Raw genomic sequence first — 121,896 nt, forward strand, 5'->3', positions numbered from 1 at the left:
CTCTGCTGAACTCAGCCATTGGAAAGGGGAATCCCAAAGAAAGAATTCCCTGCCTTTCACAGAGAATCACAATGGGGAAGCTCAAGCTGTATTATCAACAAATATCAGCTTACTCTCTAAGGTGGTCCTGGAGTTCAGTTTATTATTACAGAGTAACAGTTAGCCAGCTTTGTTTAAGGTGGGGTTTTAGTTCTCCTTTTAATCATAATTGAAATTTTTAAGTGCATCTTAGTTCAACTGTGGGAGGATTTTCAAAGAAAACTAATCTGTAAAGCACAGAACAGAAATGCCTTGTAAAAAAGAACAAGTGGAAGATTTCGCTATATCTGTACATGCTGCACACACAGCCAAGTAGTCAGTGATGAATAACAAAGATGAATCATTACTTCTGATTATTGAATACCCTGATCATATAGTTGTTATGTCACCCTTTTGTATGAGCACAGAATTCCTGCTGAAGACATTTTACAAAGGAATTTTAAAAGAAATATTTGTCAAATAGGTTAATTAGTAAGTGTACCTAATGTTCCATCCTTTTAAAACCAGTGTTTTGGGGCTTTTTCTTACGCTTAAGTGTCAAATGGGCGGGGGCACCTTATTGTCTACATCTGTACTCTCAATATGCTGCTTCCTAAAGGTAAACTACATTTTCTTCTACTACCTACTCATCAGCAGCATATAACAGCTCCTCCACATTCCCTCCCTTCAAAAGCTGCTTTGGGAAACAGTCTGATGAATTAGGTATAAATAACTAATAAGGCTTAAAATATTACTTTTCCCAGGATTATGGCTTTGTGCTAGAGAAATATACTGAAAGGGATTAAACTCTAGTGGCAAAATATCTGGTGAATTGGAGGAAGGGCTTTTGGTCATAGGGCTTTTCTAACCCAAGTGATAATCAGCAGGATTGGTCCTTGATACGAGTTTAACTTTAAAAACCGACTAGGACCAGGACGGGTCGTAGGCACAGGGATTGTTCTACTCCTATTTATTTAGGTTTGGGTTGGGGAGGCGGGAGTGACGTTTACTTGAGTCTGTGATGCCACATTTAAAGGGATCTTGAATCAACCTGAGGCTAAATACAAAACCTAAATTCCAGGACCCAGCGGGAGCTGGGATGCGATTCTTTAGTGCAGTGACTTTTCAGTTCTGAGCTCTATCACTGAGTCTGGTCAGACTCAAGTCAGTTATTGAAAGTGGAGTAGGAAATCTTTCTTGTGCTGAATAAAGATACAATATGCTATCTTTAGAATTTATGCAATGCCTAAGATTCACATTCACATAGATAACTAGCCTGGTATGACTAGCATACCTGGCTGTTTCATTTCCCAGCTTCTAGATTAATGCTCTTTCAGTTCGGCACTAACTGTAAACCTTCAACCTCTGCTCTGTGAGAAGGAACTACCTGTGTTAGTTCCAGCAGTTCTGGAGGTAGTTAAAATGCTCCCACCCCTAACAATGTCTCCCATATCTTTGGAGTTGTTTCAGGTATTTGTCAGTAGCCTACAACTCACTTTGGCAAATAATTCTGATGGACTTTAATTCCTTCCTTTGGAAGTCTTGGTAATAATAATTATTATCTCTGAAACACAGACGGAAGAACTGAAACAGTGACTTCAGGGACTCAGAGAGTAATTACCATCACTGTACACGGTTAAGTACAGCAGGGACTGGGGGCGGGGAATGGTTTGTTCCGTATCTAGTACGTTCCTCCTCCGGGTAAAACAAGGCCGTCTTGTCTGTTAACATATTTAAAGCAGTCACTGCAAAAACTGTGCAATGTTATGGTTGAGGCATTTTCTGCCATATGTGTTGACAGAAAGCTTAAGAGTTTTTCTCTGCAATAAACGCAAACCTTGCCAGAGTGAATTATTAAGGCCAGCGCAATTCAACGACTGCACCACCAAAACCGCTGGTGGTGGAAGCCTGCGACGCTTCGAAGCGTATTCAACGTTTCCTCTAACAAAGGCACTATCTCGAGACAATTTCGCGGGCCGTTTTCTCCCTTCTATCGACAGCTTTGTCTTCCCGCTGGGGTGAGGTTGAGACTTGGAGGACCCCAGCGGCGTTGCTGGGGGAGCAAGCTAAGGGCAAGGGCCGGCGTGGGAAGCAACTCGGAGCTGCCGCTGTGGTTTCCTGCATACTGAGCGTGCCATTAGAGGAAGTTGGAGTGCTGCAGCTGAGATACCTGCAGCCTAAAAATCGGGGCGACACTTGAACCCTGAGCACCGATTATAGTCGTAGAAAGAAACTGAGGTGGCCGGGCTAGCGGGGGCCTGCGGGTTTCCCGTTCCCCGGGCTGGGCACGGGGCAGCCGGGATCCTTCGAGTCCCCCACCTCGGACGGCTAGAGAGCCGCAGAGAGGCCCCCCCCCGCCCGGCCCGAGTAAGAGGGGACCTCACATGCCACGCCTCTCAGGCGAAGCCCCGACCACCGCCTGCCCCTCCCCCTGCGGTACCCCGCTCCAGACCCCCGGCCCCCAGCCCCCTGCCGCCGACGTCGACCCGCACCGCCTCCGCGCGCGGCGACTGGCTCGCGCCGGCCTCCAGCCCGGCTGTGGGCGGTTGGGGCGAAGCCAGCGGGAGGCCGCCCCGCCCCCGTCGCGGAGCCGCCGCGCGCAGCCTCTTCCCCCCGCCCCCAGGCCGCCGAGGCTGTGGCGTTGTCGCCGCGGCGGCCTCAGAGGCAGTAACTCCCCTCCACCTCAGCCCCCCTCCTCCTCCTTTCTCTCTCTCCCTCCCTCCCCACCCCTCCCGTCCCCTCGCAGTCTCTCGCTCGAGTGAATGTGCCGCGGCAGCGCGGGACGCAGCCTCGGCCCCCGTCGCGGCCCCGCGAGCTCGTGAGGAGACGCAGCCGCTGCCCGCCCCCACCCCTTGCACTTCCCGGGGGAGCCTCCGCAGCCGGGGAAGGAGGAGGAGGAGGGACGGCGGCGGGAAACCGGGAGAGGGAGGAGAAGAGGGTTCGAGGGCAAGTAGGGAAAGCGGGGAGGGACGGACCGAAGGACGGACGGCCGGGGGAGGGGGCCGTCCTCGGCCTGCTCTGCACCTCGGCTCCAGCCCCGGCCCGCGGCGCGGGTGAAGGGCGCGGCAGGCACTGTAGAGACAATAACCCCGCCGCCTGGCTCTGGGGACGGCGTGGAGGAAGAGGTGGCGGCCTAGCGCGGCCGAGGTGCGCCCAGCACCCCGGCGGTGTCCGAGCCTGTGCCCTCGCCGGCTGAGTGCGCCGCCGTCCAGAGTGCGGGGCGCGCTGGTCACCCGGGGCCCGAGGCTCGCGCCGACGCCCCCTCCCCGCCCCCTCCGCGGCGCGCGGAGCTGGTTTTCCGGGTTCCCCTGGACGGAGCTGGATCCTGCTGCTCGCCAAGGCCGGAAGTGAGTTTCGCACGGTAATTCCGGGCGGTGTCACGAGTGAAAAGTTTTTGTGTTTTTTTTTTTTTTTTTTCCTGCGGAGATCCTAGTTGGGGCTGGGATCTCCTGCAAAACTCGAGACCAGAAAACCGGCCCTCTTCCCTGCCCCCACCAAAGCAGAATACTCTTCCTACCGCGGGAGGCCACTCCACATCCGTTCTCACCGGAGAGAAATTCGGCTGGAGCCCAAGTGACTCATGAAGGGGAGGAAATCATGTCTGGCGAAGCCTTGAAAAAGCTGCCCTGAGACACTGTCCGACCGAAAGGTAATTGTCACGAAAAGTGTCTAGAAGTCAGAAAGATCCTGGGCTAGAAAAGAAAGAATACGTTAATGTTTCTCACTTTTCCCCGAGTTGTCCTAAATTTTCTTTTGGTTATGTCGAACTGGACAGTGTTTCAGGTGCTGAACAGAACTGATTCCCCCCCTCCCCCTACCATCTGGACTCTGGTTATTTTAGAAGAGATCGTAGGAATGCGGTGGGACGAAAACTTTTAAGCAGTACGAAGAAAGAGTGCCTTTGTTCAGCACTAGGTCCAGAAGTTTTAGTTTCCTGGATCATATACAATGTATATATTTTTTATTTATTAAGTTGCCGAACCTGGCAACTTTTGCTTTGGAAGAAAGGTGGCTGCAGTGAGTGATTTACTGTTGAGATGGCTGCCACATTTGTTTATACTGTTAGCGATTGTTTGGCTTTTGCGTTTAATTGTACATAGTGTTTAGTTCAACCCTTATATTTCGTTGGCTTTTACAAACAATAAAAAAGTGGCCATTTTTAATAGTTTTTCTGGGTGGGTAATACATTTCTTCAGTAATTTGTTCCTTTCAGATGTTTTAGAACCTTGTATTTGTTAATTGAAAGCAGTGTCTGCTAGATTTTTCTTGTTAACTGACAGGATGAAAAAGGAAAGAGTAAATGTTATGGATAAGGTGAGTTGTAATGAAAAAACGAACACCTGTGAGTGGTTTGATTTGTTAGGACTTCTCTGCAATTGAGATCAGAACATATAGGAAGGGGAGTAAAACGCTTAAAATGATTTTCTTGGGGATTGCATTGACTGTGATGAACAGCTGTGCTTTTTTAATAGTAGAGTATATACATTTTTGTGTTAGCCCTAATGTGGCCCACTCAACCTGAATAAGTTATAGGTGCCTACTGTGGGGGCAGGAATTAGTTAAGCATGGGAAACATTCCACCAGAGTTACAAACACTTCTGAACCAATCGGCGGTCTTGAAATTTAAAGATCAGACTAGTTTTGTTCGCAGCAAACACACATGTTTCTCCAATGATGTCTTTTAAAGTTTGGTTTTCCCTAGTATTTTGTGGTAAAGGGAAGTGAAGGACAAGACTGCTTTTGAATAATTATTAAATAAATGTGGTATTCTGTTGATAGGTATAGCTTAAATATAAGTTGTTTGGTTTGTCCATGCTACCCCAAGAAAAATTGTTGGCTTAAGGTTTAAAAAAAATGTAGGTTTTAAAGAATATGATCAGATATTTCACAACTTGTTTTTTGTTATTTTATTAAGTACATTTCAAAATGGGGTTCTTTTAACTATTTATTAGTATATATTGTTTTGATTTTTCCCAGAGCTTAGTCTCTGGAGATTTAAAACTTTTAAGCTGCTGGTAAGATTTGTGAACCATCCAGAAATTCCTGTTAAGTCAAGGTACCTTTATCAAGGAATTTAAGTGCATAACTAATTTATTTATGATTTTGGAACGTGTCATTAGGCAGCGAAAGGTTATTCTTGGGCATTTGAAAGAGCAGAACAAAATTAAATGGTAATGAACCTCAGTTTCCTTATATGGCTTATACTTGGCCTTAAAGCAACAAAGCCTTAATAGAGCAAGTCTTTTATAGAGAATTGTCACTTTATGAAGATGTTTCTTTGCATTAGTAAATTTTACATATTAAAAGTAGCACTCAAAAATAATTACTTAAATTCTTGCTTTTTGATCTTGATTTTTCTTCTTGAGGGAGCAGTATGTTTAGAGGCAGAAACACATTTTTTAAAAAATGTATTTTAGTTGATTATGCTATTACAGTTTTCCCATTTTCCCCCCTTTATTCCCCTGTGCCCTGTACCCACCTACCACCAGCATCTCCCATCTTAGTTCATGTCCATGGGTCATACATATAAGTTCTTTGGCTTCTCCATTTCCTATACTATTGTTACCCTTCCCCTGGTCTATTTTGTACCTACCATTTATGCTTCTAATTCCCTGTACCTTTTACCCCTCTCTCCCCTCTCCTCCTCCCCACTGATAACCCTCCATGTGATCTCTATTTCTGTGATTCTGTTCCTGTTCTAGTTGAGAAACACATTTTTAAAAGCCAGTTATTCACCTTTGTAGTTGTCATTAATTCCCCCCTCCCCCATCACAAAATTTACTTTGTGGATTACTTAGACTTTTGTTAGTTTAGCACGGAATTAACTTAATGAATATTAGGCCTTATGATATTGTCACACTGTAAATATTTTCAAAGCCTTGTTTAAACGTGACAATGATTTGAAAAGAGGTTTAAAAAAGGTGATAATCAGTTAAATATTTTTATTGCCTGTTTTCTAACAGTGACACTGCAAATGTTTTACATAATATTCATAAACCTCTCAATTCCAGTAACTTTAGAAATATTGGTACTGAGCTCTTGGTAGAAAACAATACAAAACTTAAATAAACACATTTTAACATTTTAGAAAATTAGGTGCATATTAAGGCATATATTTTAAACAATTGCTTATAGATGACATGATTTAGAGTTTAATCTGTTTTTGGTTTAGGAATAGGTGATGGCAATGTTTACAAAGTATTTGGGATAACTCAGAATTTTAGTGATGTTGGATGGCAAAGTATTTTTTTGGTAATTGCTACTAACCTAGATTTTTAAAATCATGCTTTGTTGTTTATATTTTTATTTTTACTCTTTTCCCATTCATTTCTGTTGCTTGCTTTGTTTTTTTTCTGGGAACACCAGAAAAAATCCTGAAGGTGTCTTTCTCTTTTCCTTTTCTAACAAAACATACTGTACCTGTGTTTAGTTCACAATAGGTTATTCCATTTTTTAATGCATTCTATTTGTTCTTGCATACAAAATATATACATGAATTATGCTCTGTAATATCTACTTTTGAATATTCTAAGGAAATAAGCTCAGCACTTACGCCTTTCACTTATCTTTGATTTACTCAACATTATTTGTTGTTTTTTTCTTGGTGTCTGCCATCACTAACTCTTGAATCATACTACACCATGTTTCAGATTTACCTTTTAGCCTTCTCCTCCATCTTATGTTTCCTAATTGTAAAAAAGAAATCTAGCTATTACACAGCTTTTCTAATTCCTTTAGCTTCCTATTTTTAGTTAGCTTCACTTATTTCCCCTCTTTTCTCTCTGTATTCAGCTGATACTTCTTAATTATATTTTACCCTTCCCCTTTTTTCTAAACTTTAGTAGTCCACGCTTATCATCTAAAAACAAAACAAAAAACCTGTTCCAAACATAAGTAGATACAATTTATTTGATAGCTCCATGTAATACTGAATATCCCTTTTGTATTTCAACTCAGTTTGCATGCCAGTATTTTAATATGATATTTGTTTTGTTTTTATTTGTACTTTGTCTCCTCAATTCTTTTTTTTCTTTAATAACCCCTGAATTACCTTTGTTAAGATCAGGTTGTTACATATTGTATTAAGACTTTCTACAACCCTGTATACCTTCTTGTATTATTATGCTTTTGGCCTTTTAAAATACAAGCTTTTTTCTTTATACCTTCCTTCTCCATTTTCTGCCTTTTCTTTCTGTCCTACCTCTCAAAGATGTCTTCTCTGTCAGTGTTTCTAAAATTTTGAAATTGCCTTTGTCTGTTTTTATGAAATAAGCTCAGTTGAACTCTGTCATTCTATTCTTGTCACTTCAAATTTTGTTCCAGGTACCAATGGATGAAGAAGGCCTTGCCAGGCTTTATAAATGATAGTATGTAAGACAGTAGAAAAGAATATCTAAAAGTTAAATTAATAGAAGAATCTACTTGTGGAGGTTATGACTTCAGGTACATAGAATGTAGTAGAAAAACTAGAAAATAAAAAGACATCTAAGTAATCAACACAGTCATAAAAGTCTGAGAATGTCATTCCTAGGGCCATCCTTATTCAGAGCCCCCATTTAATTTTGTGCACAGTAAGCTGTTTCCTGCCTTTTAACTGTACTAGAAGAGTTGAGGGAATACAAAAAAGGAAAGAAGACTGAAAACTTAGAAAACAGAGTAGTCTTGGACAACTTGCTTTGGTACTGAGTGCCTTATATATTGCCTTTATCCTTGGAAGGAGACACTATTACAGCATAGTATGATTAGAAGTAGATAGTCTGAAGACAGCTATTCTCAAACTTTTTGGTTTTTGGATCTCTTTATACTCTTGCAAATTACTGAGAATCCCAAAGCTTTGGTTTTTGTGGGTTATATTTATTATATTCCCATGTTAGAAATTTTTACAAATTAATTTGAAGATAACAATAAATCATTGATGTTGACATTAATACTGTTTTAATAAAAATTAACTATTTTCAAAAATCTTTAGCAAAAAATGTGGCCTTATATATATTTGGAAGTCCCTTATGTGTGCTTGAACAGAAAAGAGCTCAATTGTCATATCCACTTCTATATTCAATCTCATAGTATGTTGTTTTGGTTGAAATATATGAAGAAAATTTAACATTATACTGGTATTGGTTGGAAAGGGAGTATTTTTATAGCTTTTTAAGGTGGTTGTGGGTATTCTTTGATTCCACACCAGAATTTGACAAGTAGTATTTTAAAGGGTAGCTGCAATGTCAAATCTGAAACCATATCAATGCGTTTTTCATTTCTTGTTACCTGAAAATTAATTCTTTTTCTTGCACTTTGAATCTTGCACCTGTTTATAGTTTTGTAACACCATGTATTGGTTAGTTGAGAAATACTGGCTCATTGAATTACACATTTTTTTCCCCAAATGTTGACACATTTTCATTATGTAGTAGCAAACAAAAACAAAATTGTTAATATCACCACTAATCTCATCAGGAAAGTCTTCAATATTGTTGAAGTTGTCAAGCACAAGTTTTCCACTGTTCTAAATTTTCACTTGGGAGTTGAAATAGTAATCATTGGTAACAAATGTGTTGGTGTCTTTCCCTTGAAGTTACAGGGTAATTTCATGTATTTTTAAGAAAATATCTGCCAAATTCCTAAGTATGTTTAACCATAGTTTTTCATTTGTTTTCTGTGGTCAAAATGGTGTTTTATGGGGAAAAAACACATTAATTTAACTTATAGCTCAAAGTAATTACACAAGAGCTTTTTAACTATAGAAATGATCACTGAAAGTATAGTCTTACAAGAGCTTTTTAAAAAGACATGTATTGAAATGTTGAAATTTAATAAAATTATTTTTCACTGCCTCATTAGAGATATTCTTAAATGAAAGTGGCATTTAAAAAGAAATACATGATTATCTAGTGGTAGTATGGCATGATGCTACAGCTTTTGTATGCACTAAGGTGCTTGCATTTTAACCCACCATTTCTTTTGCACCATTGCTGTCAATACAGTAATGGGAAAGGGCAAAAAATGTTCTAGTATTATCATGAAGGTAGTTTTTACCTTGAAGACTCCTTGAAAGTGGTCTTAGACTTCCAGAGCCCATAGACCACACTTTGAGAAATAGGTGGATGTTGGGGGTTTATAGGGCTTTCATTACTCCTTTTGATTTTTTTGGTATGGGAGGTTTCTGGTGTTACATTCAGGGAAGTCTCAAGGCTTGATCTTTTAGCTCACTAATTTGGTCTTCAGTTCTTTTTTTCCTATCTTGGGGTGGAGCAGGTGGATAGAGTTTCTAAGAACTCTTGCTTTTTCATAGGAGTTGATTTTATTTTTACATTGTTGTTTGTTTCCTCTATTAACAGTATAGGAGATTTGGTCTTATTGTACTTTGTATATCATGGTTTTGGTTTTTCTTCAAATGTTAGATATTTTTTTTGTTGTTAAAGTTTTATGTTATGGTTCACACTATACTGTATTGATCATTTAAGTGTGTTTCCCCAAGGCAAATGAATCCTATTTCTTTTGGCTTTGGCATATTTAGCTAATGGTTTTCTCTTTTAGGGTATGTGGGTTGCTTGTCCTCTTACACATGTTTCCTGTCTCTCAGGACATAGTATTCTCCCCTTTTCTCAGTTATACTGCCCAAGTGTCAGATCTCCTGCAGTACAGAGAGCTGTGCTGGAAGTCTTAACCGTGGCAGCTATTCTGTGGTTTTATTACCTGGCTGACTGCCCAGGACAGACTTCTCCCAATCCTTCTTGTCAAGAAAACTTACCCTTCTTTTGGAGATCCCACTTTATGCTTGTTTTGTGTATCTGGTTCCTCAGATGTGTTGTAATTTATTGTCATTTCCTCCCAATCCACTTTTATTCTCTACAAATTCCTTTCTGTTCTCACCTGTAGATATACCCCTCCTTGGTTTTTAGTATTGTTGTAAATTTTTGTGTGTGATTCTTTTTTCATATTTTAAAGTTTGGAACAATAACAAATATATACAAAAGTTGAAAGCATAATACAAAGAACTTTTTTGTTCCTGAATCATCTAACAGTTGCCCACCCGATGCCCTATTATCCCCTAGTATTTAATGTTTATTTTCTGCAAACAAAAACATTCTCCTACATAGTGACCTCATAACCATCAAAATTAGGACACTAACAAGAATACATTGCTAACATTTAAATTTCACCAGTTGTCCCAGTCTTTTAGAGCAAAAGGATCCCGTTTAGAATCATATATTACGTTTAGTTGTCATGTATTTTTGGTCTTTAAAGTTCTTTAATCTGGAACAATTTCTGTCTTTAGTTTCAGGGTCTTGACACTTTGGAAGATTACAGATAAAGTTGTTTTGTAGACTATCCCTTAATTTGCATTTCTCAGATATTATGTTTAGATCTGTGATTAGATTTTTATAATTAGATTTGTATGATTAGATCTCTGGCAGGGTTGTCATGGAAGTGATACTGCATTCTTCTCTTTGCATCTTATTAGGTTGCAGGTAGTTTCAGTTGTTCCACTGCTGGTAGTCATTGATTATGCGATTAAGGTTTGTAAACTGCTAGATACCTCCTGTGTTAAAGTAATCTTTCCTTATTTGTAATAAAATATTTTTAGTGTAGGTTCTTTGAAACTGCAAATATTTTGTTCCACATCAGACTTTTAATTTATTCATTTATTTACATTTATATACTTAACTCATTATATTCATGGGTTATACTCCATTATCATTTACTTAGATGAAATTTTTTTTTTTTAATCCTCATCTGAGGGCATTTTTCCATTGCTGTTAGAGAGGAAAGTGAAGAGAGAAATATCAGTGCGAGACAGAAGCATTAATTTGTTTCTCCCCATATGTGCCCAGACCAGGGATTGAACCTGCAACCTAGCTATATGCCCTGACCAGGAATGGAACCTGCAGCCCTTTGGTATGGGATCACACTCCAACTGAGTCACACTGGCCAGGGCATGAAGTTGTTCTTGATTTAGCTAGTGGGAACCCCTTCTGGCTGGCTTATTTTCTTTTTGACATGGCTCTTCTATTGCTGAGCACTTCTTACAACTAGCACAAGATAATGGCCCAGACTTGCCTTCAAACTTGTTCCAGTTATTTCTAATGGAAAAGGGTACTTAGGAGCCAAGATCTGGGCACTTCTTGTGTTTATTGCTCTTGGGGTATCACTGTTCCCAGGCCTTCTTAGTGTATCTCTATACACTATGTGCACAGGTGTATGCATTCATATTTACATCTATATTTCTATAAATTCAGAGTGATTTTACAATGTTACCTTCAGTTATAATCCAGTAATGGGGTTTATTAGTAGTGTTTTTCCTTTCCATATTCGTAAGTTATTTCTGATACTGAGAATTAGTTTTGTTTCTGTACTTTTTTTTTGGTGAGGGAGATGAGGTTCAGACAGACATTTCCAGCCAGAAAGCTAGAAGTCCCTCTAGTTAATTTTCAAAGTATTTCTAAAAGGATAAAAGTCTAAAATGTAATATATGGTAAAACACTTTCATTTGTCAATAATCCTAGGTTATTATGTGAAATGTGAGTGGAAAGAAGCAGTACTTTCATTGTCCACATTGTGTAAACTCCCCCCGTGAAGATAATGTCTGAGCTCCATTTTACTATGAGTGCAGTGATTTTGATGCAACTGTTTTTCCATATGGAGGTTGTATTGTTTGCATGATCCCAAAGTTTGGAACATGCGTCTATTTTCTTGATAATGATGTCCTTGGAATTTCAAACCTTAAAGTAATTCTAGAACCTTGGGTGATGATGTGAAGAGGAGATTGTTTTGTCTGTATTAAGAGCCCATGCTAGAAACCTCTAATTGAAAAATGAATCTTTTTGACAAGGCTATCACCCAGCCTAGAAAAAGTTGGTTTGACTTCCCCATCCATGGAGATTTTGGAAGTGATTTAAGAGGCATACCGGGACATCTTTTGTGACTAGAGTAGATTTACTCTTGGTTTTCTAGGAAAAGATAAGGATTCTGGCAGCATCAGATGGATTCTTTCGGTGCCCTGTTAATCTCTGGGGACTTCAAAAGATTTAGTTAATTGTTCTGAGTCTAACTACAGAATAGCAGAGACTCTGTATAGTAGATACAGATTGATTTGTTAGGTACCTGATATCAACATTGCGTCCTGTCTGTCCTTTCTTTTGAAAACGATTCCCAAGCCAGAAACTCTGGGAGTCATCATCTTTTTTTTTTTTTTTTAATATTTTATTTATTTATTTTTATAGAGGGAAGGAAGGGAGAAAGAGAGAGAAACATCAATGTGTGGTTGCTGGGGGTCATGGCCTGCAACCCAGGCATGTGCCCTGACTGGGAATCGAACCTGCGATGCTTTGGTTCACAGCCCACGCTCAATCCACTGAGCTACGCCAGCCAGGGCGGGAGTCATCTTCTTTATCTTACTGACCTTAATTATTGAAATCAATAATATTTCCAGTAAGTTGGTCTTTTAAGTGTCTATAGAGTGAGATACTTTAGGCCAAAAAGGCTAAATTTAGAATATGGTACAATCAGTGAGAGGCTTTTGATAGGGAAAGGGCTAAAAGAGCTACCTTAATTTATTTTTCTGATTATTAATATTTAAATGCAGAAATTTATAATATAGAAGATGAAAAGTGTCCATAATGTCATCTTCTAGAGGTATTCTTTTAGTGCGTTCTGTATTTTTTGAGCTCTTACATGTATTATAACATGTCACTGTCCATGTGTATTCATGTACAAGTATCTTTAAAATGGGGGATATAGTTCATTTATATATAAGGGAATTTAGTAGGTATATGTTAACATTAGGATTGTTTCTAGGTTGTTATACATGACAATACTGTACAAAATATAAGTTGACTCTTGTATTCTTTGCATATACATTTTTTTACTCTGATGTAAATTTTTTCTGGTGGATAAATACCTACAGTTGTGCTTGCTATGTATATAGTTAAAATTGATAGATGGAATCAAATTCCCTCTGAAGAGTTTGTATCAATTTATACTTCTAATAGTATATGAGTTATCCCTTTATATGCATTGTTAGGTTGGGTATTAGCTGTTCTCAGGTACTTCTGTAAATCTCAGGCAATATACAAGGTGGAGCAAAAGTAGGTTTACAGTTATTCATATGGAAAATAATACAGTAATTTTTAAATTAAATTTATTGGGGTGATATTGGTAGTAGGATCATATAATTTTTAAAAATATATATTTTATTACGATATTACAGTTGTCTTAGTTTTTCTCACTTTGCGGCCCTCCACTGAGCAGTCCCCACTCCCTCAGGCAATCCCCCCACCATTTTTCATGTCCATGGGTTATGGTTATGTTCTTCAGCTACTTCATTTCCTATACTGTACTTTACATACCTATAGCTATTCTGTAACTACTTATTTGTACTACTTAATTCCCTCACCTCTTCACCCATTCTCCCTCTCCCCCTTCCCATCTGGCATTCTTCTGGTAACTAATTTCTTTTCTCTTGCTTTTATATGTCTTTTTCTATCTTACCCTTTGGCCTTTTAATAATGATGTGTCTTGGAGTGGGCCTCTTTGCATCTGTCATAATTGGGACTCTCTGTGCTTCCTGGACTTGCATGTCTATTTCCTTCACAAAATTAGGGAAGTTTCCTTTCACTATTTTTTTAGATAGATTTCCAATTTCTTGCTCTGTCTCTTTCTGGTTCCCCTGTCAGGTGAATGTTGGACCTCTGAAAGTTGTCCCAGAAGCTGTTTATACTGTCCTCATTTTTTGGATTCTTTTTTCTTCTTCCTGTTTTCCATGGTGGTTTTCTGGTTCTTTATGTTCCAGATCATTGATTTGATTCTTGGCTTTATTCATTCTACTGTTGTTTCTCTGTAAATTGTTCTTTATTTCATTTAGTGTATCCTTCATTTCTGAGTCTTTTTTACGCTGCTGGTGTCCACACTAAGTTCCTTGAGCATCCCTATAACCAGTGTTTTGAACTCTGCATGTGATAGATTCTTATCTCCATTTCATTTAGCTCTTTTTCTGGAATTGTGATCTGTTCTTTCATTTGGGCCATGTTTCTTTGTCTCCTCACTTTGGCAGCCTCCCTGTGTGTGTTTCTATTTATTAGGTTGAGTTGCTTTGACTCCATGTCTTGGTAGCATGGCCTAATGTAGTAGGTATTCTGTAGGGTCCAGTGGCATAGCCTTTACTAATCACTCAAGCTGGGTACTACTCATGGTGGGCCCTTTGTGTAGGCTAAGTACACCTTCCTCTTGTAGTTGAGCCTTAATTGCTGTTGGCAGGTCAGTGGGAGGGATTTACCCAGGCCAGTCAGCTATAAGGACTGGCTGTGACCACTGACCACCACCCTCACTGAAGCCAACTGTTGCTTGCTTAATAGCATTTAGGAGCCATGCCAAATCATTCTTATGGAAAAGCTGCTTGGGTGGGCCTTTAAGTTGGATGGGGTAGAGCCTCTGTGGATCTCCAAGAAGGGATCAGACAGTGTTAGCCAGGTTGATGGAGTCTTAGATGTGGCACCCACCTATGGGCTTTGTCAGGGGAGGGCTCAGCAAAGGGACAATGGCCTCTGCTCACCCAGATGCCAGACATTTCAGTTTCTCCATGTATACCAGTGTTGCCTTTCAAGCTACTACCTTAGTGTTGGAGCTCAGAGGGAGGGAGTCTCAGGAGGTAAGTCTGTGTGTGGGTTCCTCAAGAGGAACTGCTTAGGGCTACAGCAGCTTCCTCCACCAACTCAATCCCTGCTTATTTTTGCAGCCAGAAGTAGGGTGACTTATCTTCTTGGTACTGGAATCCTGGGCTGGGGGGCCTGGTATGGGTCTGGGACTCCTCGCTCCCAAGGTATCCCTCCTGAATCTTTATTCATGTGGGTGTGGGGCAAGCCCGTTCTGTGTCTGTGCCCCCTACCAGTCTAGATGGATGTGGTTTCTTCACTTCCGTATTTGTCAGACTTCCATTCAACTCGATTTCTGACATTCCTACGTGATGGCTGTTCTATATTTTAGTTGTAATTTTGATGTCTTTGTGCGAAGAGGCGAACCACGTGTGCCTGTATCACCATCTTGATTGGAAGCCTTGGATCATATAGGTGTACATTTCTACAATCTCTGTGTTGCATTGTGTGCCTACCACCCAAAGTTAAATCATCTTCTGTCACCATGTATTTGGCCCCCTTTACTCTTTACTACCCCCCCACTCCCTTTCCTGTGGTAACCACCATACTGTTGTCTGTATCTATGAGTTTCAGTTCTAGATCTCGCATATGAGTGAAATCATATGGTTCTTGGCTTTTTCTGACTGACCTAATTTGCTTGCATAATATTCTCAAGGTCCCTTCATGTTGTCACAAATGACAGTATTTTATCTTTTCTCATGGCTGAGTAGTATTCTCTAGTATATGTGTATCCCATCTTTAAACTTCTGACAAAGGACACTTTGGGTGTCTGCATGTCTTGGCCACTGTGATTAATGCTGCGATGAATATAGGGGTGCATATGTCTTTGTGGATCAATGTTTTTGGGTTTTTTGGGTAGATACACAGAAGAGGGATTGCTGGGTCATATGGTAACTCTATTTTTTGAGGAACCTCCACACTGTTTTACATAATGGCTGCACCAGTTACATTTCCACCAGCAAGTAAATGAGGGTTTCTTTTCCTCCACAATCTCTTCAACACTTTTTATTACCTATCTTGTTGATAATAGCCATTCTCACAGGTGTGAGGTGGTATCTCATTACAGTTTTGATTTGTGTTTCCCTGGTAGCTAGCGAAGTTGAACATATCTTTATATGTATATGTTGGCCATTTGTATGCCTTCTTTGGAAGAGGTGTCTGTTCAGGTCCTCAGCCCATTTCTTAATTTGATTGTTTGTTTAGTGTTGACTTGCATGAGTTCTTTATGTATTTTGGATATTAACCTCTTGTTGCAGCTGTTGTTTGCACTAATTTATAACTAATATTACAAAAATAAATTCTGTTTCACATACTCAGAACTGTAAACCTACTTTTGCATCGCCCAGTAGTAGAGTATGTAAGAACAGAGACTTAGATGCAGATTGCCTGGATTTAAATCTAGTGCTTACTTGTGACTTGGGAAAGTTAAAGGTAAGAATTATTTTAGATATATTACATATTTGAATATCTGTGTTGCAGATGATTTTAATTGGTTTCTTGCTTATACACTTTGGTTGTGTTTTTCCCATATAAAAAGTTAAAATTTTAATGTCAAATTTGTCAGTCTGCATTTTTGGATTTAATAATATTTTTAGAATGAATTTATGCTAACATTATCAAAATAATAACTGAAGTTTTCTTATTTTGGCTTGGGAGTAAAATAATCATCTAGATTAATTCTTCCCAAATTTCTAATGAGTTATACACCATCGGTTGAATAAATCATCTTTTTACCTTTAAAATTCTATCTTTATTAGTAGCAAATTTTTATATGTACTTAATTTATATCAGGGTTTCATTTTTATTTTTTATTTTTTGGTTATACTACACTATCTTCACACCCACCCCTTTAGGTATACTTAATATCTGGAAGTGTCAGTTTATTACTCTACTTCTCAAAGAATTTTCAAGGTGGACTGAATCATTCTTACTAAGTTCTAAAAATAATTCTTGTTGGTTTGTTGATGAGAGTGCTTTGAATTTATAGATTAATTTAGGGGATAATTGATACCATTACAATAGTATAAATAGTGTATCTCTAGTAAGGTAAGTTTTGCATTTATTGAATGCTTATGCCCTTTAGTAGAGTTTATGATTCTCTTCTTGCAATGTCCATGTTTCTTATTAGTATTCTGTTATTGTCGTTATTAAGAAATTAGTATATTATTAAATTTATTTCCAGAAACTTAGTGAAGGGATGTGAGAGCTGCTGCCATTATGAATGGGGCTATTTTGTTACTTGAATTCTTATCTGCATATATAAATGCAGGAGATTGATTTAAAAAAAAAATATTACCTGCTACATTTTACTGCTAATAGAGTTTTAGATGATACACTTGGGTCTTCTAGGTATATAGGTTTAGATGCACTAGTAATGGTACCTTTTGTTTTTTATCGAATCATAAATATATGAATTACATATTTTGATACTTTATATGCATATTAACAAGTACATAATTACACATCCTTTTAGCTATAAATTCTTCCTTCAATATCCTTTCATTGCTCAAGATCATCTTCCAGTATTAGGATAGCGGTCTGATTAATTTAGTCTTTGATAAAGGGATACAGAATTTTTATGGTTACCTGGTGCATCTGTTTAATCATACTACACTTGCCTTCATAGTACTGTCTGGCGTGGGAATGGAAAGGAGAAAATTAAATCTCTGCACTGAGTGTCCTAGAGAAGCAAAAATGCTTGGCTTGATTTAAGTAGAAGTTGTCCCCTTCCACTGCTCTGCGCCTTGAAGGAGGATCGCTTCAGTGATATGAGAATGGCTTCTTGAACCTTCTTCCTTGACTGCTTTTTGGATTAGCTCTGAAAAAGAAAAGTAATTGTACTACATTTTCCTTGAACTGTTTAGTGATTTATGATGCGCAGTAATAATTATGTATCTCATTAGCAGTTATTTTAGTCCTTTATTTGAATAGTAAACTCGCTACTTACATAGTTTATACATCTACTAAATGTTTCCCAAGAGATCTTTGCCATTACTTATTCCCTGGGGTTTATTTTTGTCAATTGGTATGTTTCACTGACCTTGGTATTATCCTTCTTTGTAGTATATTTACTGGATAATGAAAGATATATTCTCCAGAATGCTATTTTCTGCATTTTTGGTGGATTTTATCCCTGAAAGTGACTCAGAAATAGTCTAGTTTATGTAAACCATCCTTTCTTTTCAATTATCAGAAGATAAAACTATTGGCCCAGAGGAGGAAGTGAAATCCTACAGATCTGTTAGTTTGGTAGTGATACGAGTGAGATTAGAAAAATAAATCCACCATGGAGTTTGATAACACCTCCATCATTGTATCATGTCGCATAATTACCTTTTCTTTTTTTGTGGTGAGAAGAATATTTAAGATTTATTAGTCACTGTCAAGTATATAATACAGTATTGTTAACTGTAATCACACTGCTGTGCATTAGATCCCCAGAGCTATTGTTTTTTTCCCTTCACAACTGTACATCTAACAGGAAGCTAGAATAACACTATTTTCCCAATATTTTCTCTTTTTAAAATATTTTAATTATTTATTTTTAGAGAGAGGGGAAGGGAGGGAGAAAGAGAGGGAAAGAAACATCAGTGCATGGTTGTCTCCCATGTGGCCCCCACCTGGGACTTGGCCTGCAACCCTTTGGTTCGTAGCCCGTGCTCAACCCACCGAGCCACACCAGCCAGGGCCCAATATTTTCAATATATGTTACAGAAAAAAGTTTTGGGTTAACATAAATAAGGAAACCTAGGGTTTTCTTCTTTGGCACATGCCATTTTGTCATAGATGATTGTTTTAAATGTTAGAAATAAATGCAATACAACAATACAACTAAAAAAAAAATTACCAAGAAATGAAGCATCAGTATTTGAGCCAAGAGGTTCCATGGTAAGATTTATTCTAATACAGTATGTAATTTTTGATTTCAGATTTAAAAATATACTTTATTTTTTGAGTAGTTTCAGCTTTATAGAAAAATTGAGAAAGTATAGAGTTTCTATATACTTCACTCCTCCTTCCCCCATTTTTCCTACTGGTAACTGGTGTATATTTGTTACAATCAGTGAACCAATATTAATGCATTATTAACTCACATTACATTAACTCACATTATATTACATTTACATTAGGGTTTACTCTTTGTGATGAACATTCTGTGGGTTTTGACAAATGTATAATGACACGTATCCACCATTGTTGCTAGAAATAGCAACAGTGTAATTCAGTGGTGATAGTTTATGGATGAGTGAAATTAATGAAGCCAGTGTTATAAATGATAAAGAGGAGGAATTGGAAGTACTCTGCTATAAGATACTTGTACTATTTGAGAAGATCAGATTGCTTTTTACTGACACATATGCAGGCATAATGTAATATTGGTGTTCAAATTACCTATATTGAATGTTTGGAAACTCATTTTTAAAGAAATGATAAAATTTCAGTACTTTATTTTCATTTTATGGAAAATTAAAATTTAAATGCTGTTCTGTTTCATTTCTTAGAAACAGGCAGATGGTTATAGATCGAGTATAAGCATGCTCATCACTAATTTTTTAGTTCCTGTTCTGCAGTTCTTACTTGGCCTCTTTCCACATATTCTACTCATTCATGAAGCCCAATTCAAGTACAATTGTTTACAATGAAGCTTCCACAAATATTTAAGTTTTCCTTTTTGCGTATTTTTAACTTAAATCTTTTTAATTGTGGTAAAATGTACATAACATTAAATTTACTTTAAGTGTACAGTTCAGTGGTATTAACTATACATTGTTGTGCATCAGTCAGCACCATCCATCTTTAAAGATTTTATGTATGTATATATGTATGTATGTATTTACTTATTTATGTATGTATTTGTTTTCTAGAGAGGGGAGAAGGGAGGGAGACAGAGAGTGAGAGAAACATCAATCAGTTGTCTTTCATATGCGCCCTGACTGGGGACCAAACCCGCAACCCAGGCATTGCCCTGACCAGCAACCATTTGCTTTGCAGGACAATACCCAACCAACAGATCCACGAGTCAGGGCAACACACTCATGTTTAGAAATCTCTTCATCTTGCAAAATTGTAATTTTTCATACATTAAAGATAGCTTCCCATTCCTTTTCTCTTCCTCCCAGCTGCTGGAAACCACTATTCTACTTTTTGTTCTTATGATTTTGAATACTTTAAGTGCCTCATGTACATGGAATCATATAATACTTGTCTTTTTGGGTTTGGCTTATTTCACTTATAGCATAATGTCCTCAGAGTTCATCCATGTTGTAATGTAAACATGTCAGAGTTTCCTTTTTAAGGCTGACTGTTTCACGTGTATGTCATGTTTTGCTTATTCATCTCTTGTGGACAGCTGGGTTGTTTCCATGTAGTAGGTATTGTGAATAAAACTGCCATAAACATAGGTATACAAACATCTCTTTGAGACCCTGCTTTCAATTTTGGGGGTATATGTATTGAGAAATGGAATTGCTGCATCATATAATAATTTAATTTTTAAAAATTCTGAGGTCCATCCATATTGGTTTTCCGCAGTGTCTGTACTATTTTACATTCCCACCAACAGTGCACAGGGGGTCTAATTTCAATATGTCCTTTCTAACACTTCCCTTCTTTTATTTTCTGTTTTGTTTTGTTCTGGATAGTAGCCATCCTAATGGGTGTGAGGTGGTATCTCATAGTTTTGATTTGCATTACCTTAATGATGAGTGATACTCAGTATCCTTTCATATGCTTATTGGCGATAAACACTTTTCTTGTGCTTATTTGCGTATCATCTTTGGAGAAATGTCTATTCACACTGCCCATATTTGAATCAGGTTGCTTTGTTTGTTGTTGTGCTTTAGCAGTCCTTTATATTCTAGATATTTCTCCCTTACCAGATAGTTGATTTGCATATATTTCTCCCATTCTGTTTACTTTTTACTCTGTTGATAGTAACTCGATGCATGAAAATTTAATTTTCCTGAAATCTAGTTTAATTTTTCTTTTGTTGCCTCTGCCTTGGTGTCATAGCCAAAAACTAGTTGCCAGTAACTTTTTGCCCTGTGATTTCTTCTAAGGTTTTAATTTAGATTTATATCTTTTTAAAAGTGCTTAGGTATTTTATTGAAAACTTAAATATATAAGCTATTTTGTATTGTTTTCTAATTTATCTTGGATATTTTGGTTAGCCTAACTTTTAATTTAAAACAAAAAAAGTAAAAATGCTAGCATTCTTCTTTCCTACCCCATTTTACAAATGTTTCATTTTATTTATTTTTTAAGATTTAAATGTATTTATTCATTCATTAATTCATTCATTCATTTATTTATTTTTAGAGAGAGGGGAAGGAAGGAAGGAAGAAATGGAGAGAAACATCAGTGTGTGGTTGCCTCTTGCACACACCCTACTGAGACCCTGGCCCATAACCAAGGCATGTGCCCTGTGTCCTGACTGGGAGTCAAACCAGCAACTCTTTGGTTTGCCAGGCTGGCACTAATACATTGAGCCACACCAGCCTGGGCTAAATGTTTCATTTTAGACTTCATTTTTGAAGAAGTAAACCTTTTTTCTCCCCTCCCTCCCTCCCTTCCATTTTATGTATGTATTTTTGGAGAGAGGGGAGGGAGGAAGGAAGAGGGGGAGAAACATTGATGTGAGGGGAAAGATTGATCACTTGTCTCTTGTATGCACCCCACCTATGGACTGAACCCACAACCCAGGAATGGGTCCTGACCAGAAATTGAACCCACAACCTTTGGCTTTGTGGGATGACACCCTACTAACTGAGCCACACCAGTTAGGACAATTTTATTTTCTGATAATTGTAGATTCGCATACAATTTTAAGAACTATAGCAATATTTTGGGTACTTTTTATCCATTTTCCTCTTGAGTCAACATCTTGAAGAATTATAACAGTACTATCACAAACTGGATATTGAAATTGATAGTCAAGGTACAGAATATTCTCTTCCATCGCCATAAGAATTCCTTGCCCTTTTATTACTACTGTATCATCTCTCTCCCATATTTCCCCACTTCCCATATTTGCCTTTTTAAAACTATACATGGAATCATATAGTAAGTAACTTTTAGGATTGGCTTTTTCAGTTAGTATGATATTCTGGAGATTCATCAAAGTTACTGCTTATAGTAATAGTTCGTTCATTTTTATTGCCAAGTGCTATTTCACAGTATGGATGTAACTATTTCATATTGAAGGACATCTGGGTTGTTTCCAGTTTTTGGCTATTATGAATAAAGCTGCTATGAACATTCATGTACAGGTTTTTGTGTGAAGAGAAGTTCTTTATTTCTGGGATTAATGTCCAAGTGTCATTTCTGTATTGTACAGTTTAGTTTTGGAAACTACTGGAGTGTTTCGTAGAGTGACCATTCCACTTTGCATTCTCATAAGCAGTGATGAGAGATCCAGGTTTTCCTCATCCTTACCAGCATTTAGTATTGATAACTATCTTTCTTTTTATTTTTTATTTTAGTCATTCTTAAGGTACATAGTGATGTCTAATATTTTACTTTCATTTCTCTGCTGCCTAATGAATGCTGAACATCTTTTATCTGCTTATTTACCATCTGTATTTTCTATTCAGTTCAATGTCTATTCTGTCTTTTGTTCATTTTCTAATTGATTTTTTTTTTTACCATTGAGTTGTAGGAGTTCTTTATATATTCTAGATACAGATTCTTTTTTGGATATATGGTTTACAATTATTTTCTTCCATTCTTGACCTTGTCTTTTCATTCTTCTTCTTCTTTTTACTTTAAATAATTTTTTAGCCCTGGCTGGTGTGGCTCACTGGTTTGAGTGCCGGCCTGCAAAGCAAGGGGTCACTGGCTCAGTTCCCAGACAGGGCACATGCCTGGGTTGCAAGCCGGGTCACCAGTAGGGGGTTTGTGAGAGGCAACCACACTAGAGAAACTGATGTTTCTCTCCATCTCTTTCTCTCTCCCTTCCCCTCTCTCTAAAAATAAATAAATGAAATCTTAATTTTTTTTATTTTTCAGTTACATCTGACATACAATAAATTAGTTTCAGGTGCACAGCCTAGTGATTGGACATTATATAAATTATTAAGTGAGCATCCTGATAAATCACATACCCATCTGATATCATATATAGTTATTACAGTATTATTGACTATATTCCCTATACTGTACTGTACATTCCCGTGACTATTCTGTACCTACCAGTTTGTACTTCTCAATGCCTTCACCTTTTTCACCCATCCCTTGAGTTCCCCTCCCATCTGCCAAAATGTTCTCAGTATCTCTGAGTCTGTTTCTGTTCTGCTTCTTTGTTTATTTTGGTTTTTCTTAGATTCAATTGTTGATATATATATGTATTACTATTATATTATTCATATTTTTCTCCTTAAAGAAAACCCTTTAACATTTCATATAATGCTGGTTTGGTGGTGATGAACTCCATTAGCTTTTTCTTGTCCAGGAAGCTCTTTATCCATCCTTCAATTCTAAATTATAGTTCTGCTGGTTGGAATAATCTTACCTGTAGGTCCTTGCTTATCATCACTTTGAGTATTTTTTGCCAGTCCGTTCTGGCCTTCAAAGTTTCTGTTGAGAAAACAGCTGAAAGGCTATTACTGACTGCTTTTCTCTTGTTGGTTTTAAGATTCTTTCTTTGTCTTTAACCTTTGACATTTTAATTATGATGTGCCTTGGTGTGGGCCTTCTTTAGGACTCTGTGCTTCCTGGACTTGTATGTCTGTTTCCCTCACCGAGTTAGGGAGGTTTTCTGTTGTCATTTTTTCATATAGGTTTTCAATTTTTTTGCTCTCCTTTTTGTCCTTTTGTCACCTCTATGATGTGGAATGTAGGTACCCTTGAAGTCCCAGAAGCACCTTATACTATCCTCATTTTTTTGGATTCTTTTCTCTTTTTGCCGTTCTGATTGGGTATTTTCTGCTTCCTTATCTTCCAAATTTCTGATTTGATCCTCTGCTTCATCTACTCCACTACTGATTCCTTGTTATGTACATTTTTTAGTTAATGTATTCATTTCTGAGTGGTTCTTTTTTATGTTTTCTAGTTCCATTTTTATGTTTCCTTTCCCTTTGTTGGACTTCTAAGTTCATCTACTCTTCCTTGAAGTTCATTGAGCATCTTTATAACCAGTGTTTTGAACACTGCATCTAAATTGATAATCTCAGGTTTGTTTAGTTCTTTTGCTGGAGTTTTGATCTGTTCTTTCATTTGGGCCATGTGTCTTTGTCCCCTCATTTTGTCAGCCTCCCAGTGTGTGTTTCCATGTATTGGGTAGAGCTGCTTCATTTCCCAGTCTTAGTACAGTGGCCTTATGTAGTAGGTGTCCTGGGCATCCCAGGTGTGCCCCACCACCACTATGTGGGCTGTGCAACCTCCTATTGTAAATGAACCTTCATCTGTTGGCATCTCAACAGGAGGTATTTATCCCACGGTCTTTAGCACAGGCTAAATTATATGGCATGTCATTTCCAAATAACAGTTGAAGCAATGGAATAAATACAGAGGTATCACCATAAATCCTACTTAATACAGCTATACAGACTAACACTTCTTTACAAATTAAATTCTTTGTCTGATTGACAGTTAAATACACGATTTTAACTTCATAGCTTAGCAATTAAAGGTCAGAGACCAAAGTTAGTATGTACCCAGCACTTCTGTGTAAGCCATTTCATGTACATAACTGAAGTTAATTATAAAATATGTTCTAACAAATGCTAGGGGAAATTTTGTAAAAGTAGTTTTTAACTGTTAAAACACTGCTACAGTTGAATGTTACAACAAAACAATAGCAGGTAGTGAACATATTATTACAGTCTTTCACTCATTTACTACTGCTTATAAAATACTAGTAGTGAGTGTTGTTCATTGGCCCTGTTAAGAGTTCTGTCACTGAACACCACCCCTGGAATGATATTCATCATTCTTGCATATTTCTTCATTGTAATGGTGTCATCTTTCTTTATTTGGATTAAAGTCTACCAGCTCTACCTGGTCCATTACGTTAATATCTTCTACTACTTTTCAGGTGGGAGTTTCTCTACCAGAGAGAGTTTATCGGGAGAGAGAAAGCCATTCTCAGAAAAGTTTTCCTTAAAATATGGTCTATGATAAATTGGCATGCCTTCATTTAGCAAGCATCTGGTATCTCCATATTTGCCATTATGACCTGGATGAGAGGTGATAACTATGGTTCAATTGTCAAGAGGTAGCTATTGGCTTATAGAAGCCAGAAAATGCTTCAGCCAGCTGTGTGTTCACACACATGACAAAATGTACTCCTCATCAAGTGAAAACAGCTTGGTCCTAATCTAAAGCAATGATAATATCTCCTGGCCCCAGTCATGGTTCTTGGTTTCCTTCACCATAGAATATTATCTACTGGCCATCTTTCATGCCTTTGTCTATATGAACTTCTAGAATCTTCTCTCAAACTATCTTTTATTGCAGCGTTTGCATCTATCTTTAGGACTGATCTATTCCCCATGTCCTTGGCAATCCATGCACACAGACTGAATTTGCTGAACTGTTCCAGATCCTATGTGATGAATTCTCATTTGCATCCCAGTGCTTTGGCAGTTGGGACAGCATTCTGCTGCTCCTTTCTTACCACTTTGGCCTTTACATTTGTCACGAATCACATTCTTTTGTTGAGCTAGATTTCTTGTTGCACCATTATAGAAATTCCCTAAGGTTACTGAGAGCTAATGCACAACATTTTTACTACTCCTTTCTCCAAAAAATATATTAAAGATGTCCATGGGAGAACCAGAACTGCTACCTGCTCCACCTTCTTTAATTATCTGTTTTCCTTTGTTTTATAATTCCCTTTGCATCTTAGAGCACTTTGCATCTTTGCATCTTAGAGCACTTTATAAACTTGAGGAATCTGTTTAAACTTCTCTCATTTATTTGTATCTTATTAGTTGCTACTTCAAGGCCAGATTCCTAGAGTGGCGTTAGGGTTGATCCCCAAAACATAGTAATTGTTTTCTTTCACCATTAAAAAGATTTTGTTTATTTTAGAGGGATGGGGGCAAGGAGGGAGAAAAAGAGGGAGAGAATTCTATGTACAAGAGAAACATGGGTCAGTTGCCTCTTGCATGCCCGCAACTAGGGACCTGGCCTGCAACCCAGACATGTGTCCTGATAGGGAATCCAACTGGTTTTGCAGTCCTTTGCCTAATCCACTGAGCCACACCAGCCAGGGCTAGAATATGTCCTTGAATTGTGTAAGGTAAGGAGGTATCAGTGTATCACTTTACAGGGCACAGTTTTCTTCCAGCATTACAACTGTCTCACCTATCTAGTCTGTTTCCTGTCTAGGAACAAGGATTTGAGGCAGATTTCTAGAGTTAGAAATGGAATGTAGGTGGAATGTAGGTGTACTATTCTCCTAGCTTTAGAAGCTGTATGTAACAACAGCATTTATGCATCTACCTTGTGCTAAGAACTGTTCTAAACTGAGGGGAGAGGACAAGGAACAAATACATGAAGTCCTGCTTCATTTTCTAGTCCATAAGTGGCACTACCTTTATTCTGGTAAAGGAAGAAACAGAGGCATTCTTTTGTCAGGAACCAGTGTGCCATTCAGCCTCTTTAATTATGTAGTTTGTTTTCTGTGCAACTTTCTAGCTTTTTTTGTTTGTTTTGTTTTGTGTTGGCGATCTTTTCAAATGATACTTCAAGGGCATTTTTTTTTTCTTAATTGTTCTTTTATTCTTTCACCATGTGGTAGAATTACTTAAATAAGGTCCCTGTATGTACAATTTGACTATTTTGACTATAATTTTGATGCTTCTTAAAAATAAGATTTGAGTTGACATTTTTTATTTCTGTTTTTCTTATTTACTTTAATAGGATGTGAATACCATAGCTAATAAAAGTAGGAAATCTGATCCAAAGAAAGGAGTGAGGAACTATGTAACTTGCAAGTCATTTAGCATCATTGCTGTGATAGAACATCAGATTTAGCTAAGCTTCCTGTGAGCAAAGATTCTTATTACCCTAAATATAGAAACATCACAAGTTCTTTAGAGTAGACAAAAGATTTTTCTAGCATTTAAATTCTAAATGATTTCCAAAATGTGAATTCCCTTATGTGAGAGCTACTGAGTAATGAATGGACAGTCTAAGTAATGAATGAACAGCGTTGTTGAGAATAATTGAACAGCACATATTCTATGTGTGGTTCTCAGGCTCTTTTTCATAATTTTTTTTGGGTAATAAAAAGAATGGTACAATATATAAAAACTTAGTGAAGATGGATTATGTATGACAGTAGGCTAATATGCTTCCAAATAATACATATTTTTTTTTGTAGTGTAACTTGATCTAAAATAGACATGGATGGATACAGTATTTTCAGTACTCCTTAACCATCATTGTACTAGTTTGAACTTTTTCTAGCTGGGTAGAAGACTATTTTCAGGATTTTGTTTTCTAATGGAAGAATGCCAGATCACAAATCAATTTCACTTATTGACACTCTGGAAATCAATTGAGGAAATGGTATGTTTATTATTGCATTAAGAAAGTTGAAGAGTATTTATGTCTGATTAAAAGACTGTTTCTTCTCTACAGGAGTACTTGTTATTATAAGCTTTGTAGTTTTTTCAAGAGGCAGGTTTAGATTTCCTGTCTCCTTAATGTAAACACTTGATTTAAACCACTAAGAACACCAAAGAATATGACACAGATGATTTTAGTTTAAGAGATTTTCAAAATTTCCATTTTTGAAATAAACATTCACATGTTTGCTGTTAATAAAGTAAACCACAAATCATACTTCATGTTCTCACAGCATCCTTAGTAGTGAGGCAATAAATAGGTGACTAAATGATTTGGTTAAGAAATAAAAGGTAATGTTTGATTATTAGAAGGAAGTTAAATTTTTGTTTTTCTTCCAGTCTTCTTCATATATGATGCTGTTTTACTTAAAAAGTAAGTGGGTCTTTAACCCTAAGGGATATTTAGAACGGCTTAATAGAATTAAAATATTATACCTAAAATAATAATCTGAATCCCCATAAAAGTATATCTTTTAATAAATAATACTTTCATCATGTGGTGGTATTCTTAAGCTTATAAGTGTTAATAAGCTTTTATTTATTTTGTAATTACTGCTTTTAAAAAATATATTTTACTGATTATGCTATTACAGTTGTCCCATTTTTTTCTCCCCTTTATCCCTGTCTGCCCTGCACCCTCCCTTCCCCCAGAACTCTCCCCACTTCATGTCCTTGGGCCATATATATAAGTTCTTTGGCTTCTCCATTTCCTGTACCATTCTTAACCTCCCTCTGTCTATTTTGTACCTACTATTTATGCCTCCTATTCCTTGTACCTTTTCCCCTATTCTCCCCTGATAACCCTCCATGTGATCTCCATTTCTGTGATTCTGTTCCTGTTCTAGTTGTTTCCTTAGCTTGTTTTTGTTTTTGTTTAGGTTCAGTTGTTGATAGTTGTGAGTTTGTTGTCATTTTACTGTTCTTAGTTTTGGATGTTTTTCTTTTTCTTAGATAGGTCCCTGTAACATTTCATATAGTAAGACCTTGGTGCTGATGAACTCCTTTAACTTGACCTTATCTGGGAAGCACTTTATCTGCCTTTGCATTCTCAATGAAAGCTTTGCTGGATAGAGTAATCTTGGATGTAGGTCCTTGCTTTTCATGATTTGACTACTTCCATCTACTCTCTACTTGCCTGCAAGGTTTCTTTTGAGAAATCATCTGATAGTCTTATGGGAACTCCTTTGCAGGTAACTGTCTCCTTGTCTCTTGCTGCTTTTTTTTAAGATTTTCTCCTTCTCTTTAATCTTGGGTAATGTAATTATGATGTCCCTTGGTGTGTGCTTCCTTGGGTCCAACTTCTTTGGGACTCTCTGGGCTTCATTGACTTCCTGAAAGTCTATATCCTTTGCCAGATTGGGGGTTCTCCTTCACTATTTTCTCAAATAAGTTTTCCATTTCTTGCTCTTCCTGTTCTCCTTGTGGATCCCCTATGGTTTGGATGTTGGAACATTTAAAGTTGTCCCAGAGGTTCTTAAGCCTCTCCATTTTTTGAATTCTTTCTTCATTCTGTTCTGATTGAATGTTTATTTTTTCCTTCTGGTTCAAATTGTTGATTTGAGTCCCCGTTTCCTTCCCTTCACTATTGGTTTCCTGTACATTTCTCTTCATTTCACTTTGCATAGCCTTCCATTTTTCTCCATTTTGGGACCATACTCAGCCAATTCTGTGAGCACCCCGATCACTAGTGTTTAGGTTGGCTGTCTCTTCATCCCTTAGTTCTATTTTTGGAGCTTTGACATGTTCTTTAATTTGGACCGTATTTTTTTTTGTCTGAGCATACCTGTTACATTGTAAGGGGCAGAGCCTTAGGTATTACCAGGGCGGGGCCACCCAGGTTACTGCATTTTGGCACTGTATGTGGAGGATGGGTCCTAGAGGGAATAATGCTGCTTGCTTGGCTTTCTGCTGACTTTTAGTCACTTCCGCCACTACTCACAAGCAAATTGGGCCCTTCTGGTGCTGATTTCCAAGTGGGTAAGTCTCTCTCTAGGACCCTGTGGGTCTGTCCAATGAACTCTTTTGTGAGGCTGAAAGTTTCTCCTGCCTCCTCAACCCCCACAGATTTTTACAGTCAGAGGTTTGAGGCTTTATTTCCTGGGGCTGGAACCCTGGGTTGCGTGGTCTGTCTTGCTTCCCAGTTGTTCTTCCCAGTTAAACAAATAATTAAGCTTTTAAAAATCTTTCTATAACAAAATGTCAAGAGTGGCTTGACTTTCTTCAGAAGGTTTATAATGTTTATAATCATACCCAAGCTAAATTAACCCCAAAGCAAATACACTAGCTTCACAGAAAAATGAGGATTTCAAACTGTTCTCTCTTGTGGTATTTTGTTTGTTTTGTTTTGCTGATTCCTACTTTTTTTCTGTTTTTTGCTCATGGCTGCTTCTCAATAGCTTCTCTTCTCTTAAACTTAGGAAAAAATACACTTAAAATTAAATTCATGTTAAGAAATTAGAGCCTTGTCTTCACCAGCTGAATTTGCATTTTAATAGAGGTTTTTGGAGAGAGTCCAAAATAAATAAATAATGGTGGAATTTGAAGCACTGTGGCACAGTGTCCAGAATTCTCAGATCAGGTCGTGCTTTTCAATGGGTTTGGCTCAGTTTCTCGGGTAGTATATACACTGCATAAAAAAAATGCAGTGTATATACTGCCCTGGTCCTGGTGTGTCTTTTTTGAAGTTATTTTTCAATTGAGCTATAATTCACATATTGTAGAATTCACCTGTTTCTTTAGAGTATACAGTTTGGTAATGTTTAGTACATTTACAGTGTTCTGCAACCATCATCAATAATCCCAAAAACATTTATTATCCCACCCCTTGCCTTAGAAACCCATATCTATTAGCAGTCACTCCTGTTTCCCCCTACCCCTAGACCCTGGCAACCACTAATCTTTCTGTTTTTATTAATTTGCCTATTCGGAATATTTTATAAAATTGGAATCATATGATTTTTGGCCTTTGTGTCTGGCTTCTTTACCATAGCATAATGTTTCCAAAGTTCATCCATGTCATATCATGTATCTCGGTAGTTTATGTCTTTTTATGCTGAATAATAATCTATTGTATGGATATACACCATTTTATTTAGCTAATCATTAGTTTTTGAATATTAGATTATTTTTACTTTTTGAACTCCGTGGTTAATTCTGCTGTGAAGCAGTAGTTGCAAGTCTATCTGAAAGCATGGGTTTTCAATCCTTTTGATTATATACCTAGGAGTGGAATTGGTAGGTCATATGGTAATTATGTTTAACTTTTTGGAGGAACTGCCAAACTTTTCCAAAAAGTAGTTTGACTATGACTTTACATTTCCATCTGTAATACATGAGGGCTCTAGTTATTCCACACCCTTCCTGACACTTGTTATTGCCTGTCTTTTTCATTAGAGCCATTGCTAGTTGGTGTAAATTTTATCATTGTGGTTTTGATTCATGTTGTCCTAATAATGACTAATGATGTTGAGCATCTTTTCATGTGCTTATTAGCCATTGATATATTTTGAGGAAACATCTATTCACATCTTTTGCCCATTTTTAAGTTTCGTTATCTGTCTTTATTGTTAAGTTGTAAGAGTTCCTTTATATGATTTGAAAATATTTTCTTTTATTCTGTGGAGTTTTTTCACTTGGTAGATAGGACTGCTATTCTTTTTAATTTTAATTGGAATACCTCTAGTATTTCTTCTATTTTCTTGAACATGATGCTGTTTGTAGGTTTTTTTACTGAGGAAATAGCCTGTTTTTAGTTTACTAAGATTTTTGTCTGGAACGTTATCTTCCCTTTTGGCAGTGTCAAGAAGATTCATTTTTGTCCACCTCTTCATCTGTTTGTGTAATGTATTGTTAATAGATTTTTTTCATGTTTATTCATCTTGGCATCTTGGAATTTATTGTCCTTAGTCATTTGTAGTATTACTACAGTATTTGAGTTTCTGTTATGTAATTTAGGATTTTTTAAGTATTCTTAAATATGAATAGTATGTGGATATTTGTTAATTTTGATAGGTGTTGGTATCAGAGTTATATTGAGTTTGTATCATGAATTGGGAACATAATGAGTCCTGAACCTTGTGGTTAAATTCCATTCCTTTAAAGTTCACAAGTTGTTTGTGTCTTTTAGAGAAGTAATTTATGGACAAACATTTAAATTTCATCCATGGTTTTCTACTTCGTGAGACAGTTTTAGAATTTATATTTTTATAGAAAATGATCAAAATTTAAAATATATTACTATATATTTGAACTTAGTAATTTAAAAAATAACACCTTTTTGTTTTGCAGTATATGCTAAAGGTCTGTGTGTAGTCCAAAATACATAAATATTTTTTATTTGTGCTATTAAACTCCCATTCTGATTCCTCCTGGTGAGTTTTGTATCATTAGACTTGCTGAGAAATTGTTTATTATTAGTGCTTATATTCTGTTACTACCACCAAAAACAGAACCAGCTCTTGGATTCATTCATCGTTTTTACTTTTTCTCATTTCTAAATCATGGCTTACTGCTTTATCCTTTAAATCCCTGCACTAAGTGGGGATATTCTGGCTCACCTTTGAATTTAACCCTAGGTGCAGAGTCAGTGCCATGAGGGCCCAGAGTCACTTCAGCCTGATCTTCCTAGTGAAAGTGAGTCCCAGTGATTTCTCTGTTAGGGGAGGTTGGCCAGGAAACAAGCATTGACTAGTAGTTAATAACATTGACTAGTAGTTATTAATACTAGTAGAGGCAGTTCCTAATCTGTGGGAGGCAAAAGCAGATGGGTAATAGCAGGTCGCCTCTTATCCTATAGGTGGATAGTTCTGAGAGACGACCTGTGTGCTTCTCTGAAGGTTTAAGTAGAATGAGCCCCAGTTGTTCTTAGGGATGATATTGATAATGTACATTCCTTATTTTGATTTTCCCTCCATCTCTGTCATATTCTTCCTATACTCTCAGGTCATTTCCTAGATAGAAGACCTTCATTCAAGTGCTTATCTCAGCCTTTGCTTTTGGGAGATTCCAAACTGAGACAGTTGTCATTAGAGTACTTATTATTTAAAGAATTGATCATGGCCCTCGCCTGGTAGCTTGGTTGTTTGGAGCATCATCCTTGATATGCCAAGATTGTGGGTTTGATACCCTGTCAGGACACATACAAGAATCAACTAGTGAATGCATAAATAAGTGGAACAACAAATTGATATCTCTGTCCTTCTCTCTTTCTCTTCCCCCTCCCTCCCCTTCCTATCCCCCATCCTCTCTCTCTCTAAAATCAATCAATAAAAAAAATAGTTGATAGTATTCAGGACTTGAAACTGAGTATCACCAAGGACATGGTAGAGAATATGGCTAAGATCTGTGTTCTCCGTCATTTTAATGTGTTAAGAGGTTGACATAAAGTGGAGCAACTAGCAACAGAGACTGAGGTGTGATCAGTGGTGTAAGAACAAAATTAGGAGAAGGTATTGTTCTGGAAGCTAAGTGAATAAAATGTATAAAGTAGTGGGGAGCAATGCTGCCAGTAAGTCAAGTGAGATGTGAACTTAGAATTGTCTGTTGGATTTGGCAGTACATACGCTAAGGATGACCTAGGAAAAACAGTGTCCATTAAGGTGATGGAGACAAAAGTGTGATTGGAATGACTTTAAGAAAATCGATGGAATAATTGAAGGCACCATGTGCTGCATAGACAGCTTGTTTGGAATTTTGCTATAAAAGGGAGCAGAAAAATGGATTGGTAGCTGGAGAGATATCTTCAGGAGAGGTCCCTTTTAAGATGGGAGGAAAAATACACTTAGTTGTTACAGCATATTGCTGTATGTGTTCAAAATCAGTTGTCCCTTAGTAGAGTTTAGAGAACTGGGATTCCCCTTTGTTTGCTTGACCATCATGTTCTGTTCCCATCAAGGCTGCCTTGATCATGCTTAAAAGGTTTGAGGAAAGGAAATTGTTACAAGTCATTAGCAGATACTGTGGAGATTGGGAGTTATTCTGGTATAGAGATGAATATGGGGAAGTAAGGAGAAATACGAGAATACACATAAGGAAATTAATCCTGCCACAGGATTGTGTGTTATGGGAGAAAGTTTAGAATCCACTTAAGAGTTTTTGAGAAAGATATTTCTAGGTTTGAAATAATGCCAAGACTGAATTTTCCTACCACATTAAGCAATATCATTGTGAATGTACGTTTGTGTTACATATTTGCCACAAATGTCACCTTGCATAGCTTTTATTGACCTGTTGTTAAATAGAACCAACTGTATGTTGGAAATTTACACAGACTCCAGTATTCCTTTTCTGCTTCATTTTACCTTCCGTAAGTTTGGTTATGAGTCGTATTGAGCTGCTTTCTTTCCTCGTTCTCCCTCTGCTTCCTCTGATTGTAGAATGATCTAATGTTGGACTTTCAGAGTTAAGTGAACCAATTAATTCTGTGTGAAATGTTTGCATTTGTAGTCTTCTAATAGTGGAATGAAAGATTTTTTTTCTATAAAAATAATTGGGTTCATTTATCCCACAAATTATGTCATTCCTCCTAAAGTGAGATGGAGGAGAATTCTGAAGAATTTTCTTCTACCTTGAGCAGTTTTCCTTCACAGTGGGGTGAGTCAGACTGGATATCTTTCAGTGGAGTATATTTTGTATAAATAGAACAGTTTCATCTACACTGGAAATCTTTTGATACTTCTGTTTTTATTTAGAATATAGAACACAAAAAAACCTTTGGCTCTCTGGTAAGAATAAGAAAAAACTGAAATGAATAAAAATCACACTTCAAAAAAATATAGCTAGCAAATAATCAGTGAAATCAGGCCTTAGTAAACTGAACTCCAAGAACATGAACCTCTCATAGGTGAGTCAGGTTTGTGGCAGTTTCGCTACCTGGGGGCATGTGCCTGGTATCAGTATTAAGATGAAGAAGTAGGACTTGCCTTAAATGGAAAGACTGAGGAACCGAGACAAATCATTCAATTTTTGAATGACAGTGGAGGCTTTGGGGAAGGGATGGGAATCTGACACAACCCCAAGGCAAAATCAAATCCTTACGCCAGATTCCATCCATCTTGATTTTTGCCAAGTAGCAGCAGTAGAGGAGGGAATTGGAAAACCTAGAAAAATGTTTAGTTGTGCAACTATTAATGGTTCTTGAATTGTGGGACCCTGCTAGAATTGAATCTAAAGGCAAACTGAAGCAAAAATACCTGAAACTACACTCCAAATTATCCCTACCTCAAATTTGACAAGATCAAAAAGGTGGCTGTCTCAGCTCAAATTGACTTTACTAAGAATCTGAATTATCAGTCACTCATCTTAAGAAAAACATAGACTCTGGAAAATAAGGAAGACTCAACAAAATAATACTATAGTTAATTCTCAACTTTGATCTTACAAACAGCATGTAGAATACTATGAAAAATTATGAAACATACAAAGAAACATGAAAATATATTGCGTAATTGAGAGAAAACAGTTAACAAAAGCTGACCCAATTAGGAGACAAGGATTTTAAAGCAATTTACAGGATAATGTGTGTGTGTTTGGGTATTTTAGGAGAATAATAGAAACTGGAAAACAATGAAATACAGATTTTAGAACTGAAAAATGCATTATCTTAAAAAAAATCTCTTCAAATGGGATTAACAGCAAATGTTTAGTAAGGGATAGAGTACAGGAAATGAGAAATGTGTGAGTTAAAATGAAAGTCTGCTTTCTAGTTTTTAAACTTCCATAAATGATAGTTGATAGTGTAAAGCAAAAAAACATTGTGGGATTTATAATGTGTAGAAGTAAAATATATGACAATAGCATGAAGTATGGAAGAAAGTAAATTTAAGTATAAATTATACTCTTACATTTCTTAGACCACTCATGAAGTGGTATAATACTTGAAGGTAGATTATGATGAGTTAAGAATGCACACTGTATATTTCTAGAGCAATCCTCCAAAAAGTATAGCTAAAGGCCATAAAATGAGATAGTGTGAAAAAATGAACTTTATTGGAAGGCAGGGAAAAAGAAGGAACAAAAAACAAATAGGAAATAAATAGTAATATAATAGACCTAAATTAAGCAGCACCAATAATTGTATTAAATATAAACGGACTCAGCACAACATCGAAACATAGAAATTGTCAAATTGGATGAAATAGCAAGACCCAACTACATGCTTCATACAAATAGGCACTTTAATTATGAGGATAATTTGGTTAAAAGTAATAGATGGAAAAAGAAATAGTATATTAGCACTAAAAGAAAGCTCCTATGGCTGTAGTGATATCAGGCAAGACAAAGATTATTAGCAGAAAAAAAGAACATTTTTTAATGATAAAAAAGGTTCATTTATCATGAGATATAAGAATCATAAGTATATATTCACTTTATAACAGAAGTTCAAGATAATGAAATAATAAAAGGAGAAGTAGACATATCCACACCTCTGGTTAGAGATTTCAAAATTTCAGTAGTTGGTAGGAAAAGAATGCCGTAAATTGGTAAGGATATATAAGATTTGAACATCACTACCAACCAGTTTAACCTAATTGACATTTATAGAACATTGTATCCAAGAGATGGAGTATGTGACATTCAAGTGCTCGTTGAATATTCAACAAGATAGATGGTATCAGGGCTGTCAAAAAGCTTCAACATATTACATATGTTACAGAACACACGGGTTGGGGGGCAATTATTGGCCCACCCAGGAATGCCAGAAACTGTTACAGAACACAGGGGCCAAGGGGGGGTGTGATACACTATTACTGAAAGGAATCCCCCACTAGGTTCGCTTGTTCACTGCCAGAGGAAAGACATCTCTCGATGCCAGAGATTTGTGAAAAGGAAAGGAAATATTTATTTAAAGCTATACAGACTTAAAGTAGTGACCTAATGTCTTCGTTAAAATATCAGAGTCCTTGAGGATACCCACAGACGCACAGTCCTTCCTTCTTCTGCCCTAATTTGGGGTACCATATCTCAGGAAAAGAAGTAGATTCAGGCTCCCAACACCATCAGTTGTGTCGTCTGCCAGGATCAAGCCATGGTTCTCATCTGCAAGCTGTGGGAGTCTCCATCCTGGCCAAAGCTGTGTGGTTTTCCCCTCCACCAAAGCTGCAGGGGTCTGTACTCTGGCAAAACTGTGTGGTTCTCCCTGGCAAAGCTGTGAGGGGGTCTCCACTCTGCCAAAACCACATTCTTCTCCCCTTAGTGGCCGCCTTGTCTGGGTTTTAAATCCTTGTGCCAATCTTCCTCTGCAGCCCCATCTCCGACTCCTCCCACAGTCGGCCACACTTGCCAGCACTCCCATATCCTTCCAGCTTTACTGGGCTGCCATAGTGGGTCTGGGCAGGCATGGCCCCATGGTGTGGAGCCAGTCATCTCCAAGCTCTCAGGCATGCACTGTAACCAGTGGGAGTTGCCTCCCAATTGGTCTTGGGTGGAGGTCACTTCATCCCTCTGGTTCAAAGCATGTCCACACCTATTTAACATATCTATGCAACCAGTTAAAGGTTATAGATGTGTTAAATGACCATGCCAGAGGTTAGCTGCAAAGCTTTTCCTATGCAAAATAGCTCTCAATGGCCCTGCTCCATGTGTCCCTTCCCCCAACTCACACCTGTGGTGGGGGTGGGGGGCAGGGTGAGGACATCCTATATATTTTTCTAATACTTCCTGGACACCTTGAGTTCTGGACCCCATTCCAAATCCCTATTTGGGACACCCCTATTGGCTGTACCCTGTTACACAAAGGCTTAAAATCATAATACTATGTTCTTAGGCTATAATGGGATTAAATTAGAAATCAGTAACAAAATGAGGATTAGTAGATTCCCAAATATTTTGAAATTAAGATGATTCTGAATAATTCATGGTAGAAGAATAAACCAAATGGGAAATTAGCATTTTCAAGTATTCCAACAAAAAAGACAACATATCAAAATTCATGAAGTGTAGCTCAGAGAATTTATAGCTTTACATTTTCAGGAAAAAGGTATTAAAATCAATTATTTAAACTTTACCCCATGAATCAGAAAAAGAGACAATTAAATCCAAAACAAATAAAAGGCAGAAAATAGAGAAAACTGAAGTCAATGAAATGGGAAATATAAGAAAATGAACATGTTGCAACACTTCTTTGAAAATCTCAATACAGTTGATAAATTTGGAAGATTGATGGCTTAAAACAATAGCAGTTTATATTTCTCTTAAATTTGTGAGTGATCTTTCATCCTAGGCTTCCTTATGGAATCATATTCTAAAGCATCATTCAAAGAAGGTAGGGTTGGAAGTTAGAAATTTTCTTGACGCATAGGCACTGTTATTTGTGCCACCTTGAGTTGTTTTATAAACAAATCACAATATCAGTCCAAATTCAAGGAATGGGGAAATAGATGGGATAGTTTAATCTTTGGTGGTGTAAAACATTGTGACCAGGTTTCTTAATTTACAGTGATTAAATCAGAAATAGTAAAGGGTCTGAAATTTTACTGTACTTACAAGCTAACATGTTAAGTGACCACAAAACATAAGACCTCTATATCACCAACAAAGAATTTATTACTCACTACAAAAGTCCAGCCAGGGCAATGTCTACTGTCAATTACCTGAGCTTAAATCTTCACAGGGTGACACAGTGAAAGTGCTCAAGCAGTAATGTGCAGGAGAGGAACACCAAATTAGGAAACTCTGATGTTACAGAGTACCACTGGTGACTTCTGTGTCCTCTCCTGTGCAGATTACAAGAGAGAAACCTTATTTTTAGTCAAATTTAAGCATAGGTCTGGAAGAAGGTCTCAGTGTCAATAGTATTATTATTTTGGAATGTCTACTTATATAAATGTCTTAAATTTGCTATAAATGACATTGCTTAGAGCACCCAGACCAAGCAGAAATTTGAGGTGTTAATGGAGAATTGTTTTCTAATACAGTGTATCCTCTTCTACAATAATTTGCATTCCTCCTATATACACAGTTTGATCACTTCCTTTTCCAAAAGTCTTGTCCCATTAGAGTATCAGGCTTGAAGTTCATTATCTTATTTAAATGAGGTCCAAGTACAGATGAGGCTATGGCGTTTGTAATTAGATAAATGCAAAACAAAAATACAATGAGATACTTATATGCATCCACTATAATGATTAAAATTGAGAAAGACAGAATATCAAGGTATTGATTAAGAATGTAACGAACTCTGGGGATCTTAAATGTTAAAATCACTTAAAAAATGAAAGTTAACATAATTAGAAACTATGAATTACCCACCCCTTTCCCTTCCACATACTAACTCATAAGAACCAAAGCCTGCATTCTCATAACACTTGTACACAATTGTACTCTTTTTTTATTATATTTTATTGATTATGCTGACAGTTGTCCCAATTTTTCATCCCTATTCGTGCCCATGGATCATGCACATATATTCTTTGGCAACTCCATTCCTTATACTGGCTCTTCCCCCCGCCCCTTTTTTTTTTTTTTTAAACATTTGGGATGTTTCTTTTTCTTTCTTTTTTTTTTTTTAAGATTTTATTTATTTTTTAGAGAGGGAAGGGAGGGAGAAAGAGAGAGAGAGAAACATCAATGTGTGGTTGCTGGGGGTCATGGCCTGCAACCTAGGCATGTACCCTGACTGGGAATCGAACCTGTGACACTTCGGTTCACAGTCCGCGCTCAATCCATTGAGCTACGCCAGCTAGGGCTCCTATGCTGGCTCTTAACATCCCCCTGCCTATTCTGAAACTACCACTTTGTCTTCTTAATCCCTTCACCTTTTCTCCCATATCCCCACGCCCCCCACTCCCCCCTGGCCACCATCACAATGTACCCCATATCTCTTATTCTGTTTCTGTTTGCCTAGTTTGTTTTTTAGATTCAATTGTTGTTACGTATTTTTTTTTTTTTTTTTGCCATTTTATTCATAGTTTTGAGCATCTCCTTTTTCATCAGTAAGTCCCTTTTACGTTTTATATGATACTGGTTTGGTAATGATGAACTCCTTTAGTTTTTTCTTGTCAGGGAAGCTCTTTATCTGCCCTTTGATTCTAAATGATAGCTTTGTTGGGTAGGACAATCTTGGATGTAGACCCCTGCTTTCCATCACTTTGACTAGTTCTTGCCAATCCCTTCTAGCCTGTACAGTTTCTTTTGAGAAATCAGCTGACAGTCTCTGGGATCTCCCCTGTAGGTAACTAACTGCTTTTCTTTTGCTGCTTTTAAGACTCTCTCTTTGTCTTTAACTTTTGGCATTTTAATTATGATGTGTCTTGTAATGGGCCCCTTTGTATCCATTTTGTTTGGGACTCTGTGATTCCTGGGCTTAACATGTCTATTTCCTTCACCCAATTGGGGAAGTTTTCTTTCATTATTTTTTCAAATAGATTTCCAATTTCTTGGCTCTTTCTCTTCTCCTGGCACCCCTCTAAGGCAAATGTTAGAACACTTAAAATTGTCTCAGAGGCTGCTTACACTATCCTCACTTTTTTGGATTCTTTTTTCTTCTTGTTCTGATTGGTTGTTTTTGATTTCTCATGTCCCCAGTCTTTGGTTTGATTCTTGGCTTCATCTGCTCCACTGTTGTTTCCTATAAAGTATTCTTCATTTCAGTTCGTGTATCCTTCATTTCTGCCTGAATCTTTTTTAATTCTATTTAGGTCCTAACTAAGTTTCTTGAGCATCCTTATAACCAGTGTTTTGAACTCTGCATCTGATACATTGCTTGTCTCCATTTTGTTTAGTTCTTTTTCTGGAGTTTTGTTCTCTTCTTTTATTTAGGCCATATTTCTTCGTCTCCTCATTTTGGCAGCCTCCCTGTGTTTGTTTCTATGTATCAGGTAAAGCTGCTTTGACTCTGTGTCATGGTAGCATGACCTAATGTAGTAGGTGTCCTGTAGGGTTTAGTGGCACAGCCTCCCTTATCACCCAAGCTAAGTACTAGAGGTGTACCCTTTATGTGGACTGAGTACTCCCTTCTCTTATAGTTGAGTCTTGATTGCTGTTGGCAGGTCAATGGGAGGGATTTACCCAGGCCAGATAGCTGGTAGGACTGGCTATGACCACTGGTCACCAACCACCTCCCTTTGTGGCTTTTGGAGGTGGTTGGGTAGTAGTGCTCCATCATTATCTGTAACTGCCACGTGGGTGCTGAGGCTCTGGGGTTTTCTGGGTAGTACAGGCAAGGATCAGCCACTGTCTGTGTACTGTCTGGGGTCACTTGGCATAAGCTGTAAAGTGATTTGCAGATGGCTGCTGCGAGAGGTACAAGACTGGGCTCAGCTGTTGGTTGAGCATATTTAGAAAGGTCTGAAGACTGTGCATAGTCCAGCCATTCATATGGAAAAGCCATGGTTACCAGCTTGGGTGGGCTTATAAGTTGGGTGGGGGCAGAGCCTTCAGTAATTGACAGGGCAGGGGTACCTGTTGGAGCTGGGTTGATGGAATCTCAGATATGATGCCTCTGCACCCTGGCTGTGTGTGGGTGGGCTCAAAAAAGGAGCAATGGTTGCTGTCCGCAGTTCTGTCCTAGAAGAAGCTGTCCCCCAGCTCTGGCCCTGATGCCTGATACTTCACTTCCTCCCATATTTCACTGGTACCCTTCAAGGTGCTTCTCTGGTGTTGGAGCTCAGAGGGAGTGAGCCTGAGTAAGTCCTTGTGCAGGAGACCCTCCATTAGGAGAGACCCCTGAGAATCCTGCAGCTTCTTCTGCTGACCCAACCCGCACTAGTCTCAACAACCAGAAGTTAGGGGGATTTATCTTCCTGGCATTGGAACCCTGGAATAGGTGGTCTGGTGAGGGGCTAGGATCCCTTACTGCCAAGATATCCCTCTGATTTATATCTACCAAACGTGGGTGTGGAACCAGCCCATTCTGCATTCCCCACCCCTCCTACCTTTCTTGGTACAAGTGGTTTCTTTAATTCCTAAGTAGTTGTTCTTCCGTACAGCTCGATTTTCTGATGGTTCTGAGTGATAGTTCTGTAGTTTAGCTGTAATTTAGCTGTGGTTGTGTGGTTTGTGAGCTGCGATTACCTACACCTCCATCTTGACCATAAGTCGTTGTCCATCGTCGTTCCCCCCCCCCCCCCCGGCCCCATTAAAGTACTCTTAATCAGGTCAGGTTGCCTCAAGGCATTAACTGAAAGTAGTACATGGGAACTTTCTGGGATGATGGAAAGAGTTTGTATCTTTTTTTTTTTTTTTTTTAAGATTTTATTTATTTATTTTTAGGGAGGGGAGAGAGAGAGAGACAGAGAGAGAGACAGAGAGAGAGAGGCATCAATGTGCGGTTGCTGGGGGTTATGGCCTGCAACCCAGGAATGTACCCTGGCTGGGAATCGAACCTGGGACACTTTGGTTCCCAGCCCGCGCTCAATCCACTGAGCTACGCCAGCCAGGAAGAGTTTGTATCTTGATTGCTATTGCTTCCATGGGTGTATGTATTGGCCAATCTATACTCTAATGATCTGTCCATTTCATTATGTAAATTACATGTAAAATTGAAATTACTGTAAATATGGGAACTCCTTAGTAACTTCAGTATGGATGTCTACTGCTTATTCGACAGTAAGATTTTTTTACACATGTTTACATATGATAGTTTGATTAACAGGGCCGATAATTGAAGAAACTCAGGTATCTATTGGTTTAGAATCAGACTAGTAGTCTATGTTAATCTTAAAGCCACAAGTATGAAATTTAGTTTTTTTTCACCATCTGCCTTTCCTAGTTTCTTGCTGTATGTGCTTTAGGAATAGCACATTTTATACATTTAGTTATTGATTTGTTCTTCATAATCAAATGCTCTTATACAGCATTTACAATTTTTTTATTACGTAAGTTTCTTATCTTCCTATTATTATTCTTTTTCATACCACAATTCTCATTGTTTACTGTCCATGCACTTACCATTAATGGGTTAATAATGTCCATAAAATGCCTCAGAACTAAGCACAGGCATTAATACAGTTTAGCAAACATTGTGATAACCATGTTTAAATTAAAATGATCTTATACAACTACTGAATACCATCTAATAACCGGGTATGCCGAAGGACCTCTGTTTTGCATTTTAACTTCTGAACCCATTTACAAAGATTGTTCCAACATAAGATTTCTCTTAAACCTAGCAAAGTATAATTTGTGGTCTCTTTAGATCAATAGGGAAATATACTATTTTTTTAAAAACCTTTATAGCAGCAATTTTCAACCAGGGTGCTGCAAGAATTTTTAAAACAGGCAATGCCTGATTATTTAGTCAGGGGCATCTACCTCTTTTCCCTTAGATTGTCAAATTAAAAAATGAACCCTGGCTGGTGTGGTTCAGTGGATTGAACACCAGCCTGTGAACCAAAGGGCCACTGATTTCGATTCCCAGACAGGGCACATGCCTGGGTTGCTAGCCAGGCCCCAAGTAGGGGTTGCAGGAGAGGCAACCACACATTGATGTTTTTCTCCCTCTCCTCCTTTCTCTAAAAATAAATAAATAAAATCTTTAAAATAAATGATAACAAACAACACAACTACAGTTGTATGGTGTGAATGAACAAAATTATACCTATTTTTGTTATATTGGGAAAAAAATACATATTATTGGTGTGCCACAGATTTCAGTATTTAGTTTGTGTGTGCCATGACATGTAAAAGGTTGAAAATCATTGCTTTAAAGTGATTTTCCTTTTTAATTGTTATAGTAGCTTCCAAACTGAGAATTTGTCAAAATAATAGAAGAAGAAGAGGAGGGAGAGAAGTTGGTGATTGAGTGTTGATGAAATGATTGACCATGTGTTGGTTATTGTTGAAACTGTTGGAAAAAAGAATCACACTAGCATTTTGGTTTGGATAAAGAATCTTGAATTCTATATGTAATCTCCTAAATTAGAATCTCTAGATGTGGTAATCTCTATTTCTGAAAAATACCCTAAGTGAATTTTTACTCAGTTCTGCCATTGTACCTTATGTTTCTTCTTGTTTTTCTCATCATGAGTAGCTTTTTTTATTGGTGAGAGATTTTGCTGGTATAGTTTAAATTGTTGTCTAAAGCTCTTTATAAAAATGTATCAGTGGTCTCTTCTCTTTCTTTAACTAGATTTTTTTCATCTACTTACAAATCCACTGTTGATTCACATTCTGTCCTCACTGCTGCTTTTCTTCAGTGTCATTTGCCATTCTAACTCTTCTTTTTTACCTATTTTTATAATAATTCAGGGCTTAATTATCGAACCTCTTCTTTTCTTTTGTCTACACTCATGCTCTTGATGCTTTCGTATTATTTTCATTGTTTTAAATATCAGCTCTAAGCAGATGACTTCCAAATTTGTATCAGCTTGAAACGCTTTCCTACATCTGAATACCCATATCGTGCCTGCTCAGGATCCCACCAGGACTTCTGTCAGGTAGTTCACACTGAAGATTCTAAAGACAAACCTCTCATCTCTCTTTTCTCTAAGATGCTCCTTCCATAGTCTCATCCATCTCAGTTTTATTGGCAATTCCATTCCTCACATTTGTGGGAGTCTGTTGAATGGCAAATGTAGTGGCCATCTTTTGCGTGGCACCCACAAAGGTATTGTTTGTGGCATGTACTATATCTAGAATTCGTGGGGAAAATTAAACAACTCAGTAGTCTGAGACCATTTAGTATAGGGACAGATAGCCTATTACATTTAGGGTGACTCTGTAAAACTTTGAAACATATTTATTAATACCACTGAATTTTTAAGGAAGAGATTATGTATATACTTTTTATGAATGCTTTGTTGTGGGTTTCAGGTTATCTCACTTTGGAATATTTTGATTACAGGTATAGAAAACTTAGCAATGGTTTAAGCAAATAGAAGATACAGTTTTCTTACAAACCAAAAAATCCAGAATTAGGCAGTACTTAGCATTGATTCAGCTGATTCTAACAGCAATGCTGTTGGAGACTCCACAGCTGGTTTTGTGTTTCTACTGTCAGCCTTATTTATTGGGTTTCAATCCTTATACTTGTTGACTTAGGGTTCTACAATGGTTGTTGCACAGTAGACATCACATTTACATGTAATTCTGGGTATATAAAGCACATTTCCCCCCTAGAACTATCCCTCATTCTACCTATAAAGCAGACTTGTGAGTATATAGCATTGATTTTACCTGTCTTGTCCATCTGTGGCTTCTCGGAAAGCTCAAAAGTGGGTAGTTAGCGGGGTCTGTTACCAGCCTGGGAGGAGAAAAATTCTGGAAATTAAGAACAGAATCTGATAAGCAATTAACAGTTTCTGTCACATAAAACAATAAAAAACTACTTAAATATAATTGGTAATTATTGTTTATTTGCTTAGAAAAATGCAATCATTTCTCATTAAGTTTAAATAATTGGGATTTTAATGATAGAGGGATATTTGTAATTTGATAGAGTAGGGCTTTCAATAGTTTACAAATAAGCCCTGGCTAGCGTGGCTTGGTTGTTTGGGTGTCCTCCTGCAAACTGAATGGTTGTTGGTTCAATTCCCAGTCAGGGCACATGCCTGGGTTGTGGGTTCGGTTGCCAGTCAGGGAACATATAGGAGGAACACACTTAATGTTTCTCATGTCAATGTTTCTTTCCCTCTTTCTCCTTTCCTTCCCCTCTCTCTAGAATCAATAAAAGAAAAAAAATAGTTTACAAATGAGTTAAGAATAATCTAATGATTGGTTAAGAAGCTAGCCATATATTTAGAAGTTAGCAAGTTTGTGTATGTCAGCTACAGTGGTGAATTTTTGAGAATTTTAATTTATGTTTTGAGGTAAATAAGAAATTGGAAAAGAAGCCCTGGCTGGCGTAGCTCAGTGGATTGAGCACGGGCTGGGAACCAAAGTGTCTCAGGTTCGATTCCCAGCCAGGGTACATTCCTGGGTTGCAGGCCATAACTCCTAGCAACCGCACATTGGTGTGTGTGTGTGTGTGTGTGTGTCTCTCTCTCTCTCTCTCTCTCTCTCTCCCTTCTCTCCCTTCTCTCCCTAAAAATAAATAAATAAAAATCTTTAAAAAAAAAAGAAATTGGAAAAGATGCTCCTTAAAGTCATAAAGGTCTAATTTTTTCTTCTTTTTGTTTTTTTGATTTACGTAGAATGTTGGCTCAATTAAGAAACATCAGGGAGATAAATTCAGCCAAGTGGTAAGTGACTTTTTGTTGTTGTTAAAAAGTGTTTGGCTTATTATTATGCCTTTTTTCTTGGATGGCTCCTTTTCATTTGATTAGAAAATGTTTACATCTACCATATTAAGTCTGATTTATGAAGTGGCTCTTACTTATTACAACACTAAAATTCTAATTAGTAGTGTCCATGTCAGTCACTTCCTGTTCAGACCAGTCTAGGCATTCCCCTTTGGTTTACTTTCTTTTATTTTTTTTAAATTATATTTTACTGATTATGCTACTACAGATGTCCTGATTTTTCCCCATTGCCCCCTTCACCCAGCAACCCTCACAGTCCCCCTCCATTGTTCATGTCCAGGGTCACATGTATAAGTTCTTTGACTACTCCATTTCCTACATTGTACTTTATAGCCCCATGGCTATTCTGTGACTACCTATTTGTACTTCTTATTCCCCTCACCTCTTCACCCATTCCCCAAACCCCCACCTTCCATCTTGCAACTATCAAAAGACTCTCCATACCCATGATTCTGTCTCTATTCTTGTTTGCTTAGTTTGATTTTTAGATTCACTTGTTGATAGATATGTATTTATTGCCATTTCATTGTTCATAGTTTTGATCATCTTCTTTTTCTTAAATAAGTCCCTTTAACATTACATATAATAATGATTATGTCATGATAGTTTACTTTCTTACAATATTGTGTAAGGGAGGATCTTTTTGGGTGTGGTTACTCATTTATTCCTCTCTCGTATGGTAGTTTCCTCGTGCCCTCAATAATCAAGGTTCCCTTGTTTTCATTAAGTAGTTTTATTCTGGTAAATTGGGGTCCATTTTTGTATTGGCTCAAGGCTCACTGTATTTAATATGAGGTCTAAACTGCTCTCTTTGTAGCCTGTGTCCACAGGAAGTTTTCATTTGAGATGTAAACTCTTTTTGTAACTTCCTAAAGTAAGCATGTAATTCCTTTTCTGAATTTATCCTCTCTTTTCATTTCTGCAGTTTCTAAACATGTCTGCAATGTGATCTATTCATGATCTGCACTACAGAAAAATCTTGGGAGATTGTTTTACCTTCATTAGCAATTACTCTCCCCTCTAAATTGCCTTATATCTCAAGTGCTCTGCACAGAGGATAACTGTAAAATAGACTCTTTTTAAAATCACACATTTTTCATAATAACATTTTATGTCCTTTCTTAGGAATTATGCTCCCAAATCCATTACGGTTTTTGGGAAATGGATTTTTAGGCTATATCTTTCAAGTTCTTGGATACTGTCATATTATATAAATGTAAACACAGTAGTTATAATATGATAAACCATAATAATAGTTGAAACATCTCACCATTGTTGTCCCATGGAGCTTCAGTGATAGAAACGTTTTGTATCTTCCCTTATCCTATATAGTAAACATAGCCAGATGTGGCCATTGAGCATTTAAAATACAGTTAGTGCAAATGAGAAAGTAGATTCAAAGTTTTATTTAGTTTAACTTGAACTTTAAGGTTAAAATGCCACATGCATCAAATAGTTACTATATTGAATAGAGCAGATGAGAACTCTTGCCCATTGTCCTTAGGTATCTTTAATTCATTATCAGTTGAAGTCTTTGGATTTCTTAAACAAAACATTTCTTTTTTTTTAATGGGGGGAAGGGGAGGGTTGGGTGGGTGGGCTGGAATGGGAGTAGGGGGGAGAAAAATGTACTTGAACAAGGATTAAAATAAAAAAAAAACATTTCTTTTTTTTAAGCTTTTTAAAATCACAATAAAACTGCTTATTCTTAAAAAAAAAATCCTCACCCAAGGATGTGTTTATTGATTTTAGAAAGAGAGGAAGGGAAGAGAGATAGAGAAATATTAATGTGAGAGAGAAACATCGATCAGCTGCCTCCTCTGTGCACTCCAACTGGAGATCTAACCCACAATTTGCATATGTGCCCTGACCAGGAATTGAACCTGCATCCTTTTGGTATATGGGACAATTATCGAACAACTGAGTCACCTGGCCAGGGCACTGCTTATTCTTACAATTAAACCCCTTTATCTGAACAGATTTTTAATAACCATTCAGTAGGCTTTTCTTGATATTTATTTGCTGGCAAGATTTTTATTTTCACTCAGGTATAGTTGACATTATATTAGTTTCAGGTTTACATCATAATGATTTGATACTTGTATGCATAACAAAATGATCACCACAATAAAGTTAACATATATCATCATACATAATTTTAAACTTTTTTCCTGCAATGAGAACATTTAAGATCTCTTCTCTTAGCAACTTTCAAATATGGAATACAATATTATTAATGAGGTACCATCCAGTGTCTTATCTCCCCATGAGACAAAGATTTTAGATAGACATTTGATGTTTGACCTCATAGTCCAGGGGAAGAAAAAAATTTTTTTATTTTAATTCTTTTTTTTAATATATTTTATTGATTATGCTATTACAGTTGTCCCATTTCCCCCTTCACTCCCCTCCACCCTGTACACCCTCTCCCACCCACATTCCCCCCTTTAGTTCGTGTCCATATGTCATACTTGTAAGTTCTTTAGCTTCTACATTTCCCATACTATTCTTACCCTCCCCCTATCTATTTTCAACCTACAATCTATGCTACTTATTCTCTGTACCTTTTCCCCCACTCTCCTCCTCCCACTCCCCTGTTGCTAACCCTCCATGTGATGTCTATTTCTGTGGTTCTGTTCCTGTTCTAGTTGTTTGCTTAGTTTCTTTTGGTTTTGCTTTAGGTGTAATTGTTAATCATTGTGAGTTTGCTGTCCTTTTACTATACATGTTTTTTCTTTATCTTCTTTTCTTAGATAAGTCCCTTTAACATTTCATAAAATAAGGGCTTGGTGGTGATGAACTCCTTTAACTTGACCTTATCTGAGAAGCACTTTATCTGCCCTTCCATTCTAAATGAAAGCTTTGGTGGATAGAGTAATCTGGGATATAGGTCCTTGTCTTTCATGACTTGGAATACTTCTTTCCAGGCCCTTCTTGCCTGCAAGGTCTCTTTTGAGAAATCAGCTGACAGTCTGATGGGAACTCCTTTGTAGGTGAGTGTCCCCTTATCTCTTGCTGCTTCTAGGATTCTCTCCTTCATTTTTACCGTGGCTAATGTAATTATGATGTGCCTTGGTGTGTTCCTCCTTGGGTCCAACTTCTTTGGGACTCTCTGAGCTTCCTGGACTTCCTGGAAGTCTATTTCCTTTGCCAGAATGGGAAAGTTCTCCTGTATTATTTGTTCAGATAAGTTTTCAATCTGTTGCTCTTCCTCTTCCCCTTCTGGTAGCCCTATAATGTGGATGTTGGAATGTCTAAAGATGTCCTGGAGGTTCCTAAGCTTCTCCTTGTTTTTTTTTTGAATTCTTATTTCTTTATTCTTTCCTGTTTGGTTGTTTCTTTCTTCCTTCTGGTCCACTCTTGTTTTGAGTCCCAGTTTCCTTCCCATCACTATTGGTTCCCTGTGCATTTTCCTTCATTTCTTTTATGGTAACCTGCAGTTCATCCAATTTGCGCCCCAAATCAACCAATTCTGTGAGCTTCCTGATCACCAGTGTTCTGAACTGTGCATCTGATAAATTGGCTATCTTGGTCGCTTAAAAAGATGAAACCTGGGGCATTGATTTGTTCTTCTGTTTGAGCCATCTCTCTCTTTTTGGGGCGGGGGGATCTGGTCGCACCTGTTACAGTGAGGGGTGGAGCCTTAGGTGTTCACCAGGGCTGGGCACCCCAGTCGCTAGATTGTGATGTTGTATGTGGGGGCGGGGGCGGGAGGGAGCAATGGTGGTAGCTCCATTCTCTGTGGGACCCCAGTCCCTTCTCTGGGATCCTGGGTTGCACATTCTGCCCTGCTCTACAATTGCTGCCTCACTGGGTCTCCCAGCTGCCGCTTGTGTACTCAGGGTCCACCCGCTGCAATCTTGCATGCCCCAGATGCCTTACGCGCCCCCTGTTGCCTTATGCACCGCAACCCACGCCTGGCTGCTCGTCTCCGTCCCTCCTACTGGCCTGGATGAATGGGTCTACTTCAACTTCTTGGCTGTCCGACTTCCATTCAGATAAATTCTCTGTCAGTTCTGGGTGTTATTTTGTCTCTAAATTGTTGTTGTTCCAATCTTGGTTGTGTGTGTAGGTACGGTGCGTCCACCTATGCCTCCATCTTGGCCGGAAGTCAAGAAGAAAAAATTTTTCTCAACCCTGTTTGGGTTCCTGGATGGGTTTGAAAATTAAACTGACAAATATTAACAGGAGAAAAGAATGCGGAGTTATTTAATATAAGTTTTATGTGACATATGAGCCTTCACACAAGAGTGAAGACCCAAAGAAACTGTTAAACATGAGTATTTTTATGCTTCGTTTGATGAAGAGTGGACAGTCATATAAATATGATAGGTCACTGGAATTGTAGTCAATAAGAAGGCATAAGTAAACACGGCTTGCCTCTGCACAACCACATCAAAATTACAACTGTAGAAAAACTCACCCAGAACCATCAGAAATTGAGTTGAATGGAAGTCTGACAACTATGGAATTAAAGAATCCGCATCTATCCAGAGTGGTAGTAGGCTGGAGATGTGGAGCTACTGAACACGCTGGTCCCATACCCATGTGTAGCATATAAAAATTTGGGAGGGACATCTCAGGAGCCTATGGGTCCCAGCCTTATACCAGGCCTTCCAGCACAGGGTTCCGGTGCCAGGAAGATAAGTCCCCATAACTTCTGGCTGAAGAAACTAGTGGGAATTGACTTGGTTAGAAGAAATGGCTGGATTCCCAAGAAGTTCCTGTTAAAGAACCCACAAAAGACTTACTGAGGTTCACTACTTGTGAGCTCCAGCAGTAGAGTAGCAGCTTGAAAGGCACCAGTAGCATATGGGGAGGAGCTGAAGTGTCTGCATTCAGGGCAAGAGCTGAGGGACAGCTTTCTCCTAGACACATAAGTTGACAGAGGCCATTATTCCTTTTATGAACCCTCCCCCCACAGAGCCACAGAGCCCACAGGCTGCTGCCATATCTGAGACTACATCAACCTGGCTCACAGTATTTGCCTCCCCCTGGTGATTCCCTGAGGCTTAGCCCCACCCAAGTTACAGGCCCACCCAAGCTGTTAACAGTGGCTTTTCCATATGAATGGCTTGTCTAGGTTCATGCTTCACATCTTCCTAAATCCTTTCAGACAATTAACAACCAGTTTCAGTGAGCTTCCAGCCCCCCTACCTCTGGCTAAGTGGCCTCAGGCCTGTCACTGGCAGTAGGGAGCCTAAATTCACAGCTTGGCTTTGAGAATTTCCAAGCTCAGTACAAGTAGCAGTCACCTGCAGAATGCTTTGTAGTAGATGATGCAGGGTGGCCCAAGGTAAAACAAGTGGTAGCTGACCTTGGCCTGCATCATCCAGGTAACCCTGTACACCCATTGGACAGCTACAGATCACATCAGAACACAACCACCCTATCGCTGCACAGCTGATTCGGCACGGAGGGTAGATGTTGGGGGTCAGTGGTCACAGCTAGTCCTTGCAGCTAACTGGTCTGAGTAAATCCCTCCCATTGACCTACCAACGATAATCAAGGCTCAAGTACAAGAAGAGGGTGTACATAACCCACATGTAGGGCATACCTCGTGTACCCAGCTTGGGTGAGAGGGAAGGCTGTGCCATTGAACCCTACAGGACACTTACTGCAGTAGGCCATGCTACCAAAACATGGAGTCATAGCAGCAGCTCTACCTAATACATAGAAACAAACACAGGGAGGTTGCCAAAATGAGGAGACAAAGAAACATGGCCTAAATGAAAGAACAGATCAATACTCCTGAAAAAGAGCTAAATGAAATGGAGATAAGCAATCTTTCAGATGCAGAGTTCAAAACACTGCTTATAAGGGTGCTCACTGTTTAGTGAGTATCTACAAGTATAAAAATGATCCAGGCAGAAATGAAAGATACATTAATTGAAATAAGTAACAAGGAAATAATTTACAGGGAAACAACAGTTGAGTGGATGAAGCCGAGAATCAAATCAATGATTTGGAACATAAGGAAGCATAAAACAACCAGTCAGAACAACAGCAAGAAAAAATAATACAAAACATGAAGATAGTGTAAGCAGCCTGTAGGGCAACTTTAAGTGTTCCCACATTTGCCTCATTGGGAGCTAGAAGGACGAGAGAAGAAACAAAAATTGGTAGTCCATTTGAAAAAATAATGAAAGAAAACTTCCCTAATTGGGTGAAGGATATAGACACACTAGTCCAGGAAGCACAGAGAGTCCTAAACAAGATGGATACAGAGAGGCCCACTCCAAGACACATATCACAATTAAAATGCCTAAGGTTAAAGATAAAGAGAGAATCTTAATAGCAAGAGTAAAGCAATTATCTACAGGGGACTTCCTTGAGGACTGTCAGCTGATTTCTCAAAAGAAACTTTGCAGGCTAGAAGGGATTGGCAAGAAATATTCAAAGTCATGAAAAGCAGCAACATGTAGCCAAAATTGCTCTACCCAACAAAGCTATCATTTAGAATTGAAGGGCAGAGAAAGAGCTTCCCAGACCATAAAAAACTAAAGGAGTTTGTCATCATCAGTCCATTATTATATGAAATGTTAAAGGGATTTATTTAAGAAGATCAAAACTATGAACATTAAAATGGCAATAAATATATGACTATCAACAATGAAGCTTGCAAGAAAGACAGAGACAGAATTATGGATACAGAGAGTGTTTTGATGCTTGTTAGATGGAAGCAGGGTTTGGAAGAATGGGTGAGAGGTGAGGGGATTAAGAAGTACAAATAGATAGTTACAGAATAGCCACGGGACTGTAAAGTACAGTGTAGGTAATGGAATATCCAAAGAACTTACATGCATGACCCAAGGACATGAACAATGGTGGGGGGATTGTTTGAGGAAGTAGGGGGTGCTGGGTAGAGGCAGTCAAAGGGGAGAAAATTGGGACATAATTGATAAAACCAGGGGATGTGGCAAGTCCAGTTTGTTAGGATTCTTCTCCTTTGTCCTCAGAGGTAAGGCTGGTTTGTTTTTTTTTCCCCCTGAGCACAGGAGGGTACCTTTCACCTGAAGAATTATGCCCTCTTCAGGGAAGAGTGGTAGGGCAAGGTCAGAGCTGCCTTGCTATTTTTGCTGTTTTCTCAAATTCATTTTAAAGTAGTCAAGGTGCAATATTTGGGCGTAGTACGTCCTGAATTCCTGAGTAGTTCACTTTTGTAAACCCCGAAGAAGTATAATAAAGACCTATTGGTATTTGAATTCATTTTGAGTACCTGAGTTCAAGTATATATTTATATATTGAGAAGCAATATAGTGTAAGGGCACAGAATCAGTTTCTTTTTGAAAAATAGGGATAATAGTACATTTCTTAAAAAGATATATGACAATGAAATGAGAATAATACATGTAGTTTATCTGAAGAACTTAGCACATTGCGTGGTGTTTGGTGATTGAGTAAGAGTAGTCGGATCTTTAACAAGATTTCTGGGGAAGTACTTATCCTATTGTTAATAAACGCTTTCTGAATGCCACCATATAATTTGAATCAAAAGAGTGAGAAGCAGTGCCTTGCAGAGCCATATTGGAAACTGAGGCAAAAGAAAAAATCAGTAATACTGATCCTATTTTTATTTAAAAATTAGCCATTTTGTTCATAAATGGATTGTTTTAGATTTTTAAAAAATATATATTGCATTTAAATATTAAATGTGATTAGAGGTGTTTTTTTAGAGCCTCCTTACATTTTGTGCTAGATCCATTTGCCTTTATGGCTTCAACCTAGTCCCGTGCCTGGTTAGAAGCAATCTAATAGTCTATCAAGAATTTATTATTTTACAAAGTTTTGATAACACCTAACTAGCAGTTATTCTTATTTATTAAAGTGGGCTTTTCTTGGCTAATATAATCTTAGCCTAGTTAGAATTAACCTATATACGTACGTTGTGTTCTTAATAAAATTAGCCTTGAGAATTTTTACTAGCTCAGAATTGAACCTTTCCCCCAGTTAGTTTGAAATAATGAAGTCTATACATTACTGAAGCAAGTTTTATTCTCTAGTGTATAACCTTTAACAACTGTAAGACCTGTAAGTTCTTTAGAAAATTAAAAGATAAATTTGAATTTAGAAAATTAAAATTTATGTTGAAACACAATATTCTTGACATAAATTGGAATTTCGATGTGAAGGAGTTGTGGAAAAGTTAAAGGGTGATTGATTCTGATGGCTAGTGAGGAATAACCGAAAATATCTTTGCATTCTCATTTCCCAATGAAAACTGCAAGTAGTCAGGTTCTTAATTAGGAAACAGCTCTTAGTCACAAACTAAATATCTTTGTTGTATTAGTGTGTTTTTTGTTGAGGATGAGTAAAACTCATAAAGTATGGTTCTTGTAGAATTATATAAGTGATTACTTAATGGATCATTTTGTAAAGTACAGAAGTGCTCGAGTTCAACTTGAAATTCAGTATATATAAATTGTATAGTATAGCAATGTTAAGTGCATTTCATTAAGTGTAGGAGTGGAGGTATTTATGATATAAATTGTGATAAGTGAATTAGAATAATTTTTTTTGAAAAATTATTGGTTGTGACGTGTGTGTTTTAACTAGATTTATTTTTATCTGAATATTGCAGTGTCTAAAAATGACTACAAAACGAAGTCTGTTTGTGCGGTTGGTACCCTGTCGATGCCTACGAGGGGAGGAGGAGACTGTCACTACTCTTGATTATTCTCATTGCAGTTTGGAACAGGTTCCCAAAGAGATTTTTACTTTTGAAAAAACTTTGGAGGAGCTCTATTTGGATGCTAATCAGATTGAAGAGCTTCCAAAGGTATGTGAATACAGTCATTCAAGAATTCTTTTTGGTTATTTTTATGCCTAGAATATGATATTTCTAATGTTGCCATAATGCTGCTGATATATATGTGTGCACTGTTTCCTTTTTTGTTTTTTTTTTTTAGTTTAATTTTATCTTAAGGAATGCAGCACAGTTCACATATTTTTAAAATCAAAATTTTAACCCCTGTGTCTTCATGTTAACTGCTTGAATACTTGTGGAAATATAGTCAAACCTCCGTTCTCCCATCTTGAACATTTTGGTTCTCCACCAAGTTGTTCACAGAAAAATGTCTTGGTTATCAAACAAAACTTCGGTTCTTGACTCAGCAACTCTTTTATGCTGATACCTGTATGAGCAGTCTCAGGTCTCTCTGGCAACAAGGGAGAGAATGTACCAGGAAGAGTACAATTCCGTTTTTGAACAAGTCACTTCTCAAACATTTTTCTGAAACAAATTAAGTTTGAGAACTGAGGTTCTACTATAACTTAAAATCTTGTGTGTAATTCCAGTGTTGCTGTAGCCACTAAGATATATAATAAAACTATACAACCTCTGCAGGCAGTAGACTTGACAAAGAATTGAAATTAGTTTTCTTTTTGCACTAGCTGGGTAGTTTAGTTGGGTTGGAACGGCATCCCCAATAAACTGAGGTTACAGATTTAATCCCTGGTCAGGGCACATATGAGAATCAACCAATAAATGCATATGTAAGTGGAGCAACAAACTGATATTTCTCTCTCTCTCCTCTCCATTTCCTCTCTCTAAAATCAGTTCAAAGAAAAAAAGATAATAGTTTTTTCTAATTTAAAGATACATTTAAAAAAAATTCATCACATAATTTGGTTGTTAAATACCTTAGTTGAGGTAGTATTCTGTTTACCTTATTTCATTTTGTTTGGAAAGGTTTATGAGGTCTTAATATTTCTGAAACATAGTAACAGTTAGAAGGAGCAAGTTGGTTTGTTGCCTTGAAACATCTCATATTACCAGTTTACTAGCTAAAATTTTTCAGTGACTACTTTTTTCCTTAAATCTTAATCCCTCTGTATTCTCTCTATACTCAATTTCTTGTTTTTTTATTTAATGGAAAAGCTGCAGTAGCCCTAATTTAATTGTTAGAATCATTTATTCCCCAAACAGTGTTTTTCAAACTGTGCCTGGACACATGGGTGGCTTAAAAATCAATTTAATATGTGTGCATTTCCAACTAACAGGCTCTGATTTGGACTGGCAGATTTAGAACATAAAAATACAGCATACCCAGTTAAATAATTTTGAGATAAACAATAAGTAATTTTTCAATATAAGTGTCTTATGCAATATATAGGACCTAAGTTTACTTAAAAATTATTCTTTACTGAAATCCAAATATAATCAGGCATCCTGTATTTTATCTGATAACCCTATCTTTAATGGAATAGAAAATAGAGGGTGTTGCATGTACCCATTGTTACCTGAATATTTGTTTCAGGTTTGTGTGTGTGTGCGTATGTGTGTATGTACCTACTGGATGGCTGTGTTTTGAAAAAGGCTCTTTTTTTGGTGGCCAGTAGTAAAAACATTTTAAAATCCAGTGCCATCCCAGGTTATCTTATAAAGAAATCTGTATATGGCTATGGATAAAATATTAAAGGTTGTGGTTTGCATTTTATTAATTACTTCCCTAAGTTGTGTTAAGGTGCTTTATAATGTACTTTTTCCTTCTATGTTGTTCAGCAAATAATTTATCTTTTCTAGCCAGTTCTGGAGAATGTGGAGGAAAACTAAGATTAGTCCCTTTTTCTAATCAACACCAGTAGGGCCTCAGTCAGGTTATTGTCAGAAAGAGAGAGGCTTGCTATGATAGTGCAAATAACTGAATCACTTACACCTAACAATTTTCCATTTTTGGAAGTATGCCTTAAATAGCATTCATTATTTATTATGCCATTTTGACAACCGTTTTTTGTTATTGTTTAGTTCTAAAGACTTTTACTTTTTTATACTAGTTTTACAATCAAAATAATATCAAGAGGAAGGTATAAAGATTTCCCATATACCTGTTCTGTCCCCACACATGCATGCCCTCAACCATTTTATCCACATCTCCCACCAAAATGGTACATATGTTGCAACTGAGGAACCTTGTTGAAAATCGTAATCACCCAAAGTTGCTAGTTTACATTAGGCTTTACACTTGATACCATACATTCTGTGGGTTTGGACAAATGTATAATGAATGACACATACCCAACATTCTGGGGTCAAACAAGATTATTTGCACTATCCTAAAAATCCTCTGTGCTCTATACAGGTATCTTGGTATGAAATTTAGAAGTGGCCCATTTACCTATTACTTTTGGTAAATATATTTTAAGGTCACAGTTAATTATTGTAATTTTAGCAAAACAAAATATTTGCTTCCATTTTTATTTCATTCTTCCATATCAGAATTCTTTATTTTGAGTAATTTTATTTATTTTTATTATTTTTAAAATGTTAATTGATTTTTAAAATGTTAATTGATTTTTAGAGAGAGGGAGCAAGGGAGAGAGTGTAAGAGAAAAACAACAATTTGTTGTTCCACTTATGCATTCATTGGTTGCTTCTTATATGTGCCCTGACTGGGGATTGAATGTGCAACCTTGGTGTGTTGGGACGCTGCAACCAACTTAGCTACCCAGCCAGGGCTATTTTAACTAATTTTAGCTCAATTGTATTTACTTTAATTAATGTAAATTTTTATTTTGCAAATAAGGGTGCTTGAAATACAAACTACAAAATTTACAATATTTAACAACCACTTACTTTTTAACTACCTCAACAGAGAATACAGCCATATACTTATTCTCACTAAGTGCATTTTGCTTCGGGTAGAAGTTTGAGGATGGTAAATCATTCTGAGTAGTTCAGTTGAGTTCAGATTCTTAAGAGCATAAAACAATAAGAAATTTTCCCTGGTATTTGTGTACGTATAACTCATTCACTTTTAAATAATATATTTATTTGTATAAAGGTTAATAAATGAAATATTTAAGGAAACTTAAACAATCACAGTTCTTTCTTTCCTTGTTTCAATAGCAACTTTTTAACTGTCAATGTCTACACAAACTGAGTTTGCCAGACAATGATTTAACAACACTACCAGCATCTATTGCAAATCTCATTAATCTCAGGGAACTGGATGTCAGCAAGAATGGTAAGATTCCCATGTGCGCTCCCCCCACCCCCCACCCCCCCCGCCCTCACTTTTTGTACTTGGGAACATGTTACGTTATTAAGATTTCTATTGTGTTTTAACAAAAAATAAAAAGTCAGATTATAATATGTTGTAATATTAGCTTCCCTATATATAAAATTATGTATAAGTGATCTCTGTAAGCAAGGTAGAGAATTAGTGTAAAAGAATTAAAATGACCTTTTAGTTAAAATGCTGTGATATTTGTATGTATATATTCATATATCCTTAAATTTATATATTCAAATTTTTGCCCTGTTGATTGTAATGATGAGAAACTAGTAACGACTGTAATGTCCATTGTTGAAGTTTGATATATCAATACTGTAGCTCCATTATTTACAGTGTACCTAAAAGGAAAAAATTGTGCAACATTATAAATGAATTGAACATAAATAAGTTATTTAATTTATTGAGAGGCCACTCTGTACCAAGTACTTTATTGGGAGTTAAAAATGCAGTTAAGGACAAAATATAAAAAAGATATGATTGCTATTCTCCTGGGATGTATAGTCGTGGTTTAGTTTGATACACATTTAAGAAAGTGAAAGATTTATTTCAAAATGTTAAGTGCTACCTTAACATGGGGTGAGAAAGAAGTAGACACTTGAAAGTTTTAGAATGAGCGTGAATTTCTTTTATAATTACAAAAAAGGGGAAAATAACAAGGATAAATTTTAAATGCTCTGCCCAAAGATGACTTCAATGAATACTCAATTCTCAGTCATATTTAATAATTCTTCATGACAATTGGAGAAAATCTTTATAAACAAGCCTCAAAAAATTAGTGCAGTAGTGCTAGGAAATACCTGGTAATCATATATATATATATATATCTCATAGTCATTGGTTCTAAAGTTACTTTTTGTTTTGATGATGTGAGCATCCAGCAGTAAACCTAGCATGCCAGTTTTCCTAAATTTCAAGACTCATTATGAAAACCACTTTAGGAAAGATTAAAAGAGTCATCCTGTCTTCAAAATTAACAGTTAACTTTGGCAAATGAAATGACCACTGTGTCTACCTATCTCCATAAAAAAATAAAAGTTACTTTAAAATAAACTATATAAGCCCTGGCTGGCGTAGCTCAGTGGATTGAGTGCAGCTGCGAACCAAAGCATTGCAGGTTCGATTCCCAGTCAGGGCACATGCCTGGGTTGCAGGCCACGGCCGCCAGCAACTGCACATTGATGTTTCTCTCTCTCTCTCTCTCCTTCTCCCTCCCTTCCCTCTCTAAAAATAAATAAATAAAATCTTTTTTAAAATCTTAAAAAAATAAATATATAAATTTATTGAATACCTTCATTTACTGAATCCTAATATCTTAGTTGTGGGCAAACCATATCAAACAATTGTATATTTTGTAGGAAAATGATTAAATGAACACTTTAGTTTTAAGAAATAAATTCTTTAAGGAGGATTTCTATATGTGTATATAATGTATTTATATTCACTATAGGTTCAGTTTAGTCTTACAGTAATTAGTGTCCTATTGAGTTTCAGTTGTCAATAACCAATAAATTTTAGGTTTAAAGGTAATTTGGTTGACCTTTGAACAATGTGGGGCTTGTGGGGCTTAGGGGTCTTGACCAATCTTACAGTCATGTATAACTTTATTTTGCCCTCTGCATATGTGAATTCTAAACTGCAGATTGAAAGTACGTATATTTAACCTTTTTAAATGAGTCATTTAACTTTGCAGTTAAAAAATGTTCTGTTATATATTGTGTTTTAAATAAAAATGTTCTTAATTATTACATGATTGAACTCATTTATATCCTTTTTCTCCAACTTATTTTTTTGTGTAAAATAAAATAATATTCATCAATAAAAATGAATGAAATCTTGCCCTTTGCAACAATATGGATGGACCTAGAGGTTATTTTGCTGAGTGAAATAAGTCAAAGACAAATGCCGTATGATTTCACTTATATGTGGAATCTTAAAAAATCAAAACAAACAGATGCGTGGATAATAGAGAAAAGCTGATGGTTGCCAAATGGGAGGGGTTTGCAGGGTGGGAATAAAAAAAGATGGCTCTAGGGAGCCTGATTAAAATTTGGTCAAGGAGAGTGTCACCAGCCATTTGGAGCAGAGTGTCACTAGTTGATTCTGGAGAGATAAGCAGGGAAAATATAAAATAAAACAAAAATAAAGTTAGCTAGTTGTACTGAAATTGCCTTTATTCCCTGTAAAACCATTAGGAAGCAGGTTCCTAGGATAGCTATAAAAGGGAGCCGAAATATACTTGTAGTAAACAATGGGAGAACACTATTATGGACTCATTTTTATTTCTGTCGAAGCAACATTCTGTACGTCTGCTCCATGTATTTAAGTGAATGATTATCAATCAAGCACTATGAAAATCCATTGTACACAAATTAATTAAAAACTCTACCCAGCTTGCAAGAAAATGACAGTCTTACTGTGGAGCCCCTTAGTAATCATTAGCTCCATCGCATGATTAGTTGACAAGTGAAACAAAGGAATTAGATTAATATACACTTGGGGTGGTAGACACAGAATACAATATGCAGATGATGTATTATAGAATTGTACCTCCAAAAACTATATATATATATTTTTTAAAACCCTCACCAAAGGATATGTTGATTGATTTTGGGGAGGAAGAGGAAGAGAGAAATTCAAGGGAGTATGTAGAGAAACAGGGAGAGAGAGAAACCTCTATCAGTTGTCTCCTGTAAACACTCTACCAGGGATCAAACTTACAATGTAAGTATGTGCGTGCCCTGAGTGGGGATTGAATCCCCAACCTTTTGGTGTATGGGATGACAGCCGAGCCACCTGGCCAGGGCCTGAAACCTGTGTAATCTTATTAACCAGTGTCACTCCAGCAAATTCAATTAAAAAAATTTTTTTAACAAAATTAAAAATAAAGAGCTAGATAAAATTTAGACTGAAAAAAAAAAAAAGAACAGCATACAATAAATTGTAGCACAGAGCATTCTAGGACTAAGTGTCAAGAAAGGTCTAAATTAAGCATAAGGAGGAATTATTGGATCAGAATGTCACTTCCCTGCACCAGTGTTTTCCCAGCTTGTAGAATACTGATGTAGTAGTAAGTGATCAGGAAATAATTGCTAAATGAAAAAATGCTCAACACAAGGAGGGCCCTACATAAAATCAATGAGGGATGGAATAGTCTAGACTGATATAAATAATAAACCACCACATAACAAATGCTACTGTATACCATGTATTATCATAGTAAGAAAAAAGGTTAGTAAATGAAAGTATTTATCAAATTTTGAAGCAATTTACATTTTTAGTATTCAGATGACCACCAGTTTAGAGATGGACAGGAGTTGATCCATCTCTAAAAGTGGAGGACTACCCAAAAAGAACCCAGAATTATCTTCTGGAGGTGGGCCCCTTGTAGCACAGGCTTCCCCACTGGGTGAGTGTTCTAGGAACCCATCTGTATCAGTGCACCAGTTGGCACTGTGTTGAGAGGCTGCAGTGAAATTTTTTAGACTCTTTCAATGCATTTGCCTATTTCATGATATGTGATACGGGAGTGCACTTGGCCACACCACCCTGAGTGTTCAGCAGTTTTGACCCAAAACAGCCCTGTGTTCTACCGCCCCTACTCATCCAGTTTCACCACAGCAAGTTTTTTTTTATTTCCTTGGATGAAAAAAAGTCCTCAAAGGGGAAGGTTCTGCTGATGTGAAAGAAGTGAAACAAAAAACTGTAGAAACACTAAAAGGCATCAAAATTGATGAGTTCAAAAACCCTTTTCAGTGGTGGAAAAAAACATTTTGACAGGTGTATTGCATCAAATAGTATTTGAAAGGTGACTGAAGTTTAAACATGTAAGAATAAATACACAGTTTTATAAATAATTCTGTTTTGGGGGGGTTTCCCTTCATATTCTAGGAATTGAAGTCAGTAAATACATTGCTAGTAATCTTTTAAAGCAGAAAACTGATGAGTATTTCAAAATTACTTGCTTAGTGTACACTTGTTACTATATGTCTGAAAGCTCATGATAATTTAGAATTACTAATTTCAGAAATACTGATGGGTTACTTTTAAACCATATTATGATGTAAAGGACTTTATAATTTGAAAAATACAGAGCATTCATTTGTATTTATGGAAGATGATACAAGCATTACTTTCCATTAAATATTAAAATTATAGAAGTCTAATAGAAATCTTGAAATTATTCTTTTCCTATATAAATTTTTTTTAAGATTTTATTTATTTTTAGAGAGGGAGGGGGGGGGGGAGAGAGAGAGAGAGAGAGACAGACAGACAGACAGACAGACATTAATGTGCGGTTGCTGGGGGTTATGGCCTGCAACCCAGGAATGTACCCTGGCTGGGAATCGAACCTGGGACACTTTGGTTCCCAGCCCGCGCTCAATCCACTGAGCTACGCCAGCCAGGGCTTAAATTTTTTGATTAATAGAATATACTGTAGTCTTTATCTTTAGTCTTACTTTCCTCACATTTTATTAGGTACTAAAAATATAGCTCTTGGAATAATCTTTTATTCCTTGAAATAATCTTAGAATATTTCAAGATAATTTACAGACTTTAATCACAGCCAAAGAAATGAGATATTGAAGTTTTAAAAATGAAGTGGGGTGCTAGGGAGATCAGTGTAGAATGTCCTTCCCCTGCCCTCCCTCTAAATGTGGAATGTCTTATATTTTAAAAAGTGTATGGGAAGAATTATACACCATATCCAATAAGGCTGGTCCAGTATTTGAAAATTAAACAGTGTAATTCACCACATCATTAGGCATATAACTAACTCAGTAATTCTATTCTTTGGTATTTATTCAAGAGAAATGAAATATATATCCATAGAGTGATTTACAAAACAAATGCTCTTAGCAAATTTTTCATAATCCAAACTCTTTTTTTTTCCTTGTTCTTCTTATCTCCTACATCTGCCCTGGAAACACTATTGCCACTAGGTTTCCCTTACGCCTGCAGCCATTCCCATTGAAAATAGAGTCAATTTAGCAAAGGGCTGTTATTTTAATGTACCCTCAATTATCACTTGAGAAAAATTGTTACTTGAAGGACTGATAAGAATTTAACTCCTAAAGAATAAGAGTCAGTAACCTTAAATATTTTGCGTGTAAATGAATAAGAGAAAAGGAAGAAAATAAGTGTAAAATTACGGATGTTATTATTGGTAGGTAAGTCACATTTAGCAAGTAGTTGTTGTACCAAGGTACAATATACAATACTAGATTATATTACTTAGAATAGGAAGCAAACAGATATTAATTCATTGTGTAAATGCCCTAAAATGTATAGTTCAGGTATTTGTTAAATTCCAGTGTAAGAGGAGTGCTTTATAGAGCCTGACTCCAATTTTGAGACTTGTAATAGAGTTATCAGGTTTTTATTTTACCACTAAGAAAATTTCTTCGTTCCTCATACCCTCTAAAATGAACATCTCTCATATCCATTATTTTTTAAAACATGACTTTTCCTCAAAGGAAATAGAATGAGTGTTAAAGAGCAACTAAATTTCAATACTTAGATGAAATAAAAAATAAATTTCCGAAGTCAACTGAAGATGTAGAAAACTGAAAAGACAATGACTACAGTAGTAAATCAGATTATAGGGAGAAAAATATGAGGCTTAGCTTTAGGAACAAGTTTGACTAAACTTTCATGGAATGGGATATCTGTAATTTATAAAACTATTCTAGAGGTTAGAGAAGGGGGAAGTGTGCAACTCAGTTTATAAGAGTGATAAACTTTTAATTATATTTTACTGATTATGCTATTAGAGTTGTCCTGATTTTTCCCTCTTTGCCCTCCTCTACCCAGTACTCCCTACCCCCTCAGGCCATTCCCCCACCATTGCTCACATCCCTGGGTCATATGTATAATAAGTTCTTTACTCCATTTCCTATACTGTACTTTATAGCCCTATGGCTATTCTATAACTACCTATTTGTAATTCTTAATTCCCTCACCTCTTAACCCATTACCCCAAACCCCACTCCCATCTGGCGACCATGAACGTGCTCTCTGTATCCATGATGCTGTCTCAGTTCTTCTTGTTTGCTTAGTTTGTTTTTTAGATTCAGTTGTTGTTACATATTTTTTTTGCCATTTTATTGTTCATAGTTTTGAGCATCTCCTTTTTCATCAGTAAGTCCCTTTAACATTTCATATAATAATGGTTTGGTGATGATGAACTCCTTTAGATTTTTCTTGTCTGGGAAGTTTTTTATCTGCCCTTTGTTTCTAAATGATAGCTTTGCTGGGTAGAGCAATCTTGGCTGTAGACCCCTGCTTTTCATGATTTTGAATATTTCTTGCCAATCCCTTCTAGCCTGCAAAATTACTTTTGAGAACTCAGCTGAAAGTCTTATGGGAACTTCCCTGTAGGTAACTAACTGCTTTTCTCTTGCTGCTTTTAAGATTCCCTCTTTGTCTTTAACCTTTGGCATTTTAATTATGATGTGTCTTGGAGTGGGCCTCTTTGCATCCATCTTGTTTGGGACTCTCTGTGCTTCCTGGGCTTAACATGTCTATTTCCTTCACCCAATTAGGGAAGTTTTCTTTCATTATTTTTTCAAATAGATTTCCAATTTCTTGCTCTTAATTTTTTTCCTACATCCCTATAAGGTGGCTGTTAGACCTCTTGAAGTTGTCCTAGGTGCTGCTTATACTATCCTCATTTTTTTGGATTCTCTTTTTCTTGTTGTGCTGATTGGTTGTTTTTTGTTTCTTTATGTTCCAGATCATTGATTTTGACTCTTGGATTCATCTACTCTACTGTTGTTTCCTATAAATTGTTCTTTATTTCAATGAATGTATCCTTCATTTCTGACTGGATCTTTTCTGTGCCGTTGAGATCCTCAGTATATTTTTTGAGCATCCTTATAACCAGTGTCTAGAACTCTACATCTGATAGATTGGTTATCTCTATTTTGTTTAATTCTTTTTCTGGAGTTTTGATCTGTTCTTTCATTTGGGCCATGTTTCTTTGTCTCCTTGTTTTAGCAGCCTCCCTGTGTTTGTTTCTATGTATTAGGTAGAGCTGCTTTGACTCCATGTTTTGGTAGCTTGGCCTAATGTAATAGGTGTCCTGTAGGGTCCAGTGGCACAGCCAGCCCTATCACCCTAGCTGGGTACTTGAGGTGCGCCCTTTGTGTGGGCTGAGTATACCCTCCTAATTGAGCCTTGGTTGCTGTTGGCAGATCAGTGGGAGGGATTTATCCAGGCCAGTCACCTGCAAGGACTGGCCGTGACCACTAACCACCAACGTCAGCCCCCTGTGAAGGATCAGCTATGCATGGGCATGGTGGTGGTGCTTTTGTGGTCTGTAACTGTCTACTGTGTATGCTGACCGTGAGACTTCCAGGGTAGTGCAGGCCAAGGTCAGCCAACACCTGTGTTTTGCCTGGGGTCACTCTGTCTGAGCTATAAAGCAATCTGAGATGGCTGCTACTTGTGCTGGGCTGGGAGATTCCCAGGCAAAGCCAAACTATGAATCTAGCTGCTGCTGCCAGTGCTGGGTCTGAGGCTCACTGAGGCCAGCTGTTGATTGTTTGTTTGAGAGGATTTAGAAAGTTGTGCAGCATGAGTCAAGAACAGCCATTCATTTGGAAAAGCAGCTTGGGTGGGGCCATAAATTGTGTGGAGAGGAACTTTGGGGATCTCCAAGACAGGTCAAACAGTGTTAGCCAGGTTGATGGAGTCTCAGATAAGGCTCCAGCTTGCTGGTTCTGTGGTAGCAGGGGTTTAGAAAAGGGACAATTTCCTCCTCTCACCTCTATGCCAGACCCTTCAGTTTCTCTTAGTGTGCCATAGGTGCTTTTCAAGCCTGCCATTCTGGTGCTGGAGCCCAGAGGGAGTGAGTCTGAGTTGGTGAGTCTGTGTGTGGGTTCTTTAATAGGAGCTACTTGGGTCTCCAGAAATTTCTTCCATTGACTCAATCCCTGCTGATTTTTGCAGCCAGAAGTTATGGAGACTTATCTTTCTGGCACTGGAACCCCCGGGAGGGGGGATTGGTGTGGGGCTGGGATTCCTTGCTCCCGAAATATCCCTCCCAAATTTTTATCCATCACATCTGGGTAAGGGACCAGCCTGTTCTGTGTCTGCACGCCTCCTACCATTGTGGGTGGATGTGGTTTCTTAAATTCCATAGTTATCAGGCTGCTCTTCAGCTCGATTTCTGATGGTTTGGAGTGGTGGTTGTTCTTATATTTAGTTGTAATTTTGGTGTAGTTGTACAAAAAGGTGGGCCATGTCTGCCTATAATGCCATCTTTACTGGAAATCTTGCCAAGAGTGATAAACTTTAATAATAAAACTAAATAGAGACTGTTTAAAGTGAATTTTTGAGAGTCCTGCTGGGATGACATAGATGGTTCTGCAGTAGATCTGACCTCTCACCAGGCTAGCCCAGGCACCTGCAGGCGTGTTCTCTCACGACAATGCAGAGAACCTGAGAACAGTGGGAATTAGCCAGGGCCTTTTTTGAACACTTGATTTCATCAACTTTACTGAAGTGTCATTGGCTACAGCAGAACATATGGTTGGGCTCAGATTTAGATTAGTGAAATTATACTTCCCATTTAAAAAAACTTTTGTATTGAATTTATTGGGGTTACATTGGTTAATAAAATTGTGTTGATTTAATGTGTAATACTTCACATTTTGATGGAAGAGGCTAGAACATCAAATTGCAGAGTTGAATGGGGAATGAGGCCATTAATGTAATCCATCTATCGCACGTATGTAGAAAATGACAGAAACTGCGCGGTATGACCGATACAGAGGGAAAGCTTAAAGGTGTGACAGAAACATAACCATGTGAGAATTTGCAGTATGACAGAGGTACCTCTACAAATCAATGGAATAATGAAAACAGATTTTATAAATATTGGTGCAATGAATTTACACAGGAAAAATTCTCTTTAAAAATAGAGATTTCACAGTATATACTAAAATAAATTGCAAATGCATTAAGGACAGTAATATAATACAGAAAATTACAATTACACAGTAGAGGACTTAGTGTAGAAAAGATTTTTTATTTAACATAAAATCACAGCAGTAAAGGATAAAATTTTCACATGACAAAATATGTAAATATAAATAATAGATTACAGGCTATGGGAAAACACTTGATATTCTAGTAGTTCTAAAGAATGCTTACAGGTAATTAAAGATAGTTCAATGGAAACTACAGTAAACGGGGAGTTCAAAGTAAAAGAAATGAAAATGATCAGTAAATGCATAAAAATGTATTCAGTATCACTGGGAAATATCTAGTTTTAATTTATATTTCTCATGAGGTTCAATCCCTTATATTAGCAAAAAGTGAATGCAATGTCAAATGTCAACAAGGATATGTATAAATAGATGTTTTATGAAAATTGGTATTGCTATTGTAGAGAGAAATTTGGAACTCTTTAGTGATGATAACTGTATGCCATATCCTGTTCTTACCATGAACAAGAAAGGCAGATGTCCCCTTAACGGTCATGTGTAGTTAGCAGTGACTGGTACACTTCTAAATGTAGGTAAATATACGTCAGCCTGTGTGGCATTGTCCCACACAGCACTGCATTGTGTTCACATTTTAAAATTTTGTCGTCGTCCCCCCCCCCCCCCCCCCCCCCCCGCCCCCTTCCCACTCCTATGTTTCACATGGGCTGGTTTCTCTTGCTATGTCTCCTGGCTTGCTGAACTTTCTCCTACAGTGTCTAATCTTATTTTAATGCTATCCTGTGGATTTCTCATTCAGATAGTTTTCATTTGTAAAGTTTACATTATTTTTTATATTTAACCTTTTATTATTTTGTTCACTTTTTCCTTTTATGAACAATAGCTATTTTTTTAGGTTTTTAAACTCATTAAATTTATTGCGGTGACAATGATTAATACAGTAAGATTATATAGGTTCCAAGTATACATTTCCGTGATACATGATCTGTCTATTGCATTGTGTGCCTACACCCAAAGTCAAATTATATTCTATCACCATATATTTGACCCTCTTTATTCCTTACTGCCCCTTTATCTTCCTTCCTTCCTTCTGGAAACCACCATACTGTTGTCTGTGACTGTCTATGACTTTTTGTTTGTTTTTCTTAATTTGTTCACTTGTTGCTTTCAGTTTTATATCCCACTTATGAGTAAAATCATATATGGTTCTTAACTTTTCCTGCCTGACTTCACTTGGCATCATGAATTCTGAGTTCTATCTATGTTGTCACAAATGGTAATGTTTTATCTTTTCTTATGGCTGAGTAGTATTCCATTGTGTATATGTGCCCCATCTTCTTTATCCAGTCATCTATTGAAGAACACATTGGTTGTTTCCATGTCTTGGTCACTTGTGAATAATGCTGCAGTGAATCTAGGGGTGTATGCAATAGCTGTTTCAAAGTCCTTTCCTGTTAGTAATCTTATCTCTTTTTAGTGATTGAACAGTGGTGGTCTTTTATAGTGGAATATTTCAAGCATTTACAAATGTAGAGAGAAGAATGTAATAAACCTGATGTGTATATATCAACCAGCTTCAACATTTAGTAGTTTCATCTGTACCTCCTACTTTACCACCTCTGATTATTTTAAAGCAAATCACAGGCAACCTTTCATATAAGTATTTCAAGATGAAAACACTCTACTGTTAATCACACTTAAGAAAAAGCAATAGAGCCCTGGCTGGTGTAGCTCAGTGGATTGAATGCAGGCTGTGAACCAACGGGTCACCAGTTCGATTCCCAGTCTAGGGCACATGCCTGGGTTGCGGGCCAGGTCCCCAGTGGGGGTGACATGAGAGGCAACCACACATTGATGTTTCTGTCTCTCTCTTTCTCCCTCCTTTCCTCTCTCTCTAAAAACGTAAATAAAATCTTTTTTTTAAAAAGAGCAATAGCTAACAATAATTAATTTATGTCACTAGATGTCCATCAATATTTGTATTTCCTGATTTGAAGATTTAGATGAACTTCGTAAGGAAACAGCAAAAGTAAAACTTAAACTGAAATGGAAAAAAGGAATTATCACAAAACAGAGAAATTGAATTTGTAATAACAGCAATAGTAAAACCTTTTCTTAAGGAATTGTTGAGACCAGATTTTTAAAATTGGAATGTTTACTGAGATAATTACAGATTCACATGTAGTTTTAAGGAAACATACAGAGTGGTCCTGTGTTCTCCTTACCTAGTTTCTCCCAGTGGTAACATTTTGCAATATTATTGAACAACATAGGATATTGACATTGATACAGTCTCTCAGTCTTAATTCAGATTTCCCCAGTTTAAGTGTGTAGTAGGAGGAAGAGAAGGAGGAGGTTTGGATATTTACCAGTCAGGTCGCGTGGGTCTCCTTTTATCTGGTTAGTTCTTTAGTTCCTTTGTCTCTTGACCTTGGCAGTTTTGAAGATTACTGGCCAGTTAGCATTTCCCTTATTTGGATTTCTGTGATGGCTGCTTATGATTAAATTCAAGTTGTTTGTTTCTGGCAAAAATGTGACACTAATGATGTTGCATACCTCTTTGATGTGTCTCAGATTAGGTGCCTCATGATGTTGTTAACTGGTGATGCTAACTTTGAAGCAAATTAAGATGGTGCCTGTGAGATTTCTTTACTGTAGAGTTAATGTTCTGTTTCTCAACATACCTTTTCCAACTAATTTTAGCATCCATTGATGAGTTTTGACTGATGAGTTTTGAACAGTTATTAGTGTATTTGCTGGTGGTGATTTTGCATTTTTTATTTTTCATCACCTGAAATTCTGTACTTGGCACTGTAGTAAACTTGCTTACTTAGAATTATATGGTGATGAAATTGAAAGAGGCTTTTAAATTATCTTTTGGGGTCAAGCCTGTTGAATAATCATACTGTGTTACTGGAGCAATAGGACTAATTTTTGGAACATTTAAAAGGTTGTTAATTGGCATTCCATTATTCTTTATTGAATTTATGGGGGTGACATTGGTTCACAAAATCATGTAAGTTTCAACTATACAACAACAAAACATCATGTGCACATGTTATGCATGCATTGCCCCAAACAAAGTGTCTGTTTTCCCCAGTTCCACCCCTCGCTTGCCTCTTGGCTATATCACCATGTTGTCTGGGTCCACCTGCTACACGTATGTGTGTGTCTCTCTCTCTCTCTTTTTTTTTTTTTGCTTATTTGTTTAATCCCTTCACCTTCTTTCATCCAGCCCCTCAGACTCCCTCCCTTCTGACAGCTGTCATTCTGTTCCATGTGTCCATACCTCTTAGTATTTTGTTCCAGTTTATCATTAGATTGCACATAAAAGTGAGATCATATGATATGATACTTGTCTTTCTTTGATTGGCTTATTTCACTTAGCTTGATAATCTGCAGCCCCATTCATGCTGTCACAAAAGGGAAGATTTCTTTTTTCTTTTTTGACAACCAAGTAGCATTACATTGTGTAAATGTTCCACAGCTTTTTTATTCACTCACCTATTGATGGAAACTTGGGCTGTTTCCAGCTCTTGGGGCTATTGTAAATAACACTGCAGTGAACATAGAGGTGCATATACGCTTTTGAATTATCATCTTGGGTTTCTTCAGATATATTCCTAGAAGTGGGGTCACTGGGTCTAAAGGCAGTTCTGTTTTTAATTTTTTGGAGGAAACACTATATTGTTTTCCCCAGTAGCTGCACCAGACCTCATTCCCAATAACAGTGCACAAGGGTTCCCTTTTCTCCACATCCTCTATTAATTGGCATTCAGTTAGTCTAGATTACAACAGTGCTACTTAAAGTTGGTCAATGGATTGTTGCTTGTTCATATAAAGCATTCTTAAAATATTTTTGCAGAGACAAATTGTGGAAGTAAACCTTTACTGTAATTTGATTTGTAAACTTTTTTCTGGTGTTTAACAAAAATATAGCTCTGTAACTGCCTTCAGGCATATTCACTGATGTATCTAATGTAGATTTCCTACCTCTGTCTTCAGCTTTGCTTTCAGCTTTGGTATTTTATACATATTAGGGGTCAGCTCAATGTGGAGCCCAGCATAAAAAAGTAATGCCTCTTTTTATGTGAGAAAAACAGAACACTGTGTTCTACATTTTACGTCCTTACCTTCACACAGAGAAGGCACTAATTTTCAGAAGAGCTAAGAGAAGGAAAGGAATGTAAAACTAATCAGGATAATTAGCAGTTATAAAAAGGCAAGTGAACAAAAGATGCGAGAGAAAAGAGAAATTGTGAAGGTGGTTCTGTTTCCTTTAAGTTGGTGGTGTCAGTTTATCTAGATCCTGCTTAGTTTGGTAAATTTCTAGTCGGCAAGGTATACATTAATTATTACTATTGTTATTTTGTCTCATGTAATAGATTATTTTAATTTGATCATTAATTGTTTGTTTTTTTTTTTAGGAATACAGGAGTTTCCAGAGAATATAAAAAATTGTAAAGTTTTAACAATTGTGGAGGCCAGTGTAAACCCTATCTCCAAGTAAGTTCTCTGTTGTCTTATAAGTTACTTTTGGGAAAAACTATGAAACTATGAGTAGTAATAGAATATTACAACTATGAATTAGTAATACAATATTACTTTTTATATTTTCATGAACATTTATTAATGTTAAATCTATATAAAATTGTTTTAGATTAAAATGGAATCTTTAAAATAATCTTTCTAACTCCATATTTTGCAGAGGTAAATTTGACATCCAAACAGATAATAAAAGTGTTTTGTTCCAGGTTGCACTGATAGATAATTTCAGAAATGAGTCTAGAATTCAGGTCTCCTCACTCATTGTTATCGACACAATATAAGAATGTCTTTACCTGCAAATCAAATGTGTTGCACACACAAACTTTTGAAAATAGTAGGATGAATAGTCAACAAGGGAAAACAAGAAAAAAAGGAAAAAACCATCTGGTTGATTCAGGGTGTTCAGTCTTTTGGCGTCTCTGGTCCACACTGAAAGAGGAGGAGTTGTCTTGGGTCACATATTAAATACAGAAACAAATGAAAACTGATGAGCAAAAAAAAAGAGGTTTTAAGTAAATTTATGATTTTTTGTTGAGCTGCGTTCATAGCCGTCCTGGGCCACAGGTTGGACACCACGATGCCATATACCTGTGGTTATATATACTCTTTTATATGGTAATGGCTATAGGCAGAACATTTTCCTGGTACCAAAGCTGTAAATTTTGCAAAAATGGAATGGTGAGGCAAAAGATGAATAGAATGAAACATTGGTTAGTATAGCTAAGTTGGAAGTTAAAACATCCTTTCATGTACTATAATACTGTATTTAATTTTTTTTCTAAACATATCATTTCTTCTCCACTTGCTGTGGAAGATGGAGGAATGTGACATAGGGGAGAAAGAGGAGTGAAAGACAGATTTAACTTACTGCAAGAAAGTTCTGTACTAGATAAAATCCAGGACAAACATGTAATGTTTATGTTTTATCAGAGAGAATAAAAAATCTTATGTGCCCTTAAAATGCCACTTGGCTTTTTATATTCTTTCTTTGTGCTTTATTATGAAATTATACAATCTTTATTTGATTATTTAGGTGATGGATGTTGAAACTGAAAATAATCTTAACCAGTAATTCTAAAATGGGGATGATTTTGCCTTTGAGGTTTACTTAGTAAATTGTGGAGACATTTTTGGTTTTCACAGCCTGTGTTTGTGGGCAGTGCCACTCTACTGGCTCCTAGTGGGTAGAGGCCAGGGTTGCTGTAACTGTCCACCAATGCAGAAGACAGACTTCTCACAACAAAGAATTCTCCAGCCCCAAAAGTCAATACTGTCAAAGTTTAGAGTTCCTTATCTAGTCTTTTGGATTGATGTTAGCTAAGGATAAATTTAAGAATGCCTGCACTTGTCATATTATGTCCTAAATACATTTCTGTATATTGTGGCTCATTCATAGCTGACAATTTTATGCAGATTTTATCTTGAGACAGATACTGCCTCACTGCCTTTTTATAAAGAGATAAAGATACTAACATTGAAACAGGTAACTTATTTATTATAAGCGGCAAACTTCAATTTGAGGATCACTCATAAAAGTAAGGAGGTAACTATTATCTCTTAAGAACATGTGCTGGTTAGACAGATTCTTAGAATTTAATGAGAGACTAAAATTGTGTATGCGAATTTAATTTAAATTCTGGTGTATCTTATATAGGCTTCCTGATGGATTTTCTCAGCTGTTGAACCTAACCCAGCTATATCTGAATGATGCTTTTCTTGAGTTTTTGCCAGCTAATTTTGGCAGGTAAATTATAGTTTCTTCTAAAACCTTTTCTTTTTAGCTCCTGTAAGGTCTATAAAACTACGAAATGCTTTAGTACTTCTATAAATTACAGTTTTATAGGCTCTTCTTCTGTTATTATTTCCAAACATTGTGGTTTTTGGGTTTCTTCAGAACTTATTTTGACTTTGAATGTATTTTTCTAACTAAAGAATAAATGTAAATGTTTAAAAGGAAAAAATACCAAATGAATTGGTTTTTAAAGTATGCAAAAAAATAGAGTTTAAATGGGGGTACTTTCTGTATATTTGAAATAAGTAATGCTTTATTTTTAGCACTTACTACATTTGAAAATGATCTATTTGTTTATCTAGTGTCTTCTCCACTAGAATCAAAATTCTGGAGAAAAGAACATGTGTGTCTGGATTCTACCACATTGCCCCTCCGCCCCCATATCTGAATGTTTCTGTTTATGTTATAGTACCTAAGTACTTTTTTAAGTGAAAAGGTGAATCAAAAAATAAATCAATACTAGGTACCAAATTATTATAGTTTTTAATTAATTGTTAGAGAAACTGCTATCGAACTACGTTAGTTTTCCAGTCATCTTTTTGTCTGAAAATAAAGATAAACATCATGATTTCACTTACATGTGGAAACTTAAAAAAACAAATACACAGAACACAGATTGATTGGTAGTTGCTGTGGGTATATGTGAGGTGTTTGGGGGGTAAATGGGCAAAGGTGTTAAAAGATACAATCCTCCAGTTATAAGTAAGTCATGGGATATTAATGTATAGCATGATAACTATATTAACATTTACCATATTGTATATTTGAAAATTGCAGAGAGTAGATCTTAAAAGTTCTTATGCCAAGATAAATATCTGTGACTATGTGTGGTGAAGGATATTAAGTAGATTTACTGTGGTGACCACTTCACTATATATACAAATATCAAATCATTATGTTGTACACGTAACACTAGTATTACAATGTCAGTTATTCATTAAAGAAAAAAAAGAATTCTGGGCATTGTTGCAGCCCACTGATTATCTTGTGGGAGCTGCATCATCCATGCTTTATATATTTATATACATACATATTTGTACATACACATACATATATATAAAGCTTGTATACTTGTCAGATTCCTGTTCTGTATCTGGCATTTGGACCACTCTACTTTTATTGAACTATATCTGACACATAATGTTATAAATTTAACACATATACAACATGTTGATTTGATGCATTTATACAGTATAATATTATTGCTGTTGTAGCATTATTTAGCAACTCTGTACCACTGAATCTGCTCATTTTCCTCTAAATTTATTGGAAAGTGCGTCACTGCCAGAGGATTTCCATGTCTTCTTGTGCTCCTTTATTGTTTCCTTTCAGAGTTGAACTCTAGAGTTGAATTATTCTTAAATAGCTAATAATTTTGGCAGGTCTTTTCTCAGGCGTGAAGTGCTCTTCCAGGTTTGATATTTAGGGACAGTCATTTTGTGCTTTAAATAAGTCTGGAAGTGTTTATTCTCTCCACACCCCAGTAATTCTGAGGAGCAGAAATAGTCTTTTCTTTCTTTGCATTAATTTGTATAACTGTAATTTTTTAATACAGTATTCTTCATGTTGTAATTACACGATAAATATTGATTGCTTTAAAACTTTAGAGTATGACATTTACTTAGTTACATTTTTTGTCTTTGTTATAGATGCTTGATTTGTTTTCTTCGTTTTGCAGGTTAACTAAACTCCAGATCTTAGAACTTAGAGAAAACCAGTTGAAAATGTTGCCAAAGTAAGTGAAGATGCTGTGTTTTCTAAAATTTAGTCTAGAATTTTTAATTCTTAAGTCCTTAGAGAAATGTTAACTTTTTAATATCTGAAATGTGAGTGTAAATTATTTTAAAAGACTGACATTTGTTATCATTATACTTAAATTAGTGGTATTCAGTATAAAAATTTTTGCATCTGTATTTGGTATTTAATAGTCATTTCAGTCTCTGGAATTCAGTCTTGTGTGACAAAAGTCAAAATAATAATAAGTGTGTAAATCCCACTGGAGTCCCAGACAAAGGTCCCACCCAGTCTGTGTACTCGAGCTCTTACATAGTACTCATTAGAGAGATCCAAAGGGTCTTCATGTGAAGTCTGATAAATATAGTTCTAAGAGCTTGTCTGGTTTTGTAGTCTATTGAAAATTAGAAATGGCATGGTGGGCCCCTACTGGTAAGCTAACATCAAGAAGAGATGGCAGTTCAAGAACAAACAAGATGAAACTAAAACAGATTTGCATAGTTGGAATACACTGTGTAGCCCTGGCTGAGTGGCTCGGTTGGTTGGAGCATCATTGTACACCAAAAGGTTGTTGGTTTGAATCCTGGTCAGGACACATACCTAGGTTGCAGGTTCCACCCATCGTTGGGGCGCATACAGGAGGCAGCTGATTGATGTTTCTCACATGTCTTTCTTCAATAAACATATCTTCGCAAGGATTTAAAAAAGTACACTGTGTAGTCTGTGTTCATTTATTGAAGAAATATGTTAAAACACCCTGAATTCATTTCTACATTTTTTACACTTTAGGCATTGGCAAACTATAGTTGATGGTTAAATCTGGCCCACTGCCTACTTTTGTAATAAATAAAGTTTCATTGGAACCACATTTCATTCATTTATATATTGTCTATGGCTGTTTTTTGCTCTATAGAGGTAGAGTGGAGTATTTGTGACAGAAACTATATGCAAAGACTAAAATATTTCCTATCTGGCCCTTTACAGAAAATTTTGATGACTCCTGTTATAATTTGTTTGTCAAGAGTTAACTGTCACCTCTTCAAAGAAGTATCTCCAGTTCCCCAGGAGTTAGTTCTGTTTACTCATCTTCTGTGGCATCTTGTTTATATCTGTTACAGCATTTACCACACTAGTACATTTTTTTTTTATAATTTCACTCTCTTCTTACCTGACCCACATATATAACATGCACACATGCACTTACATCTCCCCCTGCCCCCCATGACTGTAATCTTTGAGGGCAAAGAGCAAAGTTGTTTTTTGTGTGTGTTTTTTTTTTAATTTACTGATTTTTAGAGAGGGAGGAAAGGGGAGAGAAACATCGATTTGTTGATTCGCTAACTTATGCATTCCATGATTGATTCTTCTGTGTGGCTTGACTGGGGACCAAACCTGAAACCTTGGCATATTTGAACAATGCTGTAACTAACACACCTACCAGGCCAGGACAAGTATATCTAGTTTTGATTCCCAAAAGACATTATATATTAGCTTAATAATTGTTCAGTGCAGGAATTATGACTGGAGTTATTAGTGATAGTTTGTGAATATAAATTAAAGTGGGAATTATGATTTATATTTTTTCATTTTTTTATTGTTCAGTTACAGTTGTCCCATTTGGTATTGGCATTAATGACTTCTTAACACAAAACTTGAATGCTTTCTAAGAGATTTGAATAATAAAGATGTAAATTGTTTATTGAAAAGGACTACAGTTAATAATGTTGTATCTGATCATAAAGAATTCACTTATTTTAACTCCTTAACTTCAAGTTTGCAAATATAATTCCTGCTTTTTTTTAAAGACATGATTAAAACCTTTGAGTCTTCACAGACTATAAAATCACATGCATTTAAGCTGTGTAAGTGAACCTTTTTATGGTCAAAGATTAGAGCAGTGGGAAAGCTGTTGTTGGTATGTAGCTAAGTGAAATTTAATACCATCTTAATACTGGAGGACACGGTAGTAAGACATAAAGGATATGTATTTTTCCTCCTAGGAAGAGAGAAGATAAAAATGAGTTAAATACAAAAGAATTTTAGAAGTAGGAGGAAATTTGAGGGCTATTGTTTCTACTTTCTCCTTGGAGTGGAAAGGAAGATCTTAAATGAAAAGACTTGAAAATGAAATAAAAATGAAATTTTTGAAATGTAGGAATAGGACCAAAGTTGGCAGTATAAAGTATATAACAAGTTAAGATGGAGGTGCTTTTAGGACTTTACACTGTATTTCTTCTTTTGTTGCATATGTATGTCATTTACATTTTCCTGAATCAGTTTTAAAACATAACTTTTTAAGGATGAAGTTTTCTAATGCACTACTTTTCTTTTTCATACCCTCTTTTGTAACTTTCCCTTGTTGATATAGCATTTAACTGCCACATGTGAATTTTATGTTATCTAATCATTATAAGAATATTGAATTAATAAAAATAAGATTGTGTTTTCTTCTTTCAGTCTCCCCCCCCCCCCCACAGCCCTCTTTACTTTTCTAAAATGTCCACCTTATACAGTATTATAGATGTAGGAGTTAAATACCATAGCATCTTTCTTGAGAAAGATCTTGAAAACACCTTTTGCTTTGCTATGAAGCAAACTAGAACTGACTTATAAGATTTCTGGACAAAGACAGATATGAGTAAGGGAAATAGAATTATAGTACCTCATAGTACCTGAGAAAAGACACTCAGTAAATCTAAGTTACATAAAACAGCTTAAGAAAAATTGGGTTTGTGAGATGAATTGGTTTTGTTAGAGTTGATAGAAAGGCATATTTAAAATGTAAGAATTGGGAAAAATTAACTTTATCTAATGTTAGGTCCATAACATACTCACATTGGAAATGTCTCACAATGGAAATGTCTCTTTTTTTCCCACTAAAAATCTAGAGAAACATTTGAGTTTTATTTTACTTACTATTTCTAGTATGTTAAATTTCCAGAGATGATGGAATTACACATGCACATACTTTGTCTTTTATAGAATATTACTGTAACTTTTCTGTGTTTAGATACAGATACCATTGTGCTACAGCTGCCTACAGTAATCAGTACAGTAACATGATTTACAGGCTGTTGCCTAGGAACAATAGGCTGTACTACATAGCTTAGGTGTGTACTAGGCTGAACCATCTCTGTTTGCATAAGAATACTCTATGATGTTCACGCAACAATGGAATCACCTAACAATGCGTTTCTTGGAACGCGTCCCCATTATTAAGTGAGGCATAACTGTATGATGATTTCTTTTCTTAGAAAATTATTTTTGTTTTGTCACCATGTAAAAGCCTATACAAGATACATTACATAAGAATGTTTTACACTATTAATTTGACAGCTTCTATTAATTGATGTTTTTGTATACTTAATTCTTTATTAATCCATTGTACACAGAACCATGAATAGACTGACCCAGCTGGAAAGATTGGATTTGGGAAGTAATGAATTCACAGAAGTGGTAAGTTCTCACCAATCTCCCTGTCCATAGTCTTATATTTCTTCAAGAACCAAATGTGAAAATTAATGTATTCTCTGCATTTTTAAGTATAAAATTAGGGAAAGACATACATACATTTTTGAGAGACAAGATACGGAAATTCTTAACAGGGAAAGTTAACCAGATAGAAACATTTGACAAGAGTAAGGATAAAATGTAAAATTAATGAGAAACCCATGGAAAAAGGTAACCAAAAGTTTTTAGGCATAGGGAGTAGAAAGTGAGAGATTATAAAGGGAAAACAATGTTTCATCAGATTATAATGCAACAGGAAAAGTACTACTTTCTGATCAAAAATAACTTTCAGGGGTATTGCTTAGGAATTTATTTAATGATAAAACACTTTTGTATAATACTTTTATTTAGTAGTTAAAGGGAAAAACATATTGAGTGGAAACAACTATTATTTTTGAGCTGGCAGTGAGATCTCTGGATTATGCTTTTATTTTGTATGCACAGTGTGCTGTGATGCTGAATGAAAAAGGAAAGGAGTATGTAAGCCGTTTTTGGGCTTTAGTAATTTCTCCAAGAGGCTAAGCTAGATATATTTTTAAAGAAGAATGTATTAACCTGAGTATCATCATTAACATTTTTATAGTATGTTTTCAAGTTCATTTTTTTAATTGTGGTAAATTTCAAATGATGGTCTTAAGAACCAGAATTTTTCAGTACTTTCAGCTGTGTGATTGCCCTGTGGGTAATGTATTGTACTTTTGTTCACTAAATGCAGTCAGCTTTTCAGCTGGAGTCACTGGAAGAGCATGGTTTTGAGTACCTTATCTTTTATATAAAATACTTTTTCATATTCTTTATTATATTTTAATTTAAGGTGGTTTCTGCTTAGCTTTATTGTGTGCTGTGTGAGGCTTTACTACTTGTGAAAAAATACATATTCTGTGCTTCCTAAATTATCTAGCTATTGTATTCTGTCTCTATGTGTTCTGTTTGAAAATTCTTAATGTTAATTTTGAGAATCAGAACAGCACTGAAAATCAGTAGTGTCTGTACCATTTTAGTGTTTCAATATTACCCATTATAAGAACCATAGTATTAGAACTATAACAGGTAAAGCAGAAAAGGAAATTTCTTTTAATCCATGTTGTACCTAGAATTTTTATCTGTATTTATATGTTAAAAATCTGAATGCCATGCACTTCATGTATTATTTGTGTTATTATGGTGATTAGACATGGTGGCACTCCATGCCATCACACTGTCATTGATTGCACACAGGTTTGTGGGGGTAACAGAATTATCTTTGAAGGTTGAATCAGAAAAGCCTCCAAGGGTGAATGCCCAAGATCATATTTTGCCTAAATACCAAGGTCCACTGCAACTCTTTGATTGATTATTTTTGGTCCTCAGCATCATATTATAAACAGTATTTTACCATGTAATTGCTGCAAATTTAAAATAACTGAATTAGTTTATCGTGTTTATGGCGTGGTTACTTACCTTTTCTTTATTATTGGACATTTAAGAAGTATGTTGCCCTATTTCTTCTTTTCTTTCCTCTTTTTCTTGAAAGCGTGTTACAGATAATTGAGAGTATCTTTTCATTCTTGAAAGCAGCAGCCCTTATTTTTTTCTTTATTAATTGTATAAATACTTGAACCTATTATGTAATGAAAAGCTTAAATGAATTTTTTGTAACCTGTTAGGAAATGTCTATCTTTGCATTCTTTAGTAATAGTACTCTAACTAAAATATAGTGAAAAGGCTTGACGCTTTTTTCCTTCATTTTTTTTTTAAACAAAGTTATCACCCTGACTGATGTGGCTCAATTAGTTGGGTGTCATCCCACAAAGTAATAGGTTGCTAGTTCGATTCCCAGTCAGGGCACATGCCTGGGTTGCAGGTTCAGTCCCCAGTCCAGGTGCATGTGAGAGGCAATTGATTGATGTTTCTCTCCCTGTCTTTGTCCCTCCCTTCTCTTCTCCCTAAAAATAAATAAGTAAAAATTTTTCAGAAAAAAACTAAAAGTTACTAGAAATTTCCAGGGGCTTTTTAGCACATAAAGACATTCAAGTAAATAATTAGATTTGCCTCTTTTTCCTAATCCAAACAGCCTGAAGTACTTGAGCAACTAAATGGATTGAAAGAATTTTGGATGGATGGTAATAGACTGACTTTTATTCCAGGTGTAAGTATATCAAATTTCAAATGGCTTTACTTAATTGCTCTGCATCTTTGCATTTTTATGTATTGTACTTTTTCAAATTACTTGTTCTTAACAGAATTAAACAATTATAAAAATTATATATTTTTACTGTCAACACATGCTTGATTAAAATCAGAAAAATTTCCATAATAAACTTTCGTAAAATACTTTTTTTAATACCATGGATTATGTGTGTGTCCTTGCCCATGGAATTGTTCGGCTGGGATATTTTCCATGTCTTACCAACTGACATTTTGTTTGCTCCCATACTCTAAAGTATAAGAATCCATGCACCTTATTTCTTGGACTGTAAGATGCACCTCCACATTTTGGAAGAATAATGGTTGTTCACGTTGCTGTTGAGTTCTGTTTACACTTACATTAGTGAAATATTATGATATTTATGTTATTAAATATTTTACCACAATTTTTGCTTCAAAACTTTTTTTCCTGTTTTCCTCTAAAACCTAGGTGCGTCTTATGGTCTGAAAGATATGGGTATTTGCTCTCCCTAGCCAAAGATGGACAGCTGAGTTCCCAAAGAAAAGTATATGTCCTTTGTCACTCTACTGAGGTTAAATTAGTAGGAGCTCTTCCTTTAATTACCGAATACATTACTAATGGTATTCTTAAAAAATTGATGAGTTTTCTATCTCTCATAAAACTTTTAATTACAAGTTATAACTTGGCATTTAGGTGTATTACCTAAATATTTTACAAATTACTTATGGTTGATAGAGTCATTAGATTTTCCTTTTTTTTTTTACTTACAGTTTATTGGTAGTTTGAAACAGCTCACATATTTGGATTTTTCTAAAAATAATATTGAAATGGTTGAAGAAGGAATTTCAGCATGTGAAAACCTTCAGGACCTCATATTATCAAGCAATTCACTTCAACAACTGCCTGAGACTATTGGTTTGTATTACTTTCTAATTCGTGTAATTAATTTTTAGTAATGTAAAAGATGAGAAATTAGGTTTTTGCCATTGCTTGATTTGTTGACATAGTTTTACTACATTACTGCTGAAGTCACAAATCTTTAAGGTTGATCAAAGTAAATTTTTATTTTTTAAAATATATTTTATTGATTATGCTATTACAGTTGTTTCAGTTTTTTCTTCCTTGTCCCCATCTACTTGGTACACCCCTTCCCTCCAGCAATCCCTTCCCTTAGTTCCCTTAGTTCTTGTCCATGGGTCCTGCATGTAAGTTCTTTGGCTTCTCCATTTCCTATGCTATTTTTAAAGACCATTTCATGTTTCATTTTTAAAGTGTTTTATTTATTTATTTTTAGAGAGGGGAAAGGAGGAAGAGAGGGAGAGAAGCATCAATGTGTGGTAGCCTCTTATGCGCCCCCTCACTGGGGACCGGGCCTGGCAGGCAACTCAGGCATGTGCCCTGACTGGAAATCAAACTGGTGACCCTTTGGTTCCCAGGCTGGCACTCAGTCTGCTGAGCCACACCAGCCAGGGTTCCTATGCTGTTCTTAACTTCCCCATGTTTGTTTTTTTCCTGCCAATTATGCTTCTTAATCCCTGCACCATTTCCCTATTCACCTCCTCCCTTCTCCCAGCTGATAACTCTGCAAATGATCTCCATATCTGATTTTATTTCTGTTCTGGTTGTTTGCTTAGTTTTTGTTTTTTAGATTCAGTTGTGAATTTGTTGCCTTTTTAATGTTCATGATTTTGATCTTATTTTTCTTAAATAACTCCCTTTTAACATTGCCTGTAATACTGGCTGGGTGGTGATGAACTCCTTTAGCTTTACCTTGTCTGGGAAGCACTTTATCTGCTCTTCCATTCTAAATGATAGCTTTTCTGGATAGAGTAATCTAGGTTGTAGGTTCTTGCTTTTCATCCCTTTGAATATTTCTTGCAGTTCCTACTTGCCTGCAAAGTTTCTTTTGAGAAATCAGTTGACAGTCTTAGGGGAACTCCTTTGTAGGTAATTGTCTGCCTTCCTCTTGCTGCTTTTAAGATTCTCCCTTCATCTTTAACATTTGGCATTTTAATTATGATGTGTCTTGATGTGTTCCTTTTTGGGTCCAACTTGTTTGGGACTCTGTGCTTCCTGGGCTAGTATGTCTGTTTCCCTCACCAGATTAGGAAGTTTTCTTTCATTATTTTTTCAAATAAGTTTTCAATTTCTTGCTCTTCCTCTTCTTCTGGCATCCATATGATTTGGATGTTGGCATGTTTGGAGGTGTCCCAGAGGCTCCTTATACCGTTCTCAATTTTTTGAATTTTTTCCTTTTTGTTCTGGTGAAATGTTTGTCTCTTCCTTCTGTTCCAAAGCATTGATTTGAATCCTACCTTCCCTCCCTTCTCTGTTGGTTTCCTATGGATTATTCTTCATTTCACTTAGTGTGACCTTCATTTCTTCCTTTATTTTTTGGCTGTACTCAAGGACTTCTGAGCATCCTGATAATCAGTGTTTTGAACTCTGCATCTGATAGGTTGGCTATCTCCATTTGGCTTAGTTGTTCTTTTGGGGTTTTGTTCTTTTCTTTCATTTGGGCCATTTTTGTCTGTCTCCTCAATTTAGCAGCTTCTCTGTGTTTATTTCTGTTTATGAAGTAGAGCTGCTTTTACTCCCTTAGTAGTGTGGCATGTGTAGAAAAGGCACCGATAAATTGTGTGGGGCAGAACTTTTGGTAATTTCCAAGGAGGGGTAACCTGCTTCATGCTTTATGGCTGTGTGGGGAGGGCTCTGAGAGGGAACACTGCAGCCACCTGGCTTCTGGTGGTTTGCACAGTGCTCGCCCTATTTGTAGTCACTTCACCCCCCTTCCTGCATGATTCTGGCACCCTTCCAGCTGCTGCCCCAGTGGTGAATCCTAGAGTGGGTGCCTTTGGGTATGGTCAAAGACTGTGCTGGCCCTTTAAGCAGCAAAAATCTGGCAGTTTCTTCTGCCTCTCCAACTCCTGATTTTACAGCCAGAGGTAATGGAGATCTGTCTTCCTGGTGTTGGAACCCTGGGCAGTCCAGTGTGGCTGGGGCTGGGATCATTTTCTCCCAAGGTATCCCTCCCACCCGTCCTGTGCTCTGCCGCTACCTTTCCACACCATGCTGCCTCTCTGTCCATTTCTGTTCATCTCTGCAACTCTGCCCCTCCTACCGGCCTACATGAATGTGTCGTCTTTAAATCCTTGGTTGTCAGACTTCCATGCAGCTCGATTTTCTGACCATTCTGAGTATTATTAGTTTTGAGATCTGGTTGTAATTCTTTCTATGATTGTGCAAGGAGGCAAAGCATGTCTACCTATGCCTCCATCTTGACAGGAAGCCTGAAGTCACAAATCTTACTGAATTTTTTCCTAATTTGATCATACAGTTTACACCTATGTTGAAGATACTGTGTTTTTAAGGAAACATCATTTTTATCACTGTAATAAAATTTAATATTTTTTAAAAAAGAGGTTAGTTTTTCCAAACTTGGTTTAATTCTTTCTTTTCCTTTTTTATTTTATTTTGATCGTAGCCTTTAATCTGATGACTTTTTCAATCTTACTTCATTTTAGACTCTCTGACAAGAAAGAACTGTTTAGCAGATTCTGTGAGAGCATATATTGATTTGTCCAGTTGCTTGTCTCATGATGCATCAAGGGAATTGAATTATTTTGATTAAAGAACTAAAAAGTTAAATCTTGGTATCTTTGTTATATTTAAATATAAAAACCAAGAAAATATTTTTGCGTATTTTTCAGTTGAACCACATAGTTGTTTTAGCTCAGTTTACGTTTTGCAAATTCTGCTAAAATTCATTCAGCATGTTTAATTTTAACTTAAGCTCCATTTTATTATTTTAGTATTTAGTGTATATAGAATAGTTTGTTACACACCTATAAAAACCACCTTCATAGTACCATTTCTTTAATCCATTGATACCACAAGTTTGTATTATATGTTTTTACTGTACCATGGCATTATTTTAAAGAGGAGGACTATTACAGTGAACAAAGCAGATAAAAAGTCCCTACTCGGTTATGACACCTACATTACAGTAGAATTACATAGTTAAATACACACTAATGTTATGAGGTGATATGTAGGTGAAAATGGAAAATACAGGGTAGGGGACTAGAGAGTGATGAGGTTGGTGTGGTGTCTCCAGGTTGATTGGGAAGGTTCTTTATGATTAATGTTAAATGCAATTTGTGCTCACATTGACTGTTGGTTGACTTGCTTCTCCTTTAAGCTGGAAAATTATGTATTATTTCTTCCCTCCATAGGTTCATTGAAGAATGTAACAACTCTTAAAATAGATGAAAATCAATTAATGTATCTACCAGACTCTATAGGAGGGTAAGATTTTTGTGAATTCTTTCAGTTCAGCATGCCATATATATTTTCAGGTAATTGTATAAATAGTATCTAAAGGAGATGTCATAAACATTTAAATAAATGATTATTTCTGGGTACATTTATAATAAAGATAGGCTAATTTTTTATTGGTGAAATTTATCTTAGTGGAGAGAGAGTTTCGTTAGTTTTGTTAAAGTCAAGTTCAAATGTTCCTATATTCTTAAATGTTGGATTATATGTAAGGAATGTTTTTTTAAAATGTATGTTTTCTTTCTTAAAGGTTAGTATCAATAGAAGAACTGGATTGTAGCTTCAATGAAGTTGAAGCTTTGCCTTCATCTATTGGGCAGCTTAGTAATATAAGAACCTTTGCTGCAGATCATAATTACTTACAACAGTTACCCCCAGAGGTACTATAATTTAAATTTCTTTTGAATTTTTATTTTTTATTTTTCTAATTATGTATTATAGCTACCTAGTGTGGTTTTACTTTCTTTCAGAAATAATTATGTAACTAAGTTGATTTTTGGAAGAATTATTAGCTATATTGATTTACAAGAGATTCCTAGATACTTCCTACATGAAAATTAATAATTGAAAAGGGAAAATAAAATTTTCTTTTATAAATGAGAAAAGTATTTTTCATAACCTCTGAAAATATTTTACTTATGTCTGTTAAGTAGTAGGCCACATATCTGATTCCCCAATTTTATGTTTATTTTTCAGATTGGCAGCTGGAAAAATATAACTGTGCTGTTTCTTCATTCCAATAAACTTGAGACACTTCCAGAGGAAATGGGTGATATGCAAAAATTAAAAGTCATTAATTTAAGTGACAATAGGTTTGTAATGCATTCATCAGTTGGTTTATAAAAGGCACTGGATAAAATTCAAGTTTCATTATGTGTGATCGAATATCTAACGCATGTTGTTTTCATATATATTTTATTTTTAAATAGAATTTTTATCTGAAATTATCTAATTGTACCTTATGTTAATTGACATACCGTGGTTGTCACAGTTCGTGTCCTGTTGACCTTAGCTATGGAACCCTTATTCTCTCCTTTATAGCAACTTTATTCAGTTCTTCACCTTAATACTGCTATTGAACAAAGCATCTTTTCATTTAATCTTCTTTGTATTTTTCCAAGTGATTGTGTGATTAGACATCCATCATATAGCTCGGACAGCATGGTCAAGGTGTAGAGCAGATAGATTCCTAGGGTTGATAAGTTGTAACAATGTTTAAGAGAAGAACAGATTGTCCATAATTTTCTCCTGAGGTAAAGATAGAATACAGTAGTCCCCCAATCCACGATTTCACTTTATTCAGTTTCAGTTACCTGTGGTCAATTGTGGTCTGAAATAGTCAGTGGAAAAATTCCAGAAATAAACAATTCGTAAGTTTTAAATTCCACACTGTTCTGAGTAGCGTGATGAAATCTCGTGCCATCTCTCTGTGGGCATGAATCATTCATTTCTCCAGTGTATACACCCGTATATACTACCTGCTCTGTTCACCACTCAGCCCTCTTTTTTTATCAGATCAGCTCTCACCATATCACAATGCTGTGTTCACGTAATCCTTATTTTATTTAATAATGGCCCCAAGTACAAGAATAGTGATGCTGCCAATTCAGATATGCCAAAAAGAAACCATAAAGTGCTTTCTTTTAGGGGAATGGTATATGTGTATTTTGGAGAAAAGTATACATAGGGTTTTGTTACTATCCTTGGCTTCAGGAGAGGGGGTGGAGGGGTTTGGAACTTACCCTCTGTGGATAAGGGAGAGCTACTATACTGATAAAAGAATGTTTCTAGAGAATTTTTACATTTTGCTTTCATAGCATCTTACAGAGTATTCAAAACAATCCTATGAAATAGTATAACATATTCCTGTTTTATAGAGGAGAAAATTAAAACTCAGATTTAAGGTGACTCACATAGAAAAAAATGGGTAGAGTTTTATTGAAACTGAGTTTTCTGACTACATAGGATATTGTGACTGCTCCATTTTATTTAAGAAGAACCACTGCCTTTAAAAAAAATTAAATCCTTTTTTTGGCCCATACTTTGTACCCTAAAACTAGAGCCCTAGGTTCCAACAAATTGCCTTGGCAGATGGGTATGAAAGAGTAGATAAGCATAAAACAGAAGGTAGGCATTTTATTTTAAATAGGATTCTATTCTCATTTATCATCCTCATAAATATTTATATTACTTTGTTTTTATTCATTACATTGTTAAAATATAGTCTTCAGTATGAAAGTGCTGACTCACATGAAATATAGATCAATGCAGTTTTTATAACAAACCATCACTAAGAGTGCTTCTGATAAGTTTGTTCTCTCAAAATCCAAATAAAATATCCAAAGCAATTTTATGAGACATTCTTAATGTGTCTATGTCTTTTCATTAAGGTAGGAATAGTTAATATTTTTTCCTACCCAATAATTTTTTGTGGTTTTTAGATTATTCGTTTTTCCCCTGGCCAAGTTTATTCAGTTGAAGAATTATGTCTTAAAAACTTATTCTTACAAAACTGGATAATATTTTGTTTTATATCTTATTCAAAGACCTATATTGGCTTTTTCCCCCCTGAATTAACTGTCTTTTCCTACTTCCATATGCAATAACATAACATTGTTCAGAAGACCATTAGATTTATTCTCATTTTAATGTTTGTCATTTTAAAGTTTAATTTTTGTTTCTATATCTTCCAACAGATTAAAGAATCTGCCCTTTAGCTTTACAAAGCTACAGCAACTGACTGCAATGTGGCTCTCAGATAATCAGGTGGGCATTCTGGTTCTGTAAACTACTGAGTTCCAAGTGTTGTACAGTTACACATTCTGATTTACATAGGCCCATTTAAGAGCAGTTATACTGGTGAACATATATAAAAACATATTCTACATAAGGAAAATCTTAGAAAATATTTACAGATAATATTTGTAAAATATGTGTAGATTTATAGAAAATAAATCCTGTTGAACTTGTCTAATTCCTTCTAAATCCATTTTTTAAACAAAAAGGTTTTTAGGAAGTCAGACACAATACTCCCTTATTTTTTAGATTTTGTGGTGATTCTTTATGGCATATATCTGTAGAAATTTGATAATTTAAACTATACTTCTAATTAAGTACTTTCACATACCTTAAGGAGGCATTTCTCAGAAATTAAGAGTTATACCTTGGGCTTATCTTTATTTGACAAACATTTATTGAAAGCTTGTAGTAGGCCATGAACTGTTCTGGGAGCTAGATATATTGGTGAAGCAAATAAACCCTTTTTTTACATTCTTATTACGTTTACATTCTCATGGGAGACAGAAACAAGTATCTATGGAATGTTTCAGAGCTACAAAGAAAAATAAAGTTTTATAGGTATTAGAAGAGTAGCAGGGTTGCATATGTAATTTGCTGATATTTGTCATAAATTATTGCTTAGTATTTAATTTTAAGCAATGCCTTACTAAAATAATTTATCTAAAGCTATATTTTCCAAAGTTTTGTAAACACTAATTTCATGAGGCATTTATAAGTTCCGTGGTCACATTTACTTTGGGGACTATATTATGTCCCTTTTTCAGATTATATTAACAACCCTGTTTTGTACTACAGGAAAGAAACCCATTGTCTGTATTTTAGGATTCTCCAGACTTCTTTTTTTTTTTAATATATTTTATTAATTATGCTATTACAGTTGTCCCATTTTTACCCCCTTCACTCTCCTCCACCCTGTACACCCTCTCCCACCCATATCCCCTTCTTTAGTCATGTCTATGTGTCATACTTACAAGTTCTTTAGCTTCTACATTTCCCATACTATTCTTACCCTCCCCCTATCTATTTTCAACCTACAATCTATGCTACTTATTCTCTGTACCTTTTCCCCCTCTCTTCTCCTCCCACTCCCCTGTTGCTAACCCTCCATGTGACCTCCATTTCTGTGGTCCTGTTCCTATTCTAGTTGTTTGCTTAGTTTCTTTTGGTTTTACTTTGATTGTTAATAATTGTGAGTTTGCTGTCCTTTTACTATACATGTTTTTTCTTTATCTTCTTTTCTTAGATAAGTCCCTTTAACATTTCATAAAATAAGGGCTTGGTGATGATGAACTCCTTTAACTTGACCTTATCTGAGAAGCACTTTATCTGCCCTTCCATTCTAAATGAAAGCTTTGGTGGATAGAGTAATCTGGGATATAGGTCCTTGTCTTTCATGACTTGGAATACTTCTTTCCAGGCCCTTCTTGCCTGCAAGGTCTCTTTTGAGAAATCAGCTGACAGTCTGATGGGAACTCCTTTGTAGGTTACTGTCCCCTTATCTCTTGCTGCTTCTAGGATTCTCTTCTTCATTTTTACCTTGGCTAATGTAATTATGATGTGCCTTGGTGTGTTCCTCCTTGGGTCCAACTTCTTTGGGACTCTCTGAGCTTCCTGGACTTCCTGGAAGTCTATTTCCTTTGCCAGAATGGGGAAGTTCTCTTTTATTATTTGTTCAGATAAGTTTTCAATCTGTTGCTCTTCCTCTTCCCCTTCTGGTAGCCCTATAATGTGGATGTTGGAACGTTTAAAGATGTCCTGGAGGTTCCTAAGCTTCTCCTCGTTTTTTTGAATTCTTATTTCTTCATTCTTTTCTGTTTGTTTGTTTGTTTCTTCCTTCTGGTCCACTCTATTGTTTTGAGTACCAGTTTCCTTCCCATCACTATTGGTTCTCCATGCATCTTCCTTCATCTCTTTTATGGTAACCTACATTTTTTATGTAATTTGCACCCCAAATCAACCAATTCTGTGACTTTCCTGATCACCAGTGTTTTGAACTGTGCATCTGATAGGTTAGCTATTTCTTGGTCACTCAAAAGGATGAGTTCTGGGCACTGATTTATTCTTCTGTTGGAGCCATCTCTCTCTCTTTTTTTTTTTTGGTCTGGTCGTACCTGTTACAGTGAGGGGCGGAGCCTTAGGTGTTCACCAGGGCTGGGCACCCCAGTTGCTAGATTGTGATATTGTATGTGGGGGCGGGGGTGGGAGGGCACAATGGCGGCAGCCCCACTCTCCTGGGATCTCACTCCCTTCCCTGGGATCCTGGGCTGCGCGCTCTGCCCTGGTCCACAATCGCAGCCTCTCTGGGTCCGCCAGTTGCCACTTGCTTACTCAGGGTCCACCCACTGCGTGCCCCGATGGCTTACGCGCTCCCAGTTGCCTTAGGCACCCAGCTCTTCCCGCACTCCAAGCACTGGTCCCCACCCCTCCTACCAGTCTGGATGAACGGGTCTATGTCAACTTCTTGGCTGTCCGACTTCCATTCAGATAAATTCTCTGTCAGTTCTGGGTGTTATTCTGCCTCTAAATTGTTGTTGTTCTAATCTTGGTTGTGCGTGGAGATACGGTGTGTCCACTTACGCCTCCATCTGGATTCTCCAGACTTCTTAACTGAGGAAAATCCACCTAATTCTTAACTAAAATCCTAAAAGTCTTAAGTTGATGTTGATCCTCACTTATGGATTAGACTGAAGTATTTACTTGCTCTGTAAATTAGGGAAGGGAATACTAAATGAGGATACCTTTGCTTTAATTGGAACTTGAATGGAAGCCATTACGACATCTCTTAAATATGTCATTTCATATGTATGGTACTTTTATCTATCTGGTCTCTGTTAATTGAATTTGAAACTGATTTGAAGTTTTGCAGCTGGATTTACAAAACATTGCCTGACAAGCTATGAGGAAGGCCATTTAACACAATATTGTAAATGACTGGGTAGGACTAGGCTTCAAGATCAAAGAAAGGGAGCATAACTTGGGGTTGTAAAGACAGGTGTTCAGAGGTGGAGATGCCTGCAATGCCTAATTACTTCTTAGAAGAGTTGCGGGATTTAAACAAAGAAAGGGGAACAGTGTTCTAGTTAGAAGAAATGTCATGAGCCTAAGTACTTGCTGGTGAATCAGTCTAGTACATTCAGTAATTCTACAAGTGGTTCATTGTGACTAGAGCATGACCTGTTAGATGGGAGAATAGAAAATGAGGCCAAAGAGATCAACTGGGACTGAGGTCACAGAGGATTTTGTATGCTGTGCAAAGGAACTTTCATTATATTTCAAGAATGGGAAATAGATTTTTTTTTTGTATGTCAGCTCATAAATTAATGGGTGGCTTCTGAAAGATTGTTTTAAGGATTGTTTTCTGGAGCCATATTCAGGCTCAGTTGAAAATTACTGTGGTTAGAGTGCTATGTAATTCGTTGTCCATACTAGGTTAGGACATTTTCAATAGTGAAAGGAAGCCTTATGATAATTATGTCAGAAAAATGTGTAAAATGGCAATATCCTAGGCCAATTGGGCATTTGGTCATTATAGTCATTGATCAGTTACTCATATATGTCTTTAGTTTAAGAAGAAAGAGTGGTCCTATAGGAGAGGAGGAACCAGTATAACATGAGCAGGTAAATGCTATGAATAGATTGACATTTTAGAAAGTCATTGGGGCTGCTTTATGGAAGGTGGGTTAAGCAGGGGATGAGGCTGAGCATGAAGGCAAAGGAGACCAGTTGAATTTAGAATTTTTGGTGTCATTTGGTGTAATTACATCTCATTAATGACACACACATACAGTATGTGTGTATTTTATAGTAAAAATGAAATTGTATTTTTTAGGTTTTTATGGGGTTTTAGATCAGTGCTTAAAGTTTTATTGTATATATTTAAATTTGTTTTTGTAATCTGCATATTGATACTTTATAGAAAAAATGGTGATTACTTATTCAGAGGAATTGCTGGATGTGTATTTGCTGTAGGATTATTAAAAATTAAACCTTTATTTTCTTTCCCTAGTCCAAACCCCTGATACCTCTTCAAAAAGAGACTGATTCAGAGACCCAGAAAATGGTGCTTACTAACTACATGTTCCCTCAGCAGCCAAGGACTGAGGATGGTAGGTATTTAAGAATCTCTTTTCTTTAAAAACATATTAATAAGTCACAGCAGAGGTGTGAAGTGGATTTTAAGTCTCAAAGACTTTTATTGTTTGAAGGGAATTTGGAGAACTGGTCAGTAAATTTCTCTGAAAATGGGGTAATAAGGCAATATCTCAGGGTTATAAGTGGTGGAATTTAGAGGTATATGCATGTGATATATGTCCTTAAATAATTACTTGAAATTAAATAGCAAACATTTATTATGTGTATCTATATTCTAAATCACATTTATCCAAACGTTGGGAATGTATGTTACGTGTTATGTGATTTGGGATTATTAAATCAGGAAATATTTCATCCACTTCTGTTGTTGGTTGTAGGGTTAATACTACCCTTGGATCTACACACTAGGTAAAGATAATCTGTAGGATCCTGAGTATAAATGTTACTTCTAAGTTCTTAATTAGTTTTTTCAAGAAAGGAGAATATACCCTTCACTATTGGCCACAAATGTTTTTTCAACAAGTATGGTATTAAAGCCTTTTAAATAAGGAGCAAATTGTTTCTGATATATGTTGTAATGGTGTGTGTTAGGTATATTATATGTTTCACTTAAAATATAATTTTATGTATTTTTGTGAAACCAGTGAAAATCTTTATGGATTCAAGTTAATAATAAATTAACTCTTAATCCATATGGACACTGAATAAAACATCTAAATTAAGCATTAGTTTTAATTTTTTAAATATACCATAGACAAGTTAAATAAACTCTTGAGCTTCAGTTTTCTTATCTTGAAATAATGGTAATAGCATCTGTTTTGCAGGGTTTTTGTAAAAAATGAGAAACGCTGGTTATAAAGGACTAGCACTGTGACAAAATCAAATCACCTATTATTTTTATGTTTTAGCAGGTTTAGCACACAGCTTTGAAATACTTAAATAGATTAAAAACTAAAGTTTTATTTCTGCTCCGTAACTAGTGATAATTAGAAAACTCATTTCTCAATGCTATTTCTTGTTCTTTGCAAGAAGAAATAAAAGATATGCTTTAAGTTATTATTTCATGGATATATTTGATGAGATTTATTTTGGTGAAACAGAACTTTAGCTTTTGAATTAAATTAGCTGTTAAGACTTGTGAGATGTCACATGTAAATAGCTTTATTCACTGAAGGATCTGTAATTAAAAGCTTAGAGAATAAGCAAGACTTTATAAGCAAGATTTGTCTTTCATGTATTTAAATCTTCCCCCAATCCATAGTTAGCAATATAATTTGGAAATATATATCTGGAATAAAATATAGTATACTTAATTTTAGATGGTCAGTGTTTAGTTTTTTGCAAGTACTCGAATATTCATCAGAAATTAAGTTCAAAGTTGATATACCAATTCTGGTTTACATATGTACTTGGGCAGAAATTTTATTTTTTAGGTTTTTATGAGGTTTTAAATCAATGCTTAAAGTTTTGATTTAAGGCAGTGTAGGTAGGGAATTATAGTAAATGCTTAGATACATCAATAGTTTGTGTATTTGTTTGCCTTAGTTGCTAGGACACAGGTCTCAATTTTTCACTTTTCTTCTGAAGGTGATTTATGGATAATAGGAAATAATGAGCATCCTGTAAATAGTATCACTATCACCTACATACTGTATTCAAACAATTGTTTGATCAAACAATTGTGGGAACATTGAATGCTAATACAATTGTGAGAAAAGAGAAGGCATGAATTTTTAGTACAGAGCAGAGACTTTAATGTCTTATTGAATGTGTTGGCAAAGTTATAAAGGGCCTTTTGAAAAATTAATCTTTATTGTATTTTTTTCCCATTACCATTTAGTCCCCTTAACTGGGACTTAAAGGGCCATTTAATAAATATTTTAGGCCTTGTAGACCATAAGGTTTCTGATGCTGCCGTGTCAGTGTGAAAGCAGTCACAGACAGTTTGTAAATGAATGAGCACAGGTGTGTTCTAATAAAATTGTATTGATGGACAAATTTAGATTTCATGTAATTTTTGTGTGTCATGAAATACTATTTTTTGTTTTTTTTTCCCTTACCATGAAAAAATTTTTAAACCATGCTTAGATCACAGACTACAAAAACAGGAAGTGGGTCAGACTCAATAGTTTTCTGTGCCCTGTTTTACGGGATGGAAAAAGCAAACTTGGAAAATTCCTTCTTATTCTTTATTTTACTTTTATCATTTCAGAAAAATAAAACTGAAAAATATTAGAAAGCAATCAGTATAGATATTATTCCAAAGAAAGTTTCTCAAACAAAAGTATTTCTTGTCATTGAACCAAAGTCTCCAAAGGTCATGTTTAATCTTTGATTTTTTTATTATGTTAATGTTGTTAGTGCCTAGTTTATCTGCTTTTGTTATCGTCATACAGAGACTTCAGAATTTTTTCCATTCATTTTTACTTGTACTAAAGTAACCAAGCATGATTCATACAATGACTAAAACTATTCAAAAGTAGTTTTGAGTATTTATATTCTGTGAAAATATTTGAGTGTGTTTTATTTAAAGCATATATATACATATACATATATGCTTTAAATAAATATATTTTTAAATAAATAAAATAAAAATATTTAGTTTTATGTTTTTATTCGAACAGTGACCATAGCTATTCAGAAGCATATATGTGCTCTAAAAAATTGTTTAAATAAATAAAATAAAAAATACCTAGTTAAGTTTTTTAAGATTTTATTTATTTAATTTAGAGGGGTAGGTAGAAAGAGTGGGAGAGAAACATCAGTGTGTGGTTGCCTCTTTAGCACCCCCTATTGGGGACCTGACCCACAACCCAGGCTTGTGCCCTGACTGATAAGTGAACCAGTAATCCTTTGGTTCACAGGCTGTTGTTCAGTCCACTGAGCCACACCAGCCAGGGTTTGAATTTCTTTAACAAATATAACTCATAAAGAAAATGATGAGCAACTAATAGTTCGTTCTTCATTATTACAGTAAAATATAGTGGATTTTTTGTTGTTTTCTTTTCTAGTTATGTTCATATCAGATAATGAAAGTTTTAATCCTTCATTGTGGGAAGAACAGAGGAAACAGCGGGCACAAGTGGCATTTGAATGTGATGAAGACAAAGATGAAAGGGAAGCACCTCCCAGGGTGAGTCTGCTGATATTTATTGGTTACTGTATACCCCTGCTATACTGTTCTGGGGGATACAAAGAAATGTATGGTTTCATTCCTTACTTCCAAGGTGCTTGAAGTTTTATTGATTATGTATCATATGAAATTTGAGAACAATATAAAATTATGTGATAACAAACCAGGTTTCATAGTGTATATAAATATAAGAGAAAAACAGATTATTGTTTTCCCCTTTCCTTTCTTTAAGGATTTATTTACATGTATTTTAGGGATAAAGAACTCTGTTATGGCTCCTTTATTTCATTATGGGATTGAGAGTATGTCTCACATGATAGAAGTAGCAAATACCCATTTTTAAGTTACTTAAGGATGTATTTCTTTTCCCCTTATGTAAACTAGCTCAATCCCAGAAAATGACAAGTAGGCCTTTGAAGTGTTTGATTCCCTGCACCTAAGGCCTAATATATATATAAATGTCAGAACCTTATATGTGTCTGGATAAATATCTACCTGGAAAACATATATCTGTTTCAAAGCCAGGTGACAGTGTTGGCAATATCCACTCCATATATTTCGAAGTGAAAGCCTATTAAGAAAAATTTTACAACAATGAAATCTGTAACTGTGACACCTTTGACTATTGATAAAACCATACTTTTGAGTGTAAGTGCTTTCAGATGCCTATCATTTGTTTTCAGTTACACCTATAGCCAGATATTGAATGTAATTAACATGGCTTATACATTAAATTTTGAGCTTGACATTAGAAATAACTACCCATATTTTAAATTTTGCCTATTTTATTTCTCTAGGAAGGAAATTTAAAGAGATACCCAACACCATACCCAGATGAGCTTAAGAATATGGTCAAAACTGTTCAAACCATTGTACATAGATTAAAAGATGAAGAGACTAATGAAGACTCTGGAAAAGATTTGAAACCACATGAAGATCACCAAGTTGTAAATAATGATATGGGTGTGAAGGTGAGACAATTCAGTTCAAAAGAATTGACCAACACCTATCTCAAGTTATTTAAAATTTTAAATAATTGATATAGTGATCCTTTTTGTAAGCACTAAAATGTACTCCCAAATTTAAGGTGGTGATGTCAGCTAACTGAAATAAAACCTGTAACAACAATGAACTCCCTACTTGCTATTATTACCACTTCATTGTGGTTGCAGACTATCAAGGTGGGCACGGGAGTGTCAGCACAACCTTTAAAAAATCATTGCTGGAGCAAAGAAGATAATGAATGTCAGAAAATTTGTGGTAATGGAGATATTCCCCCCTCCCAAGGGAATATTGATTCATTCTACCCGATGCTAATTGTAAATTTAATTGCTATGACTGTTGGCATTTCTTTGGGGTCTTTCAGAAACCTACACAAATCCCTAAATTATGTGTTCCTTTAATGGGTTTTTTTTTATTTCACACTATATCAAATATATCAGAAACAAATTTTATGTCACTAGAGTTGATATACATTTTATAGTGAACAGAAAAAGCAATCTAATCATCCCAAATTTGACCATGGTGAGCTAAGTAACTGAGTCATTAATATCTGTTTCACAACATCTAAAATAAAATGTACTTTCATCTAAATTGTAAAGTTTAATGTGGCTCATGGACCTTTGGGAACCATATGTCCCCACAATGAGCATTTTATCTGAGTACTACAGATTTCCATGTTTACAGTTTCCTTGATTTATCCAGAATAGGAAAAATTTACTTTTAAATTTTCATGTGAACTTTAATACAGTACAAGAACAGTTATAAAGCATGAAGAATATGAATTCTTTATCTTCTCTTTTACTTAGTCTTCAGAAAGTACTACTCCAGTAAGAAACAAAGCTGAGGAAAGAGAAAAGTACATGATGGGAAACTCTGTACAGAAAACCAGTGAACCTGAAGCTGAGATCAGTCCTGGGAATCCACCAGTAACTGCAGATATGAAAGCCTCTGAGAATTTGAAGCATGTTAATCATGATGATGTTTTTGAGGTATGGCTTTATGATTATTCTGGGATGATCATAACTGATAAGAATTTTACATTTTAATGTTCCTAACTGAAGACAAGAAAGACTTGATATTATTAGCAGAAAATATGCTAATGCATTTACCATTGAGAAATTTCATATTTGCTCTATCGCTCATTTACCACTTCAAAATTAAATTTTTGTACCTATTGTACTGAAGTGTTTACAATGTAAATTATATTGTGGTGATTCTATTTCTAGTTCTGTAAAGCAATTACTTCTGTAACTCAACTATGAAAAGGTTGCCGTAAGTATACTTCAGTAATTTGGCTTACCTAAGCATTTATCATTGGTTGTGATTTATTTGTTCCTTGAATATCTGATACTTTTTTTCTTAGAATTTCTTCTAGTTGATTGATGAAAGCTGTAGCTTTTTTTTAAAAAATTGTTTTATTGAGGTGTGTAGAAGTCATATACACAACTCACCCATTTAAATAAAAGATACAATTCAGTGGTCTTTAGTGTTCTAAAAGTTGTGCAGCCGTCACCACAATCACATTGAGAACATTTTTCATTACCCCCAAAATAAAGCCCACACTTGGTACCAATCATCCCATATCCTCTCCATCTCCCTGAGCTTTATGCAACTAGTGATCTGCTTTATCTGCCTTTGTTGATTTGGCTCTTCTTGGCATTTCATGTAAATGTAAGCATACAGTTTGTGGTCTTTTGTGATTGTCTTTTTTCACTTAGTATAATGTCTTCAAGGTTACCCATATCATATCTTGTATCAATACTTTGTCCATTTTTAATGTCTGAGCAGTATTCCATTGTAACGGTGAATAATGGACATTTGGGTTATTTCCACATGTTGGCTATATTGAATAAGGCTGCTATATTGAAAAAACTTGCATGTACAAGTTTTTATGTGTACATATATTGTTTTATACTCTCTTGGGTATACACTTAGGGGAATTGCCGGGTCATATGGTAACTTATGTTTAACTGAGAAGGTGCCATTTTTCTAAAAGGGGTTGTACCATTTTACATTCTACTCATCCACTGCTGCAGATAATAGAAAATGGTTAAATTGTAACTTTTAAAAATGAAATTCTGAAGTGTTTTTGATTTATAGCTTCATTGTCTGGTATCTACTAGCTACATGTAGCTATTTAAATTTAAGTTAAATTAAGTAAATAGAATTAAAAATTGAACTAATCATTTACACTTGCCATGTTTCAAATGCTGGTTGCTGCATCTGGCTAGTTGGTAGCTATCGTGTTGAACCACACAAATCATTTCTATCATTACAGAAAGTTCTATTGGAAATCACTGGTGTATAAAAATACTGATATTGTGGATTTATAATAGCATCTTTATTCTTGAAAACTTAAATGTGTTTAAAGCACATCATCAATCTTCATGGTTATCCTGTGAGCTAGTCTTTATTACAGAAAAAAAAATCCAGGGCTTTTGAATTATTAAATGGAAAACATCATTTAGTATATTATTACATATGTTGAGTCTACTGTAATAGTCTGTGAAAAGGTTACTAGGTTTTTCCCAGTGAATTTATTACTCATTGTAATTTCTGTGTGTAAGGACTATGTTTGGAGATATGGTGGCAGAAAGGAAAAATGAGTACATAAGAATATGATTAAGGTTAGACTGTGTGAAATGTATAAGAAAAGCACTAATACAAGTAGTAAGGTCTATAGAAATTTAGAAAAGAGATTTTCTGGCTACAAAGATTCAAGGATACTTTAAGATGAAGGAGACATTCAACCTTATTTTGAAATATTTCAATTAGCAGAAACAACTGAATGAAGTATGGAAGAATAATGAGAGCAAAAGAATGGTATTTGGAAAATGAAGAAAAGGGCATGTTCCATCTGACTGGATATGTCAGGGGTGACAGTATGAAATACAATTAGTAGAGTAGCTTGGATCCTGATTATGAGACCCTTGAAAGCCATGCTCAGAAGTTTGGACTTCACATTCTGTAGTCTTAGGGGAATCTCTGGAGACTTCTTAGCAGAGCATTACTTGTGGTAGGGCTATGTATTAGAGTTACCTGGCACCAGATACTGAATTCTCCAAGTTCGAGGGCTTAATGAAAAGGCACCCTAGAAATTAGGTGCACGACTGTTTACAAATGTAATGTGTGAATACCACTGCTTATAGGGAATGGAGAAGAGAGAACAATCCTATAACCATGCCTGAATGCAATGATGATACCGTTAACAGAAATAGGGATATTAAGAGAACAAACAGCCTTGGAAGGACAAGGTTGTTTTCAGATAGGTGGAATTTGAAGAAATGACAAGATCAATAGGTAGACATGTTCAGAAGGTAGTTGGACATGTGGATCTTTAGCTTAAATGACAAACAAAAGCTAGATTATAAATTGGAGCATTGTCTACATTAAATATAATCATTGAAGAAAATGTATATCCAGGGGGAAAGAGAAAGGAAAAAATAAGAGCTAACTACAGGAAGATTAAGTGATATGAGCAAAGGAGAAAGGTGAGAGGAGATTAGCAGGCTGCAGTTCCCAGAAGCCTGGGTGTAATATAATTTCATGAAGGAGAAAGTCTGGTCAGCAGTTTAAATGCTGCACTATCAAAGATTAGAACAGACCTTTTGCCCCTCCTTGTCACATTCATTCTGTCATTAAATCCTGTTAATCCCAAAATTCCTGTGAAATTCTTTTTCTCTTTGGCAGACATCACTGCCATTACCTAGGGACAGATGCATTCTTTTTTCTTCAGGACTGTTGTGATGGGGAGATTCCTTTCTGCCAGTGTCTTCCCATACATTTCTTAGTACCAGAGTTACTAGTTTAAAAGATAGTATGATCTTGTGAGTTCCTAGCTTGGCAACCTCCATTTGTGGCCAACACATCCCTGAGTTCATACTCAAAATACGATCATTCACCTTTTCTGTCTGTCTTGCCAGTTCTCCTAAGTTCCAGCTGCATGGAGCTGACTTGCCATACCTTTTCTTATTTCCATCCTTCCTCTACTCAGAATGTCATTCCTCTCTTAACTCACACATCTAGACCAAACCAAATTCATATTATTTATCTGTTCTACTAATTAACTGTCTGTCTTTTCCATCGCAGTATGCAGTCTTGAGCAGGGTTAAAAAACTATGACCCACATCCAGCCCACTACCTGCCTGTTTTTATATGGCTTGCAAGCTAAGAACAGCTTTTATATTATTAAATGGTTGAATAAAAATCAAAAGAAGAATATTTCATGGTGTGAAAAATTAGATGAAATTCAGCTTTACTGGCACACAGTCATGGTCATTTGTTTATGTATAGCCTGTGACTACTTTCGTGCATGCGGCAGAGTTGAGAAGTTCCAGCAGAAAGTGTATCATTCTCGAAGTGTAAACTATTTACTATCTGGCCTTTTCACTGAAAGTTTGCTGATTCTAGTCCATATCTTTATTATGGCACTTATGATACCTAAAAGTCTTAGTACTTTTAACAGAATACCTTTCTAAAACCTTTCAGTTATTTTTATCATATTAACTAGGAATAATTTAATCTGATTTATACCATATACATTATTAAAATATTTTCATTAATAGGTCTTTCTTTCTACCTAATAGCTCTCCATAGTAGGTAACTTAGGACAATTGCCAAATATTAGAGGAAAAAATAATGGAGAATAATATAAAAGTCTGTCTTCAAATTGGGCAAAAATGTCATTAATTCATGTTAGTGAAAGAACACCTTAGTCTTTCTGATTTTTTGGAACCCAGTGATTGATCTCTGGAGCAATAAATTTGAGGATTATGAAGAGATTTTTATTGGAACAGAGTCTTTCAAGGACAGGGATTGTGTTTTTTTATTGCTCTGGCACCTGCTGTAGTACTAGGCACATAGTGATCATTAATACACTTGAATTAAGGTCTGCCCCAGAAAATTATCCCATAGGTGCTTTAGAATACTATTCATAAGTACCAGTTTTATTGGCTTGTCTTTAAAATTATTAAATCATTTACTACTTTTACTCACTACATGTTACTATAAAAAGGTTTCATACATGTTCTTTTCTCTTTAAAGTTCTTAGGACTTAATATTTATTCATTTAAAGAAACCAAAATCTGTTTTCATAAATATTTCGCTCTTTTCTCTTTAAATTAGGAATCTGAGGAACTTTCTTCTGATGAAGAAATGAAAATGGCAGAGATGCGACCACCATTAATTGAAGCCTCCATTAACCAGCCGAAAGTGGTAGCACTGAGTAATAACAAGAAAGGTCAGCTGTTAAAGGGAAGCACTGAGATTAGACATGGGCTGAATAAAATTTATAATTTCTTAGAATAGGTTTCCTTAAATGTCATTAAGTTATTTAAAACACTTTTTAGCAACACTTTTTAAAACATGCCTTTTTGGGGGGGGGAGGTTTTATTTATTTATTTTTAGAGAGCGAGGCAGGGAGAGAGAAAGAGAAGGAGAGAAACATCAATCTGTTGCCTCTAGCACACCCCCATCAGTGGACCTGGCCCACAACCCAGTCACGTACCGGAATTGAACCAGTGACCTTTGGCTTTGCAGAACAACGCCCAACCCACTAAGCCACACCAGTCAGGGCAAACATGCCTTTTTGAAGTCTCTTTTCTCTCTTGTTTTTAAAGGACAATCTACAGGACCTTTTCTCTCCCCTTATGCAGGCCTACTTACAAAGGCATGAACTTGATGGGCGTACAAGCCTAGATTATAATTCTGTTTCTACTACTTATTTGCTATGTGATCCTTGAGGTACCTAATTTTATCCATGTATACATATCTAATTTTACATAAAATGAGGCTAATGGATTTTGTGAATATCAAAAGTACTAGATTACTCAGTGTACTCAGATGTAGCCCAGTACCTAATGTATAATAGATATTTGTTATTACTGTATTTTAACTGTCCCAGAACTTATTTTTAAATCATCCTTCTTTCCAGCCATTCTTTCATTCTTTTATAAAATCTCAGAGTCTTAAAAGTGAAAGGGAACTTGGAGGATATCTATCTCTTCCTTCCCCCACTCCTCCCCACCAGTGCCCTGAACCTCTCTCTGTATTACCTCCACCAAATACTATCCAATCTTTGCCTTTATGGCATTAATGAAACTTGTATATCAGGGGTGGTCCTCAAATAGCTTGTGTTTCATGATGATAATGATGGTGATACTTGTTGAGTACTTTCTAGTTGCTACTTGCTGTATGTTAAATACTTCATGTTCATCTAATTATGACAGTTGTAACATGATACAGTTGGAAGAAGAGGAATATATCTAGGGAAGAATTTAAGTGACATATAGTTTAATGTTATTTTAAAAATTTATAATCTGAGACCCTAACACCTTAAACTTGAAATTAGAGAGCCTTGTGTGCTGCTGTTTTTAACTAGAAACTCAAAACAGACTACCTGAAGTGAAATATTTGGAACAGCAAAAATATCCTTAATTCAGATTCATGTAGTCTCTTTTGACTATGTCTATGTATAATATTCCTATGATTTGGCTAGAATTGAGTTAGTTAAAAATATCCTTTAGGGTGTAAAGATATTGTATTATTGCCCTGGCTGATATGGCTCAGTGGATTGAGTGCCGGCCTGCGAATCAAAGTGTTGCCAGTTCAATTCCCAGTCAGGGCACATGCCTGCATGACCTCCCCATGCCCCACCCTCCTTATTCACTCCGTCTCTCCCCACGTGACTTTTTTGTTTCCCCGGATGAAAAAAAGTCCTCAAAGGGGAAATATTTTGCTGATGTGGAAAAGGTGAAACACAAAAGCATTAAAGGCAGAAGCATTAAAGGACATCAAAATCAACGAGTTCAAAACTGTTTTGAACAGTGGAAAAGAAATCTTGATTAGGTGTATTGCATCAAATAGAGAGTACTTTGAAGGTGACTGAACTTTAAACATGTAAGGATAAATACACAATTTTTTATAAATAAGTTCTGGGTTTTTTTGGTGGTCTCCCCTCGTATGTTGAACCAGGACAATATAAATGCTGTTTGTCATTACTGGGAAATATTTCACACAGATTCTTGGTGACTATTAATGGCTTGAATTTTTTTGTTTGTTTGCTTCAGATGATCCAAAGGACACAGATTCTTTATCAGATGAAGTTACACACAATAGCAATCAGAATAACAGCAACTGTTCTTCTCCATCCCGGATGTCTGATTCAGTTTCTCTTAATACTGACAGTAGTCAAGATACCTCACTCTGCTCTCCAATGAAACAAACTCATATCGGTATTAATTCCAAAAACAGGTTTGTGACTATCTTAACAAAATACTTTATTCATACAATAAATAGAGCTAGAAATATAAATAAATATATATGACCAAAACATAAAGGATCTCACAAATTAATAGTATAGAAGTGGTTCAGGCAGTATATGGTTTCTTCCACCACTTTATTACTGATTATTTAGCTTTTATACATTTCCTTTTAATTTTTTTATTGTTCAGTTATAGTTGTCCCATTTCCCCCCATTACACTCTCCTGCTGTACCTACTCCCACCTCCCACATTCAATCCTCCCACGTCCTCTACCCCCCATTGTCTGTGAGTTCTTTATACATGTTCCTGATTATGTTTTAGATTAGTCTTTTAAGGGGGGAAGAAGAGATTTAAAATATATTCTAATTCTTCTCATTAAAAGGTTGAACAGTTTTACAGTGGTTCTAGTTATTACAACATAAACAGCTTATTTGGAGTAATTCAAGTTGAAAGGAGTATTTTTAGGGTTAGGAATGCAAAATTATTTTTGATGGTTGCAGACAACCGCTGTTCGACTGCAGGTAAGCAGGTCTCCTGTATCCGCCCTCAGCCATGGAGTCTTATGACCTCCGGCAAACTGTTGATCCTCTGGGCCTTAGTGCTGTTTTCTTACCTGCTCTGGGGCCTTGGGCAGGAACTCCACTCCCTGGGTGTGACTGTCCTCATCACCCCATTCCAGTCTGTTTTCTCTTTCCACAGGATTTAAAGATCTTTTTAAAAGTATAACACAGCCTGTGTCCCTCTCTGTTCACATTTAAATCAAATGTATTTAAATTGATGCCATCGATTTAAATATTTTTCATTAGCTCCATATCTTTGGCTTAGGTTTAAATTTGTAGGTCAAAGTCTCTGAAAAAAGACTTAATTCCTACAGGTTGGAATTTAGCTGAAGTTTAAAACAGATACATTATTTGGGCTCTCAAGAGTTTGGTTATCAAAGTAAAACTATCCCATTTTACCTTCATGATAATCTGTCAGGTAGATTGCTTGATAGATTTGGGTTACTACTGAACCCAAAGCTAATTATATGGATATTGCTAAATATTTTTTTTAGAGTTCAATTGTTGTTAAGCTCCAGGTGGCATATTTAAGTCAAATTTTTGTATGTATTGATTTATATTTTTGGAGAAGGAAAATTACTTTGGTACCTTAAAATGAGTTTAGCAGTTAGGTGGTTGTAATTATGATTAATCATTATATCAGTTCTCTGAATTTGAGGCTAAGACCCAGCATGGTAATATATTAATTCTTCAAACCTTTAAGATGTTAAGATAATAATTAATTTGTTAAATAATGAAATTTTACTGATGTTGGGAAGTAGGTTAGTATTTCTTAAGTCATGTTTTTTATGTAATGAAATAAAGGCTAACAAAGGGATACAGCTACACCTTTTTGTATTGTATTCCTAATCATAAGTATTTTATGTCACCTAATGGGAGTATTTGTAAAATATAACTTAAGGACCCAAATATGTTTTCATCATCACCAAATAGAAATAAAATATTTCTATAATTTCGGAATAGCACATTTACAATACTACTTAATATAAAGTGACTTAATATAAAGTCACTTAATGTGATAAATTTAACTTCAGTTTTGATCATTCTTCATGTTTTGTAGAGCTCTGAGCTATTGTTTAATCCTTTAGATAATTTCCTTATCTATATATTTGAATCTAATAACTTAGTTAACATGATAACTGTGGTTAATGTAAGATTTCAGAACTATTTATAGAAATGTTCTGTTCTCTTTACTCAGCTATTCAAGTTATTGGTTCTTTCTCTGTGTATCTCCCCATTTTTCAAGCATTTCATATTTTGGCACATTTGTGAAAAGATGCACCAGAAGAGAATACATAATAAGTCCACTTTTCTTTATTGTTTAGCTCCAACTGTATTGTGACTAAGTGATTTGTGATATTGATGAAAATGTTGATTATACAGTTTTACTTGTCTCCATTTAATATAAATCTCCCATTGCTAAGAAAACTGGGTTTTATGATGTTTTCAATAAAATTATTTTTGTTTTAGGCAAGAAGATGAAAATTTGAATAGCCTTTTACAAAATGGAGATATTTTAAACCATTCCACAGAGGAAAAATTCAAGATTCATGAGAAGAAAGATTTCAACTTACCTGAATATGATTTGAATATTGAAGAGCGATTAGTTCTTATAGAGAAAGGTGTTGACTCAACAGCCACATCTGATGAATCTCACAAATTAGACCATATCAATATGAATCTTAATAAACTTATCATAACTAATGATACATTTCAACCTGAGAGAGTGGAAAGGTCAAAGACACAGGATATATTGCTTGGAACAAGTTTTTTAAACATTAATGCTAAGGGAGAAGATGAGCACTTGGAAAATGGAAACAAGTGTCCTAATCTGGAATGTATAAATAAGGTAAATGGACATTCTGAGGAAACTCCACAGCCTCCCAGGAGGCTTGAACCACATAACACTGATTCTTCTGTTGATATGGGTATTTCCAAAAGTACTGAAGATATCTCCCCTCAGAGAAGTGGGCCAATAGGGTCTGTTGTGAAATCTCATAGCATAACTAATATGGAGACTGGAGAGCTAAAAATATATGACATTCTTAGTGATAATGGACTTCAGCAGCAAAGTACAACAGTTAAAGTCACATCTACTATTGATGGAAAAAATATAGTCAGGAGCAAGTCTGCTACACTTTTGTATGATCAGCCATTGCAAGTATTTACTGGTTCTTCTTCATCTTCTGATTTAATATCAGGTACAAAGGCAGTTTTTAAGTTTGATTCAAATCATAATCCTGAAGAGCCAAGTATAAGAGGCCCCACAACAAGTGGTCTACCATCTACATCTCAGATATATGGGCCTCCACAATATAATATCCAGTACAGTAGCAGTGCTGCAGTTAAGGACCCTTTGTGGCACTCCAAACAAAATCCCCAAATAGATCATGTCAGTTTTCCTTCTCAGCGCCTTTCTAGATCAGACAGCACAGAAAGTCACAGTTACACCAAACATCCCGCCAATATGAATTTCTCTAACCATAACAATATTCGAGCTAATACTGGATACCATTTACATCCAAGACTTGGCCCAGGAAGACATGGGGAAATGTGGGCCATCTCACCAAATGACCGGCTCATTCCTGGAGCAACTCGAAATACAATTCAGCGACAAAGCAGCGTCTCCTCTACAACCTCTGTAAATATTGGTGAGCCAGGTTCCATAAGGAGGGCCCAAATCCCTGAAGGAGATTATGTATCATACAGAGAGTTACATCCAGTGGGAAGAACTCCTCCGATGATGTCAGGATCACAGAGGCCTCTTTCTGCACGAACATACAGCATTGATGGTCCAAACACATCGAGGCCTCAAAGTGCTCGACCCTCTGTTAGTGAAATACCAGAGAGAACTATGTCAGTTAGTGATTTCAATTATTCACGGACTAGCCCTTCAAAAAGACCAAATGCAAGGGTTGGTTCTGAGCATTCTTTATTAGATTCTCCAGGGAAAAGTAAAGTTCCTCATGATTGGCGAGAACAAGTACTGCGACACATTGAGGCCAAAAAGTTAGAAAAGGTAATTAAACATGAATTTTTCATACTCTTCCGTATGAATTTACTGATTTTTATTAAAAACATTTGACATTCTTTGTTTTTAAACAAGGCATAACAAAACACTCTGAATTGTTCAATGTATACCAATATTCTAGGAGTTTTTCCTTGGTACTGACAATAGAGTTCCAAGTTCAGACTTGGCCAGACTCAAAACATTGAGGTGGCAGTATAAGCTCCTTTCCCTTCTCTTACTCCCCACTCTTTTCTAATGGACTTACATTCATAGTATGTATTTGTGTGGGTGTCTCTTGTACCTTGTGCCACACATACTGTAAATAATACATGTGTATCAGTGCATCCCTGTATTTAGCATTTTCTGTCCTGTCATCTGTTAATAATTATGTAAATATGTATACAAAAACAAGCAGTTTATTATATAGTTAACAGAAAAAACAAGTACATTGTAAATGTAAATACTTCATCGAAGATTTTTTCTCCCAGTTACCTGACTAACACCATCACTGGCACAGATGACATCTGGCATGGCATTTACTCTTTTCTGAACTGCATTTCAGCCTATTTGAACTCATCTATCTGGCTTTTCAGTAGTGTGCAGGTGTTTGCTCTTTGAAAGAAGTTAAACAATTTTTAATTAGCCTGTAAAACTGGTGTATTAGTGCCACAGTTCTGTGGCTCAATTGTTTTAAGGCATATTCTTTAAGATTTGGCTTCATACCTCTCAGTGGATTTTACCCAAGAATTATCTTACCTCTGTTTATTAAGTATATGTTTTTCAAATAGCTGAACATATACAACCTTAACTAGTCATTATTTTAAAAAATTCCTTAAGTTGAATTTTTCAGAAATACTTCAAAATATAATTAATACCTCAATTCACATTGAACCTCTGCCTGTAATTAGCTCTGTGCAGTGCTGTTTTCTCAGCATTAAGTAAATGAGCCATTTGTGTTAGGCAACTTTATTCTCATTGGTTGTGTTTCAGCTATAACTGTATATACCATTGTGGTGCTTTAAACTTGTGTGCTTTTTCTAAGGAATTTGGAAATTTCTTAAGCAGAAGCATAATATAGCTGTTTTATAAATAAACTTCTGGCGATCGTGTGGAACTGGATTTGAGGAGGATGAAGCTTTATAGTTAAGTTGATTGAGTTATGAGGCTGTCTAGTCATCCAGAAAACAAACGAGAATGTATCAGTAGAATTGAGACAAAGGAACGAATTTAAGAGGCAGTTCTGACTGTATAGGAATTTACTTCTGCTTGGAATGTTCCTATAATCAGTCATTGAAAAGAGATTAAGCTTAAGATTGGTGCCTTGAATAACTGGCTGTTGGCAGTGCCATTAACTACTGCTGGACTAGAGGAGGAATAGCAGATTTAGAAGAAGTGATGAGTTTATTTATTACTATATTATATTAATATTAGTGACATCTCAGATGGCTATTCTCCCATTACTTTACTGTCTGACGGAGACGTGCCTGGACTTTAGTAAATAGGAAGCAAGTAGCAGTCACCTCATTGTTCATGGTGCCTCTGCTTTTTACACTTAGAAATTTGCATTACAATCACTTGGCACGCACACTGGTAATTTAGAGATGAAAATTAGTTTAGTGAAACTAAGAAATGCACAGAGCAACATGATTTACACTCCAAACTTGAAGCGTTGATTGACAGTGGTGAAGAGTGATGGGAGATCTCCTTTTGCTCCTCTGTGATTCTCCCTTCCTCCCCCAAACATGCCTCTGGTGGCATGGTGGACATTTAAAAAGATTATTCAGGGGACTTCACAATGCCTGTGCTACCTCTAGGGGTAAGTCCCCAGTTGCTACTTTGCCCAGCTGAGAGTTTAGAAATAATAACATAAACATATGTTACTGACCCTTACTCAGTGACACCCCTCCAGCCCAACAAACTACCTGGAATCTAAACATATAAAATAGCTTTTACCTCCAAAATCTCAAGACTTACAAATAAAACTTAACATTGAAAATGAATAAAAATTTTTATTTCAAAGTTAAATTATTACTAATGTCAGCATTTGCTAATATTACTTACTATATTTAAAACACCCCCAATAAGAAGCACTCAACCAAGTATGATTTAAAATAAGAACATGATAACTTTTATGTCACTTGCTATTTTACAACTATTGGTATGTACCGTACAACAGTGCTCAGAACATATGCCTAACACTTAATTGAACTCTCCACAATGTGTTGATGTGTTGTGATGGAGTGCCATTTTATATGGATGTCTGTGCACAAGCCTGAATTTAAAACCAGACCTATTCTCAGCTCCAGGCTTCTTAGTCATTTTGAAATATTTACAAAATGTTGTATATGTTCGAAGATGACAGAATAGGCTTTGTTTCAGATCTGCATATTCTTAAGGTCAGTCAGTCCACTCACATTAACATGTTTAAAACATGGGTATATATAATTTTGTGTATAATGTCTTCATTTTTACCTCCTAATCAGATGTTTATGGAATCTCTGCATTGCCTCTGCCAAATCCTTGTTCCTACTGAAATGGTTTGGAAAAGTGTGGGCTATTGAGTTCAGCTTTTTATTTAGTCATTACTTTAGAATACACAAAATAACTAAAAGTGTACTTTGTAATTTTATATATCTTTTTCATTCTAGAATGTTATATTAATGTTTCTTAATAGTACACATCAACTTCATAGTCTGGACAAGTTCTGTATTTCCAGAGAATAACATAGAAGTGTTTATTACAGCATTTTCGTAAGTCTTAATTACAAGCCATGCTCAAAATGTGGTTTCTCTCACTTCAACCATCAGACCCTCAATATTCAGGGACATGACAAAAAGCATATGCCCGAAAGAACAGCAGCCTAAGTGCTCATCAGTAGATGAGTGAATAAAAAAACTGTGGTCATTTATACAATTGAATCGTATGTGGCTGTAAAAAAGAAGGAAATCTTACCTTTTGCAACAGCATGGGTGGACCTAGAATATACTATGCTAAGTGAAATAAGCCTGGCAATGAAAGACAAATAGCATATGATCTCACTTTATTTGTAGAATCTAATGAACAAAATAAACTGAGGAACAAAATAGAAGCAGAGGCATGGATACATGGAACAGACAGATGTCAGAAGAGGGGATGTAGGGTTGGATGAAAAAAGGTGAAGGGATTAAGTATTTTACACACACACACAACAGTGTGACGGTGGCCAGAGAGAAAGGGGGCTGAGCATAGGTAGAGGCCAGCTTTTGCTGGTGGGGAAAGAGACTTTGGGGCAGTGGGCAGCAAAGCAGTGTGCAGGTGATGTTTTATTGAGTGTACACTTGAAACCTGTATGGTTTAACAAGTTTGGAATAAACAAACAAGTAATGAGAATCAGGCAGTGCATTCATTAAGGTACATTTTTCACAGACAGCTATAGGATTAATGATTAGACATTTATATAAATGAAATATTTGGAAGGATTCCCTCAGTGGTTCTTCAGGTTTAAGCAGCAAAAGGCACTAACTCCTAAGATACAATAATCTTCAGTATCTACTAGATAGGAAGTTTTTATATATTCACTTTTTAGTTTTTGTTTTTATTCTGGTAATTATAGAGCGGTGAAAGCCTTTTAAATGTTATATCCTAAAATTGTGTTTATATTAAACTTCTCCCTAATGTTGAGGCTTTTTTCTAAATGCGGAAGATAATTTTTAGCAATTGCAGTGACTAAGATCCTGGCATATATTGCATATATTTTGTGCTATATTACGTATTTACACTCTGCATTTCTTTAATAATAAGACAATTCCCATAAAATGAACCAGACTCTCTAGAAATCCATTTGACTTAGAAATAACTGGTGGTTGGTAAAATTTATCTTTATAGAGGAATTAGTTTGTGTTCCATGTTATAACTGTATGTGCAGATACCTCTGGGTGTGACATCAGGTCCTATTTTCTGATGAACTTTTAATAAGATATGTCATAAGTAAAGGAAATAATAGCATAAAGGCATATATATGTGTGTACTTTCTTTGGTGTTTAAACTTGAATAGTTGGATTACCTGTAATTTCTATGTGTATATGCATGTTGTTATGTAACTATGTGGGAAAATAGTGCTGTTTTCTTTCAGTGGCACTGAAAATCCCATATTGCATCATATTTCTGTGTGGTATTGGGCTTATAAATACATCTATGTACATAACATGTCTTGTGAATTTTGCATGCTACGCTAATCTCTGTTAAATCTGTCCCCTCTTTATTCAGAGCATGCTGTCAAGGTCCTTTAATTCCAATTTCACTGCTGTAAGCAACTGTCACTATGGCAGCTCTAGGGATCTGCATGGCAGCCAAGGTAGTCTTGCCTTGAGTGTTGCAGACGGAAGAGGTTCTGGTGGGCACATTTTTCGAGTGAGTACCTGTAGTAGACAAGTACTTTGAGTACATAGAAGGGAAGTAAACCTCACATTTTAATGTTTTAATATTTCTAGAAAATAAAATTTACTGTGGGTTTGGTATCTTGATTACCTCCCAGCTCCACCATGGCTTAGTGCTGAAACTTGCTGCAAAGCTGATTTTAGTCTTTATCACTTAAGTTTCTGTGGTCATAACAAAGGAGGTAGTCAACTCTTTTTGTGTAAGAAAGGGTGAGGAATAGAAATAACCGAGAGGTTTTTAAAAAATTATTCTTTGCAGTATCTTTCTCTTAAAATTAGCTTGCTCTCCCCAAATACAGAGGACTTGTGGGGAAGAGTGATTTTCACTTCAGTGATTGAATATTGGCCAATAAAAAGCACTAAGAACTTAGTAGAACTAAGTTTAATCATAATTTGCTAAATACTATTAAATGTGAGGCTGGAGAAAATGTAATAAGTACCGATAAAAAGGCAAAACTCAAATTCTTTATTACCACATTTCAGCCATAGTCATTAGGAGTGATGAAGAAAGGCTTATTTTAATGAAAGTTAAGGATAAGGTATAAGAATAGGAGAGAAGGGAAAAGAACAGAACAGCTCTGATATGGCTCTGTTTTAAGATTTTCCTTTCATAACAACTTGAGGTAGAGGCATAGCCTCCAAATATTTCCTCTGCCCCTCCCCTATCCTGAAAAGACTTATCTTCCCCTATAACCCTACTTTATCCCCTCCTCAGTTTTCTTTCCACAAGACTGCTTACTTCCGGGTCCTTTTCTTTTTTCCTGATCATTCACTGCCCCTCCTTTCCCCCACCCTTTAATACACTCCTGGCTTTGCTCTGTTGTGTTCTAGGATAGGAGCAGTTTCTTGATTTGTTTTGCTGTGTGTATCACCCATCTTGCTCTGCCTTCTGTCACCTGCCACCTCTTGGTTCTATGTTATGTTACAGTGGCAGCAATCATTTTGTAATTTACCAGAATGAAACAGATTGAGAGAGAGGGGTGATGACTATTAAGCCCTGAATTTCTGGCGCTATTCCAATGGAAGCCACAGAGCAAAGTCCAGGGGGTTTTATTAACTCAAGGGTAATTTTATAGTCATCTGGAACAATTATTCTTTACAAATTCTTACATAGTAATATTTTTTGCTTGTTAATTACTCTTAAATTCAGAGCCTTTGACTCTGTTGCATTTTACTTTTTAATTCATAATATGCTTGTTCTTTTAAAGACTAGATAAACACAGTTGTACATTGAGGCTTGAGTTTAAACTTCAAGCTATGAGCTAAGTTGATTTTTATGCATTTTGAAAGGACATCTCAAAAATGAAGAAGGAAAATAAAAGTTTTCCTTGAATAAATACACAAAATTTGATCAAACCACATCTAAAAATCCTAAGCCATGGTTTGAACTAGCAGCTAACTGTACACGATAGAACTGTTGCAGATACATTTTCTAAGATTATGTTATAAACTGTTAGGTTTATATGTATCCTGTGGGATAGCCTAATGAAATAGATTTCAGATTATTTTTCAACATGATAGTGTAATTTGCATATCTGTGTTGCTAGTGTCATACTGTTTTGAAAGTAATAATAGTGCTACTTAACACTGTCTACTTTTCCAAAATATAACAATGTGTTTAGAGCTAAATTAAAATGAAAAATTTAGGAATCTTACATCTCACCATATTTATAAGAAATGTACAGAAATAATGAGATCTGTTTTCTATCTAAAGCTATCAGTGTGTTAAATTACAAGGATATTACCTGACATATAAAAATAGGAATCCTAGTTAGTTAATTTTAAAAGCATTTCACCAAACCAGTGCTTTTGAAAACATAGCTAATATTAGTATGATAGAATTAAAATAAGCTAAAGTAAGTTATATAACTGTGTGTTTATTGGTTTTGTTCATCATTTAAAAGAAAATCCTTGGTGAGACTGTCCTGTTAAAAGAACATCAGTTAATTTCTTACCCCCCCCCCAAAAAAAACCTTTTTGTGTTGCTCAACAGGTACAAATTTCAGTGGCTCTTAAAATTTGGGACTTTTAACTAGGATTAAAAATGTTGCTGAAAGTGTTAAAAGCTAGGTATTATTGTAAATAAAACTAAAAGCATTATAAAGAAATAGCTTAACAGTATATATCTGTATAAACTTTTTATATATTGTAAAAACAAACATTTGCCATTAACTTTGGAATATGGTTAAAAGTCCTAATTTCCCCCCCCAGTATTACTGAAATATAATGACATAACATTGTATTAATTCAGGGTGTGCATCATGATGATTTGATATATGTGCATATTGCAAAATGATTATCATAATAAACTTAGTTAACATTTGTCACAAAAATTCTAAGATTGATGGCAGTTGTGATGATAATGTTTTATTTGGTTCTTCGTCTTTCTCTTACCTAGCACTGTTTTTTTCTAATCTCCTCTCACATGTCAGCATCATTTTGGTTGCACATTTTAGAGATCATTATTTGCTTACTTTTTATTGTCCCCTAATTCAAAGCCTCCCCAAACATCCTGTTTAGGAGATCCTTGTCTGAGTGATACATTCATTTCAGGACAGCACAACTACTCGTCAGCTGCACTCAGTCACGGAGATGCTCCTTCAGACAGCTTGAAAGCGGGTGTTCAGGAAATGAATGAAGTAGTAGCTTGAGCTACTATGTGTTGTGGCTTTTGAACTAGAAAGAGCATAGATGCTTTAACACTGAAAATACTTTTTTGAGAACTTTCCTCCTTGCTTAGTAAGGATTTATTTTTTAAACAATTGAGAAATAGAATTGCATTCTGCTAATTTTCAGTTTATTCCATGATTTTTCCCCACATTGGAGGCTCATTTTAGTGTAATTTTGGGGGGGGTTCTTTTTTGGATTTCTGTACTATCACCAACTTATTATTTGTATCGAAAGGATTTTGGCATTCCTAATAAACCTATTTGGAGAGTTAGATAAACCTATCTTAAATTCTTCATTTCAGGATGTTTTACTATTACTCAAGGCATTTTAAAATACTTTACATGTAATTAGAGATCACTAATTAAAAATGTAAATAGAGTCCTGACTGGTGTGCTCAGTTGGTTGGGCATCGTCTCACAAAGTGAAAGGTCACAGTTTGATTCCCGGTCAGGGTACGTGCCTAGGTTGTGGATTCAACCAGTCCCTGGTTGGGGCTCATGTGAGAGGCAACCGATTGATGTTTCTCTCTCTCACATTGGTGTTTCTCTCCCTTTCCTTCTTCTTCCCTTCCCCTCTCTAAATATAAAATCTTTTTTAAAAAGTAATATAATTAAAAGACTTTATGTGGTAGAATAGATGGTGATTTTGTTCTTAATACTTTTATAACTAAGGCATTCCATATTCTAGTATAATCAGATATAATTATGAAGTGTAGTTGTGGATCATGTATAAACTTCCACATTGTTCTTGAGAATAGGAACCCAGCCACATAAAATTTAATTCCATACATGTCTTTTTGGGGGGGGGGGTGTCTTTTTGTTAAGCTCTGTTACCCAGTTTCTTTTTCTTCCTAATATCCGTTTTATAGTTTTAGTTACCGAGCTTGTTTTATGCTTTTTATTGTCCTGAGCCAACTGTGTATCAAAGCTTAATATATTCCGGGGATATGTTTAGCATTGATGTAGAATGTCAGGCACAGACAAGTATCTAGGTGGCAGGAAGTCTTAAGAATAGGTCAGAAGTAATTATTGTCTGGAGAAAAGCATTGAATTTGCACATAGGAAAAAATTGTATAAATACAGAGAAAAACAAGTGCTGTCTACAGAGTCGTGCATAAGTAATAAAATAACAGCACAATCACTTAAGTATTCCTGGGCAGATTAATTGCTTCAAATTTACAGTGATCAAGTAGTAAATGCCCAAGGAGAGAATGTCAGGGAGCAATAACACCTTTGTGCCAGCATTCTCTCTGTGGAAAAACACCTATGTATGTTTCAGACTTCATATTTAACTGACTTTTCAAGTATAACACAGTGAAAAAGAAGACTACTTTAAGAAGTGAAAATCCTTTTTACCGAAGGCAAACAATTTTGTATCTTTCCACAAGGTTTGCAAAGAAAAATTCTTTTTTTTTTAATTTTATTTTAATCATTGTTCCAGTACCAAATTTTCTACTTTTGAATAATTTTAGAGAAATGGGGTTCAAGTATTTCCCTTACAATTTTTCATGATTTCCTTGTGGATCAGGTAAACTTTTATTAATAATCAACAGTGATGTTTTAAATGAATAGCTTAAATATATTTCCTTTTCAATAAAAAAAAATCTATTCATACATAAATATTCATAATACAGATGCAACCTTATTTATCATATTCCTCACTAACAGAATAAGCTACTTGCCACATTTCTACAAAGGTATTTTTAAGTTTAAAGTTCAGATACAATCTGTAAAAAATGAAAGGAGTTATAACCAGGATAATTCTTTGACAACAAAATAATCTCAAGATTTTTGTTTAACTTGTGAAAAATAAACTAGAATCTCAGTTTAACTTTTGTGGTTAATATTCTATAAAAATAATATTTAGAGAGTTTAAAAATTGCTGGTACACATAATGAGAAATAAATCAGTTTCCAACTACATAGCTGAATTGGCTTGTTAATTCTGGAAAGGAATACATAAAGGTAGAAAAGATATAATCAGATTGGGAAAAAAATTCTACCAAGAAATTACTTTTGTTTTAATGAAAAACATGAGTAAATGCATGTTTTGTGCAAATGTGAGAGATTTAGTATAGGAAAACGTACTCTTTTAATGGATTAACTGAAGTTTTAAATTTTGGCATACTGTTTACCATTTTAACATTTGGATATATGAGAATAATAGGTACATTTATATCAGACAGAAAATTAATAATTTTAAATGTAGATATGACTTTCATTTGAATGAAACCTTTAAAGAGTGTATCTATCATCAATCAGGCAAGTTTAGAATTAAAACATTAATGGCTTTTTAATTTTAAAAGTGTGAAATTAGAATAAATAGGGTAAGTGGCATGGTACTTTGTGATTTAGAATGTTAAACTCTAGTGCTTTTAAAATGCTCCAAGAAGAAAATCCAAATATTTGTAATAAGACATTATTATTGGTCATTTTAAGACACTTCATGTTTTTCTTAGATGCCTTTGAGTAATGGACAGATGGGCCAGCCTCTCATGCCTCAGGCAAATTATAGTCAAATACATCACCCCCTTCCTCAGGCATCTGTGGCAAGGCATCCCTCTAGAGAACAACTAATTGATTACTTGATGCTGAAAGTGGCCCACCAGCCTCCATATACACAGCCCCATTGTTCTCCTAGACAAGGCCATGAACTGGCAAGGCAAGAGGTAAGAATAATCAAGAATATTTGAAATATGAGACTAAGCTTTTAATGTATTTTATAGGTTATTTAATTATTAGCAGTGAATCCATATAGAATTTTAACAGGGTTTTTTTTTTTGGTTACCATTTTGTGTTTAAGGATTTGGTTTCCTATTCAGTTTGTAAGATGTTGAAGTCGGTGGTTTAATTTAACTGTGATTTCACTTCTACCCAATTTTCATTAATTGATGTAGGATGTTGTGTTTTAGGCATGATATTTTTTCCTTAAGGTGGGTATTTTTCCCAAACTAGTTGATTATACTCTGGTAATCAGACCTTTAAGAATATAAATAGTAATCCATTAAACTTGAATTGGCATATTATGGTTTGCTATTGTTATTTGACACTCAGCTTTTGAAACTTGACTGTAATCTCCAAACTACTTTGAGATTTAAATCTTACAAAGTACTTTTTTAAAAAGTTATAGTCATATATTTTGATAGGTTATTGATAAAATGATATTGTTAGAAACTTAGGTAGAGAACAAATGGTTTATTCATTTTGCAACTATGAAATGCCCAGTAGACAGATATACTTTGTAATATAGATGTTTTACAAAGGGAAACTAATAATAAAGTACATGTTTTATGTGTTTGCTGTATGTCTTTATATCAATGATGTCTAAAAAATACAATAGGGTCACCATTAATTGGTTGCCTGTCCTCATAACAGTAATAGATTAAGTTAGGAGCTTTGCTTTATAATCCCAGCTGCGCCTTTTAACTCACTAACTCATTAACATAGTATTCCATGTCATAGTTTCACTTCATCTGCCCAAATACTCATTTGAGATGAATCCTTATATAGGTATGTTCTTCGAACTTAATTTTCTGATATTTAACTGTGAGTGGTATTGTGTTGCAACTTTTTTCATAATAGTGGTAATGATTTATTTTATTTTCATATTAACTCAGATTCGAGTGAGAGTTGAAAAAGATCCAGAACTTGGATTTAGCATATCAGGAGGTGTTGGTGGAAGAGGAAACCCATTCAAACCTGATGATGATGTGAGTTTTATTTATATATCATTTGAAATACCCATACCCACCCACCCAATACCCACTATAAAGTTTTATTCACCAAGTTAATACCTCTTATACATGAGTAAAACTCTAGCAGCTATTTCTGTAAATCTAGACAGACCACCTATTGATTTTTCTATTGTTCAGCTTTTTGTTTTGAAATGTAATCTGTTCAAATTAATTGAGGGATACAAATTTAACCAAAAAATTTAAACATGCCTCATATTGTAATTTTTAATTTTGTTACTATTTTTGTGCATCTATAGAAGTAACTTTAACAGTAATCACTATACTGATGTCAAAATTACCAGAGGCAAAAATAAAAATAAAATTACATGGTTGGCTGTCACAATGTTTTCAGAGAAGAGAAGGAAAAAACCTGGACCATGATTCAAATATTTGCATATTGAGAAAGAAAGATTGCTTTGTGGTGCTGTTACTTAGGCATACTGCTTCCTATTCAGTGATATTTTTTTGTTGTTGTTATTAAAGGGTATATTTGTAACAAGGGTACAGCCCGAAGGACCAGCATCAAAATTACTGCAACCAGGTGATAAAATTATCCAGGTAACTAAGATATATCTTTTTATTATTTTCTTTATTTTTCATTTTATAACTGATTTGCCTCCTCATTAAGAAATTATTAAATGACATTTTATAAAAATACTGTTTTGCAATATATAAGGCACACCCATGTTTTTCTGTGCATTATACGTGGGATTATTATACCCTGTGGTTTGTAATCATTATACCTATGTATAATGCTCATCCTTACTCTTCCCTCAAAAATTTGGGCAAAAAAAGTGTGCATTATACATGGCACAACACAGTAAGCATTTTATGAAGTTTATCTTCACATATGTGTGTATGGAAATGGTGATATTTCTTACAGGCTACTCTCTAGTGCTTTCACAGTTTAAAATATTTCTGCCTTGTACTCTGAAAAATCTTACTGATATTTTTAAATACATGTTTGATATATTTTAGCATTTTATTGAAGTTCTGGAATGTTAACTTCTCTAAAATGAGGTGATGAAAGAGTCTTTCTTGTGGCCTTGGCCAGGGTGGCTCAGCAGGTTGGAGCACCATTTCATACACCAATATGTTAGGGCAGGGGTGTCAAACTCATTTTCACCAGGGGCCACATCAGCCTCGTGGTTGTCTTCAAAGAGCAGAAATACTTTTAGGACTATATAAATGTAACTACTCCTTAACTGTTAAGGAGTTGAAATTACATTAGGCCCTTTGAAGGCAACTACAAGGCTGATGTGGCCCCTGTGAAAATGAGTTTGACACCCTTGGGTTAGAAATACAGTTCCTGGTCAGGGCACATACCTGGGTTGCAGGTTTGATCCCTGCTCAGGGTGTTTATGGGAGGCAGCCGACTGATGTTTCTCTCTCACATTGATGTTTCTTTCTCTTTCTCTCCCTCTCTCTGCTCCCTTCCTTTCTCTCTAAAATCAATAAACATTTTTAAAAATATTTTTAATTAAAAAAGGAATCTTCGGGTTATGACAAAGGAGTTAATTCATAGAAGTACTTGAATTGTGTATCTTGTATACAGTAAGGCCTCAATAAATATTTAGCCTAAGTTGTAAGAAGTGTAGTATTCTTGATCTGTTATCCTGGCAACTTGGTAGCTTCAGTTGCACAGTAGTGCATACGCAGACCACCCTGTCTGATGACACTGTCTTTAACAAGTACTTCCTGGCATTGGCCGCTACAATAGGAGTCATCTGAAAATACAGGTTCCTGAATCTCACCTTCAGAGATTTTATTTTAGGGCCCAGGAGCCTAGATTAAATTGTCAAAATCATTCTTATTTTCTGCTAGATTTCACTACCTGATAAAAACTTAAATGCCCCAGTGCAAATAAATTACTCTGAAATGTTTTTCTTAAAATAATTTTCTTCTTTCTTCTAGGCTAATGGCTACAGTTTTATCAATATTGAACATGGACAAGCGGTGTCCTTGCTAAAAACTTTCCAGAACACAGTAGAACTCATCATTGTACGAGAGATTTCTTCATAAGAACTATGGGGGGAAAAAAGGGAGAGAAGACAGCAAGATTTATTAGAAGATACTTGCAGGGGAAATTGATATTTTGACTATTTTTATATATAAAGAACTCAAAAAATCATGTTCAAATTTGTACATTAATGAAATAATGGAACTTGTGACTAGAGGGAAAGAACCACTGTACAGTATATAGGGAAGACTGTTGAACTCAAACCATATAAAACTTCTGGTTAGGTTTTTAAAAACATAGCAATCAAGGCTACAAAAACACATGTATGTTGTTTTTGTATAGACTGTAGGTTTATTTTTGGATTTCATATACATGACTGAACTCTGTACAAGGCTCTAGTTGGCCTTGATTGTAGCCCAGAGGCGGATGGCAGAGCTATCTCGTAGCTTTTATGCCCTTATTTTTATTCAACTGATATTAATGTTTTTCTGCTGAAACTACTTTTTTTTATGTGGGCAAGAGATTTGAAGTGTTGGCTTTTGCTATGTGAATATTGAATTGCAGAGTGAGTAGGTGAAGGTGGTGCTGGTGGGATCACTTTCCAAGGCCTGATTCAAACAGTTAATTCTTATAAAAATTTGAAAGCAAAGAATGAAAAAGCAGCAATCTGTTAATGTGTTTTTATTAATAGAATAATGCAATAAAAATGTAATGTCTTTTTAAAGAAATAAAAAAGACAATAATTGCATTTTATGAGCGCTACATGATCTTTTCTTATCAGAGCCATTAACAATACATTTGCTACTGGTGATTTGGTTTTTAATTTTTTTTTAGTCACAGGAATTTTTTAACTGTTCTGTAGATGTATGTCCATGATTTTTCTGTGATACACAAATACCTTGATTTTGTTTTTTTGCAAATGGTGATATTTGCAATTTGTTTTATAATTAGTACTCCATTTTAATGTTAATTTATGATTTTTATTTTAAGCAGCAAATGAAACTAAAATGGCCAGTTTTAAGATTGTGTTGCTATGGTGCAAAATGTAAGAAGATTTAGGAGAGCCTCTTGATTTCGTTTGGCCTACATTGCCTTGGTAAAGTAAAAGGAAACAGCACGCATGGCGCTAGGAAACCAAAGCAAGTCTGTGAAACTGGCACAGTGATAGAGAATTGCTGTGGGGAGTTGTAGAGCAAGGGACGGGTCCTTGGGGCCTGCCAGTGTGTGAAAGTGTGTTCCAATAAAGGGCTGTTTCTACAGGTAACATTAAATGTGAACTCGATGCTTCAGAGTCTTTAAAGGGTTTCTACATGTATCAGTGTAGTAGTGTTTTACCGCCAACTGCCTTTGTTCTCGTTAGTGTAAGAAATATTTGGTAAAGGCTTATTAATTTTGTTTATCTAAATAAAATTTTGTTTTTGTCTGTCTATAATCAAATAAAAATTGAGTAACATGCAATGGTAAGAATAAATGCATGGTTATTTGGACCATAAAAAGTGCCATAGAAGACCAATAACTGTTTTTAGTTGAGGCTAGTGTGGAGCCTTTCATTAGAGCAATATCCAGTTATTGCAATTCATTTTTAATAAGAAATTCAATTTTGGAATTTTTAATCTGTTATCCTTTGTTTTTCAACCTTGTTTAAATAAGATTTTTATAGGACTAGCAAAAACAGTAATTGATATTATTTTTGCAAAAGTGAGTTAGACTGGTTCCTTTCTTGCTAGTCAGCAAATAGGTAGTACTTTTAAAAAGATGTGAATGCAAATATTGCACTTCTCTCAAGATGTTATCAACTGGTTGTTGTACTGTATAGTTTTAATAATACTGATTGAAACCCTTTAACAACTCTTTGTAAATTTTAACTCATTTTAGTTGATTTTTCAGTACTATTTACATAGGAATTGATTTTTATGGATATAGTAGAAGAAATGTGCTGTATTTTGATAAAATTCATTTATTGTATGTGTGTTATAATCTCTAAAAAAAGAATGACAAACAGCTTCTTTAAGACAAGCCTCGGTGTTCCCTTTATTCAGTTTATTTTTAAATATTGTGGCATTGTGATTTTACATCATTTTTTTACTGGCTTCAATCAATTTTTTACAGTCACACTCTGCTTTTAATAGGAACACATAAAATAAATATAATTATTATATTTCAACTACTTTATCCTGAATTAGATACACAAGGTATAATTTTGGAAAAAGAAATAATCCACAAAGAACTATTGATTCATCAGTGATCTAAACTTAATTGTCTGCTTTATACTGAAATATTACAAATGCAACAGGTATTATATGGAGTTATTTTTTTCTACTGTAGTTATGAAAAAAAAAAACTGTTCAATGTTCTTGTAACACAGAGTTGAGTAAGAAGTTTGTTACCAAGAGGAGTAACATGCACTTAAATTAATAGCCAAAGTTTTTTTCTAAAATACTGGAAAATTAAAGTTAAGTAACAACAACTTGTCATTAGAAGTTTTGTTTTGGTAACAATAAAGTGTCAAATTTTAAATAAAAAGTAATTCAAATCTTTTGAAGATAAGGAAAGGACATTTTATTTTACATGAAGTTGAGAAATTTGCAGTCAAGGCCCATACCCGTAACAGCATCTATTGTAATTAATATTATGGAACAAACCATCAAAACTTTATTTTTAATAACAGCATTTAAAATTGACCACCTTAGACTTTTTTTAAATTACTTTGTTTTTGTTCAATTACAGTTGTCTGCATTTTCCCCCAACCACTCCTCTCCACCCCAGCCAAACTCATGGCCCTCCCTTGCTTCACCCTCCCCCTTAGTT

At 35.8% G+C, this 121,896-nt stretch overlaps 1 protein-coding gene and 1 pseudogene across 10 annotated transcripts; one reads left to right on the plus strand and one right to left on the minus strand.

Annotated features, from left to right (window-relative positions):
* The first annotated feature begins 3,313 nt into the window (after positions 1 to 3,313).
* On the plus strand, positions 3,314 to 120,569 carry ERBIN (erbb2 interacting protein). Of its 10 annotated transcripts, none has more exons than XM_028510176.2 (26): positions 3,418 to 3,667; positions 45,310 to 45,357; positions 53,999 to 54,196; positions 57,266 to 57,383; positions 70,810 to 70,888; positions 72,585 to 72,674; positions 74,401 to 74,457; positions 77,849 to 77,912; positions 80,020 to 80,094; positions 80,886 to 81,030; positions 84,351 to 84,423; positions 84,704 to 84,833; positions 85,150 to 85,265; positions 87,150 to 87,219; positions 91,259 to 91,358; positions 94,356 to 94,477; positions 95,275 to 95,448; positions 96,286 to 96,468; positions 100,604 to 100,718; positions 102,547 to 102,730; positions 104,772 to 106,320; positions 110,557 to 110,700; positions 115,854 to 116,063; positions 117,012 to 117,104; positions 117,612 to 117,686; positions 119,043 to 120,132. In XM_028510176.2, exons 3-26 carry the CDS (start codon positions 54,008 to 54,010, stop codon positions 119,148 to 119,150), a joined length of 4,263 nt encoding a protein of 1,420 aa, XP_028365977.1. In that variant the 5' UTR covers positions 3,418 to 3,667; positions 45,310 to 45,357; positions 53,999 to 54,007; the 3' UTR covers positions 119,151 to 120,132. The 10 variants fall into 10 exon arrangements, with proteins under 10 accessions (XP_035876239.1, XP_028365977.1, XP_028365982.1 ...); XM_036020351.1 differs by lacking the exon at positions 3,418 to 3,667 and adding an exon at positions 113,225 to 113,341 and having other exon boundaries at positions 119,043 to 120,569; XM_036020346.1 differs by lacking the exon at positions 45,310 to 45,357 and having other exon boundaries at positions 3,314 to 3,667; positions 119,043 to 119,150.
* LOC118499452 lies at positions 24,114 to 27,849 on the minus strand (annotated as a pseudogene).
* Positions 120,570 to 121,896: the final 1,327 nt, after the last annotated feature.

Source organism: Phyllostomus discolor, chromosome 3 (genome assembly GCF_004126475.2).
Source record: "Phyllostomus discolor isolate MPI-MPIP mPhyDis1 chromosome 3, mPhyDis1.pri.v3, whole genome shotgun sequence".
Lineage (NCBI taxonomy): Eukaryota > Metazoa > Chordata > Mammalia > Chiroptera > Phyllostomidae > Phyllostomus > Phyllostomus discolor.

Coding starts and splice junctions, on each gene's coding strand:
- ERBIN (XM_036020351.1), top strand. CDS start 54,008: ATGACTACAAAACGAAGTCTGTTTGTGCGGTTGGTACCCTGTCGATGC. Junction 91,359..94,355: donor GCAGCCAAGGACTGAGGATG/GTAGGTATTTAA, acceptor TTTCTTTTCTAG/TTATGTTCATATCAGATAAT. Junction 94,478..95,274: donor AAAGGGAAGCACCTCCCAGG/GTGAGTCTGCTG, acceptor TTATTTCTCTAG/GAAGGAAATTTAAAGAGATA.